General features: G+C 34.2%; 3 protein-coding genes across 6 annotated transcripts in view; all 3 read left to right on the forward strand.

Annotated features, from left to right (window-relative positions):
• Positions 1–17,559, forward strand: part of LOC134852875 (MAPK/MAK/MRK overlapping kinase-like) — a 21,778-nt gene extending 4,219 nt beyond the window's left edge. For 2 of the 4 annotated variants that reach the window (XM_063868716.1, XM_063868717.1), the window contains 8 exons: positions 1,803–1,937; positions 2,428–2,520; positions 2,866–2,967; positions 5,250–5,429; positions 6,989–7,102; positions 12,071–12,308; positions 16,038–16,094; positions 16,928–17,559. In XM_063868716.1, the coding sequence (XP_063724786.1) occupies positions 1,803–1,937; positions 2,428–2,520; positions 2,866–2,967; positions 5,250–5,429; positions 6,989–7,102; positions 12,071–12,308; positions 16,038–16,094; positions 16,928–17,299 (1,291 nt within the window). In that variant the 3' untranslated portion in view covers positions 17,300–17,559. The remainder of the gene's footprint in view (positions 1–1,802; positions 1,938–2,427; positions 2,521–2,865; positions 2,968–5,249; positions 5,430–6,988; positions 7,103–12,070; positions 12,309–16,037; positions 16,095–16,927) is intronic. The other 2 variants (XM_063868718.1, XM_063868719.1) reach the window with 2 other exon arrangements.
• Positions 17,560–39,642: 22,083 nt separating this feature from the next.
• LOC134853705 (transient receptor potential cation channel subfamily M member 2-like) lies at positions 39,643–75,249 on the forward strand. Its single transcript, XM_063869704.1, has 4 exons — positions 39,643–40,141; positions 44,517–44,668; positions 46,445–46,556; positions 75,034–75,249. Exons 1-4 carry the CDS (start codon positions 39,809–39,811, stop codon positions 75,247–75,249), a joined length of 813 nt encoding a protein of 270 aa, XP_063725774.1. The 5' UTR covers positions 39,643–39,808.
• Positions 75,250–77,373: 2,124 nt separating this feature from the next.
• LOC134853706 (transient receptor potential cation channel subfamily M member 2-like) lies at positions 77,374–112,723 on the forward strand. The gene is made up of 12 exons (XM_063869705.1): positions 77,374–77,668; positions 80,219–81,210; positions 81,644–81,758; positions 99,259–99,397; positions 101,204–101,277; positions 101,446–101,607; positions 103,038–103,199; positions 104,396–104,609; positions 107,434–107,583; positions 110,429–110,544; positions 111,181–111,276; positions 111,959–112,723. The coding sequence occupies exons 1-12, from the start codon at positions 77,485–77,487 to the stop codon at positions 112,129–112,131; spliced, it is 2,577 nt and encodes an 858-aa protein (XP_063725775.1). The 5' UTR covers positions 77,374–77,484; the 3' UTR covers positions 112,132–112,723.
• The last annotated feature ends 31,456 nt before the right edge of the window (positions 112,724–144,179 follow it).

Below are 144,179 nucleotides of genomic sequence, written 5' to 3' on the forward strand. Positions count from 1 at the left end.
AGAAATGGCCTCGTTTGATGAACCGTCGGTGACATGTTGGAAGCACGTGATCCAATACATCGCGCAGGCAATGGAAAGTACAAATACCCGCCCGACAGCCCAAAAGCTCAGACCAAATCCCCAATATACACCAGGGTAGATCCGATTACTGCGGACCCCACCGCAAAAGACAACACCACTCTAAGAGGTTCCATTATAAATACCGGTTGATTTAATATTTTTACCCCTTGTAGGTTACCGAGTCCTCAGTATTCTCATAGTCATAAAGGACCATCACTGAGAGTTAATTTCACCAAGAAGCACCAATCTGTAAGGGTAACAAGTTGCATAGCTTCCCAGCTTACGAATCCGAGCTATTTAAAGTCACCGGGTAAGAACCCTTCCTAAGGTTACATCATAGGATCCACAGTGCTAAAAGAAATGTGGCGGTTACCGTTCATGGAAACTTCGGGAAAGCCCCTTTTCCACATAAGCTTTCATAATCATCAGGGGAATCTGTAGATCACAGTCCTCCGTTTCCGGTCTCCACTTACAGAAAGTTGTACCAATAGTCGTCTCTATCCGAAGACTTGCGAGACTACTAAGGGCACTTAGTCTGGTGGTTTTCAAGGCCGTATCCAGACAGGGCAATCGGAATACAAAATTTTCGAGTGACCTCAAGGCTTACGTTTGCCGAAGCAACGCTCTCCAAGGTTCGCACTTACGTCTTTGAGCACTGGGTAATGCAGCGTGTGACGTTAGCAGAAATGACCTCGTTTGATGAAACGTCGGTGACATATTGGAAGCATGTGATCCAATACATCGCGCAGGTAATGGAAAGTACAAATACCCGCCGACAGCCTAAAAGCTCAGACCAAATCTCCAGGATACACCGGGGTAGATCCGATTACTGCGGACCCCACCGCAAAGGACTAAACCACTCTAGGAGGTGCCACACTAACATATCTCGTAGGGTTACCGTAGGGTTACCGTAGGGTTCCTATCTTGTAGGGTTACCGAGTAAAATTTCCTACACCGTTTTTTTGTGATTTCCATTTTTAATTAAATCTTTATTCGACCTAAATGATTGAATCGTATGTAAAATCTGCCTAGTAGTTTCACATCATTTTTTTTTTTCAGGTAGAAGAATATATTTTTATGTCGAGGGGACTTTTAAGCTTCTGGTTTCATTTTTTATGGTCAAGTTCTGAGGGCATCATCGCTTTTCGGCGCAGCAGTCGTCTAACGAAATATTGTCGACTTAGTTACCGCTTTGTTCTGTGGCGGAGAATTTTTATTCAAGACTTGTCTCGTTTTAAATGCATTTCTTCCGAGACAAATGATGCTATAAAATTTTTAATAGATGTAGTTCCTTTAATCATTTTTAATGAAGATTGACTTTGATTTCGGGGTGTTTTTTTTTGTCAGCTAGCTGGCATTCTAGGTTTGTGATGTGCCGCAGCTCCGCTTCGCTTCTATGAAAAATTTTTTTGATCAATGGTGTCCGATATCTGCTAAGCCGAAAAAAGTGTTGCAGATAAAGTCTGCTTTTTCAGCTTTTTTACCGCTTCGTCAGTTATTGTTCTGATACTAATTTAGCATTCATTTGTCTTAATTTGCATGTTTCTCCCAAAATGTACTTATTGAAGACAAACTAAGATAAACGCACAAAAACTTGGATAGATTTATTTGTTCGACGTTTGAAAAACATCGATTTTGCGGCTATCGTCTATCGGCTAATTTACTATGCTAAGTGTGTGTTGTATTACACGTGTTGCGAAGCTCTGCTTGCTGGATCATAATTAGTACTTTTTTGATTCTAGACATGGTATCTTCCACCGAGATGTGAAACCAGAGAATATTCTGGTGAAGGGAGACCTGTTAAAACTGGCTGACTTCGGCTCCTGCAGGTCCAGAGAGTCCAAACAACCATTCACAGAGTACATATCAACCAGATGGTCAGTGAAACTAACCTGTAATGAATTGATTGCACAGCTTTTTTCCTGAGTTCATGTATTACGAGGCCAAACTGTGCAGTTTGTGCATTGCAAGCGGATTCCGCAACAAGGACGCTCCCTTTCTTCTTCTTTTGTTCTTTCCTTCTCTTTGATCGTTCCGACAAAATTTAAACATGTTTAAAGGCTTTTATCTGGAATCCAGGAACATACAGACACAAAATTGTGCTCCTATCCAGTGCACAGTTTGACCTCGTAATGTGGGAAACTAGATTGGTTCAACAGCCAGAGATGAACATGTTTTAAATGTCATATTCAGTGCTCATGTTTTTTTTAATTACTCAGAACAGCAATTATCGTTACCTTTAGGGGAAATTTGAACAGTTTTTGTGAAAGTTAAACTCAAATCAGGGATGAAAATTAAAATTAGATTATATGATAGATGGTTATATGGTAGTACTCACTGACCTATTGGCTGTCCCCGCATTATCAGGTACCGTGCGCCCGAGTGTCTGCTAACAGATGGCTACTATGACTACAAAATGGACGTCTGGTCCGTCGGCTGTGTCTACTTTGAAATATCCACGTTAGTGTACATGTCAACCAGGCGTTTAAAAAGTTTTTTTTCTGATAACTAAGAAATAATGTCACTAGTTAACCAAATATCGTTGTGATTGTCGCCATTTTGTCATTTACGTTCCTTTTCATGCTTAAATAGATAGACAGTTTTGCGAAAAGGTTCTGAAGTAATTTTTATTTGGTTTCCCAAAAAACTTCGAAAAAATCTCGCGCCAGTAATACCGTCAAAAGCGAAGTTGGGTCTTTATGTTTTTTTTTTCATAAGCAATACTGCGATCTTTTGGTCCAAGTCCAAGTTGATCTCAATAGAAATTTGGAGGATCTGTAGTTTCTATTTTGCTGTTTATTGTAGATTGAAGCCCCTTTTCCCTGGCCAGAACGAGATAGACCAGATTGACAAAATCCACAAACTCTTCGGCACACCCCCTCCAGAGGTGCTCTCCAAATTCAAAAGGTAAATTAAAGTTCAATTTTAATTTGACACTTTGATTACACTTATGAAAGCCATGTCTTGTAATCGAGATCTTCTGGGTGTTTTTTTTAGGTTAATCTTATCAAGTTACACTTATTTTTAATCTTTCGATTGTTTTTTGATCTTGTTGTTTAGGTTTCAATGAACGTAGAGGAAACAATACACAGACTACTTTTTACTATGTTTAAATTCAATTCAAATTCATTTCTTAAAAGGAGTCAAGTTGCGCTCGCCAATCAAGACAACGTAAATGGCGCGAAAGGTAGGTTTTTAGGTTTAAAGGTGGATTTTAGTTTTGAGCAAAAAAAAAATTTCCCAGCGAAATAAAAAGTTACATTTTTGCCCAGTTTTCTTTAATTGGGCTGGCTTAGTGAAAAAAAACGTGTGTATCATAAAATGTTTCTGAAATGTGTGGAGAAAAGTGTTTTTTCTTCCAAAAAAAAAGTTTTAAAAAAATCAATCACTTTTTTTTAATGTTTTACTTGAGCTCATTAACTCTTTTCCAACTCTTTGGTGGCTATGTTTTAAAATGACAGATTTGTTCTGGACATATTATTTGAGTTTGCTCTGGCTTTTCAAACCACTGTATTTCAAATCAGCTATTAGTTTTGTGAATTTTTAGTGTTTTTTTTTACCATTATGTTTAATAGGTTATTGGAAAATTGTACAGATCGTGAGTTTGTCGGTTTAGTTTTTTTTTGGTCTGAAAACTTGATAATTAGCTGCAAACAGAATGTACTGATCGAAGTTATATTTGCGGAAAAAACGAAATCAGTTAGTGCCTTTTCTACGTTGACGTGCGTAAATGATTGATTCAACTCTTCACTTTTAGTCTTAATGGGTATAGAGGCGAAAAGTTATAAACCGCTTTTTTCTCATCACTTAGTTTGTGAAAGTGTTAATGCAAATTGATTAACGACTAAATGACTGGCTGCAAGATGATCTATGACTCGACCCCATATGTTGTATATTTGTGGTACCTGAACTTGCATGAAAAAAAAAACTTGTAGGGTTCTGACATTTCTGTTGTTTTTCGGCATAAGCAATTCAAGCTTCGCATCTTTGATGTCCAACCGATGTTTTTAGAGGTTATAAAAATCACACCGTTAAAAAGACACAAAATTGTATGTTTTTTAAGCGTTAGTTACTACATTTTTAATAACTGTTTTTGAATTAAGTGAAGATATTTTAATAGGTTTTGTGGTTTTTTCGTTTTTCAACGAAAAATACATCTCAGGTTTATTTCGCTGTTTGAGATTTTGTTTGTTGCCAAATTTATTTGCCAATTGCAAAATAATTCTCGATCTTCTTCTACATAAGTGCAAGCGGCGCTATTTGAGTTAGTTTTTATCTGAAAGTACTCAAAATAAGCATCGTGCTTTTAATGTTCCGGTATAATGTGTGAATTGATTAATGGTTCCTCTGTGCAATTAACACAGCATTTTTCGACCATATTTCTCAAATTGCGTATTTTTTTGTGTTCGGCGCGATGAGGATCTAAACGGAAGCCTAGAACTAGATTTTTTTTCAAATTTTCTGCAAAAAAATGTTTATAATTTGTTTTTGAAATTGTATTCACTTGAAAGCGCTAAAAAGTTTTCGATCGCAAGTCTCATTTTCGGAAATTTAGTGATGTTATTATATCAGTTAAGTTTAAAACTAACGATTATAAGCCTATTACAAGCCTGATCGCACCCTTTATTCGCTCGAAATTTAGACGGAAAAAAATTTCAAGTCGATTTTCTTCAACTCTATGGGAAACCTTTTCTATATTTTAAGATGGTTTGAATCAGGACTGAACTAGTTTTAATATGATATATAATGCGACCCATGATTATTTGTGGTACCTGATTTTGTAGGAAAATAAACTGAAGCACACCCGAATACAAAGCTCTTCCCTATTTTCAATGGTCGGAACAAACAAGCAAAAACAATGAAGGGGCAGTTAAGGAAACAAATATGAGTTGCCTTGTGGTGCCCTTAACGTGATTCAATGCGAATCCAAATATTCAAAAATGCAAAACTAATAAACATCATTTGACCCGAAAACTAAAATTGGCCAGAAAACTTAAATATTCAGACTAGATTTTCGTAACACTGAGACAACCTTTTTGATTTTTACTTATGGAATACGACTCAAATGTAATATGGCTAGAATATGATACCATATTGGTACGTACAAGATTTTGTTGAGGTGCTTAAAAACGCACCCAGTCCCTTAATTCTTTGTCGTATAACAATAAAATTGTTTTCATCTTTTTCAGGTCCCGCTCTATGAGTTTCAATTTCCCCCCTTGCCAGAGAGACGAGAAGACGCTGACTCATCTGGTGGAGCCTATGCCATCAGACGGGGTCGAGTTAATGTACAGGATGTTGGAGTATGACCCCGCGAGGAGGGTTGGTATGGACGAGTGTCTGCAACACGCATACCTCAAAACACTCAGGTCAGTACCAACCCCCCCCCCCCTTTCCAACCTTTAAAAGCCTGTTATGGCATCAATGGTTTAGTAATTAGTATGTTGCAATTCTAGTAGTTATTCACAGTGGGAAAGTGTGTACAAAGTGCAAATTTAAATGTCTCCAGCGTATATACGGTCCAAATATTCAGCTTTTAAAGAACATGGAAAAACAGTAAAAGGAAAATTGCTTATATCTATAAGTTCACATTAAAACGAAGAATCGTCATAATTTCATTCCGGCTTCAAACAATCAATTAGCAAATGCTTTGATTTAAAAAAAATAAATGCTTCAAAAAAATCCGTGTCTTGTTTAGAGACCATGTTCGAATCAATCCCAATTTCTTATGATGATCTTCATGCTCCTGATCAATGGGCTACTATTTTTCATTTTTGTTAAACAATTTGCATAGTTTTTCTGCCTTTTTCATAATTGCAGATACTTAGTTCTCAATTGTTTTACAAGTTTTGAAAGTTAATGTAAAAAGAAAGGATTTATTGTTCTTACTTTTGAAACTCAAAGAAGTTTTTGTGACTTCCTTATCGTGCAAGTAAAGTTTGACTGACTGCCTATAAAGCATGCTTGATCATTCTTAAACTAAATTAGAATTTGTTTGGAGTTCCCCACTTACCCAATAGTTCGATCGAATTCATCTCGTTAATGAGCACTCAGACTTTGAAGAAATCAAAAAATGCGGCTCTCATCTCGGCGAAATCTTTAAGTTTCCGACTTCTCTTTAGCGCGTCTAGTATAGTTTTAGCTCCAACTTTTCAAGAAAATGACGGAATAAATATGCTCGGCGTGGTTTTTTTCTCCAGAAAAACTTTGACTTTTTAACAAGACATTTTTGAAGGGGTCCCTGTGTCATCCGCCTCCTCAAAGTGGTACCGGTCGCAGCAGAATGGTTGGAGTGTCTCTCCCCCACGGAAGAAAGGCCCAAGATATAACGATGGGAGCTTCTTTTAATTTTAATCTCAGAGCATCAATATTGTTCAATTCGCGTAAAAAATTTCGTCCGTTAAGTACACAAAATGATCTTTGTGACGGTCAAAGCAAATCGAGTCTGTACCGAGATATGATAAAAATCGGAACAAAAACCCTTAAACTATTTGGTATGGGAGGGAATTGAACCGTGGCCTATGGCCTTTAGGTCATGATCTCTAGCTATTTAGTAATTTAAATACGGCCGCTTTGTTAGAGTTAGCTTGTTTAATTTCTGTTGCAAGCTTTTATGCATTCGTACTGTTTTATTTGCACGCACGGTGTTAAACTAACTTTTTCCCCTGCCCCGAATAACCTACTACTAGGGTACAGACAGTTGCAAAACTAAAACTCCTTTATCAGGTTTTTGATGGGGCTTTCTACTCAATTGTTTACAAGCTAAATTAACAACTGTTTATCCGAATAATTTGCAACTGTCTGTAATGACTAAGTGTCGACTAATTTGAAGTGTGTTCCTTTGATTTCATCATAATGATGATTTCGTAACGAATACTTAACCATTACATAATTATGACGTAATAATGACGCAATAATGACGTGACAGGAGTGAAGTGGTGAATGTGAGTGGGAGTGAGTTGATGCTATTGAGGAGTAACAAAAGATCCATTGCGGACTTCATGAGTACCAAGGATCAAGTGCTCTTTAAACCCACCATCAGGTATAACCCGCACCCATCCGCCCATTACTGAAACCCCCCCCCCCCCCCCCATCACGACCACTATTTATCATGGCCACGCTAGAATTGTCCACTGAGCACCGCACGTGTACATATACTGCCACGGTACACAGAAACTCCTGAATGATCACAACAAACATGCTCCTCACGACATCTTGAATCCTGGAATTCGTTCAAATAACCGTCATTATCAAATTTGAAAAAAAAAGACTGGCCATTAATTAAACGAGCAATAAAAGTTAAATCAAGTTCTCATATATTCACTCTTAGGCTTTTTAATGCACACTAAACCTCGTTATCCAATTGAACTGCTTTCTCCCATTCACAAAGTCTGAATTGATCTTATTGGTATTGTAGCGACTTGCATGTGAGCCGCTTAAAAAATGCAACTAAAAGATTTACTCAGGTTGATTTGGTCAGCATCAATTTTAATTTAAGTTGCAATTGTGAGAAAACAAACTCAATTCTAATTGTGCTAATGGCCGCATGCTAAGCGACACACATGCTAGTAGACCGGTCCCCATCTTTCTGTTCTTCTATTGTTGTCTCAGGTTTTCATGGAGTGCGGTCAAAAAGTGGACTTGTCATAAAGTATACACGTCGGAAGACATTTCCAAGCAAGATTACAAAGCAAATGTACGAAATTCTTTCTTGATTGGATTGATTGGCTTCCGACGGATCTTCTTTGTGACTTGTGTACTTTTTGCTAGGTAACCTGCCTATACATCTGTCGGGTTGAGTTTGACTCTCTATTATTTCAGCTGCTGCTATTCGTAACAAAAATGGCATCAAAATGATTGCTGTAGATGTGTGCGATTTTCTATTGCGTTTTGCTAATTAGCGCCGGAAATACTCAGTAAACGGTTTGAACTTGTAATTATTGATGTCGTTTTGTTTAAATCTTACAAAAATCTATAAACTATTTCCATTTTGCGCTGTTCGATAGTTTTTGAAGCGCGCTGTTTAGGTTTTTTTAGTGTTTAAATTTTCAAATCGTTTTTTTTGAACTATTAGCAATGTTGAACAAGACTGCTGGTTACAAGGGAAGTTTTCATTGTTTTGACTACACTTTTTGTCTATGAAATAGTGTTAGTTTATAAAGTATCGTTGATTTTTCAAAAAAAAAACTTCTTTCAGATTGGCTTTTTTACTCTCAACATCACGCGCGCTTATGTAAAGCACAACGTGCTAAAATATTTGATTTTTCACCAGCAACGCTCTTTTGCAAATGTTATAGGCTTTGAAAATGCCAATTGCCAATCATTGACGTGCTATGTAATCTGTTGTTTTATTGCGTAAACGGCAAAATTACCCGGCTCAGAAAACTTTCCAAAATAATTAAGGCTAATTAATTGGTCTTTTTCATTGGTTTTTACATCTCGTAATCTATGAAAAAGACCAAACAGTTAGCCTCAGTTCGTTTTGAAATTTTATCTTTGCGGGATTTTTTGTCGTTTATAAGTCTTAGATTTTTTCGGTCGGTTAGCTGGAATTTCATTCAAAAGAAACAAAGGGTTAGGAGGGTCGAATTTGTTTTAATCCGCCCCTGGTTCAATAATACCAACTTCATATAAATTTAACTCAATAAGCCAACTTTTCAGCCAACTGACTTATAGTTGTAATTTCTAGGAGTCATTAGTCCTTGATCGTATTTAAGTTTCTTATGTAGGTCGTGGTTACTTTTTTTCGTTTTTTAGGAAGAATCTGAAATTTTTTTCAGTTTCAGCTTTAATTTTTTGCTGTTTGATTTTATAAGTTCAGTTCATTGCCTTTCTTAACAGGAAGGCAAACTCATTTATTGAGCAACGAAAGTAAAAAAAATTGTCAAAAAACGTGGTGATAAAATTAAAAGTTCGATAATGGAATTTAATCATCAGATTTTGCAGCGAAATCAAATTTAACCTATGATTCAGTTTTGCAGTTTGGGTTATTTTTATCAAAAAAAAGTATCAATCATAATTTTTCTAGAAATTCAAAAAGCTTTCGACTTCTATTATTTTATTTGGAAATTCGAAAGTCACCTATTGTTCTGTTCCTTTGCGTTCCTTGACTCTTTTTCAACTGTTTGTTGAATATGTTGATTTCATAGCGTTAATTTGAGAATTGGTGTTTCTAACTTGCTACAGATCTGAGTTTGTTAGCTTGCTTACACTTGCGAGAGCAAGTTTCTGGTTATCGGGAACTTGACGTTTCTCCCGTAAACAACTTTTCTTACAAATCTGTAAAAAAGTGAACTTGCTTTGTCATTGCACCTTACAATATTCCAGGCTTCTGCCAAGAGACTTAGTTTAGGGTTAACGCGGTTGCCTTAGTACCCTAAGGATTGAGGTTCGTGTCCCTCTGGAAGCTTTTTTGTCATTATCTTTTGAATTGATTTTTATTCGGGAAAAAATGAATTGTTTGAACAATTCATGCTAAACTAATAGACAAAATTGAGCGCAAATTCACGTTCTTACTCTCTATAATACCTTTTTATGTCCATTTTGGACAATTTTCACTGGGATTTTTTGCGAAAAATTTACATAGACTAAGAGCAATTGATCAGAGCTACCCTCTATGAAACTATCAATATTCAATTTTAAAGACTTACCAATGTAATCCGGCTCTGAAAATTCCAGATTTCCTCGTCTGCACTAAGTTGTGCATCTTAATGAACTCTTTCTCGAATACCCGGAGTTGATGTTTCTTAGAGGGTAGCTTTGATCATTTGCTCTTGGTCCATGTAAAAATGCGCTGAAAGTCTAAACAAAGTGTTGTAAAAAATGGACTTTAAAAAGGCATGTTTTAGAGAGTAAAAACGTTTACTTGCGCTTAATTTTGTATAATTGACATCAGTACTGTGATTTTTCAACTTACCAACTCAGATTTTGATTAATTTGTAGTCGTTTTCCCTGCTATCGGATTCGTCAACTTATTTTGCGTCGTTTGAAGGAAACAATTTGATTGAATTGTTAAAAAACAATTCAGGTCTGTTGTGGTGTAAAAGTTTCAACGTTTATTATTTAGTCGGTCAAAATTTCTTTTGGTCTACAGTTTACTATGACTTTTTTTTCGGCTCAAGGGAAGAGTACCGCATGTTGTCGACATATTAGTGGTCGCTCGAAAAAAAAACTAAAAGATTTTTAGTTTCGGTAGTTTTTTTTCTCGACTGGTTTTCTGAAGTTTGGATTTTGTCATTTTTCTATCAAAAAAAAACATTCAATTTTTCAATTATTACTTTTTTCGACTTAGTTAATCCAGTCTTATTTGTTATTCGCTAGATTCGTCTCTGTGTAAAATTGTCATTTAGTTTTTTAAGTGCTTATGCCTCACCGTTGCTTTTGATGCCACTTACCATTTTCAAAGCTGTCTGTCTATTTAGATTAAACTTTAGACTTGCTTGAAATCTTTTTTCATTCATCACTTTGTTATACCACTACGAATGATTAAAATGCATGCACTTTATAATACACGTGTTTACAGCATGTGAAAAATATAATAAATGTTACACTTTTTAACTCCAAGTAGAATTAGAGTTATCGTGTGAATAATAAAGATTGAAAGTATAAACGTCATTTCAAAGTGTGCTTCTACGTATTAGTTATGATGGCTTACTTGGCAACTTAAATTGCAAACAAAGCACAGATAGAAAATTATATTCAGATTATCATGTTTTCAAAAGGACAAAAAAGAGCCTCATTGTCAAAAAATTATCAAGATTACTGGATCGCAATGACAGAAAAAATATTTTACTCTGCTTGATGCTGAGAAAAGTTCCAAAGAATTGTTCGAATTTTTTTCAACAAAGTTTGCATACATACTTGTTTTTTTTTGGTTTTTGATGTTTCCACAAGTTATCTAAAAACGGTCTGTAATAATGGTCTTTTCTGGGTTTTTTCATGGACATCAAATATTGGCTAACGACTTTGGTTTTTTGTGTTGAAAGGACTTTAATTTTAACAGAGGACAGACTGAAAGTCAAAGTTTTGTCTGCGAGCTTAAAAACTGGTGTCAGTGTCCCCTTCATAAAAAACCTGCAATTTTTTAACGAATTTGCTCACCGAAAAAATGGTAATTTCTTGTCCGCGGGTATACTCCAATTAAATGTCATCAACTAAAAAGAGATCAATTCATCTACTCTTGATTGAGCAAGTTTCCAAGACCCTTTAGCCACGAGGGAAAAGACCAACATAGGAGTTGTACAGCTCATCACGGCGAACCGCTGTTGTGCCCCTGCTTAAGAAATACACGCAATTTTTTGTTTATTTTTCTGTGCTGGGTATTTTTGCCTCACCCTCAAGGAACGACCACGGATCATGGTGGGCCTCGAACTTCCGACCTTTCGATTGAGAGGCGGAGACGTAACTACTTCACCACCGCTCCCCAAAATCGTTTTAGCTGAAATTTTGACCTTGAACAAAATCTTAAAGACCATTAGTTGTCTTTTTTTTCAAAGTCTAGTATCAAAAAGGTAAATTTGCAGGTTTTTTGCTAAGCGCTTGTACTAATTTTCGAGCTTTTAATGTCAAACTTTTTGTTCCGACAAAACGACTAGTTTTTGCGTAACAAAACGTCACAAAATGACTAGATTTTGCATAGAATGGGGTTTTCCAGATCATTTCGGGGTTCTAGGTTGGTATCACAAATTAGATTCGAAAAAAAATTCAAAAAAAAGAGTCGAGAAAATTGGTCTGAAAAGCTGGTTTGCATTTTTCGATATTTTATTTGCTATGATTTACTTTGCTTAGATGCTAATTTTGTTCAGTTGTTTAATTGCTGAAAAACAACCCGAAGTTCTGGGAACCAATTGTGAAGGTCCTTTCAACCGTCACCTTCTCTTGCATTGATTGTTGACTGCAGTTTAAAAATGTTTTAACATTTTTTTCTTAATTATTAATTAGTAACTGCGATTAGTTTATAGAAATACAATACTCGTTTTCTTTTGTAATTAATATTTGTTTGTTTGTGTAGTGATCAACTGCGGGCCCAGAGAGAAGCTAAAAGACAACAAGCAGTGAATGCAAATCAGGGTGGGGGAGGGGGAGGGGGGTTGAACAGTGCTGAGAGAAGAAGCGGGTCTCTCACAAACAACAACAACATTCAACAAGGTCATCAACAAGTGGGAGGCCCAAATTCACATAATAACAGTTCTTCTAATTCGCCAGACAAAATAAACCCAAACAACATCAACTCCATATCGCATTCCAAGGTAAACAGCTTCTGAAATAAATAAGAAACAAAAAAAATTATATGAAAAAAAGACATAGAAATGAAATCAAATTTTTACCACCTTTAAAAAGGTCTTTGATATCAACTAAATGAATTACTGGTGCCAGAATTTAGTTCTCTTGGTTTTAAAGATAGCCCTAACAATAATTTTTTCGAATAAACTTTTTTGAAAATAGCCCTAACAATAAAAGTATTATTTTTTTGATTTACGGTAATTCAAAAAGTTTCAATTTACGGTAATTCAATGGCCTTACAACTTTAACTTCAAAACAAATCCATTTTTGTCAAGTTCTATCGACGCACCAATTTTAATCACCGCGTATTAATTCTTTTGTCTGTTGAAGTGAATTAATAAGATTAAAATGTCTATAAAATACAGTGACAGACTGTTTGTTGTGCAATGTTTTTGTTTTGTTTTGGACATACGGTTAGAGTATTTATTTTAGACTGAATAGTAAAACCGGTACAATACTGAGAAAACAATGAAGGCAACTGAAATTATGACGTTTATTATGTCCAGTTTCATTTTTTCTTGATGATTTCATGTTTTTTTTTCCTTTTCAAATACTTGTAAAGTTTCAGGAAACATTTCATTCTTTTTTGAGAATGAATGATTGAACTATTCTGAAGTAAAAGGTAACAAAACATATATTTCACCCTAATTATCAATCAAAGCTACGATTCCATTTCTACAATTCCATTGAAGCTTAGATTCCATTAGATTTTCATCGTAATTGATAAAATCATGCAATCGATCAACTTCATGCTTTCTGTTTTGAATCGAATCACAATTTAGCTTCTGGCTGCTTAAATGAAAGTTTTTTTAAATTTTGATGAATGTATTTTTTTGATTAATGTAGTTTTTAAAAATCATTCATTTTTTTTTTCAAGCCGTTGCACAAATCGATTCAAAATAATGTTAGCATAATGGTATTTGCAAGGATTCCTCAAGTCGTTTTGAAGCTATTCGTTTGGAACAAAATGAAAGCAATATAATCAACCAGTTGTTGCGTCGTAAAACGTGTTTTTTTTTAATTTTACATGATGATTTATTGAGCTAAAAATTTGATCTAAGCATCAAAGAAAAACAGACTTTAGACACCTAGACTAGAGCTTGGTTTTTACTTTTAGAAAAAGCAGACTACGGTTTTAAGTGCGTTAAGTTCTCAAATTTGCATGTTTTTTGGATAGCTCAAATTTGCATGCTTTGAGGAACTTGGATTCGAACCAAGTTCTTTAGGCAGAGAGGTAAATTTCTTACCTCTACATCAAAGGTTGCGATTAAAATGATTCGATTCTTTGTTCATTCTAAGAAAAACGGAATAGTTTTGTCATTTTTAATGATGAGCGAAGAAATGTATTTTGGAGCCAGTGGCTTAGTTCTGTATTTTGATCTGTGGGCGGTTTCTCGTCCTCTGTGCTGCTGTTAGTTACCGTCACGAGATCAAAATAGGTTAGAGGTCTCAATAAAAAATGGTAAAATCGAATCTCGACAGGTCTTGGCTTCGCCTTGACTTTTTCTCGACCGGATTTACTGCTTTTTTGAATCTGGACTCCAACTCTAACTTCGGTGTCGTACAAACTTTATATTACCATTTTTTATTATATTACCATTTTTTTTATATATATTACCATTTTTTATTATATTACCATTTTTTGGACACAGTTATCAAAGACACAATATCAGAACACTAGGCGCTCATGAAAAACTTCAAGAAATATACACTCAAGTTTTGGCGTCGTAACTAGCTGCATTGCTCATTCGGCGATATTCTAACCAATGATGTCCATTAAAAAAAAATGAAATAATTTTTTTCTTTTAAATTTCAATTATTTGTAATGAAAAGTTATGAGCCCACTCAATTTAAATGAAAAATGTTAATTTAAATCGAGCCATAAAAATCGAAAAATATTTCAATTGCTTGATCCGATGCCAAAACTTAGTTGACTTATTTCAATTAGTTTCACTTTTCCACGGTAAAAGTAAAATCTAAGTCAGTACGACAAAACTGAACAAGTGTTACAAGTATATGCGCCTGAAAAATTGCTTTAATATCTTTTTTCAAAGTTGTGAAAAACACCAAAAAATGGCAAAAATAGACATTATAAAATTTAAATTAAAAGAAATTGAAGTGTTTTGTCTATGAAAAATTTAAATTGATGCCAGCAATTTTTATGATTTTCTTTAACAGTTTTAGTTTAAATTTCATTTTTTTTAAATCGACATCACTATGGCCGACTCTTGAAGTTAAGAAAGGCACGATTGAAGCTTGTTTTGAATAAAAGTAGAATCCTCTGAGACATGCCAAAAAGTTTCCCACCTATAAACAGGATTGCAATCAAATGCCAAATGAGTCATAATTTCATTGACCCGATAGCCGATAAGCTAGTCATTTGATGTCCTAATTTGTTTTCATGAAAACTTGATCGGCATGCAATTTTTATACTTTAGAAATTTTATTAGGGTTGTCTTTTGCTAACTGAACTAAACTAAATAGTTTCTTGACTTGAAATACCAAACTACTCCAAAATTTTGTTACTAAAATTTTTAGTCGCAATATCGTTTTTGTTCTCCAGCAATTGTTGCCAAAAGTAATTTTATCGAAATTATCTCAAATTATTTGGATGCGCAACCAAAAATTTCAAAAATTGTTTTTGTTTTCTGATGGGTCACCGTTTGTTTTCTGTGAAACTTTGCGGTGAAAGTATTTTTTTTTCATATATTTTCAAGAAGAATGTTATACTTACAATTTTCACAATTTCTCAATTTCAACAAATGAGTGGACCATAGTACAAAAACCATAAGAGAAGGGTTTTTACCAACTGTGTATGTCTTAGAGACAAGAAAAGGCAAATTTCTTACATTCGGGAAATTGTATTTTTGGCTCCATTGGAACTTGTTCATTGAAAAATAAACTTGAAACATCGCAGCCAGTTGCAAATTGATACGTTTGAAAGGCGCACAGTAAGAAATCTATTGATTTTAAGCGAAGTAGAGCTAGCTTTCGGTTTTGGCTCTTCAGTGTTGGATATTTTGTAAGATTTTTAATTTTACAAAATCGAAGTTTGAGTAATTTTTCCAATTTTTGCTATATTAAGACACTTATTTAGGTCGTACGGTTATTCCTTGCTTTTTTCACGTTCAATTAATTGCGCTTTTTTCGCTGTATGCCTTTGATTTCCTTTTATGTTCACCTGCAATTGATTTGCTTAATGGCTGGCAAATTACGCTCTCAGGAATGAAAGAGCAAATGGCAACAAAAAACTTGAATTAATATCTCTTATTTCAAAGCAAGAGGTTAAATATCTCAGCGGATAATGCCAGCCTCATCATCCAATTTCTCAATTAAGGTTAATTTAATCAAAAAAAAATTTGAAATTTCTGTTTTAAAACGTGAAAATTGTCATTGCTCCAAGCTCATTTGTTTTGTCTTTGAAAATACATGAGAAAAATATCAGTCTTTTTTGATTTTTTTTGTTTTTCATTCGCACTGTCTAGTGGCTATATTATAGCAAAGAGTATCAAGCCCTAACAAGACCATTTCAACGATGAATCATGTGCAATTTTTGTTCATTTAACAAAAGTTCAAAAACAAAGACAGATCGAAATATTAGTTTTAGCGGAATTGTTTGTAAATTTACGACATTGGTTAAATTGTGTTGTAAAATTTTGAAAGGCCATCATGCATTTCCATCTCGTTATGTGTAGTCTATGCTGGAACATCATTCGCCGCTCCGCAGAATTTACAGAAGCTCGTCCTTACAGGTAACTCATTGCACAGCAAGAACAACGGGTTCGGAACGGGGGTGTCCGGCACATAAGACGACAGATCATAAGACGACAACCGTGTTGTGACAGGTTTTTAAGACTGACGCTACTAAAAATCCTCCAGTTATTTTTCTGAAAAATTCAAACTGCTTAATATCGAACATTTTAAATTTTAGCACTCAGTTGTCGTCTTAATGTCATGTCGTTTTTATTACCTAGCACCCAGAAAGGCGTACCTTGCGATTGCTTGAAGACAGGCCAAATGTAGCTCATTTTGATTGTATTCCAATTATCTAATTATCAATGTGTAGTTGGTTAGTTATCACTATGTTGTGTAAATTGATCCTTTCCAAGGAAGGGCTAATAACTGATTGACCTCAATCTGATTACCTGTCATCACTAATTTGACCCATCCAGTTATTAATTTTACTTGTAAATGAATGTATGGTCACGCATGCAATTATGAAATGAAAAGGAATCCTATTTGTCTTATCTTTGACTTCGTTTTTGTCACCTGTCAAACTGACTTTTAAAATCATAGAGTTCATTTTTATGATTCTATTAATAAGTTGTCATGATTGAATGAACTGATATTAGTTTGATCTTTTTCTGCATCTTTGTGATTCTCTTGGTGTCAAAGGTGTCTTCAAGCAATTGATGAACGTGTGAAAAACAAATGGTTCAAATTTTCACAAAAATACAAAAAAAAGAAGAAAAAACAAACAATCAAGTGCTGTGTTTGATCAAAACTGAATGTGTTTATGTGCGTTGCTTCAATTTGTTGATCTTTTTTTAAAAAAAATTAATTGTTCATTCTTGTTAATTTTCAGAAGAAAAACACCAGACACCGGACGGAATTGCAGCCCTTCTTTGCCTCAAAATATGCAGGGGGAGGAGCAATGAATGGTGCAGCGCCCAATGCTATTGGGGGTGGGGGCACAAATAGTAAACGACTGCAACTCAGCAACAGTTTCCTGTCACATACATTCAACCAACCCGCATTCCACGGAACAACCACTAACTCAAAGTACCTTCAAGGCTCCAATCCCGGTGGCGGTGGTTCGAATCCCGCCGGGATTCAATTACCGTACTTGGGCGGGAACAGCAACAACTATCAAGTGTCGTATCAGAGATATCAGAACGAACTGAAAAAGAAACCCAACACCCTACCACAGTCAAACTTGCCCAAAATTGAGGGGTGATTTTTAGAATTAACCCAAAATATATCCCTCGATAAACCTCCAGTTGCCCAATTAGTCCATCCAATTAAGTTGTCATTTATAACTCTAAAACGACATCAAACATACTGAAAAGTGATCTATAGTTACAGCTACTGAATTGAAATTGTTGCTAATTTGTCTATATTTTGAAATTTTGGTTCTCTATTTTTCTATTGTTTTACTTTACAGTACAGAATTCCGGATTGAATGATTTATGTAACATAAATTCACAATTTTGCAGACCCCGTTTTGAAGAAACAGCCCTATTTTTTTCAATAGCTTTGTTTTTGTTTGGTGGGTGTGTCCCTCTGGAAATCGGAGACAAGCCATCAAACATGTCAAAGCTTGTACAAGCCATTTTTCAAATCGTTGCGCAATCCACAAACATTTTTTTCGCCAGCTTTTTGGTGTCGTGGCATCCAAACTGAGTGAATGTAGCGGCTTTCTGTTTTGTTCCGACTTTCGTAACAAAAATAACGGAATATTTGTGCTCGGGGTGGGTTTTTTTTTTCGTCAGACAAGTTTCGACTTTTTAACTAGACTTTTTGACAGAATTTTTTTTCTATAAAATTCAAAAGGTATTGTTGTCTTGAGCTCAAATTTGAAAAGATATTTTACCTTTGATCGTTTTTTTTGTAGAGTTATGTGGGTTTAAAGGTTGCCATTTTGGCCAATTTGGGACAAATAGCGCGCGATATATTTCGCGTCGTTAACACGTAAGCCGGAGATTTAATCAGTCTTATAGATCGTTCCAAATTGGTTGAAAGAAGCTTATTTGCCATATTTGATTTCTTACAAGGAGCTAAATCTATCTTTTTGTACTTTTAATGGCGTGTGGCGGATAATTTTTATAAAAAATGTCAAATTTTAGAAAAAAAATTCATTTTATTTCATTACATTTAATTATTTAATGTACTTTTAATGGCGTGTGGGGGATGATTTTTATAAAAAATTTCAAATTTTAGACAAAAAATCATTTTATTACATTTAATTATTTATTGTTTTTACTGCTCCATAAAACCTTAAAAGACAGTCGGAACATTCAGGGCTTCGCCCTGATACGAGCAGTCTTGTTTTTTTCTGCAAAATGTAGACGTACTCTGCAAGTTGTAAGTGGACTTATAGCGGAGCTAAAAAGCAATTCAAGTGTTAGAAATTAACAGCTAGCTCTATTGAGCAACGAAGGCGGATCAATTAAGCTTTTGAAGAATTAACCGCGCAATAGTGAAAAAGAGGCTCGAAGCTTAGAAATAAGAACCATTGTCAGTGAAATCGCATCACAAATCTTTCACCCTTCTTCAACTGAAATCGTGAATGTGAAACTTTAGCAGCCTGAACAGGCTTTGAAAGTTCAAAAATAATTCATAAACAGAGATGCCCTTTAAAAAGCTAACTAGAATAAAAATTGCAGCTTGAGAAAATGAACTGGGTTGATAAAAAAGCTTGTTAAACATTTTTTTTTGCATGGAAAATTGCTTATCATAAAACATCGAACAATTTTATAGCATAGAAATTTAAAATAATGTTTGCAATCTCATAGTAAAATACCTGAAATAGTATTTAGACTAAAATACTCTAAATAATAAAAAAGAGTTATCCTAAGGATAGTTTATCCTGAGACAACCTAATTCTCAAAAATAATTTATCCTAAAAAACTTTAAAACAAAGGTTACAACGATGGCACAAGTAATTGCTCCTGAACGTATAATTTTCTTGTTGCGTATTCCGCAGAAAGAATGCGGACTCCACTTACAATTCATGATCCTGCGACAACCCAATCTACTATGTAAATTGTATATATAGCATGTTTTAAGATCCAGCAAACTCAGTTCTCGATTTCGTTGAGTTTGCTGCTTCAGCAACAGCTTATAGCGATAAATTGTTTGAGCCATTTTTCCGATGAGCGAAATTGCCTTGTTGAAGATTCCGAGACAGATTACTTTTTGGCCTTGTTGCAGATTCCGCTTAGTTGTTGAACATGAAAATAAAGTTACGAATTTTGAAAAGAAATGTTGTTACTTGTTTAGATTCCGCTTGCAGATTCCGCTTAGTACATCTCAATCCCGACGATTGTAAAAATGAATTACTTAGACTAAACATCACACGAAATAAAAACTGCGAAAGAAAGTTAGTTAACTTTCAAGTTTTTTCAGACTCCGTACATCAATCACAACTTGAAAGACACCAAGGACATATAAAATTAGACGACAAATACCCGTATAACGGCGCACACGGACGATTAACCTATGACCTACACGATAAACATTGGATACCACACATTGGTATAAATAATCCATCAAACTGCAAAGCAGACACGAAAAATAAAGGATACCAAGAAATAATGTTTTTCGATTGGAAAATACAACTCGAAAAAATACAACTCACACGAGATTTATCAGATAATACAATGATCTATCAAGGAATCCGATTACCTTGTAAAAATGATCAAGGTTATTGCGATCCTACAACGAGAACACAAGCAACAATTGTTTGGTTCCCCGAAGATACATGTACGACATTTCAAGTAGCAAGAATACACGCTCGTATGATAAAATTTCACGAAAAGTATTTTATACAATCAATTCCATATGAACAAGTACATCCATCACGAAAACAAAGTACTAATTTTAGAAACATACACAATATAGAAAATAATTTGACACGTTTTCAAATATATCAAGAAACAGAACTTGCATGTAAATACAGGAATCCCCTTCACAGAACACAATACTCTGAAATATTAGTTGAATACGAAAAAGGATTCGACATGACCACTGGAAAAATAAAAATTGACCCATATGCCACAGGTCATCCTCCAAACGAAGGAACATCATATATACCAGTTAATTTTGAAAAAAGCAACGGACAACCTGGTGGACATCTAAAACCCTATGACACCAGAAGCACACGCTTACAAGAATTATCACTAATGAATACTACATATTTCGATAATATTCACTATGATATTCATTTAGATATGAAACTAGACTATACAATTAGCCGAATTTTTCAAGAAATGTCACTCTCCGAATTAGAAACACTACACCAACTATGCGAATTAGAACGAACACAAATATTACAATCACTTGCACTAGCAGTATTAAAAATACCCTATGCAGGATACTTATTATCAGGAAATAGATCAAATTTTTTAGACTATGAAGGAAACATCTTATGGTTTTATACTTGCACTAAAAAAGTATCACCACTATACGTTTATGAAGACAAACGATGTTATAAAAGAATCCCTATCTTTTATAAGAATAAAGTACATTTCGTGGATACACTTTCACGAAGAACCTATTTCTGGGATACCGCAGTCCCATGTGGATCAGAAAATAGCCACAATGTAGTTCAACTAAATCCTGATGAAAATAAATATTATCTCCTCACTCCATATCCCACATTAATGCAATCACTCAAAAAATTTTCAACAGAAAGCATTCGCGCTATTGCTCGAAACCCAAATATAGACTTACAATCAATAGGAATATATTCAAAATCGGATATTCAACATCACATTAGAACACAACAATTCCAAGAATTATTGACACAAATGGACACTATACAAAGGCAATCAATTGACCCAAATCTACGCAAACTTGCAGAAACCGCAGGATTTGCCGATATCTACACGCAAGACTATAGCGGATATTTTAAAGACATTAAAGATTATATATATCTAAACGGCGAAAAATACCGTCCCCAAGATATATCACCAATTAACATTTTTAGCTTTGTTACACTCAAAAATGAGATCCTCGATTTTCTAGGATGGCCCTACTACATCTTAGAAAAATTGACTATTTTATACGCAATGTTTAACTTTATTGGATTTCTTTTCTCACTTTTAAAAGGAATCTACAACACATGTGCTATACACACACAAGTAAACAGACAAGCAAGCGTAGCACGCATACTCTTTGCAGGATTTTTTGGAATTTTTTCTACATCTATAAACAAAATTCTTTTAGACGCACAAATAAAAGAATACAACACAAAAATAGCAACACGACAAAACACATACGACGAAGAACATAACAATGTAGACACAACGCCAACGGCACCACATTTACCACCACTACCACATAACCATCCACTATCCCTAGTCCCACGAAATTTTCGAAATTTAGCAATCACACATAATCCAAATTTTCGACTCACCACATCACAAAGTCCCATCCAACATATAATGACACACCAATCACAAGATGATAATACTTATGAACAAATTATTGAACAACCCCATACCACCGCTTTTCAGTCTCAAAATAATAATTTTTTTAGCCCACGATGAGCCGACAACTTGGATCACTACACCGATCAAATTCCCACCCAACCAATTTTACCTCTCCAATCCCAATAATACCACTTTTTGCTTTTCCGCCACCCGATTTCCCATCTAGCAATGTAACATCAGGCATGAATTCCGACACTAACTCACATATTTCAGTTTTATACTCCATCTCACAGCTCAATAACCCGAATATTGAAACCCCCGATGAATTTGCCGACTCAGAACCATCCCCATCCAATAATTTTCATAACTCTTCAAATTTTTCTCAACCCCCTTTTCAACCCATATTATCCAATAACCCTGACCCAATCACTTCCACACCCTCTTATGCTTCCCAAGTTACCCCAACCTACTCCTCATACCATTCTGACCAATCATCTCATTCTCCAGACACCCCCCGAATCTCCCCAGAGCTAGATAATTTTATTATCCTCCAACAACAACCCTACCACCTTAATACCCCAACCATAAACCAAATCTCCTCCACTATAAATTCATCCAACCCCCCTACCCCTACACCCTCTTCAAATTATACTGAATCATTAACACCATCATCCACATCCACTATATCTTCACTCAACACTAATAGAGCTTATCGCACTTTTAAAAGAAAATTCCCCAACCATCCTTTCCCAGCAAAACCAGGAACAGCCCGTGAATACATCAACCACCCCCAGCATACTAACACAAAAGAATTTTTAGCCATCACCTTACCCTCATTCCCACAATACACCTTAAACACCCCTCACGACACCAACGAAACACGCAACTTTGTAGATGAATACGTTTTAATGCCCACTCTCTCTTGGACCTCATACTATCATTTCACTAACCCTCTTTGCTTACCTTTATCCAGCACTCCCATCGATATAGAAAGAAATAAGGACATGCTATATCGACTACCTACACCACTAACCGCTAGACAATTTACTTACGTTGGATATAAAAAATCACTAAAAATACACACTGCACCTAGAGCTAATGAATATACACTAGAATACTACGATCACAACATCATCAGAGCTAACCAAGATCAATTCCTAGACGACGATCGCTTCGCTAATCCACAAATCACCGAGAAATTTTTCATCAAGACACCATATGTATTTACACTAAACATCTTCGACCGTAAATATGACCACATTATTTCAGAAGCACTAACAGACACACAAGCATACGAAAGTTTTAAAGAACGCTTCCAAATATTTTCACTAACCTTTCATTTCCTTGCACCACACGAAAGAGATTTGCACTGCTCACACGATATTATGTTGCGCACTAAACAAACCCACACATACAGTTATTATCGTTTCATCCAAAATCACTTTGACCTACACACCCCCTCTAGACAACCACACCATCGTTTTCAATTCATTAATTCAAAATACACTTCACCATATTTCCTAAATTTCACATATTGTATTAAAGACACTAACCTCCATGGTATTCTTCGTAATTATGACCCCATAACCCAAATGTATATCTTCTGTCCCATCATCAAGACCTTCAACGCCGACGAAAACCGACCCTTCCTTATCCCGCACGAGTTTGTACAACCTATAGAAATCCCAATATTAGAATTCATCCACAACACTAAATTTAATCACAAATTATATAACTTAATCCAAAACACACCTTATGAGTTTGCAGTTGGCACTGAAGAACTAACCACCATTAAGGCACTTCAATTGCTTTGGCCACTACTTCAGACTAAAAACATCATCCGCATCTTAGCTAAACTACAAACAACTTCAGAGCTAATTCACGACATTTTCCCCCACGGTTTTTTCCCCGACGACTAACAGGTAAGTATGAATTAAATGAATATTACTAACTAATTATAATATTAAAAACTCACCATTCTTTATCCATGTTTTCTTTAGATTTTTAGCTTTCATCCGACAATCACCTACAAAAACCACAAAAGACAAATAAAAATCGCAAATTTCATCAAACAATTTTAAAATTCTATTAATCTCTTACACTTATAAATTTTTAAATTTAATACCAATGCAGTAAATTCATTTATAAAATTTCCCCCACAAGCAGTAAATCTAATTATGATGAAAATTTGTAACTTAAAATTCCCCCATACCTAGCAGTAAATTTCCAAATTCTATGTAGTAAATTAATAAAATGCAAATGCAGTACTAACCTTTTTATAATCTCATTCATTCGCACAGAAATTCTATCCACACTCGCACAACTCGCCCACGAAGAATTGTTTAAAATAATGAATTTCAGTTTCAAGTTTTCACACTCAACAACTCTAACATAAAATAACATGTTTCAAACTTTCCTTTAACCCGGTTGGAAAGGAATCATATACTAAACAAAACTAACCAACGCAGCTTACTAAATACCACAAATCATAGAATAACAGCATGACTAAGAAAAGGAAACCAACGGTACCCAAACCGGATTAACCCAGTTTAAAACTGGATAATTTATTCTTTTGAAGACTATTATAAAGTCTCAGAAAGAAATAATAAAACACAAAAAAGTCGAAAGACAAACCCATACCACAAACAATTTGATTTTTGGAAAAAGGACATAACCAACAAGACATAAGAAAGACCACAACAAACCCAACATAAAACGTTGTCACATAACAGGACCCCTCACAAAAACCGCATGAAATCATACTCCCACCCCTGGCCTAACCCACCAGGAAGGACGTCCTGAGCATGCTCTATAGCCGGCCTAACCCACCGCGCTACATCCACGCTTTGTGACCACACTCCTATTTTTAATAAGAGCTACTCAAGGGTGAGTAACTCTTCAAAATAACTAAACTAAAACAAAAAGCTTTTGTGAAAACAACTAACTAAAATCATAATTAAAAAACATTAAACTAATAAAAGTTTTATAAAATATAAATTATATGATGCAATACATAGATCAGAATACAACACCAAGGACGAACATCAAAAGACAAAACGACCCCACCACACTCGAGAGAGAATGACCAACTACAATCAATATGCCGCTCACAATCACAACTCAAAGGATTTAGAGTACGACTTAACCTCGCAGAAAAGGACTTCATTGAACTAGACCAATGACCACCTCGATGATTCAAGTGTATGTACAGATCCGAGTAACCAGGCATCCCCTCCACGCACAATCTCCACGCCATTCCCAAGCTAGATCAGACACAAAAGAAGTTCTCCCCGAAGAACAGAAAAACCTGACATAGCCAACCATTCTGAAATCAGAATTGATTTTGTTGCAGAGACTCAGTCGTTGTCACAAGAAGAACACCACGTCTTATGTCCCTAACTCCAGCTTCCTGGAACTTCTTTAACAAAGAAGAAGCGGAAGAAAATTATGATGTTCGCCAAATACCAACGTCCATCATCCATCCTTCAAATTACAGAAGAACTGTTCTAAAAAACTCTGTAAAACCCGGATGGGTGGAACCTGATCTAAACTATATTTTATGATTGGATAAATTAAATGTTTTACCAATGTAAAGTATTTAATATTAACCAATCATGATCCATCTAACTAACAACCCACTTATTTGTAAGTGCTGAAGTTACTTGTAATTTCAGCACCAGAGAGATTTGAATTTAACTTAGAAATTAGTTGCCCTCTCCCGAGTACTTCAACAGCCGCAATAAACCAGTATACCCTAGATCTATTGAGCCTAGCAGAGACTAGTTAAACAACCTGAGACTAGATAGTATAAGAGTAAGATTAGGATCGGTATTAGACTAAGAAGTTGCACGAATCTATCCGGCCGAAAATAAGATAGCGTGACGAGCAGACGGTGTACCCTATCCGAAATTACTCTATGAGTTATACACTCCAGTCCTAACTCACTCAGTTCTCGATTTCGTTGAGTTTGCTGCTTCAGCAACAGCTTATAGCGATAAATTGTTTGAGCCATTTTTCCGATGAGCGAAATTGCCTTGTTGAAGATTCCGAGACAGATTACTTTTTGGCCTTGTTGCAGATTTCGCTTAGTTGTTGAACATGAAAATAAAGTTACGAATTTTGAAAAGAAATGCAAACATGGTTGAGTGTTTTGCAAACATGGTTGACAGAAAACATTCAATTTCTTCTTTTTTAAGTGTTATCTATATGGGCAAAAAAATGTCAGAAAAACACGGGCTACTCGAAATTTGCGTCATAAAACTATTAAGGATATTGCATTTATAAAGCAATAAAAAAGACTCGAATATAAATGTCTCGCACAATTATTAGGAAAATATCAAAGTTGTTAAATTAACCAAAATTTTCAAAGAAACTAACTTTTTGAATTCAAAAAATAAAACCATGACTTCTTGCCCAGTGCAAACAAAATAAGCAATTGAAATAATTAGGTTGTGTAAGCGTTGTCGAAAAAACACGAAAAATGGGAAAATTTGTTATTCAGGAATAGGTTATCACAAAAAAAAATTTGCAGGCAAAAAGTTTTTGTCAAAAGTTTGCCTGAGCACAAAGCTCCTTTTCCACTGAATAATGATAAACAAAAACTGCCTTTTGATAAAAGAAAACTGCGTTTTTGTGCAATGTACGTTAAGGTGTTGTGTTTTTTGGAGGTAGTAATTAATTTAACACTTGACATCAAAAATTGGCTCCAAGAATCATTTTACTTAGTTCATACTTGTTTAATGAGTGTCTTTATCAGAGAGGTTACAAAGACTCGATTACAGTGACCTTTGAACAACAAAAACTGAGAAAAGGCTATTTTTCGGCATTTACTGAAACTTACTGGATAAGGGGACAACAACATTAGGTGATGAAGAAAAAGGAAAAAGGTTTAACTACCATGGCGGCGTGGTGGTTGAACGTGCCGTAATCTTTTCGACTGTCACTTACTTTTGTACCATCTTGGCCGGATTTTCCTCCGCCACACCGCCAATCGGCAAAATCTCTCGTGATGTGAAGTCTTCGAGTACCCATTTCATGAGGTGGTTTCAATTCTTTTCATAGAGGGTTTGTCAACTGTTAAATTCTGATCCATTTTGTTATGTAAGCTGCATCCTTTGGTCAAATACTTCTGGTGGAAGGCTGCTGATAGTTCATTATACTAGAAAATGATTTGATGTCAATTGTTCGTCAATTATAGGATACTCGATAACGTTTGTTAAAGGGTCGAGTTCATCAAACCAGTTTTGATAAGAACATGATGGAAAACAGCAAAACTGAGCTTCCGTGATCCATGAAAGTTGAGAAGTTTTCTCTCGGCCGAGCCAAGTGTTTCCAAGTCCAGTCCAGACAAAAATGAGGCCAAACGTTAGATTTGAAAATGGTTGGATATTTATTCGTTGAAGCTTGGTTGAGCAGGCTTCATTATCGACAAGTTTAAGGGCATCTTTTGGCTCTTACGAGGCTCCAAAAAACGTGTTTTCGTGAATTGGCTCATAAACCGTTGTTTTTTTCAGCTTTTGTGATATTATCGATATAGAAGGGGTTAAACAATCTACTCCATTTTTGGTAACTGGGAGAGGATAGTTTTTTGGTGTATGACTTTAGGGGTCATGGTGCCATGATTTTTTTGAGGTTTTCGGCTTTGTATGGTCGACTAGGGAAAGCTGTGATGAGCGATTGACCAAAGCGATTGAGTTTGTCGTATCTCAATGTCATGCGAGCGCTGCTATGCGATTGGTCAAAGTTTGTCTTGGTAAAGTCGGTCGTTTATCCGCAATGTTTTTTAAATATCTAATCAAAACATTTGTTTCGGATTACAGGAGATCTCAAGTCTAATAAGACCATTGCGTTTCCAGAAACGATGGGGCTGTTAACAACATTTCCACTCCACGTCGGCTTGTTTCATCTAGTGCCATGATTAATGTGATTTACATCATGTATATGCGCCAAATGTTGCTTTATTTTGCGTAGCTTTTTGTTTGGCTTGATTAATTGCAACAAAATTGTTATGTTTTTTTTCGAGGTAAACCAGTCAATTAAAACTTTGTTAGCTTTCCACAAATATATGTTTGGTTAATTGTTTTTACAAAACGAACTCCGATTCAGGCTGCTTCGATCTTTTACTTAAAAATAATCAGCTGCGTGATTGGAGTTACTTCGCTCTAGCCTATCACATTAAAAATAGCAATTAGTTATCAGGCTGATAATTTTATTTAGAAACCACCCATGAGGCATAAATTTGAATGCTCCTCCTTTTGCCAGATTTTTCTTGGGAAGTTTTTCGTGATGACTGGTTCCAATGGCATAAAAAGGACTAGTAGCTTTTGCAGTTCAATGTGAGTGCTAGCAGCTATCAATGGGTCCCAAAAATTGTATAAATTCAAGTCTTCCCAATGAATCAAAAACTGACTCCAGCACTCTGAAAAGTTTTTGTTGTGTGCATTCTTAAGCAACCGTTTGAATTATTTTTGGAGCCTGCAAGAAGAAGTGTCTGTTGTCGTTTTGTAAAGTTGTCATAAAAATCATGTTGTTCGTCGGGTTAATGTTTCAGGACAATCTTTTCTGGATATCCTTTAGTACTTAAGGATGTTAGATTTAGTTTTGGTTAGTCTGAAGTCGCCGTAAATTAAGGCTGCTTTTGTAGAAAAAGCGGATTCTTTTACGTCGTTGTGTCATGATGTTCATTGAGGGTAATCCTCCGTTTTAAAATGTGTTTTGACAGGTTCAACAGCTTATGGAAATTTTGCAATGATCTCTTTGGCAGATCTTTGTAGGCTACAAATTTTGAGATCGTTTTGTTTTTTAAGAGGCACCACCGGATTTAGGGAAGGAGGTAGACGCCCTCTTCTCCCCCCTATCAGGGATTCAACCTGCTGCCGACCCAGAGGGTCCCCCTTTTTAATTTTTGTGATATCCACTTTTGGCTGGCTGACACTAAATTGTTTTTAAAATTGCACTAATTTTGAGAAAGTAGTGCGCTCCGAAAAATTTTTTGGTCCAAATTTTTCAAATTATATTAATTTTGAGGTAGCGCGCGCCAAAAAAAACGCGATTTTCCCGATCAAAAATTTTTGCTTTCTGTTTTCGCGTTTTTTTAAAAAAGCTGGAAATTTGGTTAAAATGGGTCCTATGTAAAGATTTGGGGAAGCTTAGAAAATCAATCTGATCGATCTAATAAATTCTCAACAATATTTTCGAAATATTTTTGAAGCTCCGCACCTTCTCGAGAAAATCCTAGTTCCGCCCCTGCACAGAAGTAACGCGAAAAACTACGAGACCAGCGAGATTCCTTGTTCAGTAAAAAATTCAGTGATTGATTTCTTGTTTTTGAATAGAATTGCAACACAACACGCCTTACATTTCTTTTTCGTAGCTCGCTAAAGCTTACGACTTCTTGGTGGGGTAGGCACTATCAGTTATTTCTTTGGTATAACTTGCTGGCTGAACGTAAAATTTTCCAAGTCTGTTCCTAACGTCCTACTGAATCGGGTTCTTTCCTGCAGCGATTGCAATTTTTAAGAGCCAAAGTAGTTGTTAACGAGACTTGTGTTTGGTTTGTGAAGACCTTTTTTGTACCATTGATTTACATATCCTGCTTTTTTTATGAAAAACAAGTTTTTCGTCGTCACTGTAGTTTTTGTAGGGGCGTTGATACTTTTTACTCGTTTATCCAAAACTTCTCTACAAGTTAGTCTAGTTGTTGCCTTACTGTGGCGAAAAGATCGATCGCAAAACTTGCGTGAATGTCGCAGCAACCTCTTGTTGTACAGTTGGTACCCACCGAGTTCTGTCCATCCAAAAGTTGTCTATACAACTGAGGGTATTAAGTTCCTATACTATTGAGTTATGTGTGGATGGTGGGTAGTTTGGAATGACTTTACAACAAGCAAAAATCCAGTCTTCTCATGGTTTAGAGTTGGAAATTGAAACTATCGTATATTATTCCTTTGAATGACAAAATTGCGAAAGTTTTTTCCGTGGCGAAGTGTATGTTCGTGCCTTAAAATGGTTCCAAGCTCGAGATTGCCGGTAGACTGCGCGTGCAACCCCATTGCCACTAAATGACGAGGTTGCTAAGTAGAGAACACAAACGATGGACCTTGTGAAACTTCTTTTGTGCTCTAGTTTTTGGGGTCTTTGTGGGTCCTGTGATAATTGTAGACAACGGTTTTCTAGTTCACTTCGTCATCATTTTCGATTGATTTGTCCGTACACTAATGTGTGTCTGCGTGTCCGAAGTGATGAACCTTGTTTCTTTTGTTTTCGTGACCTCGAGAAAAAGCGCTTCTGACTTGAGGTTTCTGGCCTTGATTGAGGGGGTGGCATATTGTACGAAAAGTGTAGTTGAGCTCTCGCGAGAACTGAATCTTACAGTGAAGTATCTTAAAGTGTCTTGAAGATGCTTGGAAGCTGAAAGGTCAACCTGAAATGAGAGTTGCAGTCTAAAATTCTTGCTCTATGTGGATTTACTGTCTGTATGTTGAGTATATGTGGCTTCCAAGATGGTTACGGGTAATAGTTGAACGCGGATTAAGTTGCGCTGGATGTTGAAGTTGCTGGAAATTGTTGTATCTCGAAATTGGTCTGTAGTGTCCTTTTTAATGACTTGTTGCTAGGAGTAATGTCAGAGTACGGGTAACCTAATGTAATGTTCCTTCTTTCGAAGGCTCGGATATGCTGTGCATCGTAATGGAGATTTATGTCACCCAGTAGTTGTAAAAGGCATACAACGAAGTCTGCATCTGTTGAGCTGGCAAAATTCGTTCGTTCGGGTGATCGGTTATCCATGATGACATAGTCGTTTCAGTTTAAAGTCATTCGTCGATGATCCTGTCGTCTGTAAGTTAGGACAACGGGGAGAAGCGCAGAAATTTTAGAAAAAAATTACCCAAAAAAAGGTCAACACTACAAAGATTTATATTCAAGTTTATTTGGTTCATTAACTAATTGCAATCAAATTGAAAAGATAATTTCAATGATCGAGCGCAAATCTAAAAATGGAGTTTTATAACAGCATAGAGTTTTTTATGCCAATGTAGCAGCAAAATTCGCTGTGTGAAAAACGAACTAAAAATTTGAGGCACTGAAGAAAAAAAGTAAAAAAAAATTGCTTTCAGTGTTTTCAAAAAGATAAATCAAGTTTCTCTTACGCAGAAGCAACTTTTACGCCAATGTTTTGCTCACATTTTCATAAGTCAATTGCAAATTACTAATTTAACAAAAGGAGGTACTATGGAAAGAGACGAAAACATGACTTGTTTTCAGTGCTTTCTGAAAGACAACTTGTTTTTCTTAACGTACAAGCCTGAGACTGAAATGTTCGAAGCAAGCTTAGGTATGCGATGAAAAGAAAAAAACGAAAAAACGGTGAAACTCTTGTGTTGAATAAAAATCTACCCGTAGTTAAGCTATTGTAAAATTAATTGCCAAAATCTAATCTTTGTTGTCTTTTTTTGTGTGGTTCCAATAATCACCTTTTTAACTTCTAAATTTCCTCGTACACTTTCGTCAGTCTATTTCAAGTAGAGAAACAAACTTCAGCAGACTTCAACGACAGTCTGAAAGCCAGAAGAACAAAACAATTGTTAAATAAACATGCGGAACAAAATCAGCAAATAGTTTATCTCTCTACCATAACTTTGCGAAATGACAGCCTAAAAGAACCTCAAAAACAATAGTAGAAAATTTTTTTACAATACTGATTTTTATAGTAGTTCGTATAGATTGCATGTCGGTATGTCGAAATTTGTTGCTTCCGAGTTAGTTCCTGGTGATTGCTGATCTTGTATTAAGTTAGGCTGGCTGCTGAAGTTGCTCTAAGTTGTGGTATGTGTAAACTGGTTTGCAGTGTAATTTTTATTGGCTTAATGCTCCTCATTTAATTCTTGGATTTGCTGACATTACGATGCCGGATTGCGGGTAATCTAATGTAATGTTTCTTATCTCGAAGGTTCGGATATGATGTGCATCGTATTGGAGTTTTTCGCCGATATCTTTGACGCGACTGGTTAAGAGTGAAAGGCGTAATGCGGGGTATGTAGCTGTTGACGTGATTAAATTCATTCGTTCCGCTGATCCGTTGTCCAAGATGACATAGTTGTTTCTAATCAAAGTAGTTCAACGAAGATCCTGTTGTCTGTAAAATTGAGACAACGGGGAGAAACGCAAAGCCTTTTAAAAAAAAGAATCTTCCCATCAAAGAATCAAAAGCATTATAAACGGTGTTCTTTGAAAGTTCTGCCTGATTATCGTTTGTCCATTTTGTCGTTCTACCATTCAATCCTGACTGAGAAAAACTGAAAAAAGTATAAAATCAGTTGAAGTGAATTAAGTTGAAGTGTTCAGTAGATTTTTTTGTTTCGACTTCTTCTGAAGCAATCACATATAAGTTTAGTTTCTTTTCAAATTAAGTTTAGTTTCAAGTTTAATTGGCTCATCAATAATTGAATGCAACAGAATTAAAATGATTAATTCAGTGTTCAAACGCAATTTTGAAAATCGAGTTTCAGAACAGAATGGAAGTTTTTGGGCCAAGATAGCAGTTAGTTTTCGCAGTGTTAAAACGAACTAACAAAAGGAGTTACTCAAAAAATAAAACAGATTGTTTTCAGTACTTTCAAAAAGATTATTCAATTTTCTTTTTTACGTAAAAACAACTGTGCCAATGTTTTAGTTGAAATTTGATTAAAAATTTATCAAAAGGGGCTATTAATGAAAAACACAAAAACTTTACTAGTTTTCAGTGCTTTCAGAATAACACATTGTTTTCTTGTTCCCGTACAAGCAAAGCACTTTTTTGTTTTTGGGGAGACTTAAATTTTTGAAGCAATTATAGGTATGCAAAGAACTAAAACAAACAAAAAAAATTGGTGAAAGCAGGTACTTATTTTGATCTATGCTTTTTGTGGGAAAACTTGTGTTTAGATATTATGAAAATAATTGGTATCGAAAAAATTTTGTCGACTTTTTTTTAGGTCGACCAAATAGATTTTTGAGCTCTGCCAAACCACTATAAAGACCTTGTTTTGGCCAAAATTTCTGCGCCGCAGGCAAAATTTTGTAAAACAGGCCAAAAACAGCGTTTTTAGGCATTTCTTGGAAAATGTTGACCAAAAAATCGCGTTTTATCGGCGCGCGCCCCCCTCAAAATTAGTATAGATTGGCGCCAAAGGCGCCTTTAGAAGAATTTTAAGGACAGTCAGCCAAAAATTGATATCTCAAAATAGTACAAAGGGGGGACCCTTCGGGTCGGCAGGGGGTCGAATCCCTGAGGGAAGGAAAGCGTCCGCCAAGCCCCCCCCCCCCCTCAAATCCGCTACTGATTGGTATTATGAAAATAATTGCCATCACCTAATTTTTGCTGTCTTTTTGCTTTTTTGTGGTTCAGAAAATCATCTTATTTTTTAACTTCTACATTTCCACGCTCTCCTGCAACCTTTTCATAGTCATATCAGACCAGTTTTTGAAACCCTGCATTAGTTAGGTATTGAAAGCCCAAACAAGACCAAAATCCTGTCCTTTTTGTTTAGATTTTTTCATTTTCTGAACGTGCCTAAGTGAAACACCTTTTCACGAAATCCGTTCGATGGAAACCAGCGAGGCTTCACTTGAGTTGATTTGATTTCAAGGTTCCGATGTTTCATACTGGGCCTGGAACGTGACCTTTTTCTATTGCTGGACGGAATACTCTTCACCTCGCCATAAAAGAGAGACCACAACGCTCAACAACTTCTTGAAAATTGAAAACTTATTTCTTCAAAGGAAAAACTCAAAATTTGGCAACATTTTAGAGACTTGCAAGAGTAAAGGTGTTTGAACCTTTTCATTATGATTCTGGTTGTGCTTTTTTCACAAGTAAAAAGTTGAAATTATTCTCAAATTTCTTCACTCAAGTTTTATTTGACGACAAATTTTTAAGTTTTTTTGGCCGAAAGGGCGTGTCTTACCAAAATGTGTCGTTTTACTATCGCATGAGAAATAAAAATTTTCAATACTAATGATTACGTGGTTGCCTGTAAATAATACGGGTTCTCCTCTCATTTTTTGAATCGCAAATTAAACTTTCTACAGCTTCCAAAAATCTTTTTCAATGATTTTTCCTTCTCTTTCCGTATAATTTTCACTGGCAATGCTAACGTGCGTTTAATCGCAAGTCATGTGAAAATGTGCGTCCTCTCAAGATTTAAGAAAAAGTAAGAAAATTAGAAAAAAAAATCTCAAAGTTTTTTTCTTCGAAAATCTTCAAATTGGGAAATAAAGCAAAACGAAACCTGGCTTCCCCAAGCAACCTGAGGAAACAGGGTTGTAGTGATAAAAAAGAGACAACTAGCTTGACAAAAAGCTACAGAGATTGTTTAACTCAAGTTTCAATCAAAAGAACTAGTTTCTTTCACAACACCGCATTTTGGACAAATAAATGCTTTTTCAAAGTTTCTCGACAACTTCTGATTTTTTTCCGAATTTTTGTTAATGTTTTCAACCAACGCTTCGGCTTTCACCATGAAAATGATGCGTTTCGGCAAAATCGTTTTTGGCAATTTCATCCCGGAAATTCGAAATTTTGGACAAAAAATTCTGAAAGGTTTATAAAATTTTATATTGAAACCTGTGACTTTCTTGAGTAAGTGAAATTTTTTTGCAACAAAACCTAACATTTGAAAGTTTTTTCACAAATATTTGTCTGTTTTTTGATAGAGGGTTCAGTTAACCTGAACGATGTTCAAAAGGTTCCAAAAAATCTTTAGGTCAGGATTTGGTTTCGATAAAAGTTTGACCTTAATGTTTTCAACCAAAAATTTCGTATCAAAAGTTAAAGGATCGAGTCCTTAAATTCGACCAAATGCATTAGGTTTCAATTTTTTTCCCAAGTTTTGAGAAGGCGTTTTCCGGTTTGTATACGTCGAAAAAGTCATCAAAATAGTTCGAGTGTCGAGAAAAACTCACCAACCCGATACCTGTAAAAAGTTCTCAACAAAACTCAATCTTGCTATCGATACCTGTAAGAAGGCCTGAACACACACTTCAGTCTGCCAGCCAAACCTGTAAGAAGGTCGCTACGAATACTCAATCTGCTAGCGATACAAGTAAAAAAAAGCCTCCGGTTTCTCTCGCCTCCTGTTTTCTTTGGCCGTCTTTTTCGAGCTATTTTGCGAACTGGTGACTTTTACGATGATTTTACTGTTCCGTTTCTTCTCTTCTCTCATGTTTTGTCGCAGATACGGGCAGTTTCTGTGTTAACCTTACAACTGCAGTTTGTTTTGGTTGGCGACGATATTGGACGAACTGAATTCATTCAGACTTCGAGCGGATCGGGGAACCAAATTATCAGCGCCTTCTCAGGTCCAACTCGGGCTAAAAATTCTGTAAATATCGACAACTGTTTCAACTTCTGTTAACGTTTATTAGTTATCGGCAATTTAAACCGAGCGAAAAACTTATAACGTCTATATAGTCGTCAATTTAAGGACCACAAAAATTCCATCTAATCCGTGTTTTTTTTTAAATAATTAAAACATGAAAACACTTTTTTTTGTTGAGTTAAGCGTTTTTTTAATCAATAGATAAAATGAAACAAATGAATTTTTTTTCAAAGATGCAATTAACTTTTTTTTTAGTTTTTAAAAATGATTGACATAATTATACGAAACCCTCACTGAATTAGCTCTATAGTATTTTGATATTTTGATAAATATGAGTTTTCACCACTTCATACTTCTTAATCATGAATTATTAGTCGTTATAAACAAATTTCTATGGTCAAGACTAATTGAGGTGAATGATACAAAAATACTAATTAAAGTGAATGAAAAATTTTTATTACAAAATTTTCTTTATTGCTCTTTGCCCTCACTCTCAACACATTTTCGATGCTGGTTGCTCATTTTTTTTTATTATGGGGGTCTCAAGTTAGACAGTTTTTTTTCTCTTACCAGGACAGTTGAGAAATGATATGTCACCATGGATGCTTGCATGGCGAGATTATGGTATCATGCATGGCGCGACATATGGATACAATAAAAAATGTGAGACGCAACGCATGCTTACCATGAAACATATATGACGCAAGGTATGGTTACCAAAGAGTCATTCTTGGCGCGACATATAGAAACTAAATAATCAAATAAAATCATTATTCTCGTGGGCTTCCAAAAAGTGCTCTGAACGACCTCAAGGACGTTGGTAGTCAAAATATACTTTCTGTCGTTCAGAGATAAAAATTGTTTAGCAAGCAAAACTATTTTATATTTTTTATCCGATGTAGAAAAATTTACCCGATGAAGCAAAAAAAATTACCCGTAGACGTCGGAAAACACACCACGTCGGAGATGGCTGAATAACTGTTTCAAAAAGTTGTCCAAAACAAAACAAGCATTTCAGAAATATGAAAGACTATCAAAAAAAACCAACATAAGGATCATCAGCAAAACAATTCAACACAGAACCGAAGCGGAGATCGACATCACTTGCGATACAACGAAATCGTAGCAATGCAAGCTAGTAATCACAAAATCTAGACAGGTGACAAGAAAGGAGTAATTCACGCAAGGAAACTTAAGCTTACTTGTCTAAAACTGAAAATGCAAATCAACCCTGGAATTCAAAAAACGTTAGGCGTTGGTTGTTATTTTGCATGCTCTATTTAATTTGTTTTTGCATGGAAACATTGTTTCCATTAATAGCACATACATGCTGCGAAGTATGACCTGCATGGTGATTTTTTTTCGTATCTTACCAACAGCTTGCATAATGATGAGAAACCGTTTTATAACGATGATTTTATTATGTTAAAAAACTATTTTTTACGGGTTTTCGAAACAAACATATGTGCTTCGCATGATCAGTCATTTTTCACGCAAATCATCCATTGATGTGTAGGGTTGTGCATTATCTTCTATGGCGAGCAAACCGGGATTACTACTGGTTTGGTGTAATAATTTTAGCACAAAAACTTGAAAAACATAAGCTTTGCTTTTTTTTATCTTTGTAAATAATAAAATAATTATTAGTTACTAATTTCCTCTATTTTACGCCCATGATAAAAGATGCGTCAAACTTGCACAGTTCTGATATGCATTATTCAGACACAACGATCAAAATTCGAAAAACTGAAAGAAATTTTCTCACAATGAGCTAAGAGGAGACAAAAAATCAAGAAAAATAAAAAGCATTTAGTATTTCACAAGAAACAATATTTTTTCTTCGAAGTTCTTAGCCAAAGTTTCTCAACTCGAAAACCATCTGCCGCATAAACTAAGGTTGCTAGTAACCATCTATTTGATGAGGATTGAATTCGGTCCAATAAGTTGCCGTTTACCAAGCCATCCGAACAAACAAAATTGACACATTGCTCAAGTTTTTCTTTTGAAAAACTAATGCAGTTAGTTATTGTAAATTTTTTAAGTCTCGTTCTAAAGTTGTGTTTCTAAAATTTTGTTGAGTTATTTAGGGGGCTTTTTCTAAAATATAACTTGATATTTCCAGCGTTTTTTTTTTATTAATGAAAAAGTACCAAAATGACATACTCCTGTGAACAAATGAAAATCTTGAAAACAATGAAAAACAGGATAAAATTTTTGTAGATGAGCAAAACAAAGCCGGACACGAGATTTCAAGCTCAAAAATTCAGCTGAAAAGTTAATTCACTTTTGTTCTCTTCACTATTTGCCTAATCTTAACCGAGTTTGAGAAGAACTTACATGCAAATTCAAGTTTTGTTCATTTTGTCTGGATAATTTCACTACGAGGCCAAACTGGGTATTTGTGAATTGAAAAGGGATTCCGATACGATGAACCTCCCTTTATTCTTCTTTTTTTCTTTCCTTTTCTTTGATTGTTCGCCAAAAGTTTTAACCTCTTGGATTCCAGAGACATGCAAACACCAAATTGTGAGCATATCCAGTGCACAGTTTCAACTCGTATTTTTTAATCAGCACTGTATATTTTTACAGCCTCCTCAAAAGTGCGTTTGAAGCTTCAATTTTTTTTGTTTTTTTTCCTGATAAAAAAATAAGCTTTTATGTTCTCTCAGCTTTGTATATTCTCACTGCTCAAGTGAAAATTTCAGCAATCTGTCATTTTTTGAAATAAGTTTTCTTGGCCAACTCCATCCTGTTTCGATTTTTTCCTTAACATTGACTTTTTTTGCTTTTGATAAAAATCAGTTGAATATTTTGACCCAGATTTGAAAACTCTGTTTTTTAGAAATGGGCTTATATGTTCAGACTCAATTTGACTTGAACTTTCAACAGCCAAACCGAACATATTTTCGACCCTTTTGTTTATAATTCGACTGCATGTAAATTTAAGCTCTACTGAAAGCTAAAAACACCTAATTTAACTACACTTAATCAACACTTATGCTCCGGAAGCAAAATTAAAAACGTTCATCGAACAGTTACGTGAAACATAAAATCAAAATTAGTATTCATAAGAATCCAAAACGAATTTTGTGATTTTGGCTGCTGGACCAGTAATACATGTCTCGAAATAGCATCCAATTGTGGTGACTTTGGGTGGTGAAGAAGTTGAAATTTGTCTTCAATCTGAAAAAAAGTGTAATCTCTCGGAAAAAATCATTTTCAATTTTCACATGAATGTTTTTATCGTAAACAAAGATATCAAAAAGCAAATTTTGAATCCTAAGCAAATCAAGTTTCGAAAGAAATTTTTTAAAAAATATCGACATTTTCCTGGGTATTTCCCCTGTTTCACGTCCATGATAAAAAATGATTCAAATTTGTGTAGTGCTGTAAAATAGCAATGAGATACAACTGTCAACTTCCGAATTTTATAACGAATTTTCTCACATTGCGTTAAGGGGAGACAAAAAGTCAAGAAAGGAAAGCTCAAACATTCTCCGTCTGCCGCATGAAATTCGGTTGCTAGTAACCATCTGTTTGATGTGGACCGAAGTCGGTCAAAATTTGCTGAGTACCAAGCCATCTGAGCAACCAAAATTACACATTTTTCAAGTCATTCTTTTAAACATTTTATGCAATTAATTATTAATTAGTTTTTCTGCCTCTTTCTGAAGTTATTTTTCTCGAATTTTGTTGGGTTGCGTAAAAGTTTTTTTTTATATATAAATTACTCCTAAATTATCTTGGTAATTTCAGCGCAAAACCTATTTAATTAAAAAGGGCCAAACTGACACTTTTTTGTGGTAAATTTTTGGCTGAAAGTTTTGGGGAAAATGCACCAGTAAAATTCTGATGAAACTGTAATCCATTTTTTTCTCATCATTTTTTGCTTAATTTTAACCCATTTTGGGAAAAAAATTGTATGAAATTCTAAATTTGATCGTTTTGTCCGGATAATTTCATTACGAAGCCAAACTGGGTATTTTGTGAATTGAAAGTGGATTCCGAAACAAGGATGCTCACTATGTGCTGCTTTTGTTCTTTGGTTTTCTTTGATTGTTCCGCCAAAAATTTAACTTTTTGGATTTCAGAGACTTGCAAACACCAAATCGTGCGCCTATTCAGCGCACAGGTTTGCCTAGTTATGTGAAATCAGTACTGTGCATTCTTACAGCCTCCTCAAAAAAGCAATTGAAATTTAAAAATTTGTTATTTTTTCCGGATAAATTAAATCAGCACTATGTTCTCTCAGCTCTGTATATTCTCAAACCTGAAGCAAAAAAGACTTTCCCAGTTTTTGAAATATATCTTTTTGGCCAATTTATTTTTGTTTTGATTTTTTCCTGTTCAGATTGCTATTATTGTTTTGGATTAAGCTCAGTTAAATTTTTAGATTCAAGATTAGAAAACCTATGTTCCTTAGAACTGGTTTCAAAGATTCTCATTTAGACTTAATTGTTCAACTGCTAGCTCGATCATTTTTAAATATATTTTCCTCACTATTTTTAGAAATTGCTTTGTATAATTGACTGTCTTAACGAAGCTAGTACCAAGTGGTTTGAGCCGCAATTAAATCAGTTTGAAAAAATATTTTAATGTATTCGACAATTGGCAGAATTTTCAATTTAAACCATAAGTCTTGTTGAATCAAAAGTTGAATTGTCTTGAGCGTTTCTAGAAAGAATTGATCAGAAGCTCAAAACAGAAACACACCCATCAAACCAGCATTTCTCATATATACTCAGAGATAAAACGTGCATTTTTAATTATAAGAGCACGTTAAAAAAAACCGTTTTACCTGACAGTTCATACAAATTATCAAATATGTCTTATCGAGCTAATCACTTCGCTAACCAATTTGCGTGCGTTTTATCTTCTGTCGAATGTTTTCTTAGAACTCAGACATAAAACTGAATAAAAAACTTCTTTGTCGGCAAGAATCACAGTAAAAAAATGGAAAACACAGAAGTTCCGACAAATGAAAATAATGAAAACAGTGAAAAACAGGATAAAGTTTTTGGAGATGAGCAAAACGAAGCCGGACCCGAGATTTCAAGCTCCAGCCAGAACACAAATGCAGTCCTGGGAACTGGAATTGTGCGGTTCACAAACGGAGAGCAAAATGAAGGAGGGCCGCCATTCATGCGAGTAAATGCAAACGCAAAGGGAGATGAGGATATCAGTGATCTAGTCGAGCAGATTCAAAACTCAGCTTGGAATCTGTCAAAACCCTCCTTGATTATCTCAGTGACTGGAGGAGCGTCAGATTTCAAAATGAAGAAAAAAGTGAGTACACTTATCTGTAGAAAATTAGAAGAAGAAGAGTATCACAAACATAAGAGTATTCGTAACGACAGCTTGCTGAATTTTTTTCTCAAATATATCAAAAAATGCAAGTTGAATTGTGAGAGTGACGCTATATTTACCCGGATTGACCAAAATGGCTAATTTTACGAAAAAATCGACAACCATATAAAATTATGCACATCCACAAATACAGAAAATTGCATGAAAAGTCTACGATAAGGATTTTCCAATTATGGAGTGTGTATAATTAATTTTTTTTCCATATGCCAAAAATTTGCTTTTTTTACTTCTAAGCTTTTCTCAAACCTCTGGGTTGTTTTCGTAAAAGAACACATGTTACAAGTTTATGTACAGTTTAAGCCGCTGGCAACACATGTTACCAACGGCTTAACAGTGTTTCATGTACGAGGCATGAAAACTACCTAAATATAATTGTCTTACAAAAACACAATTATGAAAATAAAGAACTTCCAAATTAAAAATTTTTTTGAATTTGAAACTTTGATTTTTAAGGTAATTTTTGGAGCTAAAAAAAGGTTATTTCAAAAATGCAGATTAACAAGGATAGCCGGTTATTGTGCAAGTAGCAAAGAATGTTTCGACCGTACTTTTTAGAAAACTGCGGTGTAAAAAGTTTTTTTTTTCCAAATTTGTGTAGTTTTTTTCTGCTTGGTGCGATAAATCGATCTGACTTAAAAAAAATCTAGGCATAATAAACAGTCAGAAAAAAAATTGGCAAATTGGACAAACATTTTTATAGGAAATTGACTAGAAAGCTAAGAAAAACTTTAAATGTAGCTAAAAAACTCCAAAAACTAGTTTTGCTTGCTTAAAATTAAATTTTACGGTCTGAAAAAAAGCATAATTTACGCAAAATTTCAAAATACTCAAGCCGGTTTTTCTCGACACAGTAAAAAGTTTTGGAAATTTTTAATGTGGTTCGAATAACGACTGATTAGACTTTAGTGTGATATATCACTCAACCCAGTACCCAGTCCGACAATTATTTGTTGTATCTGATTTTACCTGGAAATTAAAAAGCAAAAACAAAACTAAAAATCACCCGAATACAAAGTTCCTTCACATTTTCAATGGGCGGAAAAAAGTTCTTGGTGTCGCTATCACAAAAAATTTAGTCACACAAAACAGTAGTTCAATTGACATTTTTTTTGTATATGTTTCCACTGACCGTATCTGTTTTCACTGTGACATAGCGCGAGATCGCAACCCTACACAAGTAAATATACATGGAAAAAATTTAAAATTTTTATAGTTTTATATGCCAAACTTTGGAGTAAGTTTTCAGCTCCACTGGTTTGAAACCTCTGAAAGATTTTTGAGCAAAAACCTGAAAAATTTGTTGTCGAAATGCAGTTTTTCAAAAACTTGTTGAAAAAAATCAAATTTTTTTCTCGATCGGCACTACTAGTTTTGTTGAAGTAATTCGACAACAAAGCTTTTCATAAGATTTTTTCAGGTGAGGGGTATACATTTGTAAACCCCTGGAATTGAAAATATAATCCTTTGCTCGTTTTGATTTGAAAAGCAAGTTTTTTTTTCTAAAGCTGGCAAGATCAAATGAAAGCAAAAAAAAATCAGCAGCAGGAAGTAAAACAATATTGAAAATTACAAATCATATCCTATTTTTAAAAACTCATATGTTTTCCTGAATACCTGCAGGGAATCCACCAAAAAGAAAAAAGTCAAATAATCGATCAGTACACAGTTATAATTGGGGGACTGCTTGCTGAAACACATTTTCACAATTGTTCATATCACAACTAAACCGTATTATGTTTGCTGTTTATAACTCGAAGAAAACCACGAAACTCTCACCTACTGTTTGTTTGATTTTAATGTTTCTTATGCGAGAAAATATGTCGAACAGTCAATTACGTTTGACATATGCAACAACTTTTTATCACATTTAGGCAAAATCCTAAAACTTCGAAGCACGATGGTTGCATCCAAACACGCAATCAGTAAAAAGATAAAATAATCGATCATATTACAATTATAATTGTACTTCTATCGAAATTTTAATTATTTTGAAGCGCCAAATTCAGATGTTTAAACAATTTATAATCCACTATAATGATAAAATTTTTCGTGACATTATAATAAATTGAAACCAATTATAAAAAAAAAACAATTTTTTTTCGAAAATATCTTATAATCTCCTTTAATCTCTTATAATCTCTAATAAAATCTTAAAATCTCTTATAATGTCTTATAATCTATTATAATCAAATATAATAGATAATTATACTTTTTCTGTCAAAAATCTCTCAAAGTGAGATGTCTTGTAACTCTTTGGCTCATCTAAACGCAAAATCTTACCACGAAACAAAACTTTCGTAGAGATCTCTTCATATTAGTTGAAAGAATCCCGCGGTAGGTGAGACATAACTCTTCTATATAAATCACGTATAAATCATGTAGAAAACAAAAACTTAAAATGTACATCACTAAACAACTATAATCAAGAAGAAATTTGTAAAAAAAAAATTGAATTGATTCGAAAAATTTTCCACATAAAACAACGTCTACGAAAAGCATAAAACAAAAACAATTCGTTTGCAAGGTCGAAGACAAATTATACCAACAAAAGTGACTATAAACAATTATAATCGATTGTCATAGATTTTGTCTGCAAAACAAATAAATTAGAAATGCGGATAAAAATAATCGATTTTAATCGATTAATTTGTATTACAAAAGATAAAACTTGATTTCAAAAGAAAGACTAAAATCAACTATTATTTGATTTTAAAAAAAGTTTTCTCATTTTTTGTAAGAATGGTACTAAAATCATAATATAATCGATTATTAACGCTTGAATGGCTATGAAATCTAATCTACCCGCACTGATAAAAATGGATTAGGATCGATTATAGTATGAAAAAAGTACGTTGATTAAAATTAGATCGTCTTTACTCTGCAAAAAAGTACCAAATTTTATAAAAAATAAAGATTGATTTGAACTAAAATCGAGTAAAACTGATCTTAAAATCCCAGCTAAAAAAACTTAAAAACTCAACTCGATTTATATCCCTTTTTTTCTGTCAAAATTTGTTTTTATTTTTAAGGGGATTAAAACGGATTCGATCAGTTCCATCAGTTTCGAGTTTTCAATGCATTTATTCATGGCCCATGATTTTAGATTTTACAATCATAGCGTATTGTAGCTTTGAAAATACCAAATAAAAGAACAAAAAAATGATATTATTATATGATTTCCTTGCATTTTTTGGGGTCACAAACGGATCTATATTGACTCTTTTCTTGATTCGTTTCATAATTTTTTAATCAAAACCTGATTTTCATTCATGATTTTCTATAATTTAATTGCTTATTATTGAGTTCATAATTTGTTTTATTCTGATCATTTTTTTGTTATTTGCATAAGATTTTGCCCCTTATTTGATTTATATGGATTTTCTGTGATTTCGTTGCATATTTTCGAGCTTAGTATCTGATTTATGTGCATCATTTTTTTAAGTTCTATAACATCTGGCTCGTGTGTTTTTATTTAGAAAGTATCGAGAATAAAATATTTCAATCATTTACTTTAAATAGTATGTTTTTTTTGCCTTAATAGCAAAAACTTGAGTTTAGTGAGTCCCAAAAACCCCGCAAATTAATTTAATTAGGTTTTTAAGACACTTAAATCAATCCAAAATTTTCAAAAAAGATCGATTTAAAATGGATTTAAGTGAGATTTAGATATATTTTAGTGATTCGAAAAACCCATCCTTATCGATTTAAATCGATTCTTAAGACACTTTAGTCGATCCAATTTTTCGAAAACGATCCATGTTTTAAATCGATTTTAAAACAATCCAAATTTTCAATCCATTTAAGTTCGTATAATGTACATTGCTAATTGATTTGGATCGATTTAAAATCGATTTAAAACCAGTTTAAATCGATTCGAAACCATTTTCGTCAGTGCGGGTTTAGTAGCTCATACAAATTGAAATAAAAACAATTAGATTTTTACTTACAGCTACAAGAAAACTAAAATAGTCTAAACTCACAAAATACACTGATAACAGTTCTTTGAAATTGGTGTTTATGAACTACGTTATCGACAAAGCTTACAAAAACCTTAAAAAAATTTTCGAAAAACCTTTTTTTAGAAAAGATTTAGTCTTGCAAATAACAAGAAGAATAACGTTTTATGCTCAACTGTGGAAATTCAGTAATTTTGGAAACTTAAAAAATGAAAACACTATTCATACAATTCTCTCCTAAAAAAATTTTCTTCATTTTTTTGCAATTTTTAAATCTAATTAAATGAAGTCTGTGCATGAGACACCATTCCTTTGATAACAGTTTCATACTTTTGTAGGACCACGAAAAACTCAGACAAGGTCTTCAAAGAGTACTGGACACAAAAGGAGCCTGGCTAATCAGCGGTGGGACGAATAAGGGCATTATGAAAATATGCGGTGAGGCTGTGAGAGATAACGTTCTGAGCAAATTGACGGCTTCTGATAGCAGGTACAACAACAATTCAGCTGATATAACATCATTTTTATTCATAAATACTAGGTTTGATATCATATTTTCTTCCTTCCTGGGTTGACCTCCATAGACCAAAAATGCTAATGATACAATTCCATAAACTAAACCCTATGAAAAAATACTAATCATACAAATTTCATACATTTTGCAAAAATGGTGTCGTCGAATTTTCGAAAAACTTTTCTCTTGTTTTGGCATAAAATTCGGTGTATAATACTTAATAAAAAAGAAAAACTTTTTGTCAAAAAAAATGCTAATCATAAAGTTTCCATATATGAAAAATGTCATATAAAATATGACTAGCATTTTTTTGATGGCGACGACAAAAATTGATCAAAATATTTTTGAAATTGCCCCCAAAAACTGTTTTGTGTTTTTTTTCAACTGCAAATTGATTTTCGTACTCAAATAAACATTTTTGAAAAAAAAAATTGAATGCAAAATTAAATTTTTTGTGTGTATAACCTAGTCCTGGATATACTAATAGTGGATTTTTTTCCTTTTCTCGTCATAACTTTTTTCAAAAACGCTTTTCTTTCTTTGTATGACCTGTTTTTGTATGCCTTGATCAATGTCTGATAATTTAAAAATTCAAATTTTAGAAATAATCATCTTTGAAAAAATTGCCGAAATTTAGAAGTTCGTTACGGCCAAACCTTTGGTTAGTTCGTTTGAGTAACCAAGATGTATGTCATTTGTATTCGATTACAAACACAACCAAAAAATTTTGAGAAATTAAAATGTAAAAAATCATTATTTTTGGTTTATGGAAAAAATCTAGTCATACAAATTCCATATATGAAAAATACTAATCTTAGACCTTTCATGCAATTTTCTGTACACATGGAATTGCATGAAAAGTGAATGACCAGCATTTTTGGTCATCCCGGGTTACTAGTATGTTCGCATTTTGACATTAATTTTAATTACGATTTCAACATACCTTTTAGAAGAGAGGAAAAGAACTAAGCGATAGTCTCAACTTTTCGATATGGTTTGCCAGCTAATTTGACGAGCTCGAGGAAAACTTGTTAAGTGTTGTATTATTGCAAAGCCCTATTAGTTAAGATTATGATTTTCATTTTTAGGTTTTTGTTTCTGAGTCTGAATCTGATTAAATCAATGTCAAATAGTTGTCTCAGTGTTAAAAAAGAAGAAGTATTTTTAAGTTTTCCGGCTAAATTAGATAGAGTTTAATGAGACTTTGACATTCATGTTTAGTTGTAAGGAAATATCGAATGTATTTTAATTTATTTCACATTGTTTTTTAACGGAAATGAGCCGCTTTTAAAAAATAGCAGAAGGCCTGAAAAAAGCGACCAAATCAATTGTTCAAAAAACTATATCAAAGTATTTGATGAGCAAAAGATATGTTTATTTATATATAGAACAATCGTTTTTTTTGAAAAAAAAAAAATTTTGAAAAATTTTGCGCTTTTTTGATGATGACATCATCTTAAATTTTATTGAGCTACATGAAACGTTCATTTTGTTTATTCAAAGTCGACAGTGTTGTTGTGGCTTAAGTTTTGGTTTACTAATTTAGCCAACAAAGATCCGTTAGATAAAACTTCGGGCGCAAATAAATCCAAAGCCATGCTCCACAATAGTTCTGTCAAGTATTGTCCGGATAGTTCAAATCAGCGCTGTCGTCTTTGAATTGTTAACTATTTGTAAAAGCCAGAACTAGTACTTAAAAGCTCAAGAATGTCAATGTCAACGATTAGAGAACTGGGACTTTTTCTGTTACAGAAATCAAACGGTGGCTATTGGAATAGCAACATGGGGAGCAGTTTCAAAAGAAGAACTAATCTTCACACAACCTTTGGATCCTGATAAGGCGTACGATCCAGACGAACACATGGTAAAAAAGAGAGAGTTTGGCCTCATTTAGAGTAGATCTCTTTTTTTTAATAACGACTCATAGTAGTAAGTAGTAATGTATCGTGTCCCGGTTCCAAGGGGGGCGGGAGGGTTCTCACGAAAAGAAAAACAAAATCCTAGGAAGGGGTCCGTATTTCGGCCCAAAAGCCAGAAGACCCCCAAGAGACTCGATACAAAATTCTTTCTTGTTCCAATTTTTGGGGTCCTAATTATTGGTCCTGCTTAATTATATAAATGAATCATATCAATTATTATATTCACTTCGGGCAAAGGAACTTCCGGCCTAGTTGAAGTTTGTTAGTGAAAGTGGAATTGACTTTTATGGTATATAAAAAAAACTTGCCGGCAAATTTGGCAGCGTAGCTTAACTGTTGGCAGCAATAGACTAATTCCTTAACTTGAGCTTTATTTTATGGTGAAAAGGCAGTAATATGAAATTTCTGGGCAAAACAAACCAAATGACAAATTTTTCAATTTTTGAAAAATTAAATTAGAGGAAGCTTGGTGTACTGAAAAAATTGATATTGAAAATTTTCAATTACAAATGTTTTCAAACACGGAAAAAAGTTCATTTTTCAAACTCTGTTATGAACGCTAGGTCGTCTTTCTCGAGAGAGCAAAAGAATATTCAAAGAAAGAAATTGAGTAAATTTTCAAAAAACAAGTTTATTTGAGTGAGATTCAACAAATCACTTGGCTCATTTCTACAAAATAAAAGTATGGTGTTGTGAGCTATATAAAATAGCTGATTATGAAAACGTTTTTGACTTGTTTGATTTTAACTAAATATGGATGGATAAAAACTTGGAGCGAAAAATCCGTCTATGTTTCAACAAGCTATCAAAATAAAAAAATAAAACTTTGAGTGGTTTGTTTGACTATTTACCACCGATACCTTAATTAGTCTAAATGGTATCTGCAAGGTCACTTTTATTTCCACTGGCTTGCAATTCACAGGTTGGAGAGGTGTTGACAAAAAAAGAATGAAACTGCAAAAAAGCAGGGTAACTCCTGTTTATTTAAAAATAGTTCACGAAAAAAATACGTATCTGAAACAGATTTATCCTGATGATTCGAACCGACAAAACTATTTTCTAGCTGTAAGTTTTCTGTTTTTTTTGTCAGTTCTGTTTATCCTAACTACAACATTTTAATCAAGTTGAGACCTTACAGTGGCTTGATTAGTATTGGTAACTCTTCCTTGGACAAATACTTGAAAAGATCTAAAATTATCGATTGCACGCTGTTTTTCACAATGCGGCCGGTTTTATACTCGAGATTTATGCCCCGAAACTGTAACAGCAGCTAATTGGATATCTGAGCAGAATACATTTCTGCCTTTTCATTAAGTTGAAACAACCAGAAATTTTTTTTTTTTAGAATGCAAAGCGAGAGATCAACTGTGCTTGACGCGGAAGTTTTCATTACAAAACAAAACGCCTTTCTGTTAAACAATTAGCAATAACAAGTTCAGGCTACAGCGATCGACTCATTTTTTTTACCTCCAGTGAATTTCGATTTACTAAGTGGAGACATATCTATCACCAAAATCATTGCTATGTGCGTGGATGACTCCAGAGAGTGATATTAATGCCTCACTAACACGAATAGAGCGTACTGATTGCAGCGGTCAAATCTGTTTAGAGGAAGAAGCAGATAGTAATTTCTGAAGAAGAGTTGTCTACACTAAAGAGGTTTTTTCCAATTATTGATTAATTTATTTGTATACTTCCAGAGATTCAAGTTAATCAGAAATGTTAGCCAGCAAGCAAGGAGTATATCTTCCCGAACTAGTCAGTGTACCTAAACGTCAGCCAGGATTTCAGATGGATCTAAACAGCAGTGAAAAGCCAGATGAGACTAGGACTACCGTGAAAGAGGATACTGTGAAGAAAACAATGTACTACAAAAACTGCAAATATCCCTGCAAACTATGTTCCAGAAACGAATGACATAATTAACAGAGACTTCACGCATTATGAAGTTTTGTACTGTTCATAATCCTAATTTAATTTTTTGTTTTTGAGAAGCCTCGAGTACAGTGAAAAAAAGTGTATCATAGTCGGTAGAAAAAGTCGTTTCTCAAATTTCAGAAACAACAGCAGATGTAGATGAACCTGACACGACAATAGTAACAGAGTTCAATTATAACGAGCCAAACAGTGAAAAAAAAATGATGGAAGTTTTGTAACAATGAAACTTTGCCAGGGTCTGAGGTAGTTTTTGTTGCGCAACTGGTAGTAATTCTAGTTTTACTTCCTTTCTGCATTCTCAAACTTTTTTTCACTACTTTAAATTGCAAAGAAACTTCAGTTTGGTTCTCAGTTTTATCCGGCTTGGTTGGTTACGTACTCAAGATTTTTCATGGCGATAAAGAGACCCTCAGCATCGGTGGAAACTGAATTAAATTTCAAACTTTTGATGATAAAAACTTTTTACCCTACATTTGAAACCGTTCTATATCTTTACAAAGAGATGTAACACGCGTTCTGAGAAAAAGGGTCTTTTCGCGAAGTTATTGCGAAGTTCATGTAACTCAACGGATTCGATTGTGCAAAAAATTTAGAAATTGTTCGTCTACTTTTCGGTGATTCTTGTGAAAACATCTGTAATGACAAGGAATTCGTTAGATTAGCGACAGCGGGTAAACAGAGCGATAGATCTAATATAAGTTAAACATAACTTGTTTCAACAAAGTCACGTACGATTGATTTGAAGACTTCACACAACATTTGCTCAATTTGCAACTATGGTGTTTAGCAACTAGATTTTTTTGGAAAACAATTAAATGAATCAAAATTTTTGAGAAGCTGTTATGAACTAGCTACCAAAGACTCTTTTGGACATCTTCTAATCGACTTGGAGCCCCGTTCAAATATCACACACCCTGGGCCAAAAGTTTTTGTTTACCCCTAGCTAAAGCAAAAACTATTCCAATCACGAATGAAAAAGAAAAATTTATCTTTTCTGCGGCATATGGTACGACTGCAACCTGACCAGTTAATTAGAAAAACTTCAAATCGCGAAATCATAATATTTATTTGCGAATGTTTGCCCAACGTAGTCAATGGAAATATACCCAATAAAATTGTAAATATCGAACAAATTGAGACAGCATACAAATATTTAATCACTCCAAAAACCTTTGTTGTCAAAAAACGTGCAATAAATTTGATCAAAGAAGGCTTCCATCTAGTGCGACAAATACGTATTTTCGTTTTCGTTACAATTACCTCACCACTTAATTTTGATTGCTGAAGAAATCATTCTATTTCCGAAACATTTATATGTTAAAGAGCAAGCACATGGTGCACGTGTTCTTCATGATCATAATTTTAAACATAAAAACGGTCAACTGTCCTACCTTAACCGGCTTAATTCCCTAGTACCTCCTCAAACTGGTAAGACTACTGCAACGTAGGAAACAGTTACGGAAAAAGCTGAGCCCAAACTAGAAAAGCTTGAACTCTTAACTAACGAGAAGAAATACCGGCCGAAAGTGATAAAGTTGAAAAATCACAAGAGAAAAAATGATAGACAGCCGGAAAATATTTTAGAACAGTTACAGGTGTTAGAAAAGAAAAAACTTGTTATAACCAAAACCATACTTAAAATTATAAAATATTCAGAAAGAGTAACCCTAAAACGTGACATTGAGGCAATATATAAGGTTAAAATACCAACAGAACTGAAAGCAGCAGTGTTTTTATACGACGTACAACAACCAATAAATCAATTACACTATCCGGCGTTCCTTCAACTTGAACGAAAGGTGGCAATAAATCAAAATACCGAACACGCGGCTCAATCAGCGTCTTTTAACGCTCAGAAGAAACAAAAACCCGGACCTTCGAGAACCCGCCCAACACACATCGCTTAGCAGGAAAAAATTAGCGCAATTTTTAGGAGAAGTTTAAATTGAAAAAGAAAAAATCTCAGCGACAATAGAAAAATCCGAAACCAAAAGGTGAATAGCAGTCAGAAGAAGGCTCCGATTCGTACGGAACACCCAATAACGATTTAGATTCGTCGGAAAAGACGGAGGCGAAAACAAAACGATGGGAAAATACCAAGATTGAAGAAAAATTGTTGAAAACTAAATACAGTGAGACAGGTCCCGCGTTATTTGGTAGTGTTAACAACTTGACAGAAGCAACCCATTTGTCGCGACAGAAAGTTACACATTTTCTTCATACTGAACGCGTTTTACCCAAATATCGAAACTTCATCCGGAAAACGCCGCGCATCAACGTCATAGTTTACGATATCGACAAAATCTGGTTATAAGAACTGGCCTATGTTGATAAACTTGCCAAGTGCAACCATGATGTTAAGTATCTGCTTGTTGCAAATGACTGCATGTGCCTCTATCTCAGAATGCAACCCTTGAAATCAAACTATGCTATTACAACAGCAGAAGCATTTAAATTAATGATACGACAACGCAACCGGAAAAAGTATGAGTTGACAAGAGCACAGAGTTTAAAGAGTCCTTCGAAGCATTATGTAAAAAGAAAAGCATAAAGCACAGAGATCGAGGAAATTTCCGCATTCGCTGAGGAAATCATTCGTTTCTTGAAAAAAAAAATGTATCTACTTCGAGGTTAAATGGACAAACTCATACATCGACAGATTTTGTCAATGCCATTAACTCGAGAACAAATCGTGTCACAAATCTTGCACCGAACAAAGGAACTAAAAAAGATGTTACTTGCCTAATTTAACTAAGATCAGAGCAGTCACTGAAATTAGTTTGACGTCCAAAGCTTCGTTTTAGTGATTGTGTTACACTCGCAAAGTAGATATACCTTTTCGCAGGGGATTCAAACAATTGTTACCGATGAAGTGTATGAAGTTTTCGACATATTATCACGAAACCTTTAAATTTACATTGTGATTAACTCTAACAGAGAACCGACTGAGGCACAAATTTACCAGTCTGAACTAGTTCGCGTTCTGGAGAAGGAGAAATCATACACAATCGTGAAAGAGGGCTTTTCAGTCTTTTCACACATTTCGTTCCATCTCCCTTCAAAACTACCCTACTTCATATGCATCAATGAATGTTTCTAAAGATACCACTCTGGTCAACTTCAAAAATCTCCCGAGTTGAATGTTTGTAAAGAAACTACCTTCCCTACTCAGATTAACAAGGTAACTGACAACACTATTTTGTACTTCAAAAAAGTGGATTTTTTCAAGAATGAAAAAGGGTAAAATAAGATCCAGAGGCTTTACTTTGGAGAAACAGCAAAACTATCAAAAGCAGAGACGAATATTGAACAAATAGTGGATGACATTCATCTCAAGGAAGAGTTAGAGAAATTGGATTACTTTATGGAGCCCAGTGACCAAACATCTGTCCTTTGGATGAATTATTGGCCGTAAAGCCTTTTGAAGCGGCAAACACCTAGTCTAATTGGATTCAAAGGCGCCAGAGATGGAACTGGTTTTCATATAGGTTACAAATAACGAAGCACGAAACAGAATGTTCACAACCCGAGATCTGATTGCTCACTATCCCGTTATTTTATGTGCTGGTACTTAGCTTATGATTATTTCTCTACATAATTTAATATCAAAAAATCGGAGACACAGAAGCACCCCTATTACAAGTCATTGATAAAAATCGACGAATGAAAAACGGTTACGCATAATCAATAGAGCCGAATAGTAGTAAAGTGCTAAAAGCTTTTAAAAGCTTTTGATCAACATTATTTCTAATATTTCTGTGAAGTTGCGCACAGAAACTGGAGGAAAGGTTCCTTTCGCTTGTGGAGAAAAATTGTTTTGACTTTGAAATCTGAAAAGTTTAGCAATTGATCAATATGGATTCATATAACCACAACCCATCAAACCTACTACTTTTCTCGGGGCATTTTAGACAACGAGGCAGTGTCTTCGGTGCATTAGTCTTGAGAATAGGAAGAGTGACACCATTGCTCGAAAATTTGTGATACCAGCAGCAAAAAAGATCGGAAAAGAACTACTTCTTTAGGCAGCTCCAGAACTGATAGAAAAAGCAACAAAAAAAATGCCGGCACTCAAAAGCACTGTTGGAAAAACAGTCAAAAAGCGATTAGGAGGAGGAAGCAGATCTCGAAAAAAAATATGCGAAAAGAACAACGGCGGGAACCGAAAAAGGAGACGAGTCATTCCCAGTGAACAAACTGCTCAGAGAAGTCGCACCGATTTCTTTACAAAGGTTAAAAATGATTTCTATTTTAACACCGAGTGAAGCAACTCATAGCTCGTTGGACTCCTATGAAAAACCGCCCCTTGTCACTTTTGAAAATGCATTCCCCTAACAAATTGGACCTTCCCACTCTCCTGATGGTCCTATGCTCGAGTTTGAGGTACTCGGCGACAGAAAACTTCATCGGCCTTCAACGTATTTGACTTCAACGAACGTATTATCGAACGTATTCTACTGAGGCGCCAAACAGAGATACACCGTATTTTGTTTACAATCTTTGATCTTCATTTTTCTGATAGTATACTGTCTCTGAATGGTAAAAAATATGAACTACAACTGCTAAATTTGCCCATAAAAGCTTTGTTGAGTGGTTGGCTTGTCAAGGTTATGGTTATGGAGAAAAACCATCAGCTAATGACGGTAATTGAAGGAGAGCAGAGGGTGTTACGGAGCGTAAAGCTCTCGTTGCGGACTCGAACGAGCTGAAGCTATTTAGTAAAATTGCTTGAGACTTCTTGACGTGTGACAACCGCCTACTAAGCGGTGTGGCACTTAGATTTTCTCATAAACGTTCTGCTAACAAAGTTTTTTGTCGTATCTGAAGATGCCGCTAAACACGACAAAGTGAATTAAATCTAAGTTAACCTTTATGTCAGGAAGATGAATGTGACTGACTATGGTCTCTCATCGATAAAAAAAATTTTGTGGAAAAACCCGTGCATTTTCATTTACATCGAAATAGTGCAAAAAACGTTTCGCGCGCAACCGCAGGAGTTCGAAGCCGGCGACAAGAGGATGTTTTGCAAAAGAACCTGTTCGAAGAATGATAGTAGCAATGAGCACAAACGAAGCATATCCGAGTACTTATAGGACAAATCCTTTTCATAATTTTTGTAAAATTTTTAAAACCATTTTCTTATCTTCATTCCTATCAACAACAGATTTTTTTCTACAAATTTTAGTGAACGGCGAAAAATTTCGAATCAATTCCTTCGAAATAGTAGGGCATGGCCGTTTGGTTTAGCGGTTCAAAAATCTCCTGAGTTGATTGTTTCTAAAGAAACTACCTTCCCTTTTCAGATAAACAACGTAACTGACAACACTATTTTGTACTCCAAAAAATATTAGATTTTTTCAAGCATGAAAAAGGGGAAAAAAGATCCAGAGGCTTTACTTTGGAGAAAAAGCAAAACTATCAAAAGCAGAGACGAATATTGAACAAATACTGGATGACATTCATCTCAAGGAAGAGTTAGAGAAATTGGATTACTTTATAGAGCCCAGTGACCAAACATCTGTCCTTTGAATGAATTATTGGGACCGTAAAGCCTTTTGAAGCGGCAAACACCTAGTCTAACTGGATTCAAAGGCGCCAGAGATGGAACTGGTTTTCTTATAGGTTACAAATAAGGAAACACGAGACAGAATGTTCACTACCCGAGATCTTATTGCTCACTATCCCGTTATTTTATGTGCTGGTACACAGCTTATGTTAGTTTCACTGGACATAATTTATTATCAAAAAGTTGAAGACACAGAAGCACCCCTATTACAAGTCATTGATAAAAATTGTCGAGTGAAAAACGGTTACGCATGTACAATAGAGTCGAATTATCGTTAAGTGTTGAAAGCTTTCAAAAGCTTTTGATCAACATTAAATCTATTATTTCTGTGAACTTCGCACAGAATTTGGGGGAAAGGTTCCTTTCGCTGAAGGAGAAAAATTGTTTAGACTTTGAAATCTGAAATTTTAGCACTCGATCAATATGGATTCATATAACCACAACCCATCAAATCTACTACTTTTCTCGGGGCATTATAGACAACGAGGCAGTGGCTTCGGTGTATTAGCTTTGGGAATAGGAAGAGTGACACCATTGGCCTGAAATTTGTGATACCAGCAGCAAAAAATATCGGACAAGAATTAATTCTTTAGGCAGCTCCAGAACTGATAGAAAATGCAACAAAAAAATTCCGGCACTGAAAAGCACCGTTGGAAAAACAATCAAAAAAACATTAAGAGGAGAAAGCAGATCTCGAAAAACAATCATGCGAAAAAAAACGAAGGTGAGCCGAAAAAAAGGGCCGAGTTATTCCCAGTACACAAACTGCGCAGAGAAAGCGTGTCGATTTCTTTACAAGGGTCAAAATTGATTTCTATTTTAATCCAGAGTGAAGCAACTCATAGCTCGCTGGACTCATATGAAAAACTGTCCTTGTCACTTTTGAAAATGCCTCATAGCTCGTTAAGTATCTGCTTGTTGGAGTTGACTGCATGTGCATCTATCTCAGAATGCAAACCTTGAAATCAAAGTATGCTATTACAACAGCAGAAGCATTTAAATTAATGATAACGACAACACAACCGAAAAAAGTATGAGTGGACAAGAGCACAGAGTTTAAAGAGTCCTTCGAAGCATTATGTAAAAAGAAAAGCATAAAGCACAGAGATCGAGGAAATTTCCGCATTCGCTGAGGAAATCATCCGTTTCTTGAAAAAAAAAAAAAATTGTATCTACTTCGAGGTTAAATGGACAAAATCATACATCGACAGATTTTGTCAATGCCATTAACTCGAGAACAAATCGTGTCAAAAATCTTGCACCGAACAAAGGAACTAAAAAAGATGTTACTTGCCTAATTTAACTAAGATCAGAGCAGTCACTGAAATTAGTTTGACGTCCAAAGCTTCGTTTTAGTGATTGTGTTACACTCGCAAAGTAGATATACCCTTTCGCAGGGGATTCAAACAATCGTTACCGATGAAGTGTATAAAGTTTTCGACATATTTTCACGAAACCTTTAAATTTACATTGTGATTAACGCTAACAGAGAACCGACTGAGGCACAAATTTACCAGTCTGAACTAGTTCGCGTTCTGGAGAAGGAGAAATCATACACAATCGTGAAAGAGGGCTTTTCAGTCTTTTCACACATTTCGTTCCACCTCCCTTCAAAACTACCCTACTTCAAATGCATCAATGAATGTTTCTAAAGATACCACTCTGGTCAACTTCAAAAATCTCCCGAGTTGAATGTTTGTAAAGAAACTACCTTCCCTACTCAGATTAACAAGGTAACTGACAACACTATTTTGTACTTCAAAAAAGTGGATTTTTTCAAGAATGAAAAAGGGTAAAATAAGATCCAGAGGCTTTACTTTGGAGAAACAGCAAAACTATCAAAAGCAGAGACGAATATTGAACAAATAGTGGATGACATTCATCTCAAGGAAGAGTTAGAGAAATTGGATTACTTTATGGAGCCCAGTGACCAAACATCTGTCCTTTGGATGAATTATTGGCCGTAAAGCCTTTTGAAGCGGCAAACACCTAGTCTAATTGGATTCAAAGGCGCCAGAGATGGAACTGGTTTTCATATAGGTTACAAATAACGAAGCACGAAACAGAATGTTCACAACCCGAGATCTGATTGCTCACTATCCCGTTATTTTATGTGCTGGTACTTAGCTTATGATTATTTCTCTACATAATTTAATATCAAAAAATCGGAGACACAGAAGCACCCCTATTACAAGTCATTGATAAAAATCGACGAATGAAAAACGGTTACGCATAATCAATAGAGCCGAATAGTAGTAAAGTGCTAAAAGCTTTTAAAAGCTTTTGATCAACATTATTTCTAATATTTCTGTGAAGTTGCGCACAGAAACTGGAGGAAAGGTTCCTTTCGCTTGTGGAGAAAAATTGTTTTGACTTTGAAATCTGAAAAGTTTAGCAATTGATCAATATGGATTCATATAACCACAACCCATCAAACCTACTACTTTTCTCGGGGCATTTTAGACAACGAGGCAGTGTCTTCGGTGCATTAGTCTTGAGAATAGGAAGAGTGACACCATTGCTCGAAAATTTGTGATACCAGCAGCAAAAAAGATCGGAAAAGAACTACTTCTTTAGGCAGCTCCAGAACTGACAGAAAAAGCAACAAAAAAAATGCCGGCACTCAAAAGCACTGTTGGAAAAACAGTCAAAAAGCGATTAGGAGGAGGAAGCAGATCTCGAAAAAAAATATGCGAAAAGAACAACGGCGGGAACCGAAAAAGGAGACGAGTCATTCCCAGTGAACAAACTGCTCAGAGAAGTCGCAACGATTTCTTTACAAAGGTTAAAAATGATTTCTATTTCAACACCGAGTGAAGCAACTCATAGCTCGTTGGACTCCTAGAAAAACCGCCCCTTGTCACTTTTGAAAATGCATTCCCCTAACAAATTGGACCTTCCCACTCTCCTGATGGTCCTATGCTCGAGTTTGAGGTACTCGGCGACAGAAAACTTCATCGGCCTTCAACGTATTTGACTTCAACGAACGTATTATCGAACGTATTCTACTGAGGCGCCAAACAGAGATACACCGTATTTTGTTTACAATCTTTGATCTTCATTTTTCTGATAGTATACTGTCTCTGAATGGTAAAAAATATGAACTACAACTGCTAAATTTGCCCATAAAAGCTTTGTTGAGTGGTTGGCTTGTCAAGGTTATGGTTATGGAGAAAAACCATCAGCTAATGACGGTAATTGAAGGAGAGCAGATGGTGTTACGGAGCGTAAAGCTCTCGTTGCGGACTCGAACGAGCTGAAGCTATTTAGTAAAATTGCTTGAGACTTCTTGACGTGTGACAACCGCCTACTAAGCGGTGTGGCACTTAGATTTTCTCATAAACGTTCTGCTAACAATTTTTTTTGTCGTATCTGAAGATGCCGCTAAACACGACAAAGTGAATTAAATCTAAGTTAACCTTTATGTCAGGAAGATGAATGTGACTGACTATGGTCTCTCATCGATAAAAAAAATTTGTGGAAAAACCCGTGCATTTTCAATTACATCGAAATAGTGCAAAAAACGTTTCGCGCGCAACCGCAGGAGTTCGAAGCCGGCGACAAGAGGATGTTTTGCAAAAGAACCTGTTCGAAGAATGATAGTAGCAATGAGCACAAACGAAGCATATCCGAGTACTTATAGGACAAATCCTTTTCATAATTTTTGTAAAAGTTTTAAAACCATTTTCTTATCTTCATTCCTATCAACAACAGATTTTTCTACAAGTTTTAGTGAACGGCGAAAAATTTCGAATCAATTCCTTCGAAATAGTAGGGCATGGCCGTTTGGTTTAGCGGTTCAAAAATCTCCTGAGTTGATTGTTTCTAAAGAAACTACCTTCCCTTTTCAGATAAACAACGTAACTGACAACACTATTTTGTACTCCAAAAAATATTAGATTTTTTCAAGCATGAAAAAGGGGAAAAAAGATCCAGAGGCTTTACTTTGGAGAAAAAGCAAAACTATCAAAAGCAGAGACGAATATTGAACAAATACTGGATGACATTCATCTCAAGGAAGAGTTAGAGAAATTGGATTACTTTATAGAGCCCAGTGACCAAACATCTGTCCTTTGGATGAATTATTGGGACCGTAAAGCCTTTTGAAGCGGCAAACACCTAGTCTAACTGGATTCAAAGGCGCCAGAGATGGAACTGGTTTTCTTATAAGTTACAAATAAGGAAACACGAGACAGAATGCTCACTACCCGAGATCTTATTGCTCACTATCCCGTTACTTTATGTGCTGGTACACAGCTTATGTTACTTTCACTGGACATAATTTATTATCAAAAAGTTGGAGACACAGAAGCACCCCTATTACAAGTCATTGATAAAAATTGTCGAGTGAAAAACGGTTACGCATGTACAATAGAGCTGAATTATCGTAAAGTGTTGAAAGCTTTCAAAAGCTTTTGATCAACATTAAATCTAATGTTTCTGTGAACTTCGCACAGAATTTGGGGGAAAGGTTCCTTTCGCTGAGGGAGAAAAATTGTTTAGACTTTGAAATCTGAAATTTTTAGCACTCGATCAATATGGATTCATATAACCACAACCCATCAAATCTACTACTTTTCTCGGGGCATTATTGACAACGAGGCAGTGGCTTCGGTGTATTAGCTTTGGGAATAGGAAGAGTGACACCATTGGCCTGAAATTTGTGATACCAGCAGCAAAAAATATCGGACAAGAACTAATTCTTTAGGCAGCTCCAGAACTGATAGAAAATGCAACAAAAAAATTCCGGCACTGAAAAGCACCGTTAGAAAAACAATCAAAAAGCCATTAGGAGGAGAAAGCAGATCTCGAAAAACAATCATGCGAAAACAAAAACGAAGGTGAGCCGAAAAAAAGGGCCGAGTTATTCCCAGTACACAAACTGCGCAGAGAAAGCGTGCCGATTTCTTTAGAAGGGTCAAAATTGATTTCTATTTTAATCCAGAGTGAAGCAACTCATAGCTCGTTGGACTCATATGAAAAACTGTCCTTGTCACTTTTGAAAATGCCTTCCCTCAGAAAACTAGACCTTCCTACTCTCATGATGGTCCTATGCTCAATTCTGAGGTGCTCAGCGACAGAAACAACTTTATCGGTCTTCAACTTACTCGACGTGAACGAGCTGTTCGAAGCAAAGGAATCTCCAGCACCAAATTCACCTTTCAAAATATTAGTAAAGCAATCATTTGTTACGATAGCAATCAGGTCAATTTGAGTTTGAACAGGTTTGGTCTGCAAGCCGAAGCAAAATTGAGGTAATTGTCTGCAAACTGGAACACCACTAACATCTAGATTAATGATAGAGTTATAATTCACAGCTATTTTCGATTCGTCCATCAGAGAGCCGGATTTTTGATACTTGGAGCAACCCAAAACTTAATCTTGGAATGTAGAGCAGCAAAGGTCGACAAAGGCGTTTGGAGTCATCGTGTTTAGTAAATTCGTATAATTTTTTGTGAATTCGACCAGAACATAAAACGATTTTTTTTGCCAACCGAATGATATCTAATTTTAAGCGAATCCAGAAAGCTGGGTTCATCATTCAGGATAAAAAAAGTTGTAATTCTCACGGATTTTTTTGAGATAATCAGGGGACTGCTCATACATTGCTTCAACCATTGCTTTGTAGTTTCAATTAGTTACCGAGTTTATATTGTTACACAACTCGAAACTTATCATAGTTTCCACTTTTGCATTCCTTTTCCGAGCATGAAAATTGTTTAGATTGGTTTCGCTTTTTTCTAAGATTTTTAGTCACTTCGCATGTTTTTCTTTTCGTCAATCTTTTGATATTTGTGTAGTTGTCTGCCAAGGACTCGAAATCACCAGTTGACATGGTTACTTCTTGTCGTTACTTGAAAGTTCCCTCTTCGTGTTTGTTCTACAATTTGATAGTTTTATAAAAACCCCTCTGTGCGAATGTTTTGGCACCGACTCTACTTAAACGTTTATCGTTCGATGATATATACCGAAAAAAATTCAAGAGAAGCGTAGATCATGAATAAATAACAACCAACTGGTTTTTAATGTGGAAGGTTGAAAAATGACTGATCACAGTATGCGAGACAGATCATGCGTTCCCAAAGTAAAAATTTATGTGAAACTTTACGAGCGCCTTAAGCCATAACGATAAAATTTAAATTCCGCGGATATAACATCCTTAACGATAAACCACATTTTATATGGGTATTAAGTTGCTCCCCCGCCCCAGGTATACTCTAAAAACCTTCTAGTGTTTTTTATTATGACGATTATTTTAATGACTGCTATCTAATTTCTAGCAAACTAATAAGTACACTTGAACCTAAGTGCTTTCGCCCGCAGCCACTATAATCAAGCTATCACTTAAATCTAAAAAATGGGGTTTTCATATTCATTTTTAACATAATCTTAGGCTTCATGCATAACAAAAATAGCCACTCTTTGAACTAATTGAACCATGTCCACCCTTTACTGATTTCATTCTCATTATTTAAGTTTTTATAGTTTTCATTCTCTCAATTCGGTAATTCTGTCAGAATATTTTAACAAAACATAAAAGATCTTCAAGCCAAGACTAGACCTTTACAATTCATATCAAAATCTGTTCGAGAAAAAAAACAGTTATCTACCAAACCTACACGAGAAAAACCGATTACAGTCATCTATCAACAGAAAGAGAGAGTCTCTCCGCCTAGAGCAAGTCCGTTTAATTACTTGGCTCCCGGAAAAAAATTGGGCAATCAAAACGAGGAATGGACTATAAAATTTACATATTGCTGCTGAACTATCTCTCTAATCATATCAATCGACTTCGAAAGAATCGAAAAAGAATGTACGAGAGTTGCTAATTTGAATTGAGCTATCCGGCATTAGAAAAGAATGAGATAAACGACACAACCTCGATCGACCAGTCTCCCAGATGATATCTCTTCGCGTATGACTGTGAGTCATTCCGGTTGTTTAAAAATCAAGAGGTATGTGTTCGGGATTATGCAGAGCGCAAATTGTATTGGGATTTTCCGACAACACTGTCTCCCGAGTCGTTTGTTAGGGGAGCAGTTTCAACTCCAGAACAATCAACTTCCATTACGGTTGCTCGAGTTTCGTCGACACAGACTGCGGAGACAATTGATCTAGTGACCCCCGATCTCATTGAATGAACCCCTCAAAATATAGCTTGCTATGCCCCAAGAAACAGAAAACTCTTGTTTCCAGAGTTCTAATGACTTATTGAAAATTTTTTCTTCTGTTTCATTTCTTATTCCATAGGTTTTATAGTTTCATTTTTGTTCGGTTTGATAGTTAATTTGTTTTAACATGACCGTGTGTATTGCTTTGTCTCAGATTTTATATTGCCTAGTAGATCAGATAAATTTTCGTAAAAATTTGAAGCGAAGCCAGAAAGGTGGGTTCATGATTCAGGATAAAAAAAACTGTAATTTTTACGGAATTGTTTGAGATAATCAGCGGACTGCTCATGCATTGCTTCAACTATTGTTTTGAAATTTCAATTCATTACAGAGTTGATAATATTACACAACTCAACACTTATCATAATTTTCATTTTCGCATTCCTTTTCGAGCATGAATATTATATAGAATGATTTCGCTTTTTTCTAACAATTTTGGTCGCCTCGCATGTTTTTCTTTTCGTCAATCTTTCGATTTTTGTGTAATTGTCCGCCAAGGACTCGAATTCGCCAGTTGACAAAGTAAAATTTTATGTGAAACTTTACGAGCGCCTTAAGCCATAACGATAAAATTTAAATTCCGCGGATATAACATCCTTAACGATAAACCACATTTTATATGGGTATTAAATTGCTCCCCCGCCCCGGGTATACTCTAAAAACCTTCTAGTGTTTTTTATTATGACGGTTAATTTAATGATTGCTATCTAATTTCTAGCAAACTAATAAGTACACTTGAACCTAAGTGCTTTCGCCCGCAGCCACTATGATAAAGCTATCACTTAAATCTAAAAAAAAATAGGGTTTTCATATTCATTTTTAACATAACCTTAGGCTTCATGCATAAAAAATAATAGCCACGCTTTGGACTAATTGAACCAAGCCCACCCTTTACTGATTTCATTCTCATTTTTAAAGTTTTTATAGTTTTCATTCTCTCAATTCGGTAATTCTGTCAGAATATTTCAACAAAACTTAAAAGATCTTCAAGCCATGACTAGACCTTTACAATTCATATCAAAATCTGTTCGAGAAAAAAAACAGTTATCTACCAAACCTACACGAGAAAAACCAATTACAGTCATCTATCAACAGAAAGAGAGAGTCTCTCCGCCTAGAGCAAGTCCGTTTAATTACTTGGCTCCCGGAAAAAAATTGGGCAATCAAAACGAGGAATGGACTATAAAAATTACATATTGCTACTGAACTATCTCTCTAATCATATCAATCGACTTCGAAAGAATCGAAAAAGAATGTACGAGAGTTGCTAATTTGAATAGAGCTATCCGGCATTAGAAAAGAATGAGATAAACGACACAACCTCGCTCGACCAGTCTCCCAGATGATATCTCTTCTTTTCTTATTCCATAGGTTTTATAGTTTCATTTTTGTTCGGTTTGATAATTAATTTGTTTTAACATGACCGTGTGTCTTATTTTGTCTCAGATTTTCTATTGCCTAGTAGATCAGATAAATTTTTGTGAAAAATTGAAGCGAAGCCAGAAAGGTGGGTTCATGATTCAGGATAAAAAAAATGTAATTTTTACGGAATTGTTTGAGATAATCAGCGGACTGCTCATACATTGCTTCAACTATTGCTTTGAAATTTCAATTAATTACAGAGTTGATAATATTACACAACTCGAGACTTATCATAATTTTCACTTTCGCATTCCTTTTCGAGCATGAATATTATATAGAATGTTTTCGCTTTTTTCTAACAATTTTGGTCAACTCGCATGTTTTTCTTTTCGTCAATCTTTCGACTTTTGTGTAATTGTCCGCCAAGGGATCGAATTCGCCATTGACAAGGTTATTTTTTGTCGGTTCTTGAAAGTTCCGTCTTCTTGTTTTTTGTAAAGTATGATAGTTATATAAGTACCGGTCTGTGCAAACGTTTTGGCACCGACTCTACTAAACGTTTGTCGTTCGAAGATATATCTCGAAAAAGTTTCAAGAGAAGCGTAGACTATAAATGAATAACAACCATCTGGTTTTTAGTTTGGAACGTTGAAAACTGGATCACAGTATACGAGACAGATCATGCGTTCCCAAATTTAAAAATATATGTGAAAACTTACGAGCGCCTGAAGTTATAACGATGAAACTTCAATTCCGAGGATAGAATATCTTTAACGAGAAACCACATTTTATATATGTAGTTAGTTGCTCCCTCATCCCGGGTATACTCTAAAAGCTTCTGATGTTTTTTTATGACGGTTAATTTCATGACTGCTATGAATCATGGTGAAGAAACTTCAACAGCTTGAAAAACAATTTCTAGCAAACTAACAAGCAAACTTGAACCTGAGTGCTTTCGCCAGCAGCCACTATAAAAAAACTATCACCCAAATATAAAAAATTGGGTTTTCACATTCATTGTTAACATAATCTTAGGCTTCACGCATAAAAATAAATAGCCACGCTTTGACCTAATTGAATCATGACCACCCTTTCCTGATTTCATTCTCATTATTAAAATTTTCATAGTTTTCATTCTCTCAATTCGGTGATTCAGTCAAATTATTTTAATAAAACTTAAAAGATCTTTAAGCCATACTATTTATATCAGCTTCTTTTCGAGAAAAAAAACAGTTATTTACCAAACCTACATGAGAGAATCGATTGCTGTCATCTATCAACAGAAAGACAGAGTCTCTATGTCTAGAGCAAGTCCATTCAATGACTTGGCACCCCGAAAAATCGACCGCAATCAAAACGAGGAACGGACTGTAAACACTACATATTCGCGATTATGCAGAGCACGAATTGTATTGGGATACTCCGACAGCAATGTCTCCCGAGTCGTTTGTTAGGGGAGCAGTTTCAACTCCAGAAAAACCAACTTCCAATACAGATGATCGAGTTCCATCGACACAGACTGCGGAGAAAATTGATCTAATGACCCCAGATCTCATTCAATGAAACCCTATAATTGCAGCTTGCTATGCCCCAAAAAAGAGAAAACTATGTTTTCCAGAGTTCTAATGACTTAACCAAAATTTTATATTTTGTTTCAATTCTTATTCCATATACTTTATAGTTTCATTTTTTTTTGTTTGATATTTAATTTGTTTTAATATGACTGTGTGTACTTTTTGTGTCAGATTTTATATTGCAATTAAATTCTTGTTTTAGTAGATCAATTAAATTTTGCTCTGTAAAAATTTCATCAAATTGTTAGAAAAAAAACATGAAAAACTGAAAAAAAAAAATCATAAGTTGGTAGTAATTTTTCGCCAAAAATGTTATTTGAGAAAGAAATAGGGAGAGAGAGAGAGCTGAAAACATTTGCACCAAAGTGAATCCCATTTGAAAATTTTTTTGAGAATATAGCTTTCTTTTTAAAAAATAGATAAGTTTGGAAGGGTCCATCGTTTTTATGGAGGTGGTCCAACTATGTTATTTTGGCTTTTTTCAAACATTCTCTGCTCCCTCTTTTTTATTGTTTTGTGCCCAATGGGGTTAGCCAGGTCTTACGCAAAGTAACAGACAGTGTTTTAAGCCAAAATTCTGCTTTATGTTACTTTTTTTTCATATGTTATTGGTGTGTAACTGACATTTTTTTGATAAAAAAGTGAAATACTGAAAACTTATGATTTTTTTTTTAAAAAATGATTATGAACCTTGACCCTGCTTAGAAAATCATGGCAAAGTGATTGAGGGTAGTTTTGATAGATTTGAAGACAAAACTTTTTTCCCAATTTTTTTGTTATTTATACAAAAATCTGATTTTATCAAAAAATCACAACTTTTTAATTGTTTTGTCATTGATTCGGCTCTAATCGTTTTTTTATTACTACGGTTGCCCTAATTTGGCATCAGATAGCTCCTAAAAAATCATATCATAAATTTACACGATTTTGAAATGAGAATAAAAAATTTTTACGGTTAAAATGACGGGAAAAAACATTGAAAATTGATGTTTTTTTTTTAATTTATAAACACGACAGTAGAATTGTGCTCGAGATCCTATGAAGTTTACTGGTTTCATTTTACTTTGTTTTTGGAATATTTTTTTGGTTAAAACACTTTTTTTAACTACCTAAAAAAATGAGGTTTTCCTTCAATTTGCTAAGAAACTATTTTTTTTCACTCGACTCACAAAAGGAGGCGTTTCCGAGGAACGTAGAGAGGAGTGTAGAGAGGCGTTTCCGAGGAGCGTAATACTACGATTCAATAGCCCGACCAAGTTTTTCGCGGGAATCGATTGCAGTCGTCCATCAACTGAGAGAGAGCCTCTCCGTCAAGAATAAGTCCGTTCAAAGAGTTGGCTTCCTGAAAAAACGACGGCATTCACTACGAGGAGTGGATTACAAAAACTATTACTACTTAACTACCTCCTCAATCATATCAATTTGCTTCGACAAAATCGAAAAAGAATGTACGAGATTTGCACTATTAAAGAGAGCTATCCGGCATTAGAAAAGACTGAGATAATCGACACAACCCCGCTCAAGCAGTCTCCCACAAAAGTTCCCAGTTTGCGTATGACTGCGAGTATATTCCAATGTAAGAAAATCAATAGGGACGTATTTTTGATTCTGGAGAGCGCGCTTGGTACTGGGACATCAATTTCTTTTTTGGATACTCGGATTTCATCAAAACAGAGTGCGGAGACAATTAATCTAGTGAATCCAGATCTTATACAAGGAGTACTCCAAATTCAGCTCGCTATGCTACTCCTAAAAAACCAAAACTACAGTTTCGAGACTTCTATTAACTTGAACAAAAAAGTATTTACTGTTTCGTTTATCATTCTTCAAGTTTTAATCTTTCATTTTCTTCAAATTGCTTTTGAATTAGCTTTGATTTGACCTTAGGTACTTTTTTTGTCTCAGATTTCATCTTACTTAGTAGATCAAATAAGGTTTGAGCTGTAATTTTTTCAGCAAAGTGTTAGAAAATACTTTAAAAAAACACTAAAAATTCAAAAAAAGGAGAACAGTTTTTTTGCTAAAATTTTTGTTTGAGATGGAATGAGGGAGAGAGAGAGAGAAAGAGAGAGAGAGAGAGAGAGAGAGAGAGAGAGAGAGAGAGAGAGAGAGAGAGAGAGAGATAAATGTACTTGACCATTAGCGAACTCCGTTTAGAGAGTCTTTTTGAGGATATTGCTTTCTTTTCAAAAAACATAAATATGGCAATGTAAAACATTTTCATGTTGACATCCAACAGATTTTTTTTTGCTTTTTTCTTTGCTCTCTCTCAAAATGCTTTGTGCCAAATGGGGTCAGGTCTTGATCAAAAAGACGTAGAAAAAAATTAAGCCTTAAATCTGCTTTATACTACGTTGATACAAATGTTTTACGTCTGTGTCTGACAAAAGAATGGGATTTTTGGCTTCATATTACCCTCAAGTTATAGCACGAGCTGGGACTGAAATCATTTCAATGAATAGAAATCTTTCATGTTTTGTTTTAAATTGCTCTCAACATTTTATAAGACAATGGAGTCTACGTTAGAAAGAAAAAGAGGCTGGAGATTGTAAGGAATGAGAGAAAAACTCACAAACAGCTCTGAGCACGATGAAGATCTTTCTTATCATTGGCAATCAAATAGCCACAACCGGCATTTCAGTAACAAAAGTGTTATGAAACAAATCTATGATAGTCCTCGCCAAGCAATTCTTGTTTCAATTTCACTATCAGAATTAGAAACCAAATCTAGTTTTGTACATCGACACGGATAGTTTGATTGATGCCATAAAAACTGGTGACGCCTAAAAAGACTTAGACAAATTGACAGCTGACTTCAACATCTCAAGTTCTGATGAGGACCACTTCCTGTTCGACGATAAAAGCACGAAAGTGTGTTTTCAAAAACGACATTTGTGTAAAGCCGATCAGAAAATTCATCGCTCCAAAACCGGAATTTTTTTCGGTCGTCCTTAAAATTGAGTAAATGTTCCAAACTAAACCAGCTTTGCTACCCCATTCCTCCCTTTTACGGAAAAAATACTACCATCACCACCACTACCATCTTCCATACCTAACCCTAATTGATTGCAACAAACTACGGAAATTTAGCTAAATTTGCTAAAATTTTTGTTTGAGATAGAATGAGGGAGAGAGAGAGAGATATAGATAAATGTACTTGACCATTAGTGAACTCTTTTTAGAGAGTCTTTTTGAGGATATTGCTTTCTTTTCAAAGAACATGGCAATGTAAAACATTTTCATGTTGGCATCCAACAGAATTTTTTTTGCTTTTTTCTTTGCTCTCTCTCAAAATGCTTTGTGCCAAATGGGGTCAGGTCTTGATCAAAGTAACGTAGAAAAAAATTAAGCCTTAAGTCTGCTTTATACTACGTTGATATAATTGTTTTACGTCTGTGTCTGACAAATTGAATGTAAAAACGTTAAAAAAACTAAAATGTTTAAAATTCTTCCAAATTGAACATGACCCTCAACCCTGCTCAGAAGATATTAGTAAATTGATAGAGGGTTGTTCCATTGAATTTGGAGACAAAAACATTTTCTCAAAATTTTGAATATTTTGTTGATATAAATTAAAATAATTTTTCTTAAAATCCCAGTTTTTTAAGCGTCTACTCTCACTGATTGGGCTATAAACATTACCAATTTCTGCGCCTACACTAATTAGGCATCAGATAGCTTCTAAAATATATATCACACAGTTAAATTAGTTTAAAAAGAGAATGAATACTTTACGTTGAAAACGACGGAAAATAAATTAAAAGTTTTTTTTCTAAATTTTGAGCATCACCATTAGAAGCTCAAGGTCCTGTTAATTTTACTGGTTTGAACTTTGCTTCTTTTTTTTTGTTGAAACATGTTTTTTTTTCAATTTAAAAAGTTCAAATATCCTATTAGTATGGTATGGAACTTTTTTTTCACTTGACTTTATCTATCGGGAGACGTAGCCGAGGAGCGTAATGCGAGCAACGCCGAGTTATCTATTGCCCTATAGACCAAACGTCCCTGCGTCAATACTCCGGAATACACAATTTGAAAGGTTTCACAGAACACTGTATCAAATGAATGAAACTTTGAGTCGATATCTTTTATATATATTCAACTGACGATCTGCAAGTATGAACCTGTTTTCTAAAACACAAAACCTTTGCATTTGAATGAGCTGTTGAGACATACAGAGCTTCAACAAAAATAAGCCCTGTTCTTGGAAAGTAAAGTGATCTTGTCAAGCTCACAGCGAAGATTAAATCTCGTGAATGGCTTCTAGTTGTCTTTACAGGTAAAACTCTTAGTTTTTAAACCTAGTCACTTCTTGTTTTTGCTTCATAAAAAGCATTTTGACTTTTATCTTCAAAATTTTCCCGAACTAATTAAGTAAGTTCAACAAACAGTGCCGAACTCTACTTCTAGCGCGACACCTGTTCCCAGCCCGCAATGCGAGAAATTACTGAGCTCTAAAAGGAACTTGAGAAGACATGCTCAGAAAATCCTTCTTGTGCCGCCTCCTCATTCTGTTTGCGATGTGTATCTCGAATCTTTCGAGAAAATGTCGGAAGCCCGAGAATGCGTTGAACTGGCACATGATATAACTTCCCTTAGTCATTGCTTTTTTTACATACAGTTATTCTCAAAGTGGAAAGCTATCAACACTATCTTCGGAAGATGCACACATTGTCACTTTGGGATGTCACCAAATCAATCTTTTCCGCTGCCCCAAGGAAAAGCGCGTTCAGAGAAAAATTGCGTCGATACGATTTCAGTTTTGGTTAAAAAAAGGCATTTGCTTCAAGTCAGTATGCAAAACAAAGGGGGAAATAGACGCTCTCATTCTGGGAAAGGGTCAAATAGGGCCCGAACATTGTGAAGTTCCATGAGTTAGTGGGCATGATCAAAACTCCCATCGTGCAAGACTGGAAAATTGTAACTATGAAAGGACCACGTTGTTTCTGAATTTTTAGGCATTGACAGTGTACTTCGAGGAAATAGCTGGGGATCAATGCTTGGAATTGATTGAAAATATGGTCAACCAAGTCAGATAACCTTTTATAGCAACGAATGGATTGTCGATCGAATTGGAGAAAACTACAACGTGGATAATTCGGCCCTCTACTCACATCTGAACGGTGGCTGAAAAAAAAACACAATTTCAACCTACAATCTTGACAAGGAAGGAACTGTGAAAATCAATGAGCAAAACAATATGCCAATAGTTCTGATGGATATGTAATTATTTGAAAGGCTGAATAATCAATCAACAACTTTTGGCAAGCAGTTTTTATTTGAGTTTTACCTCCTCAAATAAAATTCATATCCTTCACCGATACGAACCCCCTTTTTATCCCCTTTTTATTTACACCAAAACTAGATTCTAATTTCAATTTTCTGTTCATGTTCAACGTTGGAGATTTGTGCCTTTAAGAAAGTCAAAAAGACTCTTTACTAATCTAATTGTGGCCTTGTCACTGCTGAAAAATTAGTCAAAATATCATTATGTGTTAATAAGGCATCTCGAGAAGCTGGTGAATAAAATGCGGCACAAAGTGCTTTGATTCCAATCTGCCTAAAAGATTTACCGGAAATAATTCCACTTTTGCGCTTCCTTTGAAACACTGAGAAGGCATCAAGAAAAGCTGTGATACCAAGTCGAAGCTGTTGTTTTCACAATGCCCCAGCCGGGAAAAATTGATCAAAAATTCAAAAAGTTAACAGCTCGTTGGTATGGTACCAGAGTAATCTACTTGAATTTACTGCTCTTGCCAGTATACGGACCGCAGTCTGCTCCGCAAAAATTCTTTCACGCAAACAATTGAAATTAATCAACCGTGTGAGAACGATTTTACCGTCAATGTCATTTGGTACTTGATCATTGCCATTTCATCAACAAATTTCTAGGTTGGGAGTATAAGGATTGTAATCTCACAAGAAAAACAACAAATTACTTTCCAGTGTTAGCTCTGATTTGTCAAATTATGACTTACACTTCATAATAAAAGCGCTGGCAAAAAGCGATTTGGAAAACACTTTTTCTGTAAAACATGCAACTGAAGGAAAATATATCCCAGTAAATATGAAAAAAAAAGTACACGGAAAAAAACGGAAAAATAAAAAGACTCTATGAAAATCTGAGATTCATCGATAGGTACACTTTCATGCTAGTACTGCTGGCAAAATTGTCAATAATTTCCCCGCAACAAAATTCCTTCTGCTGGTGAAACAATTTGAAAAATTCCCGCAAAAAATTCAGTACGTTAAAACAAAAAAAAGCGTTATCCTTATCATTCTTCAACTCCTACAAAAATTCCGAAAAAAATTGAATTCTACCTCGAGTAAATTGAAAATAATCTAACAGGAGGGGATGGGAGTGTTAACAGAAGCGAAGACACTCATGTTAAAATGTTTCATCAAACTAAAATGTAGTTCACTTGGTGATTACCACGACTTGTACTTCACTGCAGATATGCTATTACTTGCTTCCGTTTTCGAAGCTTTTTGTGAAGTTACGAAGCTTACGAGCTGGACTGCGCCTGTTAATTCGCATTCAGTTTTTTTTTGAGGATGCCTTGCCTAGTTTGTGATTCAGACCTGAAACTCTTAACGGATCCTGAACATCTAGACCTTGTGCAGCGAATGATACAAGGAAGTATGTCGCCGAATTACGCGCGCTAATTTTCCAAAGCAAACAAATCTACCTCGACGATTACTCGCCCAGAAAACCATCAAGCTATATCATCAATATTGGCGCAAGCAGTTTGTACGGGCGGATAATGAAACACTGTCTTTTGTCACTAAACGATTTTTCAATAGTTGACAAACTGCTCACCAGCGAAAGCTCAGAGTAGTGTAATATACTAAAAATCCTTTTAATCTTATCCAAAGAGCTTAATGAGTTTTTCCTAGACTACCCTTTCACACCTTCTTATGGAGTACTGGACATCCGTGCAATGAGCAATAGGCAAGTCGACGTGTTGGGAAAAGTGGGGAATTACCACACTGCAAAGGTGTCCAAGCTTCTTCAGACCTTGCATACAAAAGAAGGGGATTTTTGGCTTCATATTACCCTCAAGTTATAGCACGAGCTGGGACTGAAATCATTTCAATGAATAGAAATCTTTCATGTTTTGTTTTAAATTGCTCTCAGCTGTTCGACGATAAAAGCACGAAAGTGTGTTTTCAAAAACGACATTTGTGTAAAGCCGATCAGAAAATTCATCGCTCCAAAACCGGAATTTTTTTCGGTCGTCCTTAAAATTGAGTAAATGTTCCAAACTAAACCAGCTTTGCTACCCCATTCCTCCCTTTTTACGGAAAAAATACTACCATCACCACCACTACCATCTTCCATACCTAACCCTTATTGGTTGCAACAAACTACGGAAATTTAGCTAAATTTGGTATCATCGAAGAATCTGAAAGATATTTCTTCTATTTTGTTTCTTTGAATCATAACTTAGAATCTTCTGCGCTTTGATAAAAATAAAAAAAAATTTGTAAGGTACAAATTGAATTGCTAAATTGAAATTAAACTATCCCCTGCCTTTTAGAAAAAAAATTTTTTTTCTTCTGTTTAGAAGGCGCTCAGAAGTTGAGTGCCAAAAAAGTAAAATGGTCTGCGCAACTAGAATTGGTGCACCAATCTTTCAGGGACACAATATTCACTCGGAGAACAATGAGAGTGTACAACTATAATATGGCTTCGAAAGGTCACACTAACATGACAGTGAAAAAAAATTTGCTTTATAACCACTCGAGTCAAATAATTTCGCCTCTTTGATGGGTCTTTGACCGTTTCTTTGGTCACAAGGCCAGTACAGAAAATGCATTCCTTCAAGACATTTTTATGGATACCGAGTGGGCCAACTTATACAATTAAGCTGATAATAGTTTGCCCGATTTTTAACTTCCGTTATGGTGATTTTTAGTTTTTAGAGGCCTTCAAAAACATCTGTCATTGAACACCATTTTTTGTATCAGAAGCGTCGAAATTAAGATCATCTGAAAACAAAAAAAAATAAAACAAAAAACATCAAATTTTGAATCATATTTTAAAATTTTGAAATTTGTTGAAAACATTAATCGGCGTTTCAGTTTCAAAAGTGTTATCAAACAAATTTATGATAGTTCTCGCCAAGCGATTCTTGTTTCAATTTCACTATCAAAAAAAGAAACCGAATCTAAATTTGAAACTTTTGTATACCGACACAGATAGTTTGGTTGATGCCATGAGAAAAAACTGACGAAGTTCTGATGAGGACCACTGGCTGTTCGATGATGCAAACAAGAAGGTATTTTTTCTAAAGACGAGACTAGTGTGAAGCCGATAAGAAAATTAGTCGCCTGAAAACCGGAATTGTTTTCGGTCGTCTTTAAATTTGAGAAAATGTTCCAAACTTAAGCCAGCGCTGCTACCCCATTCCTCACTTTTTACGAAAAAATACCACCACCACCACCACCTTTACCATCCTCCATACCTAACCCTAATTTGTTGTAACGAACTACAAAAAGTTAGCTTATTATGGTATCATCGAAGAATCTGAAAATTATTTCTTCTATTTTGTCTCTTTAAATAATAACTTAGAGTCTTCTGCACTTTGGTAAAGTGAAAAAACTTTTGTTCGGTATAAATTGAATTGCTAAATTGAAAATAAACTATCCGCTGGCTTTCAGAAAAGAAAACGTTTTTGCTTCTCTTTAGAAGGCGCTCAAAATGTGAGTGCCGAAAGGATAAAATGGACTGCGCAGCGAGAGTTGATGCACCAATCTTTCAGGGACACAATATTCAATTGGAAAACAATGAGAGTGTACAAGTATAATATGGCTTCGAAAGGTCACACTAACATGACAGTGAAAAAAACTTGCATTATCACCATTCGATTCCAACAATTTTGCCTTTTTGACGGAATTTCGACCGTTTCTTTTGGTCACAAGGCCACTACAGAAAATGCATTCTCACAAGACATTTTAATGGATACCGAGTGGGCCAACTTATACAATTAAGCTGATAATAGTTTGCCCGATTTTTAACTTCCGGTCTGGTGATTTTTCGTTTTTAGAGGCCTTCAAACACATCCGTCCTTGAACACCGTTTTTTGCATCAGAAGCGTCGAACTTAAGATCATCTAAAAACAAAAAAAATAAAACAAAAAACATCAAATTTTGAATCATATTTTAAAATTTTGAATTTTGTTGAAAACATTAATCGGCGTTTCAGTTTCAAAAGCGTTATCAAACAAATCTTTGATAGTTCTCGCCAAGCGATTCTTGTTTCAATTTCACTATCAGAAAAAGAAACCGAATCTAAATTTGAAACTTTTTTACACCGACACGGATAGTTTGATTGATGCCATAAGAACTGACGACGTGTACCAAGACTTAGAGAAAATGACAGCTGACTTCAACATCTCAAGCTCTGATGAGGAATACATGCTGTTTGACCATACGAACAAGAAGGTGTTTTTTTAAAGACGAGACTACTGTGAGTCGATCAGAAAATTCATCGCCCTAAAACCGGAATTTTGTTCGGTCGTCCTTAAATATGAGTAAATATTCTTGAGTAAACTTAAGCCAGCCTTGCTTCCCCAGTTCTCCCTTTCTATGGAAAAAATAGTACCACCACAACCACCACTACCATCCTCCATACCTAACCTTAAATTGTTGCACCAAACTACAAAAAACTAGCCAATTTGATATCATTGAAATATATGTAAAACATATCTTCTGTTTTTCCTCTTTTAATCATAACTTAGAGTGCCAAAAGTAAGAAATGGACTGCGCAGCGAGAATTGGTGCACCAAACATTCAGGGACACAATATTCACTCGGAAAACAAAAAGAGTGCACAACTATAACATATCTTCGAAATGTCACACCGACATGACTGTGAAAAAAAACTTGCATTATCACCATTCGATTCAAACGTTTTCGTTTTTTCGACGAGATTTTGACCGTTTTTTAAACCACTACAGAAAGCCACTAGCCAAAAAGCCACTACAGAAAATGCATTCATACAAGACATTTTAATGGATACCGTGTGGGCCAACTTATACAATGAAGCTGATAACAGTTCGCCCGATTTCCAACTTCCGGTCTGGTGATTTTTGATTATTGCAGAGGCCTTTAAAAATCGCCCTCATAAATCATCATTTTTGTATCAGAAGTGTCGAAATCAAGATCACCTAAAAACAAAAAAATAAAGCAAAGAACATCAAATTTTGAATCATATTTTTTACTTGAGTTTTACTGTTCTTCATTTTTATACTCCGGCTTAAACTTGTTTTGGTTTTTAGCAGTACACAAAATTTAATTCATATTGAGCTCAAGCAATTTAATAACAAAAAAGGCTTCGGGCAAACAAACTATGTGACACAAACCAAGTATTAACTCAAACCAATGTGTGAAATTTTTTTAAACTATTAATAGCATGATAAATGTTCGACGAAGAGAAAGAGAGCCAGGAATTGATATTCACATGAAACAAGGACGAGAACGAAAAATTCAGGAAATAGGAAAAATAGTTTTAATTATCGCGGGAACGCTTTAACAAAGTAGAAGGAATTTTTGTACCGTTCCAGTTAATAAAGCTCAGCTTATCAACATCCTAAGAGGAAGTCTTTTACTTTAGGGTGGAAACTTGGGTTTTTTTACAAAATCCTTTAATAGTGGAACCCAAAAAGATAGGGACCCTTTTCGTAGGATTTTGCTTTACATGAGGACCCCTTCCCCTTAGGATACTGCTCAGGCAACAAAACTACCTTCAATCATTTGAAACTATCAAAAAACACACTGAAAAAAAACATACTGTTTTTTGAGTTTAGGAGACCAGTCTTGATCCAAACCATTCCCATTTTATTTTGGTTGACGACGGTTCTCGAGGAGAATTTGGAAGAGAGCAAGAAGTGAGAGGTCTGGTGGAGAAAAAACTGTGTGACAACGGTGTCGGAGATGAGCAAATATTGTCAAAAGAAGGAAAGTTTTTAAAGTTTCACAATTACCTCGAATATACGATTTCTAAGAAAAAGCTACTGATTTAAAATTGCCCAGAAGTTAAATACAGTAAGTAGCTCTTAGGAAAAAAGGAAAAAATACATTGCGAATTCAAAATTTATAAAAATCCAAAAAATATCAGAAATGGGATTATAAAATCTTCTAGTCTTTTCGTAGTATTGTCGTATTTTAATCCTTTGTAATCCATTATGAGTTGATTTTCCAAAAAAAATTTTGTGAGCTTTTTTTTGTTCCGACCATTGAAAATGGGGAGGATCTTACATTCGAGTGTGTTGTACGTTTTTTTCCTTTTGTAATTCCACTCAGTATCAATAACCACAAACAATCATCGGAATGTTTCGAGTGATATATCATATTCACGCCTTTCAAGTCGTAGTTCGAACGACATTAAAAACATTTCGGAAGACTTCTCACAACTTCGAGAAAATTGTTTTGAAATTTTTGATTTTTAGTCTAACTTCGAGCTAATAAGGCGACCGTATATGTTTGTAAATAGCTTATTTAAGTTTAATTTAGTCCTCTGTAACGAAGTTTTTCTCGTGTCTTTTTTTCATGTAAATGTTGTTTTTGTGTTTTTAGCGCAATTTTGAAAATCAAAAATTTGAAAACTTTCCACAAAAAATTTGGAAAAAGTCAAAAAATTTTCTAAATTTTTTTTGCAAATTTTTAATAAGCTTTAATTTTTTTCTTTTCCTCCATCATTTTCCTCCAAAAACTGTTTCTGAATTGACCTATTTTACTATGACTCTCAAATATGCCTAATTTTAGTTTTTTTGGTTCAGATCTTTTTTTCACAACCTGGAAAAAAAGAACGACACCAATTTGAAAAATTTTGGTGCTCTTAAATCAGTTTTCTTAAAATTTTTTTGATAATTTCAACTGCTCGTTCGACATCACATAGCAAAACTGAATAGTGAATTTGAAAATAAAAAAGAAGAATTGCAGTCGATCAACGCAATGAACTCATAATGAGATTAAAAGAAAGAACTGGATAGGTGCACAATTTGGTGATAATAGGTCACTTCAAACCAGAGACAAGTCTTCAAACATCTTAAGTTTTTGTCTGCATAATCAAAAAGAGAAAAAAAGAAAGTCGAACGAAGAGAGCGCGATTACTGCAGAATGCCCTAAAAAGTTACGAGATTTGGCCTCTTTTTGGTATGAAATTTTTCCAGGAACCAATTACAACGCAACGAAAATATTTGAAAAAGAAGCTGAAAGTTTTTGATACATTTTATTAACAATTAACATACTCATTAGTTGGCGGGGGACAAGTTAATTGAATTATTTTTTAATAAATTTTAAAAACATGTTTTTCATTCACTTTTCGAATTAATAAAAAAGGCACAGTAAAATTTACTGGAACTTACAAACTTAAAGATCATTTTGAATTTGCCCAACATATCCGTTTTGTACAATTTTTGAGTTTGAATCATCTTTTTTTTATAACAAATGTCTAAAATTTAGCATCAAAAATTTCGATTATTGTCTTTTTTGCATACTCGTAACAGGCGACAATTCGTAAAATTAGTTTCAGCGAGGGTTACAGACTCATGCAGAGTACTCTTGTTAAACGGGATGTAAGCGAAGCGGAATAATCGTCGGTTATTTGTCAATGGCTTGTTACGAATTTTCGCCTGCTACGAATTGTCGCTTGTTACGAATTGTCACCTTTTAGGAATTCTACCTTGTTTCGAATTGTCGCTCTGTCACATTTTCGCCTAATTTTATCGAATTTAATGTACAAAAAAGTGTAGTTTAGCCAGAGCATTCGGCGACAATATATACAAACTTAGGAGGAGTGCGCGCCAATAGAAAGCAAATTTTTGGTCAAAATTTTCCAAAAAGTGCCTAAAAACAAACTTTGTGGCCTATTTTTTTTTCAACATTGGTCATTCAGAAAAATTGTAGAAAAATTGGCCGTTCAGTCACTTTAAAATATTTTGAATGGCTTTTTTTGTACAGTATGTTTTTTCATACTGATCTATATATCTATTATAACACGTTTTTCCATTATAACTGTTTTCTATCTATGTAAGAACTTGAATGTTAACGGCCAGGTTACAAATTTGTTTTCAATAATAGCACGAGCAGCTGAGAATGATATCAAAACAGGAACAAAAGTCCCGATTGTCTGTGTCGTGGTCGAAGGGGGAGCGGGGACAATCAAAACAGTTTGGAATGCACTCAAGAACAACACTCCTTGCGTTGTGATAAATGGAACTGGACGGGCGGCTGATCTTTTGGCTTTTGCGGTTAAAATGAAAGAAAAGTACCCAAATGACGATAAAAAAGTGGAGAAAAAGGTGCAAAAAAGAGCGAAGGAAGAACTAAACCTGAAAAAAGCTGAATTAGAATACACTGTAAAACATCTGATAGAATGTGTGAAGGATGATGCGAGGGATAAAATCCGTGTTTTTGATTTCGAGATCGACAATTCAGCAGGTAATTTTTTTCAGTTTTTTTTCTCGTTCCGACTTTTGAAGAAAGTGACAGAAGGCTTGTACTCGTTTTTGTGTTTTTTCTATAGATAGTTTCCGGCTTGTTAACTAGCAATTTTGGCGGACTTGTTGAATATCCTTCAAAAAGAAAAGTAGTCAAGCATAAAAATTCTTTTTTTAACTGTGATCGCTTATCTAAAGGTTATGGGAGATCAAATATATCGTCATTATAGTTATTGGTATTTGACGTTTTTTTGTATCAGCCGAAACATAGTGTTGTCCTGAGCTCAAATTTAAAAAAATGTTCTTTTTCCATGTATATTTCTGAAAGTTAAGATGGTTTTTTTACTGCCATTCTTGGATAATTAACGCGACATTTATTTCGTGCTAAAAACGCATAAGCATAGTTTGATCATTACAGAAACCAGCAGAAAAAATATCAACAACTGTGTTCTAGATTATTCATCCGATCCTAAATTGAAAAAAAAAAATTAAAATTAATAACATATATCCTTCATAAATCGAATAAAAAAAGTATTACATTTGATTTTTTTCTATGATCGAATTGCAGACAAAAACAGTGTTAGACAAGCATTTCTCTTTTTTCTGTAAAGTTCAGCAAAAAAAAATCGAAAAAAAACACAACATCCCGCACTGGAAGTGTCCATAAAAGTGAATAAAAAATGAACAAAAGATTATAATCATTTGAAAATAGATTATACATCTTCATTTTTTTTTAAAAAGCAATTAGGTCTATTGCAAATCAATTATATTCAATCTTTTTTATAGATAAAGAAACTGAAACTCATCGTAATTATCGACTTTTTTCAACGAGTTTTTTTTCGCACAATTTAACATTTTTTTCACTTGTCCTTTCTAACTTTTTTTCTGATGGGTTGGTGGTGGCTGGTTGGTTTGATCTTTTGGTGGGTGACGGCGGGGATAAAATGGCAAAGAGGCAAACGTTTTTTTTTGGAGGGGGGAGGGGGGAGGGGGTTGGGCGTGGAATTATTTAGCAGTTTGAGAAACTCTAGTTTCAAAAATCACGTAGGCCGTACAATCTTGATGCAAAATTTCTCTATTACTCATTTAATAAAAGCAAAAACCATTGCAAAACTTTGCCCGACATGAAACAAAAAAAAGGAAAAAATCGATCTGAAGTGATTTTAATTGGCTTATAAAAAATTATTGAATTCCTTAAAAATGTAACCCTGTATTTAACTGTTAGGGAGTTTTTAGTTGAGCTAAAGTTCAGGTTACTGATGCCAGTTTTCGCAGAATGTTATAACTTTCTAGCTCCGCTGTGAGTAAATTGTCAATGATAATACCTAAATAATTAAGCTGTTTTCTTAATGGCTGCAATGTCTGCAATTTCCTTCGTTTGGATTTCTGCGTTTTCCTTTATTTTAGGTTTAGCAAATACGGGAGGTTTGATGATTTACGTAAGGTACCTTTTGGGTACCTTTCTAACTTTAGGGGGGAGGGGGTTGGGCGTGGAATTATTTAGCAGTTTGAGAAACTCTAATTTCAAAAATCACGTAGGCCGTACAATCTTGATGCAAAATTTCTCTATTACTCGTTTAATAAAAGCAAAAACCATTGCAAAACTTTGCCCGACATGAAACAAAAAAAGGAAAAAATCGATCTGAAGTGATTTTAATTGGCTTATAAAAAATTATTGAATTCCTTAAAAATGTAACCCTGTATTTAACTGTTAGGGAGTTTTTAGTTGAGCTAAAGTTCAGGTTACTGATGCCAGTTTTCGCAGAATGTTATAACTTTCTAGCTCCGCTGTGAGTAAATTGTCAATGATAATACCTAAATAATTAAGCTGTTTTCTTAATGGCTGCAATGTCTGCAATTTCCTTCGTTTGGATTTCTGCGTTTTCCTTTATTTTAGGTTTAGCAAATACGGGAGGTTTGATGATTTACGTAAGGTACCTTTTGGGTACCTTTCTAACTTTAGGGGGGAGGGGGTTGGGCGTGGAATTATTTAGCAGTTTGAGAAACTCTAATTTCAAAAATCACGTAGGCCGTACAATCTTGATGCAAAATTTCTCTATTACTCGTTTAATAAAAGCAAAAACCATTGCAAAACTTTGCCCGACGTGAAACAAAAATAAAAAAGGAAAAAATCGATCTGAAGTGATTTTAATTGGCTTATAAATAATTTTAAAATTGTTTAAAAATGGATTATAATCGATTTTTTTCTCCATTTTGATGTCTGAGGGCAAAATGGAAATTTAATTAATTCTCAACGTCTTAGACCACAGAAAATACTATAACTGGTTTCTTTTCACTTTTCTTAGATGCGGGATTGAGTTTCAAAACTCAAAAGAGTTTCAAAATTGGGTTGCTAAAATGCATTCATTTTTCGGCAGTTGGAAGTAAAACTTGGTGAAAAAATGGTTTTTTTTAACTGGTGAAAAATATACAGAAAGAGGCGTACGAACTAAAAACTAAGTCTGTCCAATTTCACCAATCAGAAACTACATATTGTTTTGAATTTAACTTGTCTTTTTTGTATAAAATAACGACATTATTTTTTATACAGGCGACCTTGACAAGGCCATTTTGCAAACTCTGCTAGAATTGGGGAAGTTGACAGTTCGAATACAGCTTGAACTTTCTGTTCTTTGGAATCGAAACGACATTGCGTATCAAATTTTGTCAAAAAATGACAAAGGAGCGTTCAAAGATATTGAAGAGTTTCTCACGAAGTCTTTGGTTGATAATAAGTTGGATTTTATTAAAGTTTTTGTCGAAAAGATCAACCTTAACAGCTATTTAACAAAAAGGAAACTGGAAATACTCTACAACGAAACTTTGAACCATTCGACAAATAAGTTCTTGTCAGAATCCTTGAAGAAAAGAGAAAACAACAAAACTTGTCCTCTCACGACAACTTTAGATGAAATTCGAAGAGCTTTTTTGCTGGCTTATAACATCAAATATAATCCTCAGTTTGCGAATGAAAAAACAGACCAGCCGTCAGATACAGACACATTCAAGCATCCAGAAATTGAGCTTTTTGTTTATTCACTGTTGTTTGTTAGACTCGAAACGAGTGAGTTTTTCTGGAACGCTATCTCGTCCAAAGCGTCTTCGGCTTTGTTTGCCGTTTTGGTTTTGAAAGCAATTTTGAACTATTCTGGCACCCGTTTGGATATGAAATTGCAGCTCAAAATTCAAGCAATGCTCAAAATTTTCGAGGGCAGGGCAACGGGCATCGTGAATTACTGCAATGATATCAGCACGGAAACTTGTCACAAAATTTTGAAAGCAGAGCATCCAACTTGGGGAGAAAAAGCGTGTCTAGACTTAGCTGTTCAAGCTGATTGCAAAGATTTCATTGCACAGAGTGGCTGTCAAACTTTGGTCCGAGAAGTTTGGTTGGGAGAGCTGAGCGATAGAAATGCACCGTGGAAAGTTTCTCTGGCAGCTGCAATTCCTTTGTTAGTCCCTCTACTATTAGAGTTCAAAAATGATGCCTCGAATGAGCGGGACGCAGATACTGAATCAAAACCGCCCAAAACCCCGGACGTGGTATGTATTTAATTTTCCGATAAACTACCCTGGTTGACCTCCATACACCGAAAATACTTATCATACAATTCCATACAACAAACATCATTATCATACAATTCCAGACATCAAGTACATGAAGAAAATGCTTGTCATACAATTTTCATATATATTCGTAGGACAATAGAAAAAAATTAAAACATTTTGACATTTTTTGACATGTCTGACAATTTTTTTATGACAATTCATTTCAGAATACGAAACCATGTGATTTTTTTTTCCTACAAGAATGTCTTTAATTATCAATAAACAGTTGCAGCTGAACCAAAGGATGACCGAAAAATTATGAAAATTAGGCTTTCAGGTATTGAGGGTTTTCAAAAATTTGTTAGTTCATTGTCTCCAATAAAACAATATCGGAAGGAAAATTAATTTACCAATTGTTTCAAAGGAGGTTTCCATCTGCGACAAATACTTCTTCTTTTATACTGCCCCTGTTGTGACTTACTGGCTCAATTTCTTCGCAACTCTGTGGTTTCTGGCGCTGTTCAGTAGTGTCACTATCAAAGGTGAGATGACGTTTATGCTTTCCAAGAAATTTTTTTGTACTTCAGTCAATATTATCAAAAATTTTGCAAGGTGAGTCGTTTTAAAACTTTATTTTTTCTACAGAAAAACGATAACAACTAAAAAATAATTTTAATAATAGAAGAAAAAAATATAGTCGGAACTCATTACTGACAACTGTATTAATTTAAAGGCTACTTTTTTGAGCTCTTTTGGAATACCAACAAGACCAGTCAGTTTCTTTTTTGAATAAAAAACTGAGGAAATTATGGAAGAGAAACCATAAATTAAGTAATTATCAGTGTAACTAATTTTTCTTTTTTATAAAAACATGGCTTCACGAGTCGATTTCTTAGTTCTGGTTTGTTCAAGGAAGTTTATATCAGAGAGATTACAAAGACTTCAGTGACTTTTTAATTATGAAGATTGGGAAAAATGTAGTTGTTCTTACCTTCATCGTTTCGTGTTGTACCATATCTTCATGGATGTTCCTCAACCACACGTCCAATCGTCTAAATACATTGAGGCGTGAGGTCTTTGAATACCCACACTTTGCCTCCAGCCTTCAGAAGTGACTGCATTTCATTTCACTTGTGACGTTTCATTAGGAAAAGTAGCTACTCCTTTAACCGTTTCCACAGTTGGTTCGTCATCTGTTGGACTTGTGTTGAATTTTTGTATGTCAATTGAATGCTGTCTTCGAATAATCCTGGTGGAAGGCTGCAGATTGGTTGCTGAAGGAGAACGTGATTTGGTGTCAGTGCCTCGTTCTTTTTTCTTGATAGTCCGCTACAATTTTTGAAGGTCTTAATTTCAAAATATTTTTGTTTCGGTGATAATTGTCTGAAAGATGTGAGTGTGAGCTTTCGCAATCCAGGAACAATGAGGATTGTTCTCTTGACAATCTGAATCAAGTGTTCCAAGCCCCGAAAAAAAAAGGGTCAAATGAGAGTAAAGAACTATCGAAAGTTTTACCGTTGAAGTTTGAAAACGCAGACTCCATTGTCAACCATTTTACGGCGTCTTTTAATTCTCTGCAGGCTGCAACAATGGTTTTCCCGATGTTTCTGATGAGTGTTTAAAGAGTTAATAGATAATCAATCTAGGAGAAAGCTCGAGTTGCTAGAAAGATAACAAAAGTCTTTTTTTTGGCAAAAATTTTTTGATGTCTGTTCAAGTTTCAGTGTAGAAATAGCCGAACAAAATTTATCCCAGTGTTGGAGAAAGAGAACAGAGATGATATTTTGAGGTATCGCCATGATGGGTTGGAGAATGTCTGCTTGTATGGACGACACAGAATGGATGAGCGATTGATCGAAGAACATGTCGTATCCCAAAATTTTTTTTAACGTTTCTGCACGAACGAGTTCACAAAGTATAGTCTTTGACGCATGCAAATCTGATGCGCGTACTCCAGATTGTGTTTAACAGTTGGATGAGCCCCTGTTAGAGTTATTGTGTGACGTGATTCAGTTTCCATGATGGGAGAAGATTCAATTCTACTGCGAGAACGAAGCATTTTTTGCCGGTCTTGGCATGAGTCGAGTTAAATCAAGTCATTCATCACGCTCTGTTTGCTCCGAACTTTGATTAGCAGAGTTCAGTGCCGTTGATTAATAAGGCCAATTAAAATATTTCTTGCGTAGAGTTTATTTCAGCAATAGGATTTGCCCCAAAACTTTTTGTTTTTTCTACGAGATAATCCAATCAATTACAATAGTCTGTCTGTACATGTTTTTACGTCAGGATCAAAGTTAGGCTGAAAACAGCAAAAATGACCAGTCAAAATTCAACATTTTTTGCTGAATTGATGCTAAATTTTTCTTTACTATGAATTACCAATAAAATTCCTGGTTGATATTCAACTGTTATATTTACGACAGCTGAAGTTTCTATCAAAGAAGTAGAGGTAAACGCATGATTTTGAAACTTATCTCGTGCTGTTAATTGCCATTCGAGAAATGTTCGAAAAAATTGAGATATTTCAGTCTTTCAAAACTGCTTTGAGAAGAGTGAACACTGCTGCTGATATTCCAAAAGATTTAAAAAAAAATTGGGGACACCAGGCTGAAAAGTTTTCGTTGTGTTCATTTGTGGGTATCCTCACTTATCGCGTTTGGAGGCTGCTAGTAGGTGCTCTCTTTAGTCTCATTCCATTTTCGTATTAAATCCGCTTTTTGTATTCTGCTTTTGTTTTGAAAAACAAACTCCACTGCGTTTTTGAGTGTATATGTTGAACGAAAATAGTCGTTCATTTAGGTGTTTTTAAGTGTATTTACCACACGTTTGTAGGTTGTAGTTAGCACAAAATTGAGTTTAAGTTAATCAAAAGATGGGTCTTGAAAACTGGCATTGTCTTATATCTTTTTTGTGGTTCCAGAGAAAACGTAGAGCGGAACGTTTTTTTGTCCGTATGGGTATTTGCATAAACCTTCTTTTTATGTCGGCTACTGTAGCAATGCCAAACCTGCAAAAAACTGAAATGACTCCTCTAAGTTTTGCAGGCAAACTTTGGCGTAATAAAAAATGTGGAATTTAGACATTGACTTTCCAATTTAGAAGTAACCTTATCTTTTCTGTCTAATTAGGTTCTATAAACTCGTGTTGAGGTACACATTCCACAAGTTAAAAAAGATGGATGCACGAAATAGTTTTTCAGGTCCGATACTAACATTTTTTTAATACGCTTTTTGTAAATTGGGGCCTATTGCGAATGTTTTCTGCAGAGATTGCAATTTTTTTTTACAGCTACCCAGTAGGTGTTACTCAGATTTGCGTTTGGTTTCCAGGAAAAAACTAGTTTGTATCGTCTAAAAGCAAATCTTTTTATTCCATCCAAGAGTTGGAGATCAAGTTTGTTGTCGTTACCGTACTTTTGTTGTGTTCAGTGATTCCATTTGGCTCACTTTTTCAAAATTGATGTACCAGATAGTCCAGAAGTTGCTTTGTCATTTGGTTGCGAATAACATGGGAAACAAAATGTCGATGACCTATTATGGATGAAAGTCACAGATGCCTATTTTTGTGCAGTTGGTATTCGTCGATTACATTCCATCCAGAGTTTGTCTTTATAACTGGTATAGTTCTTTCTTCTCAAAAATTTGTAGAAGATAGAAAACAAGAATGAGTTTACACCAAGCAGAAATCCATCTTTCCATGCTGGAGATGGCAAAATGATTATGCCAAAATGTGTCGGAGGAGCTGCAAATCTGGTTAATCTTGAGATGTCAGATGTCATTGTGTTAAGACAAGGTGTTTTCTACAAAAGATCCAACTGGAACTTTTATTTGGCTGATTCAAGCGGTGAGACATGACCGGGTTATCCACTTTTACAAGTGGCAGTTTATGATCAGTTTTGCTAAATCTAAGAGACAATGATGTGTGTTTTATTGATAGAAGTTGTAGTTTATCGTCTATTTCATCAATGATGAAGTCTCTTCGCTTCTGTTGTCATCTAACGCGTTAGTAGTTGTAATCCATCCAGCATGGCAGAAGGAGACCGGCATAAGTTTTTTTGCTTAAACCATTCAATTTATTCCAAACAAAAACTCGAAAAATCAGATTCCATAATTACTCCCTGATTTTCTGCGTATTCAGTGTCTTTGTTTTGTTGCAACGAGGTCAGGTCTCTGTTTCTTGTAGCTTATATTGCAAATTGTTCAATTGGTAGGCGCCTTATCGGTTTAGCTCCGGTTGGTTTGGAATCCTTCTATCTTTAGCTTTGTGTTCTTTGCATTTTTGATTCAATTCATCAGACAGCATACTAAAGCTTTGGGTTTCCTTTGGGCTTGTTTGTTACCATAGTTGCAAGCCTAAGCCTTTCTTGACTGTTTGGCTGCACTTTTTGCTACGGTTGTTTGAGACACATTTGTTTCTGATGTGATACAAGCTGAGGCATTTGACACACCGTTTAAGTTTTTTTACACTCTTGTAGAGTTGTAGTGGCGTAGAAGACGTGTATTGTGGGCACTGCATGATTTTATGTTCGTTATTACAAGAGGGGCACTGCTTTCATTGTTCGAAAAAGTCCAGTACACTCAGTCTTTTAAATATAGTTTTGAAAGCCTCTGGATAGCTTGAATAATTTGCTGAGGGTTTGAGGCGGTATGACATTGCTGCCAAATTTGACATTTCTGCACTATTGAAGGATGAAATGCGGTTGTGGAGCGTGTCGTACGTTTTCGCATGAACTTTTTTCAATTTTGTATTGTTGAACATCTGTTTCCTGTATGTCGTTCGTTTCGACCCGGGTATTCACTGAGTTTAAAAGGCAAAATCGTCGTGATTCTGCTTGTGACAAGCTTCGTCAAAAAAGAAAAATTTACTTCAGTTATGAAATTGGAAGTTCTGAAAGTTTGCGTCATTTTTGTTAGGAGCACAGCAAAGAAACGAAACAATTTATATTTTTGTATCGTTGAGTGTTCCGATGCTATCAACAGTTGGATTGGACGAATTCATCTAATCATGGAAGTTCTGCGAATTACGAGCAAATGAAAGAAATTGAAATCTTGATAACTTTACTGTAGTTCTGAAGTCAAATTTACATATGTTATTTTGACCACTGTCGAAAATGGTGGTAGGATGCTGCGGACTGCTAGTTTGCCATGTGAAATCTGGCATGCTCGCTTTGAGCGATGTACTTTGAATCAAAGTTGACTGGAGAAAAGATTTTGTAGATTGGTGAGGATTGCTTATATCTCTGTATTTATGATAGAAATGCTGTAGTCCAACCAAGTTATAAAACTGTTGACCTGGTGTTGGTTATTGACTGTCGATGTCTGCTGAATGTTGATCGGACACAAGGATGAAATTGAAATTTGAGAACCCAAAGTATCTCTTGTAATTTTTTTGACTGTGGGAAAGTGAATGCTTCCGGTACCAATGAACAAACCGGAAAAGTTTGAGGCATTGATTGCCTTGCGTCTATTTGATTGACCTAGTTTGTAAAATATATTGATACTGAAATGTCGAGGTTGTTTGCGTCGGTGGATAAAAAAATCTTAGGTCTGCAATTTCTTTGTCTCTGTAGAAGTTATTTAATAAGTTTAGATTGGGGGTGTGTAAGATTTGATGTGATTATCCACTACCTTTGAAGTGGTTTTGAAAAACATCTACACTTCTTCATTTGTTGTTGACTGTTATGGCCAAAAGTCTTCATTTGTTGTTGACTGTTATCGGGTACACTGCACAAGGGGAGTTTGAAATATACCAGAGAAGGTCGCTATGTTTTTTCACTTTAAAAAACTACACTTTGTTTGTTGGGGTTATTTGACGACTGTAAAAACATCAATTCATTTGAAAACTTAATTGCGTACCAGCTTGTTGTTGCAGGCTCGGTAATTTATGACTGGAAGTTATGTTTGGTTGATTGTATCTGCTGATGAGATAGGAAAATTTGCCTAAGTGTCGCAAACTGTAGGTGTTTGCGGTTAGATGGGTTTCGATAAATAGATTGTCGATTGGCGCCTCGTGGAATTCCATTTGCATAATGTGTTGAGGTTGCGGAGCAGTGAAAGCAAACGGTATGCTCAGTACTCTGCTGGTTGGACTCTGATGCTTGGTATATTGGGCTGCTGTTGGTTGTAGACTACATTTTCCACGTTTCCGACATCATCTCGATTGTTATCTCCGTTTTCGGCTCAGTATCTCCGTCTCCGATGTTATAGACAAGAATTCTGTTTTAATGCTCTCACTGAGAAGAAACTGTATGTCTATTTCTGTTCTGAGCTGCAATATTGCATCCTAGCCATTACCTTAAATGGGTAATGGAACCGTGCAAATGATGCAGTTGACCTTACCATAGTGAACCCGTGTTTCTTGGAGAAGCTTGAAAATGAGATGACACCAGGGGGATGTCAAATTTTTCTAATCTCAGTGTAGACATCCTCTCTGTTTGTCGATTGTTCGTTTCTGTCGAATTGCTCGTGGTTTAGGTCTGAGCTCAGGTTATCAGTGAGCGCTGGTTGTTGATTATGATGTAAACCTTAAATCCGCAGTTTGGCTCGGAACTTTTTCTCTCTTGGCTTGTTCCTGCTCGTCGATCGACTGAAACTGTTGAAGATATCCAGTGTTTGATTTTGTGGTTCTTCTCTCGAGAACTGCGGCAGTGAAAAGTTAATTTGTTTGGATGATTGTCCATGCTTTTTGCTGACAGTTGAGTTCTTGCAATCTTGATTCCCTCCAAAGAACTCTGCGACGGAGTTGATTTTAATGAGCAGATTTTAGCAGTTCAACTATAAATTAAAAACAAGACTGCTCGTATCAGGGCGAAGCAATGAAGGTTCCGACTGCTTTTTAAGGTTTATGGAATACAAATTCCGCACAGAAATAAAATAAAAATACAGATATGCCCAGGGTTAATCCATTTGTTGTGAGAATTGAATTCAGAATTCTTAGAAAGCAGAAAGCATAATGCCAAAGATAGCATCGCTGAACGGACAGAAAAACAAGAAACAATCCAAAATGAAAAAGTCTACCATAGCAAAGAACCAAACAGAACTTAAAACCAGTCTTCTCCAATTTCCAACAAAAAGTCGTTTTTATCATGAAGAATCAATGTTACTTTCATATTCTTGGTGCTTTCAGTTTTGAGTGTAACTTGAGCCGGATTTGATTTTCCGCTGTAGCGATTTTGATACTTCATATACATTGGTGTTAATAGTGCTATTCTTGCTACACGCTCAAATTCATGTTGGTTGGTTTCTGAGTATTCAAAGCAAAAACAACATTGCTACAATCGGTTGTTCTTCCAATAATTGTTCCGACTTTTGATACGAAACTAACCGAATGTTTGTGCTCCGGGTGGGTTTTTTTTTCAGACGAATTTCGACTTTTTAACTAGCCATTTTTGACATAATTTTTTTATATCATTCGAAAAGTATTGTTGTCCTGAGCTCAAATTTGAAAAGGTGTTTCACCTGTGATCATTTTTGCTAAAGTTACGGGGGTTTAAAGATTGCCATTTTGGCCAATTTGGGACAATAACGCGCGATATATTTCGCGCTATTAACGCGTAAGCGGAGAGTTAATCCGTCTTAGAAATCGTTCCAAATTGGTTAAAAGAAGCTTATTTGCCATAATTGGTTTGTTACGAGGAGCGAAATCTATCCTTTTGTACTTTGTAAGGCGTGTGTGGGGGGATGATTTTCGTAAAAAATTTCAAATTTTAGAATTTTTTTTTTATTTTGTTTCATTTCATTGCATTTTTTAATGTTATTACTGCTCCATTAACCTTAAAAGGCAGTCGGAACATTCAGGGCTTCGCCTTGATACGATCAGTCTTGTTGATTTTGTTGTAGAATTATCGATATATTTTGATTAGTTTCTGTGAAGTGATTTGTTATTGTTCCGACTTTCGATACGAAAGTAACGGAATATTTGTGCTCGGGGTGGGTTTTTTTTTCTTCAGACAAATTTCGACTTTTTAACTAGCCATTTTTGACGGAATTTTTTATATCATTCGAAAGCCATTGTTGTCCTGAACTTAAATTTGAAAAAATATTTCACCTGTGATCACTTTTCGTAAAGTTATGAGGGTTTTAAAATTGCTATTTTGGCCATTTTGACCAATTTGGGACAATTAACGCGCGATATAATAATTCGCGCCATTAACGCGTAAGCGGAGAATTAATTCGTCTTAGAAATCGTTCCGAATTGGTTAAAGGAAGCTTAGGTTGCTATAATTTATTTGTTACAAGGGGCGAAATCTATTCTTTTGTACCTTATATGGCGTGTGGGGTGATGATTTTCAGTTTAAAAAATTCAAATTTTAGAAAAAAAATTTTTTCAATTTTATTTTATTAAATTTATTTTTTTAAGTTATATAACTTAAAAAAATAAATTTAATAAAATAAAATTGAAAAAATTTTTTTTCTAAGATTTGAAATTTTTTTAATGAAAATCATCCCCCCACACGCCATATAAGGTACAAAAGAATAGATTTCGCTCCTTGTAACAAATAAATTATAGCAAATAAGCTTCCTTTAACCAATTTGGAACGATTTCTAAGACGGATTAACTCTCCGCTTACGCGTTAATAGCGCGAAATATATCGCGTATTAATTGTCCCAAATTGGCAAAAATGGCAATCTTTAAACCCCCATAACTTTACAAAAAATGATCACAGGTGAAATATCTTTTCAAATTTGAGCTCATGACAACAATACCTTTCGAATGATATAAAAAAAATTCGTCAAAAATGGCTAGTTAAAAAGTCGAAATTTGTCTGAAGAAAAAAAAAACCCACCCCGAGCACAAATATTCCGTTACTTTCGTATCAAAAGTCGGAACAATAACAAAGCTACGATTAAATTTTAGTCTTCAATTTCTTTATGTTGAGAATTCTGAAGTGTAAAACTTTCTTCATATTTTCAAAATTATTCAACGTTATACAATACTGCATTTTAACAATGGTTTACATTATAATACAACATTATATTCAAAAGGTTGTTCTTTATATTTTACATTTCATCAGTTTGCTATCAAACTCGCGTTGATCAGAGTTGGTTTTAATGAACAAGTTTTTGCAGTTGAACTTAAAAAGAAAAAATAACAAAGCTACGGTTAATTTTTGGTCTTCAATTTCTTTATGTTGAGAATTCTAAAATGTAAAACGTTCTTCACATTTTCAAAATTATTCAACGTTATACAATACTGCATTTTAACAATGGTTTACATTACAATACAACATTATATTCAAAGTGGCTGTTCTTTATGTTTTACAATTCATCAATTTGCAATCAAACTCGATAAAATTCAAAAAAGAAACGAACTGTAGCTCTAACTGTCAAAGATAGTTTTTTGTTAGAATTTATAAATCCACCAAGACTTACATATAAATTGTTCAGGTATAATTCAAGATTTTATGGTGGTTAAACTTTCGAATTTAATCAAATACAATATTAAGTTCAGCCCTTTAATTGCAATTGAAGCAGATTTTTTTTAAAACTGTGCCCACTATTCAAATTCTGCGTTATCAGGAAAATTTTAGGATTTTTTCCTTATGTCAAAGTTCAATTTAACAAGAGGAGGTACTGAAAAAAATGCCAAAAAAAGTGTTATTAACTTCAGTGTTTTTAGAATAGTTCAATTTTCCTTTTTTTTCTACAAATACAACGGACAATGTAGTTTTAAAATTGTTCTCTGTCAAACTACAAGTTAACAAGCTTTTTTAATGAAAAAAACGACAAAAATTCATTTTATTTTCAGTGCTTTCAGATTGGTTTTTAACTGGCTCTTTCACTTTTTAAAGAGACGCTGTTTTGTAAGGTGGAGATTCATGTTGTCAAAGAAAGTGTGAAACGCGACAAAAATACTAACAAAAAGGGTAAATTCAATTATTTGCTGTGCGCCAAGCTGTTTTGAAAGATTATGCAAAAAATGTACGGCGAAAACAACCGTGACTTTTTTCCATTTTATATGGACCCACTAGTCTCGATACTCATATTCTAGCTAGAAAGATACATCAAAACCATAATAAAAACCCAATCTTTGGAGAAATTTTCAGAATGGTATCAGCATTTAGAAAGTGTCAGTATCAAACATTTGCGAATTGATAATTCAAACTTTTGATAAAAGTTCCAACACTGTTCCTGAAATTGATAATTGCAGTACTGTATGTTTTGTATCGCTGAATACTTTCGCTGTTTTCTATTGATGTTTTGTACATTTTCCCAATTTACTGAACAAGTTTAGTTGAAAAAATTGACCGAAAAATTTCCTTTTGAAAAGATTGTTTTCATTCTATAAGTTGCATTGATTCTTAGCTTCAATGACTTTCAAGTTGCAAATATTGGGAATCATCATTTGCCTCTGATAGTTGAAAAAATCATTTGAAGATCAAGTTGAAAAAGAGTTAGTAAAGTTAAAAATTAGTGTTGCTCGTAATAAATTCCGTTGCTATCCCGTTTTCAATAAAATGAGATATCCTGATTATTGACCGGTTCAATATAATGAAATCTGATTGCAATTTAAATTACCTTAGCGCTAAACTTTCAACCGGGCATTCAGTGTTTATCAAGGAAGCTTTTTTCCTCTAAAAATTGTACGTATACGACTCTTCTTCAGTAGACCAGACCAGCGACAAATGATGCCGAGCATGACTGACAATAAAAAGACAATTCTTAGAAACTGCTCAAATCAATTGCTCGCCATTCTGAACTGGAGTTTTATTAATCTTGCTAGAATCTTGCAAGAACATTGCAACATTTGCAATCCAATTTCAAAACAAGTCTTGCAAAAGTTGTGAATGTTTAGGTTCCCAATTTGAAATGCAAATTGTGCAAGAGTCTAACAGGACTTGCATTACAATGACCACATAGAGAGCTCATTGATGGTTTATACTTTATGCAACTCACGTGAACATCTAAATTTATTGTTTTTCAAACATTCCGGTGCTATTAGTTTTTTTAATTAATGTTTTTTTATCATATTTATTTAACTTATGTTATAAAAATCAATTATTTTGTACTTCAAGCCAAATCCCAATTTTAATAAGAGGAGGTATTATGTGGAAATGATTTTTTTTCTAAAATCAAATTAAAGTTGACAAGAACAACAGGCCTTTAAATTATTACATTGCTTTCCGTCGAATACCGAGTAACTAGGCTGTTGAGAAATACTGCAAAATAATTTTTTTTTCAGTGCTTTCAAATTGAAATTTTATTATCTCTTTCAAATTTAAACAAAACCTTGTTTTCTGAGGTGGATTTACAAATTGTAAAAGAAACTGGGTAAAACATGTTGTAAAACATGTCAACATTTTTTTGAAAGGGCATACAGAAGAAGAAATGCGAAGACAATCTTGGTTTCCTTTCTTTTCGAGTATGGCCAAAATATGCTTCTTTTCTTTTTCTTTTTTTTTCCGTTTAATGTTTTTCCAGATCACCGAGACCTAAAATTTAGGTGAAATTTATAGTTTTAAGCCAGAAGAAGAAACCAAACTTTTGAGCAACATTTACATTTAGAATAGTGTCACTAATTCCCCGTTTTTTTTCCCTGAAAAAAAGAATTGTAGAAATTTGCCCAAAAAAAAATCCAATTAAAGGGGTTGTTTTCATTCTTGACGTTGCATTGATTCCTAATTTCAATGACTTTTAAGTCGCAAAGATTGGGTTTCACCATTTGTCTCTGGTAATGAAAAATCATTTTGAAGTTGAACTTAAAATAAAGTTTGTCAGTTAAAGATTAGTTTGCTCGTAATGAAGTCCCTTGCCGACTCCTTTAATTAACATGAGGTATCCTGATTATTGACTGGTTCAATATAAGGAAATCAGATTGCAATTGAAATTACTGTAGCGCTAAAATCTCAACTGGGAATTCAGTCTTAGATCAAGAAAGCGCTTTTTCTCTAAAAAATTTTACATAAAGGACTCTTTTTCATCAGACTAGTGACAAATGATGCCGAACATGACTAATAATAAAATGACAATTCTTAGAATTTGCTCAATCCATTTGTTAGTCTTCCTGGTCAGGTATTTTAAGCCTTGCTAAAATCTTGCAAGAACATTGCAACATTTGCATTCCAATTTCGAAAGAAATTTTGCAAACATTGTGAACGTTTAAGTTCCCAATTTGAAATGAAAAGTGAGCAAGAGTCTCGTAGGAATTGCCTTAAATTGACCACATAGAGAGCTCCTTGATGGTTTATAATTTATGCAACTCGCATGTACATCTAAATTTATTGTTTCTCAGTTAAAGATCAATTGCTCGCCCTTCTGAACTGGAGTTTTATTAATCTTGCTAGAATCTTGCAAGAACATTGCAACATTTGCAATCCAATTTCAAAACAAGTCTTGCAAAAGTTGTGAATGTTTAGGTTCGCAATTTGAAATGCAAATTGTGCAAGAGTCTAACAGGACTTGCATTACAATGACCACATAGAGAGCTCATTGATGGTTTATGTTTTATGCAACTCACATGATTATCTAAATTTATTGTTTTTCAAACATTCTGGTGTTATTAGTTTTTTTAATTAATGTTTTTTTATCATATTTATTTAACTTATGTTATAAAAATCAATTATTTTGTACTTCAAGTCAAATCCCAATTTTAATAAGAGGAGGTAATATGTGGAAATGAACTTTTTTCTAAAATCAAATTAAAGTTGACAAGAACAACAGGCCTTTAAATTATTACATTGCTTTCCGTCGAATGCCGAGTAACTAGGCTGTTGAGAAATCCTGCAAATTAATAAATGTTTTCTTTTCAGTGCTTTCAAATTGAAATTTTATTATCTCTTTCAAATTTAAACAAAACCTTGTTTTGTGAGGTGGATTTACAAATTGTCTTGCTTAAAATCTTACAAGAACATTGCAACATTTGCATTCCAATTTCGAAAGAAGTTTTGCAAACATTGTGAATGTTTAAGTTCCCAATTTGAAATGAAAAGTGAGCAAGAGTCTCGTAGGAATTGCCTTAAATTGACCACATAGAGAGCTCCTTGATTGTTTATAATTTATGCAACTCGCATGAACATTTAAATTTATTGTTTTTCAAACATTTGCGCTGCTATTAGTAATTTTATAGTTAATGTTTTTGATCATATCTATTACACTTATGTTAGAAAAGTCTATTTTTTTTACTTTAAAATGAATCACAATTTTGATAAGATGAGGTATAATGGGGAAATTAACATTATTTTTTCTAAAGTCGAATCAAAGTTAACAAGAAGAGGTACTGACGAAAATGTAAAAAAAAATCGTTTTTCAGCTTTGAATGCTTTCAAATTGGAGTTCACTTTTCACTTTATCATTCAAATACAACAGGCCATTAAATTTTTACCTTATGTTCTGTCGAACACCAAGTTACCAAATTGAGTTTTTAGGGAACTCTGCAAAATAAAAGTGTTTTTTTTTCAGTGCTTTCAAATGGAAACTTTATTTATCTCTTTCAAATTGAAAAACTCAGTTTTGTGAGGTTGAATGACGTGTTGTAAAATAAATTGGGAGACGCGAAAAAAATAACAAAAAATGGTAAACTCAAGTTTTTGTTGTAGGCCAAGCTTTTTCGAAAGAGCAAACGGAAGAAGAAATGCGAAGACAATCTTGGTTTCCTTTCCTTTTGAGTACGGTCAAATTATTCTTCTTCTTTTTTTCTTTTTTTCGTTCTACGTTTTTTCCAGTATATTCGAGACTCAAATTCTAGGTGAAATTAATAGGTTAAAGCCAGAAGAAGAAATCAAACTTAGAGAAACATTCAGAATAGTATCACTAATTCACCGTTTTTTCCCTGAAAAAAACTTGTAGAAATTTGCCCGAAAAAAATTGTGAAAAACAAAAAAGAAAAAAATAGTGTTTTCATTCTTTAGTTTGCAAAGATTCCTAATTTCAGTGACTTTTAAGTTGCAAAGATTGAGACTCATCCTTTGTCTCTGGTAGCTGAACTGAAAAATAATTTTGAGGTTGAAATTAAAATATAGTTTGTCAGTTAAAAATTTGTTTGCTTGTAATGAGTTCGGTTGCCAACTCATTTATTTATCGTGAGATATCTTGATTATTGACCTGTTCAATACAATGTAATCAGGTTAAATTTTAAATTACTGAAGCGCTTAAATTTCAACCAGGCTTTCAGTTTTAGATCAAAAAAGTGCTTTTTCTCTAAAACTTAGACATATAGAACTTTTCTTTTCCAGACCAGCGACAAATGATTCCGAGCATGTTTTACAAAAAAATGAAAAATCTTAGAAACTGCTCAAAACATTTGCTGGTCCTAGTTGGCTGGAGTTTTAAATCATGCTAGAATCCTGTAAGAGCATTGCAAGATTTGCATTCTAATATCACAAGCAAATCTTAAAAAAAAGTGAAATTTTTTGTTCTCAATTTGGTATGCAAGTCGTGCAAAAATCCTGCAAGACTTGCATTGCGTTGAACACATAGAGTGCTTATTGCAGGTTTTTACTCCCAGCAACTTGTATGAAATTTTTTGTTTGTTTTTTTTAAAGATTTTGGGTGCTAAAATGTTCATGGCGGTAAAAACATCTGATTACTTTCAATCTGCAAAATCAAACTGATTTTGTTATAAAACTTTTTAGTTATTTAAGAAAACCAATATATTTCTCTGAAGACTGTTTTTTCAGAGAATAACTTTATAATTTTTTGCTGGTTTTGTAATGATCAATGCTTTTTCAAAAATTGCGGTATAATGTGGAAATGAACACTTTACTATTTTTTTTCTTAAGTCAAATTAAAACTTAACGAGAAGATATACTGATGAAAACACAAAAAAAACTGTTATAAGTTTTAGTGCTTTTGAAATGGGAGTTCAGTTTTCACCGTCTCCTTCAAATACAACGGGCCAATAAAACTTTTACATTGTGCTCTGTCAAATTACAAGTTAGCAAGCTGAGTTTCTGAGGAAAACTGCAACAAAAAACGTATTTAATTTTAGTGCTTTCAACTTGGAATTTTAACTATATCTTTCACTTTTAAAGGAGACACTGTTTTTTAGGTGGAGATTCATGTTTTCAAAAAAATGAGTCGCGGCAATAAAACTAACAGTAAAATCAAGTATTCATTGTAGGCCAACCTTTTTTAAAGAGTAATGAAGAAAGTAATTGCGAAGACAATCCTGGTTTTCTTTCGTTAGTTTTTTTTTAACTATTCTTCTTTTTTTTTCTTGTATACAATTTGTTTCGGTTAAAATTTTTGATCAAATGGTTTTGCACTCAAGATGAGTCACTCTCCGAAATTGAAACAATTATCCCCCCTCGACATCAATGATTTCTCATCCAGTGGGACAACTCCCTCTTAACCCACTGTTCAGACCAAAAATCACCTTTTCATTTTAGAATGAAAATACTCGAAGATGAAGAAATTATAAGATGAAGAAATTATAATTAATTTTCTGCCTTGAGTGTACTACCATTGACATACTGCACATATTTCAGAGGCATTTTTTAGGCCAACCCCCTAAATCCGCCCCTGAATTGAAAGTTGAAAAAGTTTGAAATAGATTTTTTTTCAGCGAGATTGTCACTGTGATTAATTTTGCGGTACTCCTAACCTTCTTAGTCTTACCCTACCCTAAGTTATCCCAGTGCCACGCAATTTGTTGAGACTTTAGTTTTACTAAGTCTGATTGAGGTCTGACAAAGTGTTCACACTCCCCCACACAACTTGTAAGCTTTCTGTTTTTCAGTTCAACTTTTTGTTCGATTTCCATGTAAACATTAGTGGAACAGAGCGGAATGTAATCAACTCATTTGAAATTGTATCAGTTTACTCAGTAGTTTTATATAGAAAAGTTGAAGAAAATTACTTTTCACAAGCATCTCTTTTTTTCAATCAATCATTCAAACAAAAGTCAAACTGATTTAATCAGTTCACTGATACCTGCCTCTAGAACAATATATCCTCTAGAGATAGCTAAAACCAAGGCTTAAGCTTATTAAAACTTTCGTGTTTCTCGATTTGTCAGTGGAATCCGCTTCAATCCGCTTCGTAAACTTCAATGACAAACAGTTGAATCGAGCAACATTTCAATTCAAACTTACTCCAACTTGCAACAAAGCATTTGTCTGCGGAATCCAAATCAAAGCATGGCTTTACCTTTATCTCCAAAATCCGTATGGTCACTGGATTCCAATCTCTTGCTCGCTAGCTAAATCTCAGTTTTCTCAGCTATATCTTAAGAATTGGCTTTCGATTCCATCAGATTTCCGACTTTAAAAGCTTTTCGAAATGTTACAGAAACCAACGCAAATGATGCGCAGTCCAGGGAAAAAGTAATCGGAGTCCAAACCACTGCCAAAGTACCCGAGCTTGGCATTGTAATGATACTGATTTTTTAAAAAGTTACGTTTTCCATTTTGCTGATTTTAGTAACTTCGGTTTTTCTAAAGTTTTCCCAATCTCCAGCAGATTTTCGGGAAAATTTCAGAGCAGAGACTGCTGTTTTTTCTTTATGCAGATTTTGCAATTTTTCTTTGAATCATCCTTATACCATAAGAACATTGCTTTTCTTAGAAACCAACAATCTCTGCTGTGAGATTTTGCGGACCATCTACAGAATCGATTTTGCGGAGAGTTTTGAAAAAGCACTGAAAATACAAAACCAGCAGAGTTTCTTATAAAAATTTTTTAAAAGGATTCACACTCTTACGGTTGCTTAATCAAATAAATGCCTCAAGTGCCTTTGTTTTTTTTAAATCAGCAATAATCTTGTTAAAATCATTTAATTACCTGAAGAGAATTGCTTGTTCCATAAACCAGCAATCTCCGTTAAGAGAATTTGCCCAATTTCAGCTGGAGAGTAGAAGGTTTTTTAAAAGTCACGGAATATACGAAAGTCAACAAAAAATTTTCTAATATTTTTAGAAAGGATGCAAACTCTTGCATGTTTTTTCAAATGGAATGCAAACCTTGAAAGAATCTTGCAAAATGAATCTCTTCTGCAAAAAATCAAGAATTTTGTTTGTGTGGTTATAATCAAGAATGATTATAACGGATTTTTGTGCTTTAAAACTTTGTCAATATAATTGATTCCAATGTTAGGCTTAGACAACAAAATAGGACAAAAAAATGATTTTAAATCCATTTTTTCTCGCAAAATATTAATACATTACAATTCATTTGAAATCCGTTTTAATGGATTATAAAACAAATATAAAATCACACAAAAATGAATTTTTCCACTTGGTTTTTGTTTCGCGTTGTGCAAAATTTTGCAAGAAATTCTGCATGTAGAAAACGAACAAAGCGAAGTCTTTGCAAAGTGAGTGTACGTACAGTACAGCCTTCTCCATTTCTAAAACTAAACTCAAATTGCAAAACCGTTTCGTTGACCTCTCCCCCCTAAAGTTTGGCCATTTGTTCCCTTACAACCCCCACCCCAACGTTTGCCCCGTTGCCAACACCCCCCCTACACTTGATCCCCCACCTGGCCTTTTGGGAAACACCCCCCCCCCCCCCTTCCCCGCCGACACCAGAACACACCCCCCCTGAATCAACCGAACCCGCATCTGAACCAACAACCCCCTAATACACTTGAAACCCCCCACCCTCAGATGCAGTTCAGGTTGGGTGGCTGTTGGGGGGGGGAGGGTTGAAGTTCAATTGGGATTCATTTGGTTGAGGGGGGTTGGGACTGGTTCAGGTGGGGGATGGCAGGTGTAAGGGTACAAAGGGGGCAAAGGGGCAAACACTTGAGGGGATAAAAGCGGTCATTTGTTGAACGGAAAAAAATTCAGCTATTGGGTAACATAAAAGAGAAACAATGTTATCGATGTTATTCATCAATGTTTTAGAATAATTCAAAATTACCAACTCTATTTTAAAAAGTAGAAAAGGCTTCATGTGCGTTGAAATTTTCAACTCAATTAAGTAGAGAAAAATCTATTAAAATTGAGTTTCATTGTCAGCGTCCACAAAAAGCAAAAACCGATTATGATGGAATAAAAATGAATTTTGCCGCTTACTAAAAAAATTCAATATAGGAATACATGCTTTGTAATTTCAAAACTATCTAATATTAGTATCGAGCTACCCAAACTTCTTTGCTGTTCAGGTCTGAAAGCAAAGCCTAGATGGGATGAGTATCTTGTCATGGTCTGGGTGCTGAGCTTAGCGCTAGAAGAGTTGAGACAGTTCCTTATCATATCAGAGGGGACATTGAAGAGACGCTGTAAGGTCTTTTTCGAGAACAGGTAAACAAGTTTTTTTTAATGCAACAACCCAATACGAAATTACCAATTAACCAGGCTTCCAAATTGATGGGTTTGCAACAAATTCACTTCAATTACAGATTTCACTTCGCCCATTAGCTTGATTTAGTGTTTTTGACAAGCGGAAAAGGAATAAAAGAACTCGGTTTGATCTCCACAGACCAAAAACGCTAGTAACACAAATCAATAAACCAAGTCTATGAAAAAAAACTAATCATGCAAAAATCATACATTTTGCTAAATTGGTGTCATCAATTTTTTGAGAATTTTTTTCTTGTTTGGCATATAGGTAGGTGTATCTTCATATATAAAAATGAAAATTTTTCTCGTAAAAAAATTCTAATCAAATAATTTCCATATATGGAATATCTATGATTTCATTTTTTGATGGCGGAATTTCATGATAGTTTCAAAATTGCCTCTGTTTTTGTTTTTTTTCCTTGATCGCAAAACGAATTTTGTACTCAAACAAACAATTTCTAAAAAAAACTTTGCTTGCAAAAATTTAGCTTTTGTGTACATAACGTAGTCTTGATAGACAAAAATTGAGTTTTTTTCCGTTGCTCTGGATACATTTTATCAATTGTTTTAATTGCTTATCTAATTTAAATGGAATTTTAGGTATGCCTTGATCAATGCATGAATAAATAAAACTCCCATTAAGAACAGTTATCTTCGTAAATTTTTGCTAAAATTTAAGAGCTTGATACTTTGGTTACAATTTTTGCGTAAGACAACGCTAGGTCAAATAAGGCCGTTTCCAAAGCATTCAAATTGCAAGACGGTCAAGCATGTGACAACTCTACTTTTGAGTAACGAACACCACTCAAAAACTTAGGTTAAATTGAAAATAATAATAAATTTTTGGTTGCTGGAAAAATTCTAGTCAGAGACCTTCCACTTCCATGCAAGTTTCTGTACTTATGGAATTGCAAAAAACATATATGATTCGTATTTTTACCTAAATTAAAATTTATCATTTCAAAAAAGGAAAATTATTTAAATGAAAAATTGTACGACGAGCCTTTTTGTTCAACCCGGGAAAACATCTTACCATAATGTGTACCTTTTGATTTTGATTTGAAAAAAAATTTAATAAGAAACATTGGAAACGAAAATTTGATAGGAGCTAGCAAAATTTCAAGCCAAAGCATATCTTCTTTTTCTAATGCAAAATATGTTAAGCTACAGCAACTGTCAATTTTTGATTACACTTCACTGTGATTGAAGGTTTACGAAATATTATTCATTTAGGAAAGAAACAATCTTAATCTACTTTAGTTGGTGGAATTGAATTCGACAAAAAAATAACAAGCCATTTTAAACGATTGTATAAACTTGTATGGCTAAAATAAAATTTTATGAGACTGAACTTGAAATTGCAATAAGCTTGGTAATTTTCCATGAGACACCAGAGCGAGAAACTCTTGCTCTTTCTTGCTTGAAACAAAACACAAAATTTCAACACGGAAACAATTTTTTTATTTGATTTTCTTCAATGAAAAAACGCTAGCATATAAGTTTCATGTTTAAAAAACTGCTATTCGTACAGCTTTCAAGGATGAAAAGATGACGCCAGTAAAATTTCCTGCAATTTTTCTCTAAGTAGGATAAAAAGTTTTCATCACAGAAAAAATTGATGACAAGTTTTTGTCAACCCGGGATTCTAAGAAACAGTGGCTGTAGTTGTTATTGATTGGAAGTTTTAAAGTATCGAATTTAGTCTGAACATTATCATTTTAAAACAATTTTAATGACTTTTTATCAAAACTATGTCTTTTCCTCTAGATGGAATTATGTTGATCTTCTGGGGCTGGTGATGTTTCTACCCGGACTTTTCATGCGCATGAACAAAGATTGGGGTGAGTCGAATTTGTTTGTCACGTTTTTTCATTGAATGAATGTATTTGGCAATTAAAAATCAACAAACTGTGACAGTGTATAGCAGTTTTAGACGATAAATGGATCTGCAATTTAAAATTTTTAACAATAGATTCTTTTCTTGGTTTCCAATTTTGCATGTTTTTCAGGGCTGTTGAATGTGGCGCAAGTCTTTTATGTGGGGTCTCTAATTGTCTACTTTGTGCGCTCTACCAGCCTGTTCTCTGTGCACAATTATCTAGGACCGAAAATACTGACCATCTCAAAAATGATCAAAGACGACCTCAAATACTGGGTCTGCATTGCACTAGGTTAATTGTTTACTTTCTCAAAAATGTATCACGTCTTTGCGAGTGTTGAAAGTTTTCGTGAAGTTTGAAACATACATAACGAGGCCAAATTTTGCTTGCATTAGAGGTGCGCAACGTCTGATGTGTATAAGTCACTGGAATCCAGAGAGAAGTTTTTAAACATGTTCCAAATGGTATGTGGTTTTCATTCACAAATTTCCGTGGATTAAATGAAGAACGCGAACAAACAAACTGCAAAGTAAGTTTGGTCGCCGCATCAGTTAAACGAATAAAAGAGGCAAATGTATTAGGAAACCGCAATTTGCAGGTGAATTCTAAAAACTATAGGCGGAAACAGCAACATGCTTACGGATTTCGCAAACTTTGAGCAGAATCTGCAAATATATGTGGATTCTAAAAAATTGTAATGTATAATGTATTGATATGAAAAGATTACGGAAACTGTAACTGAATTGTGCAAATGTAAGCGGCATCCGCAAAAATGAAATGCGTATTGTAGTTTTTTTTATTTGAGGGTTCCTCAAACTCTTCTGGTTTTTACATTTTTGTTCTGATATCCACAGTTTTTCTGATCTTGGAGCGAGTTTAAGCCATATAGTAATTTAATTACTTTTGTTCTCGGAATAGTTCACATCAAGAAATGAAAAAAATATATCCGTGTTGCTGTTTCCGCAATTAATCTTTTCAGCTCGTTGCGGAATCCGCTAATACAAAAAACACTGTTTAGTCTTGTAATGTAATCCAGATTGCGTTTCAGATGACGTCATACGCAAATGACATAAAATGACAAGCTCTACAAATGGCAGAATTTCTACGCAACAGTTGCATTAAAAACAATTCGAGCCAAACATTTTCTGTGAATAGGAAGTGAAAAGTATTTCGAAATGTCGCTTCAGTTGATGACAACTTCTCTTGAAAACAGATTTAAGAAATTTTATCAAGTGTATTCGTTTGCTGTTACATTTGTTTCTTCTGATCGAAAATTTCAGCAAAATTGACAGATGATTATTGTGCACTTATTTTGTCCCTGATAAAAAGGAGAAACAATAATTAAACGGAAGTGCTTGAGTTCCATTAAAAACCATAAGTTTATGTTTTTGAGAATAAATTTTTTTAAAATCAAATATGAGTTTCGTACTGTTTTGGTAGTTATTTTAATTTATTTTGGCCAAGAGTGTTCAAGTATGTCTGGGTTGATCCCATTAAGTTTATTTTTTGCAGTCAGAATAGTAGGAAAACGTAAGATTTTGTCAAATACTGGCTGAGTAAAAACCTGTCTATCATCTAACCGGGATGGAGAGAGTTTCAATTAATCCAGGTTTATCTTAAGCCGTGTTATTTGAAAAAAAAAATTGGATAATTTTCAGAAAATTTTTTCAAAAAAAGTCCGTAAATGGTGTATCTAGTTGTGAAAAAAATGAACGTTTCAGTGTATCTAGTGGCATACGGAGTTGCAGTTCAATCTTTAATCTACCCAGGAATCACCGAGCCTTTCGTCATAATTTGGGGGGTGTTCTTCCGCTCCTTCTTCGAGATGTTGGGAGAGCCTACATTCGATGACATAGGAGCTACACACGATAACTGTTCCAAAGGTAAATATTTTTAGTCCAAGAATTTTTGCGTTCAAAAACTTGCCGATAAATATTTTGAATTGTTTCAAAAAGTAAAAAAAAAAATAGATAGTATAATTAACCGATTATGGTCATGATGATCAGATGAGTTTTTTTGTACAAAATGATCAAAACTTGTTCAGTTTTTTGTTGTTTTTCCGAGCTCTCTTTGGAAGCACCTTATTTTGACTAAATTTTCAGCGCTGCCGGGCAATTTTGAAAAAAGGCCAAAAAAAATTGAGCGTTTTTTTGGCGCGCAATCCCCCTCAAAGTTAGTGTATCGGCTCCTGATGGGATAGAGTGAGGTCTCGAAATGCACAGAATGATGTAAGAACAAGACACGTAACAAAACTTGAAACTCAGTTCGAAAATTACTTAAAAGCTTGTTTTGTTGCTAAAATTCTCATATTTTCATGCTCAGGCAACTAAGAATTTGAAAAAGTTGACGTCGGACATTTTCGTGTTTTTTGATCGAATTTTTATATCAATTTTGTTTAAATTAAAACCTATTATAATTCCAATATAATCGGCATAAAATAATAAAGCTTTATAATGGATTGTTTTCTCCATATAATCGATTATTTTACTCTGCGACCACAAAAGTGCCAGATAATAGATAATAATCGGAGAAACTCCGGTTCGGGCAGAGAGCGCCTTCAGAAAAATGTTAGGGTCCTTTATCAAAAAATAGTACAAAGGGGGCACTTTGGGTCGGCAGGAGGTCGAATACTTGAAAAAGATCGTCCGCAGCCAAACCCCCCCCCCCGCAGCCAAAAAAAACTCTTCCCCTCTCTAAGTTCGCCCTGCCATAAATCGATAATATCGTATTGTTAAAAAACCGCGAAAAATCTCTTTTTCTTTTCCCCTAGCAAAAATTTTTCACCAGTAATTTTCTTTTCACTTTGTCTGATTTTCACAAAAATTGAAAGCGGACTAATTAAGTTATGACGAACATGTTTGTCTTCTTAGTTAAAATTATAAAACCTCAAGTTTTACCATAAAAGGAATGCTTATGTGAGGTGGGGTTTTGAAAAAGAACTCAAATAAATCAAGCTCATTATGGAGTTTGTCAGTACGCTTAGTCATATGACTGAGCTGATCGAATTGAAGCATGCACTCAACTTCGATTTTCGTATTGCTAGTTTGCCAAGTAGTCAATTTAATTCAATTTCTTACAGGTGCGGACGCAGAGTGGCCGTTTGAGGACTGTCCCAATGATTCGAACACCATCGTCGCTCTAATTCTGAAAGCACTCTTCATGTTGTTCACCAATGTTCTACTTCTCAATCTGCTCATTGCAATTTTCAACAATAGATACAATGATGTGAATAATGAAAGTACTGTTTATTGGAAAATGCAGCAGTTTTTGGTGACTAAAGAATACTATAACCGGTAATTTTACAGTTTAGTGGCCATGGAGGCTTCGTTATACCTTCTTTGGTTTCCTAATTCCTTTTATCTCAAGTTAAAGCTCTTTGTTTCTACATTGGAGTACATCGAGTAGGGAGTAGGGGGTACGAAATTTCTAGGCGAGAAGGGATACCTTTCTAGACGCTTAAGAATTCTCCATAACTCGGTGAACTTTCGATAATACTATATTAATAAATATAAGAGAAACATAAAAGAAAAAAAAATTGTGCATGTTTTTTTTTCAATTTGAAAACTTTACCAGTATTTTAAATGTCTTGTTCTTAAAACTACATCAACCTCTAAAAACAATGCAATACATCAACCTCAATTTTTTCATAACAGTTGCTATCAACCTAACTTAATTGTGTTATAGTATAGACCTTGTGATGTTAACGAATCTATTAAAAATTTTATTTCGCTTAGAATTTTTTTTTGGTGACACCGGGTATGTCATGCCACTCATTACAGTTATATACGTCTAAGTTGCATTTGTGGTGTCAAGGTCACACACCTGCCGCTCAGCATTTTTCTTTTCTTGGTGCAACTTGGTTGCATCTGCTTGTATATCGGCCTATGATTTATATCATTCTAATTTTCCATTCATGCAAGGCGCATATAAGCTCATTGTCTCAATTTCAATCTAAGCCAGGTGAAAAACATGGAAATTAAGGTTTAATTCACTTGCCTATGAGGGCAAACTCCAATATGAATCTTTTGCATAAATCAGCAATGACCATCTACTTATGTTTTTCTCTAATTTTTTGTTCGAACTCTTCCGAGTTTTATCAATCCCAGAGTTCGCTAAATGTCACTTTCAAAAACGGACAGCCTTTCATAGGATTTGCAAAATTTTTCAGTTAAAAATAAATTTTTTTTGTTTTCTGTGAAATATCCACCAGTTTACCACATTTTAGAGGAAGACTTCTAAGTATTTTTTGTCAAACTCTAGCAATATTTATAGAAAATCATACAAAATCATGAAAAGTATAAATCAAACTATTCTGGATAATGAATAGTTTATGCTTATTTCTTGCTAAAAAACAGTTTTAAAAAACATAGACAGCAATTTGATACTAGCATGAAGAATGTAAATAAAGTTGGTATATGTCTTCTATCAAAAAGGATGTTGACAGTAAAAAGACATGAAAAGAACACGCATTTTATATGTCAGGTTTTCAATGTTTTTTTCGGAACATGTCAATTGCAGCTGGATCAAAAAAAGATATTCAAGACATCTTGTATCAAAGCAAAGCCCTGAAAAATCCAAAGGTCGCTGAAGGTCTAAGTATATTAAGTTCGCTTACAAAAAGACTGATGAAAATGTTTTTGAAATCATAGGTTTTCTTGAGAAATTTTTTTCTGAATCGATTCTGAAACTTTCATGAAGTTCTTTCTGAAACTTTCATGAATAGATTAAAGCGAATTATACATTTTTCATGCACTTGATTAAAAACAGAAAAATGTACAAAAAGCTCATCATTACTGATTTTTAATAAAAGAAAGTTTTATGATTCGGCTTCTTTCATGAACTGAAAAAGTGTTTTGTTTAACTTTCATTTCTTCTCAAAGCTTTTGGGATGTGTTTGTAACTGAACGCAAGCAACAAACACACATGTTATTAAATGCTAGAGTCACCAGATGTTCAACAGTCTTACTTTTGCAATGTATTGGAAATGACAAGAATTTAGATGCTATAAGCAAACAACATGATGAGAATAGAAAACTTTTATATTTCGGCTAAATTTTTACGGATACCAAAATTTTCGATGTCATACATTTCCCGGGATATACTTAAAAAGGCAAACCAAATAAAAAACTTGTTTGAGCGGTTTTCACAGATGTTATCTAGAAAACCAGAAAAACAACCACTTTTTGTCCATCATTCAAAAATTACATTTTTTGTGTTAATTTCGAAACTATTTCCAAAATAATTAGTGTTAGTATCAAGAAAAAGCTAGTCTTACAATTCCGATTTATATCTGCATGACTAACTTTTCACCAAAATTGCTTATTTCTTATCATCAAGATAATCCAAATTTATGCCAAATATTTTATATTTCCATGAAAAGATTTTGGCTAAAAAGTATGAACTTTGAGTTTTTTTCCTTTTCTCCCCAACCTCACATGGGCATCAATTTTGTGGTATAGTAAGTGGTTATGCAAAATTGATTATGAAGACCAAATATATTTCTTATGGCCTAATTAGTCCGCATGTCAATTTACATCAAGTGGTTGGTGCAAACATCATTATATGTAAAAATATGCATGTGGGGGTTGGTATAGGAAAAAGAACCAAAGTTTGTATAGTTAGGATTTGTCATACTTTCTGTTTTGTAATATCTGGATTAGTATCTTCGGTCTACGGAGCTCAACCCGGATAAGCCTAACAAAGGTTTTTATTTTGCGTAAAGCAAAGTATTAATTATACCAAATAGCAAGCCTCAATTTAGTTTGCAAAGATTTCTTAGATAGATTAAGTCCCCGCTTACGATATGACAAAATATCGAGTTTTCATACCCCTTTTTTCAAACAAAAACGGTCACAATTGAAGTGTCTTTATAAATTTGAGATCCAGAAAACGATATCTCCATTGTAAAAATGAAATTTTCTCAAAAACGCTTAGGTAAAAATTCAGAATTTCAAAATTGATTCAAAAAAACACCCCAATCTTAGTCAATCCATCCGCACTCTTCCAAAGTCGAAAAAATTAAGTTAATCTGCCTTTCCATCAATCTAAAGCAGCCTGCGAAACAATATCTCGAGGGATCAATAACAGTCAATTATTGTTGGCTCGTTTCTTTTTTAGTCCCTGGGTTCCCCCTCCATTCATTGTCATCTCCCACTTACATACTCTCAGAATGAGTATAATAAATGGAGAATTGCCACAACAGAGAAAAATGACAACAACACAAGAGAAACGCGAGATGAAGGAGCTGGAGAATTGGGAAAAATTCCGGTATCAACATTAAACCTTAAGTTTTCCTTGAAATTACTGATGCAAACAAAAAAACATTATGAGGTCAAACTGTGCTCATGGACTGCTCGTATCAATTTGAAGCCCTGAATGTTCTGACTTCCTTTTAAGATCTATGAATCTATGAAGCAGTAATAACATGAAAAAAATAAATTTAATAAAATAAAACGAGTTTTTCTAAAAATCATCACTCCACAGGCACTAATAAGTAAAAAAAAAATAAAATTTTTACTCCCTTTAGCAAATTAATTCTGGCAACTAAGCCTCCTTCAACGAATTTGGAACAACTTTTGAGATGGGTTAAATCTGCGCTTGCGCGTTAATAGCGCTAAATAAATCGAACTTAATTTTCCCAAATTGGCTGAAATGGCCATCTTTAAATCCCCATAACTTTACGAAAAATGATAACAGGTAAATTATCTTTTCAAAATTAAGCTCAATACAACAATATTTTTTGAATGATGTAGAAAATGACTTGTTAAAAAATCGAAATTTGTCTGAAGAAAAAACAAACCTGAGCACAAATATTCGGTTACTTTCTTTAGGAAAGTCAGAACCTTAAGTCATTGAACATTGTAAATTTTGTCAAAACTATCAAAGTGATCTTTTCAAAATTAAGCTCAAGACAACAATATTTTTTGAATGATGTAGAAAATGACCTGTTAAAAAATCGAAATTTGTCTGAAGAAAAAACAAACCTGAGCACAAATATTCGGTTACTTTCTTTAGGAAAGTCAGAACCTTAAGTCATTGAACATTGTAAATTTTGTCAAAACTATCAAAGTGATCTTTTCAAAATTAAGCTCAAGACAACAATATTTCTTGAATGATGTAGAAAATGACTTGTTAAAAAATCGAAATTTGTCTGAAGAAAAAACAAACCCGAGCACAAATATTCGGTTACTTTCTTTAGGAAAGTCAGAACCTTAAGTCATTGAACATTGTAAATTTTGTCAAAACTATCAAAGTAATTGATACAACAAGAGAAGAACAAAGAGATAGTCTTTGTAGCTGAAACAACTTTAAAATCAAAAAACCACAGTTTGGCCTCGTAATGAAAATCATATTATTTTCAACTAATAACAAGAACAAAAACGACTAAAAAAAAGAAAAAGGTCTTGTTTGATCATTGATTCATCAAAATGATTAGGTTGGTGAAAAAGAACTATAATACTTTGAACAAAATGATTAATTAAAATAAGATACCATTTTGAACATTCGATTACCAAACAATTTTACTCTCCACAGGCAATAATAAGTAAAAAAAATAAAATTTTTACTCCCTTTAGCAAATTAATTCTGGCAACTAAGCCTCCTTCAACGAATTTGGAACAACTTTTGAGATGGGTTAAATCTGCGCTTGCGCGTTAATAGCGCTAAATAAATCGAACTTAATTTTCCCAAATTGGCTGAAATGGCCATCTTTAAATCCCCATAACTTTACGAAAAATGATAACAGGTAAATTATCTTTTCAAAATTAAGCTCAATACAACAATATTTTTTGAATGATGTAGAAAATGACTTGTTAAAAAATCGAAATTTGTCTGAAGAAAAAACAAACCTGAGCACAAATATTCGGTTAGTTTCTTTAGGAAAGTCAGAACCTTAAGTCATTGAACATTGTAAATTTTGTCAAAACTATCAAAGTGATCTTTTCAAAATTAAGCTCAAGACAACAATATTTTTTGAATGATGTAGAAAATGACTTGTTAAAAAATCGAAATTTGTCTGAAGAAAAAACAAACCTGAGCACAAATATTCGGTTACTTTCTTTAGGAAAGTCAGAACCTTAAGTCATTGAACATTGTAAATTTTGTCAAAACTATCAAAGTGATCTTTTCAAAATTAAGCTCAAGACAACAATATTTTTTGAATGATGTAGAAAATGACTTGCTAAAAAATCGAAATTTGTCTGAAGAAAAAACAAACCCGAGCACAAATATTCGGTTACTTTCTTTAGGAAAGTCAGAACCTTAAGTCATTGAACATTGTAAATTTTGTCAAAACTATCAAAGTAATTGATACAACAAGAGAAGAACAAAGAGATAGTCTTTGTAGCTGAAACAACTTTAAAATCAAAAAACCACAGTTTGGCCTCGTAATGAAAATCATATTATTTTCAACTAATAACAAGAACGAAAACGACTAAAAAAAAGAAAAAAGTCTTGTTTGATCATTGATTCATCAAAGTGATTAGGTTGGTGAAAAAGAACTATAATACTTTGAACAAAATGATTAATTAAAAGAAGATACCATTTTGAACATTCGATTACCAAACAATTTTACAAACAACGAAAGAGGGTAAGTTAACGTTCGTTTAGCATTGCGAGACCAAACTGAGCATTTTGTGAATTGTAGCGGTTTCCGCAACAAGGACGCTTGCTTTCTTCTTTCATTTGTTTTTTTCATTTCTTTTGATCGTTCCGACATAACTTTAACATGTTTAAAGTCTTGTTTCTGAAATCCAGAAACAACAGACACAAAATTTTGCGCCTTTCCAGTGCACAGTTTGGCCTCGTAATGATATTTTCACTCGTTCATCAATTGAACAACTAGCTGGCCCTTCTCCAGTTTCTTTCTAACCCACTTGGTAAATTTATAACTTAATTCGTTGAAAATTTGTTATTACGGCAATTCGGTTGAAAGAAATGTTGAAACAATCTGTTGGCTGAATCACAATTTTTTGCAGTTTAGAATATCAAAAGTATATTCAAGTAGATTTTTTTAAATCAAATTTCAGAAAAAAAAAGCAAAAAAGGGACTATAAAATTGCCAATTTCATTTAAACTCCTGCAGAAGTTTCCATAATTTTGTTAATCTTTTTAGAGCCAGAGATTTTCAGTTACTAGATGAGAAGCTGTTCCAAGAAAGCATCGAAGAAAGATTGAGGAGGACTGAAAGCCGATCAGTCACAATCGAAAAAGCACTGAAAGTGTTGAAGGGTTCGTTCTCATGTCTGGCTTGTGTTTTCATTTTTTTCTCAGGCGTTCTCTTGTTTTTTGTTCGTTTCGTTTCCATGAGAAATGATTTTATAAATGATGATTAGGTTCAGGATACAAACTAAATCATCTCGAAACAACCCAAAAAACTTTAAAATTTTCTTGCTGCAAATATTTGCGAAAGCGCGTCATAATTACTGTTTCTGTCAGTTTAGACAACTTTAAACGTACTGTCAGATTGAAAAATTCGTCAAACTGACAATAATTCAGCTAATGAATTTTTTGCATTTGTTTCTACACTCTATATTTATGTTGCGATTAGCGAAAACATTGTACTCGGATACTAGACAATCCCATAAGTCTTTTTCTGCTTCATTTGGCACAAATGGCAACGTGAGGTTTATCCGCTTCGTATTGCGTTGTTTAAAAAAGTTTTGTTTGATGCGTTCGAGGGTTTTGAGGCCCGAAATTTTTTCAAGACGCACAAGACAATTTTCAATTTTTTGTTAGTTTTTTTTCGGCATATTTCCATCCATACTTTTTTGTAAAAGCGGCTCAATTTTTCTAAATTATAAACATAGCACAGTGCCAAAAGTGATTGGTTACTGGGGTAAAAGGTATTAGAGTTTGTGTGTTTAGACCAAAACGACGAATTTGAATCCAGAATGGAAGCAACTGAACAGTCAATATTGAAGCAGATCTCGAAAGGCAAAAACAGTCATTTCAAAATGGAAGGTAATGATGCAAAAATGGACTATTTGTAAAAAAAAAACAATAAACGAAACTCGTCATAAGTTTTCACTCATGCCGATGAATTTTGTAATTTTGATACTTGTATTTTCAATTTTGATTTCGAAACTCAGCGTTAGTTGCTAATGAGCTAAACTTAAAAAAAAACACAAAAAACTGAAATGTAATAACTTTTTATCAAAAACATTAAGAGTCTTGATGTTTTTGATAAAAATTGATTACATTTAAGTTTTTTTTTCGTTTGTTTTTAAGTTTGGTTTATCACCAATTAAAGCTTGGCTAACGAATTTTTGTTATTAAAATGAAACGCATCAGTCAGAAAGACAAAAAGTTTTTGTCTTTCTGACTGATACATTTCATTTTAATAACAAAAAGTTCATTAGCCAAACTTTAATTTCAATTGTTTTTTTCATTCTACTTTACTGAAAAAAAAATCTTTTTATTTTATTTTTGTCCCAAAATAAATTGACACAATTAGCCCAAAAATTGAGTTAGGTTTTAAAAAGTCAGTTTAAGTTCAATTTAGGTTGACATTTTTCATGATTGCTTGGATGATTTAATTAACATATTTTATGAAAAAAGAACTATAAGGAAATTAAACTATTTTCTTTTCCAAACAAAGAACGGTAGAAAAGTCGGTTCCTACTAACAAAAATATTTTATATAGGGGAAGTTGAAGCAAAATCAGAAGCAGCTGGAAAGTTGTTGGCCGATCAGATTTCTGAAGTGAATGATAGATGTCAAAAAATGGAGAGTATGTTGAACATGATAGCTGTGGGGATTCGGAAGGACAATCAGAGCCAACCTGCGGAGATGACGGGTACATCACTGGAACGATGAAGAAACAAAGAAAACTTGATTGTAGAAACTGTAAATAAAAATGAAATATTTCGTGGTTTATTATATTAGCCTAGGGTTTAATAACTTCCATCTCACAAATTGAGCTCCCAGTTATAGCACTAGACCAGGAAACTTGAATCGACTTTAGGGAGAAAAATATACAAGTGGAACTCTGAAACAAATTTTGCACTGAAAAAAACCTGTAAATGGAAGATAAAATGCCTTTCAATTTAGCCATGCACTTTTTGATCACTAATAGACTCTGTTAAAACCCTAATTTCAAATACCAAATAAGTGGCTCGCACCAGAGCAAACTTTGAATGTTTTTATTCCCCTTCAAGGTGTCTGAGATGAGTTTGCTTATTTGCTTAAACACTCGAAGGTGCTATATCAGCCTTATTACACATACCCTACAGTCTAATCTGGATAAAATTTTAATTTGATAATCTAACATAATTTTTCGAGTTTTCTGTACAAAAAAGATATGTAAAATAACTAATATTAGAAAAAAATGTTCTTATGAAAAGTCTATTCAGTCTCTCAACCAGTTCAATCATTTCCAATCATCAGCTCAACTAGTTCACCGCCCGTCCAAAACGAGCTTCCACTGAAGTTTCATGGATAATGATCAAGTATATTAGGTATTAATTGTCAGTCTCTATAAAATAACAAAATTAATTGATTATAATCGATTAAAAGTGATTTATAATGATACACTTTTTTTAGAAAAAAAAACCCAAAAAGGATTATTATCTAGTATACTTCGATTATTTTCAACATATTTTCAAAAAATTTTATCAAATTTTATCAAAGAAAAATAATCAATTTTAATCGTTTGTAATGGATTATATTCCAGTGATAAAATTCTTTCAGTCTGCCCTTTTCATTTTCTCATATTAATAATAAATTGAATTTAATTATTTTGCTACCTTTCAACTTTTTCCTAATTTATTTCAATCGCTTAAAAGAAAATTCATAAAAAATTATTTAATTTTGTTACTAATTTAATTGAGTTTTTTTGCCGATCCACCGTTGAAACCCAACCCAACCCCTTCCAAAGCGTTTACCACACCCCCACTACACACTAAGCATCCCACCTGGATAGGTAATTATAAACTATGGGTAAACGTGAAGGGGAGGGGGGTAAACGTTTACCTGTACAACATAGTTACCTGTCCCGGTGGGAGAGTTTAGTGTTTATTGGGGCGCAGAAACCGCGCGGGGAGGGAATTGGTTTGGGTTTAAATGCGGAAAAGGAGTGAAAGTTGAGGGGAACGAGGGGAAAAGGGACAAGTTGGACGTAAGTGGGGACTTGGGGTGGGCATGCAAATTTACTTGAAAAAAAAAACTGGTCAAAATGCCGTTCTTGGGCACTTTTTGGAAAATTACTGTATATTGGCACCTTCAAAGTTACTACATATTGGTTGCCCTGGATGAAAGTGTTTGCTCGAGTTTTGCAGAAATTTGCGAAAAGTAGAGTCAATATTCACAAAATTTAATCAATTTTGATGGATATCAGGTTTTTCATTGTTCAAAAACTATCGGTTAAAATTGATTAAAAATTTATTAGGTTGCCTAATTTTGCCATGATAATCGATTATATAGACAACAATTTAATCAACAAAAATCCATTTTAATCAATTTTTATCCATGACACTTCGGTGCCGGAGACACCTGTTGTTTTTACCTGATTTCCAGGATGAACAATAGTCATAACATTACAATGCAAAACAACACTTTGTTTTTATACCTTGTTTCAACCTTTTGTTACTTGGCAATAATTTCCTACAACCATAAGTAATCCTCAGTTGATGTGGCTAACTCTATTGCCTAGCTAATATGAATAAGGTATACTTTTTTGCTGAAACTAGCCTACTTTTAGCTAATTCTTCTCATATAAAAAGTGGGGAGCAACATTGTATTCAGTTGTGTTTTAGTTTTTTTCTGTTTTCCACGCTAAATCAGGTGCCACAAATAATCATCAGAAAGGGCAAGTGATTTCTAAAAAATTTCCCCGAGTTGAGAAAAACGGCTTCAAATTTTGCATTTTAGTTCTGATCCGAGCAATAAAATTAGCAAATAAAGACATTTAATTGATAATAGCCTAATGAAGTTATAGTTTAACTGTAGTAATAAAAACTTCAAAAAATTTTAAGGTGCGGTCTTGAGAATACAAATTTCAAGATTTCAAAAAATCTCTGCAAAAGTAAATTGGAGGAAAAAATTTCGATCCATTTACAAAATGATTGATTGGCATTTTTTTTCTTGGATTTTTTTGACAACGTTTATGCAAATTTTGCCTGCGTAAATTCGATTGTCGAAAATGCCAAAAATCAAGGCTTTCGGCAGACTTTTTTTCACACATGCACAAAAAACTTGTGTTTTGAACAAACAAATTAGATACTTTTTAAGGATTTATGGTCCAAGCATTCTGTGGTACTTGCACAGCAACCGACTATTCTTGTTACTAAACAGAAAAAATAAATTGTAAAATCAACCCTGAGTCAATAATACGCTTCAAAGTATTTTCTGATTGGTAATTTTTTTTGTAATTGAAGAACCAGCTCAGTCCGGGTACGCTTTATGGGGCTCAACAACCTTGTCTCATTTCAGTTTGCAATTACTTCTACGCTGAGTGTTTCGCCCCATTCGCTATACGGTAAAAAACCAAACAAAATTCAAAAGCTAAAATAATCCCAAAACGGCCAAACAAAAATAAATTCATAGGCTCATTCTTGTATTCGATTGGAAATGTTGGTTCATTTTGGATAACGGAGAAGAAATCTTATAGTATTTTGCTGATACTTTACGGCAATCGATTTTGTGGTACACTTTGGTTCAGCAATAAATCGTTTTTTTTCCGCCTTGTTGTCAACTGAGGAACAAAAATAGAAATCAGAAACATATATTACAGGGATTTCTCCCATTCAAAAACAGGATCCCATTCAAACATAGCGTCAAGCAAATCTTAAAATGATCATTGAGAAGAACATAGAACAACGTGCGTTTTTTGGTGCGCTGAAATGTCGCAACCTTAAATGCAAGAGATATGAAACACAAACTGGTTCGCAATTAGTTATAAAAACAACTCTGCATGTAGAATGAGTGAATGATTGATAAAAAAAAACAATTTAAGCCTGATGAGCGTTGCATAAAGTGATGATGAAACCCAAAAAAAAAACATCAAAGCCGTCAATTTTACAGTCAATTTATGACGTCGACGCCTGTTGGGCCGATCACATTGGTGGACATTCTTTCAGGTGGGTCTATTACACTAGCTAGTTTTACCCGTTCTTTTTCAGGACTAACTGTCAGAAATCCATTTTTTGAAATTTTAGTTTTTATAAGCCGTTTACTGATTGTAAAGATGTGATTTGTTTCCTTCATTTGTGGTTCCTAAAAGTAAAATAACTTATTCAAAAAATGTCGGAGCCCAGTAAAAAGGAAAACAGAAAAATTGACATCACACCAAAATGAGTGTAACGGATTTAATTTTTCGTAGATTAATTGAAACCCTGATAAAAAATTTCATCTGGAATTTTCAGCTTTTTTGGTAATAGTGTTCAAAAATATAGATTTCAGAGCAGGGGCGGGTTTGGGAGGGGGCGTGGAAGGACCTGGTGGACCCCCCCCCCCTGCCAGGGATTCGATCAAAGGGTCCCGCTTTGTACACTCTTGAGATCCCCATTTTAATGACGGTCTCCTTTGGCATCAATACATGCTAATTTTGAGGGAGAGCGCGCGCTGCAAAACGCAATTTTTTGGTCAAAATTTTCCAAAAAGCGCTTACAAACGTCCGTTTTTGGCCTTTCTTTTCAACATTCTGCCTGTGGCGCATAAATTTGTGCTTTGAGAGAGCTAGGAAATTCAATTTGGTCGATGAAACAAAAAAAAACGACAAAATTTTGGAAGCTGTTTTGAAAATCCACAGTTTTCTACGAGAAAACCCTAGATCCGGCACTGTTTTAGAGGAAAAAATGGGTCCTTCCTAGTATGAATTTCGGCTATTGGAACCTCCAAAATTCTTCAAATGAATTCTAAATAAAAACAATTCAAAACAGATCCTTGTTTGTGTAATTGTTTACAACATTTTTGTGTTTTAATGTAATTACAATCACATATGGGACAATTTGATGAATCAAAATTTACACAAACTCGATAAAATGTCAGTCCAAAGCGCTGTACGATATTTCACTTCCTCGCACCTGTTCAAATTCTTGTAGTTTGTCTTGCATTTTGTCTTCAACTTGGTTTGTATCAAAACAGACTTTTTATACTAAGCACCATTGACGCCGTTGCAAGCAATTTCATGTTTTTCAGTCAGTTTTTTTCATTGTTTTTAAACATTCAAAAAAATTGTTGTTGAAACAAGGAAATTCATTGTTTGTTGATAGATTTAAAAAGTTTCGACAAAAACACAATTTACAGCTGCAAAACTCAAGAAAATATTTGAAAAAGATGTCTATTATGTTTTGGGCTCTCACTACATGGAAGGAAAGACCAACCGGGAGTTTTTGAGGTCAAAACTCCAAATCGAATGCATTGCCAGTTTTTAACCTTCTCTAAGCCGACTCATTGCAAAACTTTGAAATCAATTTTCAAATCAATTAAAATTTTGAAATTTCCTGGAAATTTTGAAATCTGTTTTGCTTAATACTTACCTGGTTTTCACGGAGCTGTGCTCGGCCAAAAAAAAAAACATTTTTCAGTCTCGATTTTGTTATTGAGGTCGGCACCTGGAATTTGAACCTGCCTCAACTAATGCAAAAAGACCTCAAGAATTAGCTTCACTTCGATTTTCGTTACAAAAAAAGCAAAAAGCTGAAATTGTTCAATGAACATTAAAAATTTTGTATAAAGAAAAAACTGATGTATTGAATTATTTTAGATTCGTGAAACTACCATAAGTGATACAAAATGGAGTTCGAGAAAGTGAAAATGTCCTACAAAACCTCATAGTTTTTTTTTGCATATACAATATTATATTTTCAACGGTATCAGGGGCGGATCTAGGATTTTCTCGAGGGGGCACTTTTTGAAAAATTTTGACAAAAAAATAGCGTTTTTTTGGCGCGCGCTCCCCCTCAAAGTTAGTATATATTGGCGCCGAAGGCGCCTTTAGAAAAATTTTAGGGTCGGTCGGCCAAAAAGGGATTTCTGAAAAAGTATCAAAGGGGGGAAAAAATCGAACAACTTTTTTTGGAGAAAAAAACAATACCAATGCAAAAAACTGCTCAATTTCTACCTTTTAATTTTCAGAACGGTCCATGAAAATAAGCCTGAAGAAAGACGCAGCTTCAATTTGACCTTTTCAATCCTTTAATTTTCTTTGACGTAAAATTCGTTTTGCTATTTAATAAAACCCAAACAAAATTCTATATTTTTTGTTAACAAATGGTGCTTTTATCGGTTCGGTGGTCTCTAAAAAGTTTTGATGACGTTCTTGGAGTTTAATTGAATTCGCACTCTTGATTATTATCTCAAATTGGAAGACTCTTCTAAAGGTTCCCACCACATGCGATTTTGTGTGCTCGATACTTTTGTCGCGTAATTTTAAATTGATTAAAAATGGCATGACACCTCAAAACGCAATTACAAACACATTTTGTCATAATTTACAACTTCGTGAAAAAATGATTTCATAAGAAGATGATATGGCTGTTTTTCTCTTTCCAACCACATTTCAAATTTCGTTATGTTTATGACAAATTAAAATCAAGTTTGAAAACTGAATCTCAAACGTGAGGGAAAGTGACAAAGAGTCGATGATATTTAGAGAAGAAATAGCATGTCGGAGAAATGGTGGAAAACGAAGTTCATCTCCACGTTAAGTCATTTCCAACAACTGGTGTCAACATATATTTGATATTAAAGTTGCCTGGTTATGACGATTTATCAACGATAGAATGCAAGACTGCTCGTATCAAGACAAAGCCCTGAATGTTCCGAATGCATTTCAAGGTCTATAGAGCAAGAATAACATGAAAAAAGTTATTTGTAATAAAACAAAACGAATTAAAATTATCCGCCCACATGCGATTAAAAATACAAGTGATAGATTTCACTCCTTTTAAAAAATCAATTATCGCAAATAAGCTTCCTTCAAACAATTTGCGGAATAAATCTCCGCTTATGCGTTAATAGCGTGAAAAATTTGGCTCGTTAATTTTCCCAAATTGGCCAAAATGGCAACATTTAAACCCTCATAGTTTTTCGAAAAAGGATTACAGGGAAAAAACCCTTTTAAATTGAAGCTCAAGACAACAAAACCTTTTGAATGATGCAAAAAAATCCGTCAAAATGGCTAGTTAAAAAGTCGAAATTTGTTTGAAGACAAAAACCCACCCCGAGTGCAAATGTTCCGTTAAACCATAAACAACCATACAAGTTGTTCAGATCATCACGGCGAACCGCTGTAGTGCCCCTGCTTAAGAACTACACGCAGTTTTTGGTGATTTTTTTTTCTGCTTGGTAATTTTCACCCACCCTCATATCGACCTTTCGATTGAGTCGCGGAGACGTAACCACTTAACCAACACACCCCTAAAAGTGATTGGGAGTCTGGAATAAATAGCTGATAATTTTTTGAAATGACCATTTCATTTAATCGTAGTACAAACCACCCAAAGATGGCATTAAGAAAGAAACTAATTTGTTGATTTAAAACTGCGTTTTGTTCCGTATTTTGAGAAGGCTATTGAAATTAAACCTTCAACATGTTTTTGCGATCCATTGGTTATTTTTTATATATAGTGAATTCGGACAAGCTTTTAGCATAGTGAGTTAGGTCCGATGTGGTGGTTAACTCATAGAGTAATTTCGGATAGGGTACACCGTCTGCTCGTCACGCTATCTTATTTTCGGCCGGATAGATTCGTGCAACTTCTTAGTCTAATACCGATCCTAATCTTACTCTTATACTATCTAGTCTCAGGTTGTTTAACTAGTCTCTGCTAGGCTCAATAGATCTAGGGTATACTGGTTTATTGCGGCTGCTGAAGTCTTCTTGGAGAGTCAACTAATTTCTAAGTTAAATTCAAATCTCTCTGGTGCTGAAATTACAAGTAATTTCAGCACTTACAAATAAGTGGGTTGTTAGTTAGATGGATCATGATTGGTTAATATTAAATACTTTACAGTGGTAAAATATCTAATTTATCCAATCATAAAATGTAGTTTAGATCAGGTTCCACCCATCCGGGTTTTACAGAGTTTTTTAGAATAGTCTTTCTGCAATTCGAAGGATGGATGATGGACGTTGGTATTTGGCGAACATCATATTTCTTCTGGGTTCTCTTGTTAGAGAAGTTCCAGTTCCAATCGTTGTATCTTTAAATGACAACGACTGGTTTTTCGCAACAAACTCAAATCTGGTTTCAGAATGGTTGGCTATGACAGGTTTTTCTGTTTCATGTAGAGAACTTCTTTTGTGTTTGACCTTGTCTGGGAATGGCGTGGAGATTGTGCGTGGAGGGGATGCCTGGTTACTCGGATCTGTACGTATACTTGAACATCGAGGTGGTCATTGGTCTAGTTCAATGAAGTCCTTTTCTGCGAAGTCAAGTCGTACTCTAAATCCTTTGGGTTGTGATTGTGAGCGGCATATTGATTGTGGTTGGCCATTCTTTTTCGAGTGTAGTGGGGTCATTTTGTCTTTGGATTTTCGTCCTTGGTGTTGTATGCTGATCTATATATTGCTTAGTATAATTTACATTTTATAAAACTTTTATTAGTTTGGTGTTTTAATTACGATTTTGGTTAGTTGTTTTCACAAAAGCTTTTTGTTTTAGTTCGGTTATTTTGAAGAGTTACTCACCCTTGAGTACCTCTTATTAAAAATAGGAGTGTGGTCACAAAGCTTGGATGTAGCGCGGTGGGTTAGGCCGGCTATAGAGCATGCTCAGGACTTCCTCTTCTGATGGGTTAGGCCAGGAGTGGGAGTATGATTTCGTGCGGTTTCTGTGAGAAATCCTGTTATGTGATAACGTTTTATGTTGGGTTTATTGTGGTTTTTCTTATGTTTCGTTGGCTGTGTCCTTTTTTCAAAAGTCAAATTGTTTTTGGTATGGGTTTGTCTTTCGATTTTTTTGTGTTTTATAATTTCTTTCTTAGACTTTATAATAGTCTTCAAAAGAATAAATTATCCAGTTTTAAACTGGGTTAATCCGGTTTGGGTACCGTTGGTTTCCTTTTCTTAGTCATGCTGTTATTCTATGATTTGTGGTGTTTAGTAAGCTAAGTTGGTTAGTTTTGTTTAGTATATAATTCCTTTCCAACCGGGTTAAAGGAAAGTTTGAAACATGTTATCGTGTGTTAGAGTTGTTGAGTGTGAAAGCTTAAAACTGAAATTCATTATTTTAAACAATTCTTCGTGGGCGAGCTGTGCGAATGTGGATAGAATTTTTGTGCGAATGAATTGGAAATATCAAAAGGTTAGTACTGCATTTTCGTTTTATCAATTTACTACATAGAATTTCAATTTTACTGCTTGTTTTTGGGAAAAATTAAGTTACAAATTTTCATCATTATTATATTTACTGCTTGTGGGGAAACAATTTATAAATTAAATTACTGCATTGGTATAAATTTTATTTAATTTGTTTGGTGCAAATTATTAATAGAGGTTTAAACAATTTGAAGAAGTTTTCTATTTTTTATTTTTCTTTTGTGTATTTTGCAGATGATCGTTGGATGAAGACTAAAATTCTAAATAAGACATGGATAAAGAATGGTTAGTTTTTTATTTAGAATTTATTAGTTAATAATATGTATAAATCATACTTACCTGTTAGTCGTCGGGGAAAAAACCGTGGGGGAAGATGTCGTGGATGAGGTCGGAAGTTGTTAGTAGTTTTGCTAGTATGCGGATGATGTTTTTAGTTTGAAGCAGTGGCCAAAGCAATTGAAGTGCTTTAATGGTGTTTAGTTCTTCAGTGCCAACTGCAAACTCATAAGGTGTGTTTTGGATGAGATTATATAATTTGTGATTGTATTTAGTGTTGTGGATGAATTCTAATATCGGGATTTCTATAGGTTGAACAAATTCATGTGGGATAAGGAAGGGTCTGGATTCTTCTGCGTTGAAGGTCTTCGTGATGGGACAAAAAATATACATTTGGGTTATGGGGTCGTAATTGCGAAGAATACCATGAAGGTTAGTATCTTTGATGCAATATGTGAAGTTAAGAAAAAATGGTGAATTGTATTTAGAATTAATAAATTGAAAACGGTGGTGTGGTTGTCTTGACGGAGTGTGTAGATCAAAGTGATTTTGTATGAAGCGATAATATGTATATGTGTGAGTTTGTTTAGTGCGTAACATAATGTCGTGTGAGCAGTGCAAATCTCGTTCATGTGGTGCAAGGAAATGAAAAGTTAGTGAAAATAATTGAAATCGTTCTTTAAAACTTTCGTAAGCTTGTGTGTCGTTTAGTGCTTCAGAAATTATGTGGTCAAATTTGCGATCAAATATATTGAGTGTAAATACATAAGGTGTTTTAATGAAGAATTTTTCTGTGATTTGTGGGTTAGCGAATCGATCATCGTCTAAAAATTGGTCTTGGTTAGTTCAGATGATGTTATGATCGTAATATTCTAGCGTATATTCGTTAGCTCGGGGTGCAGTGTATGTTTTTAGTGACTTTTTATATCCTATATAAGTAAATTGTCTATGTGTTAGTGTTGTAGTGAGTCGATATAGCATGTCTTGATTTCTTTCTATATCGATGTGACTATTAGATAAAGGTAAGCAAAGGGGGTTAGTAACATGATAATATGATGTCCAAGGAAGGGTAGGCATTAAGACGTGTTCATCTACAAAACTACGTGAGTCGTTAGTGTCGTTAGGGGTGTTCAAGGTATACTGTGGAAATGAGGGTAAGGTGATATTTAAAATTTCTTTCTTGTTAGTGTGATTTGGATGATTTATATAGTCACGGGCTTTTCCTGGTTTTGTTGGAAATGGATGTTTGGGGAATTTTCTTTTGAAAGTGCGATAAGCTCTATTAGTACTAAATGATGATTCGGTGGATGTGGATGATGGTGCTAATGATGCGGTATAAGCTGAAGAGGGGGTAGGAGTAGGTGGGTTTGATGATTCTATTGTGGATGCAATCTGGTTTATACTGGAGGTGTCAAGGTGGAAGGGTTGTTGTTGTAGGGTGATAAAATTATCTAGTTCTGGGGAGATTTGGGGGGTGTCTGAAGAATTGGATGATCGGTCTGAATGAAGTGAAGAGTAGGTTGGGGTGACTTGGGAAGCATAAGAGGGTGTAGAAATGGTTGGGACAGGGTTATTTGGTGGGATTGGTTGAAAAGGGGGTTTGGAAAAAACTGAGGGTTTGGTTTGAAAATTAGTGGATGGAGATGGTTCAGAGTCTGCAAATTCATCAGGGGTTTCAATATTTGGGTTATTGAGTTGTGAAATGGAGTATAAAGCTGAGATATGTGAATTAGTATCTGAATTCATGCCTGATGTTATATTATTGGTTGGGAAATCGGGTGGCGGGAAAGCAAAAAGTGGAATTATTGTAATTGGAGTGTTGAGGTTGGTTGGGTGGGAATTTGAACGGTGTAGGGATCCAAGTTGTCGGCTCATCGTGGGCTGAAAAAATTATTATTTTGAGACTGAAAAGCGGTGGTATGGGGTCGTTCTATAATTTGGTCATAAGTATTTTCATCTAGGGAATGTTGTGTCATTATATGTTGGATGGGACTTTGTGATATGGTTGGTCTAAAATTTGGATTATGTGTTATTGCTAAATTTCGAAAATTTTGTGGGACTAGGGATAATGGATGGTTTTGTGGTAGGGGTGGTAACTGAGGTGCTGTAGGCGTTGTGTCTACATTATTATGTTCTTCGTCGTATGTGTTCTGTCTTGTTGCTATTTTTGTGTTGTATTCTTTTATTTGTGCGTCTAAAAGAATTTTGTTTATTGATGATGAAAAAATTCCAAAAAATCCTGCAAATAGTATGCGTGCTACACTTGCTTGTCTGCTTACTTGTGTGTGTATAGCACATGTGTTGTAGATTCCTTTTAAGAGTGAAAAAAGAAATCCAATAAAGTTAAACATTGCGTATAAAATAGTTAATTTTTCTAAGATGTAATAGGGCCATCCTAGAAAATCAAGAATTTCAATTTTGAGTGTAACGAAACTAAAAATATTTATAGGCGAGATATCTTGTGGTCGATATTTTTCACCGTTTAGATATATATAGTCTTTAATGTCTTTAAAATATCCGCTATAGTCTTGTGCATAAATGTCTGCAAATCCTGCGGTTTCGGCAAGTTTGCGTAAGTTTTGGTCAATTGATTGTCTTTGTATAGTGTCCATTTGTGTTAATAATTCTTGGAATTGTTGTGTTCTAATGTGATGTTGGATATTGGATTTGGAATATATTCCAATTGATTGTAAGTCAATATTTGGGTTTCGAGCGATAGCTCTAATGCTTTCAGGTGAAAATTTTTTGAGTGAGTGCATTAATGTGGGATATGGGGTAAGAAAGTAATATTTATCTTCATCAGGGTTTAGTTGTACTACATTGTGGCTATTTTCTGATCCACAAGGGACTGCGGTATCCCAGAAATAGGTTCTTCTTGAAAGTGTGTCAACGAAATGTACTTTATTCTTATAAAAGATAGGGATTTTTTTATAGCATCGTTTATCTTCAAAAACATATAGTGGTGATACTTTTTTGGTACAGGTATAAAACCATAAAATATTTCCTTCGTAATCTAAAAAATTTGATCTATTTCCTGATAGTAAATATCCTGCGTAGGATATTTTTAATACTGCTAGTGCAAGTGATTGTAATATTTGTGTTCTTTCTAATTCGCATAGTTGGTGAAGTGTTTCTAATTCGGAGAGTGACATTTCTTGAAAAATGCGGCTAATTGTGTAATCTAATTTCATATCTAGGTGAATATCATAGAGGATTTTACCAAAATATGTATTATTCATTAGTGATAGTTCTTGTAAACGTGTGCTTTTAGTGTCATGGGGTTTTAGATGTCCACCAGGTTGACCGTTACTTTTTTGAAAGTTAGCTGGTATATATGGTGTTCCTTCGTTGATAGGATGACTTGTGGCGTATGGGTCAATTTTTATTTTTCCAGTGGTCATGTCGAATCCTTTTTCGTATTCAACTAATATTTCGGAGTATTGTGTTTTGTGAAGTGGGTTTCTGTATTTACATGCAAGTTCTGTTTCTTGATATATTTGAAAACGTGTCAATTTATTTTCTATATTGTGTGTGTTCCTTAAATTTGAACTTCGTTTGCGTGATGGATTTACTTGTTCATATGGAATTGATTGTATAAAATATTTTTTTGTGAAATTTTAATCATACGAGCGTGTATTTTTGCTACTTGAAATGTTGTACATGTATCTTCGGGGAACCAAACAATTGTTGCTTGTGTTCGTGTTGTAGGGTCACAATAGCCTTGATCGTTTTTACAAGGTAATCTAATTCCTTGATAGATCATTGTGTTGTCTGATAAATCGCGTGTGAGTTGTATTTTTTCGAGTTGTTTTTTCCAATCGAAAAACATGATTTCTTGATATCCTTTATTTTTTGTGTCTGCTTTGCAGTTTGATGGGTTATTTATGCCAATATGTGGTATCCAGTGTTTATCGTGTATGTCATAAGTTAATCTTCCGTGTGCGCCATTATATGGGTATTTTTCATCTAATTTTATATGTCCTTGATATCTTTCAAGTTCTGCTTGATGTACAGAGTCTGAAAAAACTTGGAAATATACTAATTTTCTATCTGAGTTTTTATTTCTTGTGTTATTTAGTCTAAGTAACTCGTTTTTACAATCTTCGGGATGTAGATGTAAAAGTCGTTCGATATTACTCTGGTAGAATGATTCGTGGTCAAGTCGGTTTTTATTTCCATTGGAAACTTGTGAACAATGTACTTTCTTTTCAGAAAATGTTGCTGTGAACTTATATCCTATAACTGTTATTGCTCGGGCTTTTGAATAAAGTGTTGCTATTACATTTGTAGTTTCTATAGCTTGTGGTTCTGTTTCGCATTGTGATACTTGATTTATTGCACATTTGTGTAGTGTTTTTTGTTCGTTTTCTTCACAATCATAATGTGTTACTAATAAATCTTGGGGTCCTGTGCGGGGAGAAGGGTTTATGTTTTGATTGGAGATTACTAGAAAAAGGAGTTGGAGAAAAATTGATATTTTTAGAATATACATGTGTATGATAATCCTGAGTATGGGTAATAAAATGTGATGTAACCAATTGTCTTTTTGGTATATCTGTCGTCATTATATATTACTTCAGTTGTTATAAATGGTGGTGGTAGTGATTGAGCTGTTATGTTTGGTGGGTTTAATGGGTAGGGATGTTGAGTAATGTTGTTTAATTTAACTGTGATTTCAAATTTTAATTGTAGACTATTTTGTTGGAATATTTGGATGTTGTGATCACGAATGTCTTCGTGGATGTCTTGTCGATATTGTAGTCTATTGAGTGCCCAGTTGTGGAGTCGGTTACTTTCTAGGTGTTGTCCAAATAATGGTGGAGGTGCTGTGAATGTATTCCAATCTAGTCTTAAGGGAATATTTGTTGATGATTGTTCGCAATATCTAGCGTCGAGGTTATTTGGAAAATTTAAGTTAAAAGGTGTCGGTGAAATCTGGCTGATTGATGGTGTTGATGGTAGTGATAATGTTTCTGGTAGTGATGAGGATGTTGATGTAGCCGTAGAAATATCTATTGGATCATTGATTAAATTTGGTTCACCTTGTGTGAATGAATGTGTTGTCCAATATGGTAGTCGTGATGTTTGGTTTGGGGGACTAAAGGGATTTTCACGTATTTGTTCAGATGTTGGTGTTGAACCTAAGTAATCTAAGGGTAGGCTTGAGGTGCTACGTTGTGAACGAAGCGTAGGGGTTTCTGGTAATATACCAATGGGGTTTTCTGGAGTACTTTGTGATGGGGATTGAGGTATATCAAAATGAACTCGGGGAGTTTGAGAATTTCGGTTTCGTCGAGGATGTATAATTTGTCTATTTATTTCTGCTGTATTTTGGTTTTGACTAAGATTGCGTATTCTACTTAATTCTTGTGGTAGTGTTGGGTATAGGTTGTATGTTGGTTCACTTAGAGGTGCTTGTCGTTGAACTGGTTCTAGTGGTTCAGATAATCGAGCGTGTCGTTCTTCAAAAGTATATGGGTTATCTTGAAAGGAAATTCGTGTAGATGATTGGGGGTTTTGGGTAGTTGAAGATGTTGTTGGGTTATCTTGGGATGATGTCGGTGAAGACTGACTTTGTGACTGTTGGTTAGCAATTTTTGATAGTTTTTTGGTCTATTCTTTTAGTGAAAAAATTTATGTTTATTATAGTATTCTTCTAGAAAAAGAATTAGGAGGATTGTTGCTAGGGCGAATGTGATGATTGCTTTCTTTATACTTTTGCATATTGTCAAGATGAGGGATGATAGAAATGTTAGAAAAATTACAAATAGTAAAAAAATGTCTGTTCTAGTAAAAATGGTTCGTATCATTTAGATAAGTTTTGTGAATCGTACCTGTGGATATAGTCAAGAGCTTTTGAAAGCTGGAGGTATAGTTCAAAGATGGAATAGAAAATTTAAAAAATATTGCAAAAAATGATTAAAATTATTACAAAAGATTCAAAGGTATCAAAAAGAAATATGATTAAAAGTTTAAATATCGTAAAAAATTGTTTGAGATTGGTGAGAATTATGTTGACTGATTGAGAGAAGAGCATTTAAGAAATGACTTCTCAATCGAATATTTTTTGTTGTTTGAGGCAATTTTCAAGTGTGGTCGAATTATTTATTGGTTTTTTGACAAGTGGGTTGAATTTTGTGAAAAATTGTTGGGGGCAATTTTTATGGTGATCGGGAGGTCTTCTTTTTCTTTATTTTTATTTGTCAAATGATCCGGGGTATTTTGAGATTTTTATATTTTAGGCTAATTAAAATGGTCGTTCCTATACTTTAGGCTAAGTTAACAGATTTGTTTTGGGGGGTATTTGAGGTCTAAGTTGGGGAAATAATGTTGATCTTTGGGTTATTAGATAAGGGAGGGTTATGATATTATGGTGGTGTTTATTTTAGTTGTCAAATTGGAGTGGTTTGCTTATTTTTGACCTGGAGGTCGCAAAGTTATAGTTATAGATATGCCTGGAGTTATATCGTTCGTCTAGTTGATCTGTGTTAAAGTAAGAGAAGGTAACGGATTGGATGAATCCTATTGGCTAATTATGAACTAGAATCGCTGCGTGTTTGTCAGTATGTTATTTTGAAAAATGAAAATTCAAAATGTTTCAGAGGTGCAAAGATTATTAAATATAAAATTAAAGCTGTTTTTGAAATTCGACTTTCTTTAATATTTTAGATTGTGGAATGAATATTTTATAGTTTTTACGTGGTTGATTTCTAAGTCGTGATGACTCTCTATGTTCTGATTTGTCGATTTGCTCTTGGGGTATTACTTTTTCTATCATTTTTCTGTTTTTTCTTTCTTTTTGAGATGTATTTTGATCTAGCTTTTTTGTAATGTTTTTTGTTGTAGTTAATTTTGTATTTTGGTTTTCGAGGTGAATGTCATTTTGTTCCTTTGTTGTGTTTTCCATATGTAGGTTACTTTGAATAACTTTTAATCCTGTAAAAGAATATAATTGAGTTAGTTCGCGCAGTGCGTATTCTTTTGGGTAATAAGGAAATAGGTTATTTCGATGTTGAACAATTTCTTTTTGTTCTGAGTCGGTGATTTTATATGTGACATCAGTGGGTTTTGCAATTATTTGGTATGGTCCCTTACGAAGGGGTTGTAATTTTTTAGAAATTCCTTTTCGATTGTTGAAATTGGGTATTAAAACAAATGTTCCAATTTTTAAATCGGAGGCTGGTGTAAAGCGTGAATTTATTTGTTCATTAAGGTTTTGCCTTTGTAACAACGTTTTTGTTACTTTTTGGTAAATTTCATTGTGTTTTTTATCTCTGTGTAAAATCCATTCGGTGTGTGTACCGGAGGCTAATTTAAGAATTTGTGGGTGATGAAAATGATCTTCATTGTGTGTGTGTAAAGGTAGATTATAACAAATTGAATCTTTATTCGGTTGACAATAACCGTGTGCATTTTTATGTGAGTTTGCTGTAAACATAATGGGTTTGCGTGGCTTTTGATTAAAAACCATTTCATATGGTGACATTCCTAGAGTTGTCGTGATTTGTGAATTATATGCTAAGGGAAATAGTTTTACATCTGCTGACCATTCGGTGTATCTTGTATCATTTCCATTGATGATACATCTAAGATATTCTTGTAGTGAACGGTTCATACCTTCGACTAGGCCGTTTGTCCAAGGTGCGTGAGATGTACGTGGTTTGTGTTTGATGTTATATAAATGACATAGTGTGATGATTTCATTATTTTTGAATTCTGTACCGTTGTCTGTAACTAAAATTTCTGGTAGTCCGACTTTGGCTATCCAGTGTTCATAAAGTGTTGTGTAAGCATAATAAGCGTTACAATGTGGTACTGGGTTAAATGCTACATAATGTGTAAATGCGTCAACAATTACCATAATGTAGGAGTTTCCTTCGGATGAGGGTGAAATTGGTCCTTTTGTATCAAATGAAATACGGTGGTTAAAGTACAAACTTTGTCCTTTAAAATCTTGTTTTTGTGCTATTTGTTTTTGATTTGGATAAGGTTTATTTAGCTGACATACTATAAAATCCTTGCATAGTACTTTTATCCAAATTGGTGCATTTGGAAAATAAAAATTTTGTATGAAATTTGAATATGTTTTTTCTGATCCAGAATCATACTTAAAGGTAGACAGGGAACTGTAGATTCATTTAATTGGTATTCTAGAAGGTCTGTGTTTTCATTAATTGTTGTATTATTAAATTTTCGAAAATATCGGAGGAGTGTTTTATTTCCTAAAATAGTTGTATCTGCCTTGACGGGTTTAGTTTTATATTTGTGCCATGATTTTAGTTGTCTAATTACTGGGTCAAGATTTTGATATTGTTTCAAGGTTGGAATTGTAATTTTTTCTGTTGGAGGGAGAAAAATGTTTTCAATTTCTAATTTAGATAAAGGAATTGTATCAAGTGGGTCATGTAGGTCAAAAACTTGATTTATTGTGTATTTTGAATCGTTTGTTTGTGGTCCTGATAAACTTATTTTATCTGTTAGATTTTTTTTTTCAATTAATGGAAAAAGGTCTTTTTTATGTGAGTGTTGTTTTACTTTTTTGTTGGGTGTTATTTTTCATCCATTGTGAATATGGAATTGGTTTAAAAGTTGATGATCCAAATAGATCAACTTCGTAGTGGTTATTTTGGCAATCTAAATAGAGTGGAAAGTGTTGTAGATTATTTATCTGTGATTGTTGAACGTCAGTTTTAACTGCATATTTGCATTCTAGTCGGGGTGATGTTTCGTTTTCTGCAAGGTAGAATTTTATATTTTTGGGTATTTCAACTGTAGTTTTACGTGTAAGTAATTCAGGTGGTGTATTTCGACTTAAGGTGTCTGGTAAAGCAAGATTTTTTCCTGCGGTCCAAACTATATGTAAGTTTGGGAATTTCATTAAAATTAGCTGTAATCTATAACCTCGGTGATTTGGATTAGATTTTTGTGTAAAAAGAAAAATGATTGGCTTGTGATCTGTAAATAGAACTGTTGGATGTTTTGATCCAAGTATCAGAAATTCATATTCTGTTAGTGTATATATTATGGCTGTACATTCTCTCATTAGAGTTGAGAGTCGTAGCTCTGCTTGAGTAAATAATCGAGAATTTGCTGATATAAGGTTCATTTTGTTTGTACCATTGTGTGATTGTAATAATGCTGCGCCGATGCCAAAATTTGAAGCATCGCACATGGCATAAAATGGTTGATTTGGATCTGGAATTGTATTCGAAATTTGTTAAGTTAAAAGTTTTTTAATTTCTTTAAATCGTGTTTGATGTTCTGTATTCCATTCAAAATTATTTTGTGTTCTAAGTATATTATAGAATGGTCTTAGGTATAATTGCATTTTATAGACATATTTGCTTAAAAAATTCAATATTCCAAGGAATTCTTGGATTTTCTTTTTATTTGTTGGTAGTTGGAGCTTCTGAATAGCATCAATGCGTGATTTTAATGGAGTGATTGTTTTTCTTTCTATATTATTTCCTAAGAATTTAACTCGTGTTAAAAAGAAGTGTGATTTATCGGGAGCGGCCTTCAAATTTTCATTTTGAAGTATTTTGTGATAGTGTTCCAAAACATTGAACATTTCTTCTCTTGTTTGTGATTGCATAAAAACATCGTCTAAATAGGTGATTGCGTTTTTCTTGAGTATTAGTGGTCTAAAAATTTTGCTCATAAAAGCTGAAAATGCTGCTGGTCCTATGGATATTCCATAGAATAGGCGGTTGAATTCATATTGCTGATTTCCAATAACAAATTGTGTTAAGCGTCGCGATTGTTCATCTAGTGGCATTTGATTGTATGCACTATTCATATCTGCGGTTGTAAAGTATTTTCCGTTTATTTTTGTTAAAATAACTTGTATTGGTTCAATAGGCCAATTGCATTTTGATTCGTCTATTAGTGAATTGAGGTATCTAGCGTCTAGAACTATTTTTAATGATTCTCCTTTTGCTAGGATGATAACAGGGTTGATAATTGTGTTACCTTTTGGTTGTTCTTCTTTATTTACCGGTGATATAATGTTGTATTGTTCTAAAATATCGAGTAATCTGTTTACTTTATCGTGTAAGTGAATTGGTACTTTACTTGCTCTTTGTTTTTTGAAAACTGCGTCTGGTTTTAATGGAAGATGTAGTGATGAGCTGATTTTGCCAACATCAATTTTGGATGTTGCATAGACTGATGATTATTTTATTAGCTGTTTGGCTAATCTATCAAATTCGTCTTGTGCTATTTGTGAATGTTGGAAGTTAAACATTGTTGAAAATTTCTGTTGATTCTCTGTGTAGTTACTTATGTTGAATGTAGGTTTGAAATATGGGATTTTTGTGAAATAATCCGTATTTCTTTTTTCGTTACTTATTATATTATTTATAGATAATTCTTCATTAAGAATTGTGGATTGACAAATGTCTAATAATTGGAGTATATTATTTACGCGATATGCTTTTTCGTGTTTTGGTGATATTGTAGCGTTGGTTTCGCAATAGCCTAAAAGTCCTAAAGTTAGTGTTACTTGGTAAGGTGTATTGTTGTATACATGTAAGGAAATAATATCTGAATTCGAGTTTTTCAAATATTTTATGGATGAGATTGTGATTTTGAAAAACTTATGGATAGGTTTGAATTCAAAATCTGACATATAAAATTGTTGTTTGTTTTGTTTTTTGTCAAATTGGTGAACTTGATTTATTGAAAAATTATATATGTTTCCTGATAGTGGTTTCAGGTGTTTTCTTTGTTGGTTATATATTGGATAAAATTTTGAAAAGAATGGTGGTTGTTTATTTAATCTTTGAAAAAATGTTAGGGATGTATCTTTTGTTTTTGTGTATTTATCTTTGATTAGTAATTTACTATTCAAGATGTTGATTGTTGGTATGTAATTAGAGATAAATGGTATTCCAATGATATTGTGTTTAATATCAGTGATATGGAATATTTGTTTAAATGGTTTATTTAAAATTTTATTTTGTTCTATTGTTCTTGTGGGGAGAAGAAATAATTGAATTTTTCCGTAGTTTACCAACGTTGATCCTTGTGCTGTTGCTAGCTTACGTGAAGTTTCAAGAGGTGTTAGTTTTGGGTGTAAGGTTTTTATCTCATTCCATGTGGGAATGTTTATTATGTTTGATTCTGCTCCTGAATCAATTAAAAAATCAATTTCAAGATCTGGTGGTTGAAATTCTTTGTTTCTTGGACTTTCTAAAAAAATTGGTATTGTCCAAATTTTTTCTTTAGGTTGTTTTTTTTTTATATTTTGATAGATGTGGTTTGTATTCAAGCATTTTATTTTGTCATTTTCAGTGGATTGATTTGTTTTGTTTTCGTTAGTTTCTTGTGTCGTTTGTGTGGAATGGATGGGTTCAATATAATAATTTTGAAGGAGTTCTAATTGGTTTTCATATATATGTGATGAAAAAAGTTGTTCATATATAATAGGTTCATAGTCATTTTCGACTGCTATCATATTGATGGAGATAGTGTTTTCTGTATCACTTTCTGAATCTGATGATCCACAGTTTATTTGATTTAGTTGTAGTGTATCATCTACTGTGTCATCAATACCTGGGGGGTCTGATGTTGTTTCTGGATTTGATTGTACTTGATTAATATGTCTTTGATGTTTAGGTGTACTGCTTCTGTGGCGATTGTTAGAATTATTATAATGATTGTTATTCCTGTGTGGTGATTGGGAATAATTTCTATAACGATTATTATAACTTGAATGTCGATTTTGTGAATTGTTTCGTGATCTGTTTTGATAATTATCGTTTGATCTGTTATATGAGTTATTCCTTGATCGATTGTTCGGGTAATTCTGATTTCGGTTGTTTGAGTAACTTCTATTTCGATTATTGGAGTAGTTTCTATTTCTATTATATGATGAGTTTCGTGACTGATTGTTTGGATAGTATTTATTCCTTGATTGGGAATTAGATCTAGAAACAAATTGTGTTGTATTTGAATTGGATCTGGAGTAGTTATTTCGAGTATTTGGTCTATTGTAATAATTTTGTGACGAATTTTGTGTATGTCTTCGTTCTGGCGATCTTCCTCTATAACTTGAGTTGTATGGTGATTGAGTTCTTGTGTAATTGGCATTGTTCGGGAGTGGTTTTCCTTAACTGTTGTTGCTGTATACATTTTTGTTCGATAGATTTTGATCTTTTTTCATGTATTGATAGAATGATTTATTTGATTCTTTATATTTTTGAGGTTTGTTTTGATTGTCTTGCTGTTTTTGTCTACATTCAGAAATGCTATGTCCGTATCGTCGGCAATAATTACACCATTTTTTGAAAGATGGTTTGCCTTTAAAATTTGGGTGTTTTTCATAAATATTGAGTATTTCAGTGAGTTTTTCAACGAGGTCTGTATCTGATTCCTGTATATTGTTGATATTTGTGGAATTTGTTTCAATTCGGTTAACATATTGTAATTTCAGATTTTCTGTTTCTTCAAGTTTCATTGTGATTTCCGCTTGTTCTAGTTTGTCTACTAGTTTTCGAAAGTCTAAATCGGGTTCTCGAATTGAGGAGGGATGGGATGCTCTCTTTTTTATTGCTATTTTCCTTAATTGCGGTGTTAAGGTCATCATTAATATTTCTGTCATTTTTGTGTTTTATAGTCGTGTGTATTTAATGAATATGCTTTTCGAACTAGTGTTTCGATGCGTACTGCTAATTGTTTGATGGTTTCATTTGGTAATCTGCGAATTTCATTACATAAAACTCTTTGCTGTTGTTTGTTTCGTTCGGAGTCAAACATTTTTGAAAATTCTTGTGTAAATTTTTCCAATTTGATTTTATTTCTATAGGCAATACTGAAAACCATTTTTGAGCGGCGCCGTCTAAGGTTGTCTGTATCAACGCTGTGCGTCGATGTATCTAGTTTTGATGTAGTGGCGTATTAATTGGTTCAGGTCCTATATTTAAAATTAAATTTGCTGTTACTGCATTTAAATAATCTTCTACAGAATATTCAGGGTCTGTTCCTTTAAATACCATTAAAGGTTTGTTTGATGTTATTGATGATCCACCCATAAGGTATGGATTCATTGTCATTTGTAATGATTCTGCTGCATTTGGCATTTGTGAAAAATTTGAAAGTTGATTTCTTGTTATTTCGTGTTGTTGAAGATAATATGGAAGTGGTATTTCATTTTGCATTTGTGTTGGTTGATACGAGTGTGTAATCATTGGGTTTTGTGGCTGAGTTGGTTGAAAAGATTGTGTATTATTTGGGTTTTGCATTTGTATTGGTTGTTGATTTTGTGTATCTATCTGGTGTGGAGAAAAAAACCTATGATATGTATGTGGTTTCTGTATTCCTTGTCCACGATATTCTTGGGTATATGGTGCAAATATATCTGGTTGTGAATGATCATCATCAGAGGATAAGTAATCCGTTTGATGAGGTACTTGTTTTTCATTTTTGTTCTGTTGAAAGAATTGGTAATTTCCTGTGGAGGATGTGAATTAGTTTGAAAATTTACTGAATTGGTTGTTGCCATTGGATTATTCCAATATCGAGATCTTATCTGATTGTTATTATTTTTTCGTGGGGAATAGTTTGTTTTTGATGGATGTGTGTAATTATAATTGTGTTCTGCAAAATTGTTCCTTGTGAACGTTCTGCGTGTTTTTGACGGTATTGTCATGGGTCTATATGTTTGATAATCCATTTGTGAATATTTTGGAGCAACCGAAGGTTTAACGGTTGATTGTAAGGTTACCTGTGCTAGCGAAGTGTTTGTATTTCTTGGTGTTGTTAAATTTGGACGTATCGGTGAAATACTTTGTTGTGTAGTTGTTGTTGTTTGGACGATTTCTTCATTTATGAAGTGTGGTGGTGTCTGAATATCTTGTTGAGTGAGATTCCTAGTTCCATTAAGGTTTTCATTGTGTATGACGGTCGAATTTAAACTGTTATTTCGCGTATCAGGTAGAAATGTAGTTTAGTTTAATGGTGTTGCATCAATGGTTAATGGTACTATTCTTACATAATATCTTGTATAAGATATTGTACTTATTGCTTGACTTGAGATTGATTGTGGGAAATTTATGAATGCGAAATGAGACCATTCGGGGTCCCAAACGTAGTCTGATTGTTCTGTGATGGCGGTATCATCGTTTGAATTTTGAGGTCTGAAATTTTTTCTTGCTTGTGAAATTAAATCTATATTATGTGTGAAATAATCTATTATAAACCATGCCAAAGTTTTTAGTAAGTCATGTTTTGTATGTTGTGAAACTTCATCTTTTGTGAAATTTTCTTTAATTATATTTAGCAATGATGAAATTAATGTGATTTCATGTCGTACCCTTATGTGTTTAGATGTTTCTGTCGGTGAGACATTTGGGGTTGGGATTTCGTTTTCTAATATTGAGATATAACTATATATTATTGCAAAAACTTCATTGGTAAAAATGGAGTTTGCTCTTTGTGAGTTATGGTATTGTATGCTTTTTATATATTCTGAGAATACTTTTGAAAATTCTAAATCAAGGTCGTCTGTTTGAATTACATATTTGCTGTGATTTGGGTTTGGTGAGCTGAATTCTATGGTGTAGATTCCGTATTGTTGTGTTAAATTACAGATATCTTTCAGATAGTGATCAATAATTTGTCTTTTGATTTTTACATCTGGGAACTCTGCTTTACATGGGCTGATTCCGGGTTCAAATAAATTTAGGAGTAAATTCTTGCAAAAATCATGCTGTCCTCTATTATCGGGTGCATCTACGAGAAAGGGGTAGATATCGTCATCATCTGGACTTTCTTCACCTGGAGTGTGTGTTGAGCTCATTTTTTTGTTTAATGACTGTTAATATGTAATTATCGATGTGTGTAATTGGTTGATTCCAATTATATAAGTGTACTGGTTTGTGTTTATATTGCTTCTTTATTCTTCTTTTTCCTCTTTTTGATGAATTTGAAGTTGTTTCTGAGTCGGAAAAATATAATTGATCGTGAATGGGACAATTTTTATCTATAGATTCTTTTAATTTATAAAGTTCGTCTAAATTGCTGGCTTCTGATTCTGAAAATGCGTTTCTGTTTTTGGAAAATCTTTTTCGTGTTATTTGTCTTTGTTTGGTTATTATTTTCCTTTTTAGTGTTTGTCCTTTTGTTCTAATATATCCAACTGTTTGTGTATGAGGTGTGATTACAAGGTCGTATTTTTTGTTATCTATTTCACAATTGTGTAAAACGATTGTTTGTTTATTTCCTAGGTTTTTAAATGACATAAGGTTTAGGATGACGGATGCAAAAAGTTGTTAAATGATTTCTATTTTCTTAGACTGTTAGTCCTTACGATTTTTTGGTTAGCTTAACCTGGGTCTATTTGTTCAGGGTTGGAGAGAAAGGTATAACGATTCCGAAGAATGATTTTTTACTTTCTCGTGGCTAGTATAAGCTAAGGTGTTAACTTGCTTAATCTTGCTTAGGGGTAGTGATTGTGTTCAAGGGTTGGAGAATAGTAAATCGATCCACAAGGTTCAGGTATAATTAGAACGCGAGTAGTTCGTTAGATACTATTTTAAACTTACTAAGTCTAAGATTTATCCTGGGTCGGGTAAGAGGGGGGATCAAGTGAAGGGTGAATAACCGAAGTTCTTCACTGTTTATCCTAATTTGAATGGTTAGTTTTGTTCAAAAATTTCTATTAGTCTTGGGTTTTTAGAAAGGGTTGGATAGTGAATCGACGTTTGAGGTCGTTAGACACTAGCTAAGTGGGTGGGGGAGAACAAAATTGTTCTTTTTGATCCAAGGATTGGCCTTGATGATCAAGTTTTAAGTTTAATTAAATAGAAAATGAATTAAGATCCAAGGATAAGCCTTGATGATCTGATTTTAAAATTAAGTGAATTTAAGTTTAAAATGGTTTAAATTTGTTTAAGAAAAAGATTTAGTGTTTCAATGATATTAGTGAGCTTATGAATGCTGTTATGTTTAGGTGATGAAGCTAAAACAACAGGATAATTTATGATTACTAACAGTTTATTGTCATGCTACTAATTTTTGTTTTGATTTTCAATAAATATTTTCCAAACATGTTTTATATAATACTGCAGAATTTTAGGAAAACGATCTATGATTTTTTATCAATCGTTTTTGTATATTAATAATGTTGTTTAGCGCCTGAAATGATTATGAAGATTGACTTCAAGATTTTATGTTTGCAAATGAAAATCTAAATTCATTGCTAATAAAATTCTAACTATAAAAGTTTGTGTTGGCTTTTGCCGTACTATCATATAGCTATTTGGTAAGTTTCTACTTTGTCGTATGTCGTCTCTGGTTCGAGGTCTTCTTCCAATTCCGGGTAGTTCTGTTATCGTTCGGAATATTGGCTCTGATCTATTGAGTCGTAGAGACATTTCGATTAAATTATCGTCGTATAACATTTTTAAAACGTTTTGTCTAAATTCTAATCTATTTTTGGTTAATTCTAAGCTATTAAGGTCTTGTTCGAGACTTATGGTCGCACCAGATGAGTTAGGTCCGATGTGGTGGTTAACTCATAGAGTAATTTCGGATAGGGTACACCGTCTGCTCGTCACGCTATCTTATTTTCGGCCGGATAGATTCGTGCAACTTCTTAGTCTAATACCGATCCTAATCTTACTCTTATACCATCTAGTCTCAGGTTGTTTAACTAGTCTCTGCTAGGCTCAATAGATCTAGGGTATACTGGTTTATTGCGGCTGCTGAAGTCTTCTTGGAGAGTCAACTAATTTCTAAGTTAAATTCAAATCTCTCTGGTGCTGAAATTACAAGTAATTTCAGCACTTACAAATAAGTGGGTTGTTAGTTAGATGGATCATGATTGGTTAATATTAAATACTTTACAGTGGTAAAATATCTAATTTATCCAATCATAAAATGTAGTTTAGATCAGGTTCCAATAGTTTTGGGCAAATTCGTCTGCCCGAGATGGCAGGGATGACATCAGAGGTATATTGACAATCGCTCGCTGTTCACTTGCGTGGAAAGTCAGGTGGTAAAAAATTGCACGTTTTTCAACTTTTTAGAAGTATCAACATTTCAGAAATTGTGAGCAATTGGCGGAGGGTAGTAGAAAAATGAAGAATAAATCTCTTACAAATTGATTTTCCTAAATCAAATTAGTTGTGAAAAAGAGCTTAAACAGAAAGCAGTCAAATTGAAGAGCAAAAGCTTTTCAAGGAGTCTTTCCAATTTTTCTACGGAGAAAGTCAAGCTTAACCGCTCTTTCACTCTTGATTAATTCTGACTTTTCACAGTTTTAGCTACAAATAAAAAAGTTTTCGATTTGAATGGTTCGGCGAAAAGCACTTAAAAGTATATTTTCTCTGAAACTTGGTATGCTATTTATTGTGGGAGTTATTCTTCTTCTTAATGGCTTGGCTGAAGCTGGAAGTCTTCTGTTTTTCAAAATGTTGGAGCCGTATTTTTTGTTTGTTCAACCCTCCGTTTTTTCCATCAATTTCGTTTCTAAGTTATTCCGAAAAGAAAAACAGGAGACAAATAAATTGAAGCTGGATGAAGGTATCAGTAGTTCAAATTACCTGGTATAAAAAGTGCAAGGGAGTTTCATGAATCGATCAAAAATGGGCTATAGTATTTTTTTGTCAAATTGATAAAATCCGTTTTAATTATATTTTTTTGTGTATATTTTGAAACGCAGTGTTTTCACAAATTGTCAGTAGCGTTTGATTTAACACACATCTAATGAGAGAATTGCAAAAATTAGACTTTGCTCAATTTTTCTTACCTTTAGCTTCCATTCAAAATGGATTGTAACCGATTATAATGGATTTTTGAATGAAGAAAAAAAATCGATTTTAATACTTTAAAAATCCATTTTCATGGTTAGATTTGTCATGAAAATTAATAATATGGGTTAAACTGTTAAGTTTTTTGCCATTATAATCCCTTATAGTCGAGTATTATCCATGAAAATCAAGTTCGTAACTTGTGTCTTAGTTTTGCTGAAATCATCTTAAGATATTTATTGCCTTGTGAACCGATTAATTTTCACGATGTTATGAAAAAAGTTGTAAAAACGAAGTTTTTTGGACTTTGAGTCGATGAATCACTCAGCGTTTTTATAGTTTTTTGCTACTCAGTAAAGAAATTGACAGGAAAAACTGACAAAAGTGACACAAAAACATCCAAAAAATAATTAAGCTTGAAAATTTTCCGGACGTCCCGCTTCTGAAGCGAAGCTTTCAAAAATTCTTTGCAGTGCAAGCCTTTCAAAGAGTTACAAATTTTAGCTCGCAGCTTCTTTCTTTTTACGTTTTGAATGCAATTGCAATTTGAATGCACAACTTATACACAATTTTAATTCCAAAACGTAGCTCCTGTAATCTAAAAGCTTTTAAAAAGAAAATAAAGTCAAACTGAAATCTTCAAACAGTTCCTTGCGGTACCGATGACCAGTGTTCGTGCGAAAAAGTGACCGAGAAGGCAGAGGTAATCAAACAACTATATTCTTAAAATCTATCAAAGTTCCGCTGAAGTTCATAGTATTAGAAAGATTTTTGTTGATGCTTTTTCTCACTTTCAGCCTTATTACAATAATTCTGTGTGCCAAATCCAAATTTTGCATGAAAAATAAACACTCATTATGATTTGGTGAGTTAGGACCGATGTGGTTAACTCATAGAGTAATTTCGGACAGGGTACACCATCTGCTCGTCACGCTATCTTATTTTCGGCCGGATAGATTCGTGCAACTTCTTAGTCTAATACCGATCCTAATCTTATTCTTATACTTTCTAGTCTCAGGGTGTTTAACTAGTCTCTGCTAGGCTCAATAGATCTAGGGTATACTGGTTTGTTGCGGCTGCTGAAGTTCTCTTGGAGAGACAAGTAATTTCTAAGTTAAATTCAAATCTCTCTGGTGCTGAAATTACAAGTAATTTCAGCACTTACAAATAAGTGGGTTGTTAGTTAGATGGATCATGATTGGTTAATATTAAATACTTTACAGTGGTAAAATATCTAATTTATCCAATCATAAAATAAAGTTTAGATCAGGTTCTACCCATCCGGGTTTTACAGAGTTTTTTAATTATCTTTCTGCAATTCAAAGGATGGATGATGAACGTTGGTATTTGGTGAACATCATATTCTTGTCCGGTTCCTCTTGTTAAAGAAAATCCAGGACGCTGGAGTTAGGGACATCAATCCTTGTGTCGTCTTGTGACAACGACTGTGTTTCCCAATGAAATCAATCTGATTTCAAAATGGTTTGCTATGACGGGTTTTTCTGTATTATGTAGAGAACTTGTTTATTGTTCAACCTCGTCTGGGAATGGCGTGGAGATCGTGTGTAGAAGGGATGTCTCGTAACTCGGATCTGTACGTATACTTGAACATCGAGGTGGTCATTGGTCTTTTCTGCGAAGTCAAGTCGTACTCTAAATCCTTTGAGTTATGATTGTGGACGGCATATCGGTTGTGGTTAGCCATTCTTGTTCGAGTGTGATGGGATCATTTTGTCTTTGAATGTTCGTCTTTGTTGTTGTGTGTTGATCTATATACTGCAAGGTATGATTTACATTTTATAAAATTTTATTAGTTCGGTTTTTTAATCATGAATTTAGTTAGTTGTTTTCACAAAAGTATTTTGTTTTAGTTCGGTTATTTTGAAGAAATACTCACCCTTGAGTACCTCTTATTAAAAACAGAAGTGTGGTCACAAAGCGTGGATGTGGCGCGGTGGGTTAGGCCGGCTATAGAGCATGCTCAAGACGTCCTCTCTGGTGGGTTAGGCCAGGAGTGTGAGTATGATTTCGTGCGGTTTCTTTGAGAGGTCCTGTTATGCGATAACGATTTATGTTGGGTTTATTTTGGTCTTTCTTATAATTCTTTGGTTGTGTCCTTTTTTCAAAAATCAAATGGTTTTTGTTATGGGTTTGTCTTGCGACTTTTTTGTGTTTTATTATTTCTTTCTTAGACTTTATAATAGGCTTCAAAAGAATATATTATCCAGTTTTAAACTGGGTTAATCCGGTTTGGGTACCGTTGGTTATCTTTTCTTAGTCATGCTGTTATTTTATGATTTGTGGTGTTTAGTAAGCTGCGTTGGTTAGTTTGGTTTAGTATATAATTCCTTTCCAACCGGGTTAAAGGAAAGTTTGAAACTTGTTATCGTGTGTTAGAGTTGTTAAGTGTGAAAACTTGAAACTTAAAATCATTATTTAAACAATTCTTCGTGGGCGAGCTGTGCGAGTTTGGATAGAATTCCTGTGCGAGTGAATGAAAATATCAAAAGGTTAGTACTGCATTTTCTTTTTATCGATTTACTACATAGAATTTCAATTTTACTGCTAGTTTTTGGGGGAAATTTAAAGTTATAAATTTTCATCGTAATTAAATTTACTGCTTCATGGGGAAACAAATTAAAAATTAATTTACTACATTTGGTATGAATTTTATCATATTAGTTTGTGTAAAATATTAATGAAGTTTAGAAGAATTTTAACAAGTTTATTTTTTGTTTTTCTTTTCTGTTTTTTGCAGATGATCGTGGTATGAAGACTAAAAATGTGAAAGAAATATGAATAAAGAATGGTTAGTACTAATTTAAATTTATTAGTTAAGAATATTTTTAAATTATACTTACCTGTTTATTGTCTGGGAAAAAGCCGCGGGGAAAGATGTCGTGTATTATGTCCGAATTTGTTAGTAATTCTGCTAGTATGCGAATGATGTTTTTAGTTTGGAGCAGTGGCCAAAGCAATTGAAGTGCTTTAATGGTTTTTAGTTCTTCGGTGCCTACTGCAAACTCATAAGGTGTGTTTTGAATGAGGTTAGATATTTTGTGATTATATTTAGTATTGTGAATACATTCTAATATTGGGATTTCTATAGGCTGGATAAATTCATGTGGATTAAGGAAGGGTCTGGATTCTTCGGCGTTAAAGGTCTTCGTGATGGGACAAAATATATACATTTGTGTTACTGGGTCATAATTGCGGAGGATGCCGTGGAGGTTAGTAACTTTGATGCAATTGGTGAAATTTAGAAAAAATGGTGAAGTGTACTTCGAGTTAAGAAACTGAAAACGATGGTGTGGTTGTCTTGGTGGAGAATGTAAATCAAAATGATTTTGTATGAAGCGATAGTATGCATATGTATGAGTCTGTTTAGTGCGTAACATAATGTCGTGTGAACAGTGCAAATCACGTTCATGTGGTGCAAGGAAGTGAAAGGTTAGTGAAAATAACTGAAATTTTTCTTTAAATCTTTCGTAAGCTTGAATATCATTTAGTGCTTCAGAAATGATGTGATCATATTTTCTATCAAAAATGTTAAGTGTGAATACATATGACGTTTTGATGAAGAATTTTTCTGTTAGTTGTGGGTTAGCGAAGCGGTCGTCATCTAGAAATTGGTCTTGATTAGTTCGGATGATATTATGGTCGTAAAATTCTATTGTAAATTCGTTAGCCCGGGGTGCAGTGAATGTTTTTAGTAATTTTTTATATCCTATATAAGTAAATTGTCTAGGTGTTAGTGTTGCGGTGAGTCTATATAGCATATTTTTATTCTTTTCTATATCGTTATGAGTACCAGATAATGGCAGGCAAAGGGGATTAGTAAAATGGTAATATGCTGACCAGTGAAGTGTGGGCATTAAAACATGTTCATCTACAAAACTACGTGTGTCGTTAGTGTCGTTAGGTGTGTTTAAAGTATATTGTGGGAATGAGGGTAAGGTGATTGCTAGAAAATCTTTCGTGTTGGCGTGGTGTGGATGATTAATATATTCGCAGGCTGTTCCTGGTTTGGTAGGGAATGGATGGTTCGGGAATTTTCTATTAAAAGTGTGATAAGCTCGGTAAGTGCTATTCGATGATTCGGTGGATGTGGATGATTTTGCTAATGATGCAGTGTAAGCTGAGGAGGGTGTAGGTGTAGGTGGGTTTGAGGATTCTATTGTGGATGAAATTTGATTTATGGTGATGGTGTTAGGGTGTATTAATTTTTGTTGTAGGGTGATAAAATTATCGAGTTCCTGGGAAATTTGGGGAGTATCTGGAGAATTATTAGATGATCGGTCGGAATGAAATGGAGAATAGGTTGGGTTTACTTGCGAAGCATAAGAAAGAGTAGACACGGATGGGAATGGATTATTTGGTGGGATTGGTTGAAAAGGGGGTTTTGAAAAAACTGAGGAGTTGGTTTGAAAATTATTGGATCGAGATTGTTCGGAGTCTGTAAATTCGTCAGGGGTTTCTATATTAGAGTTATTAAGTTGTGAGATGGAGTATAAAACTGAAATATCTGAATTAGTATCCGAATTCATGCTTGATGATATATTAATAGTTGGAAAATCGGGTGGTGGGAAAGCAAAAAGTGGGATTATTGGGATTGGAGTGTGGAGGTGGGTTGGGTGGGAATTTGAGCGGTGTAGGGATCCAAGTTGTCGGCTCATCGTGGGCTAAAAAATGATTATTTTGAGACTGAAAAGCGGTGGTATGGGGTTGTTCTATAAATTAATCATATGTATTATCATCTTGTGAATGATGTGTCATTATATGTTGTATGGGACTTTGCGATATGTTTGGTCTAAAATTTGGGTTATGTGTTATTGCTAGGTTTCGGAAATTACGTGGGACTAAGGATAATGGAAGTTTATGTGGTAGGGGTGGCAACTGTGTTGTGGTAGGTGTTACTTCTATGTTATTATGTTCTTCGTCGTACGTGTTCTATCTTGTCGCTCTTTTTGTATTTTATTCTTTTATTTGTGCATTTGTTCTTTTATTTGTGATGAAGAAAAAATTCCAAAAAATCCTGCAAATAGTATGCGTGCTACACTTACTTGTCTATTTACTTGTGTGTGTATAGTGCATGTGTTATAGATTCCTTTTAGAAGTGAAAAAAGAAATCCTATAAAGTTAAATATTGCGTATAGGATAGTCAATTTTTCTAAGATGTAAAAGGGCCATCCTAGAAAATCGAGAATTTCATTTTTTAGGGTAACAAATCTAAAAATATTTATAGGTGAATTATCTTGTGGCCTGTATTTTTCACCGTTTAGATATATATAGTCTATAATGTTTTTAAAATATCCGCTATAATCTTGTGTATAAATATCTGCAAATCCTGCGGTTTCGGCAAGTTTGCGTAAATTTTGGTCAATTGATTGTCTTTGTATAGTGTCCATTTGTGTTCATAATTCTTGGAATTGTTGTGTTCTAATGTGGTGTTGGATATCTGATTTTGAATATATTCCAATTGATTGTAAATCAATATTTGGGTTACAAGCAATAGCTCTGATGCTTTCGGGTGAAAATTTTTTGAGTGATTGCATTAACATAGGGTATGGAGT

This window comes from Symsagittifera roscoffensis, chromosome 8 (assembly GCF_963678635.1).
Source record: "Symsagittifera roscoffensis chromosome 8, txSymRosc1.1, whole genome shotgun sequence".
NCBI classification, from domain to species: Eukaryota; Metazoa; Xenacoelomorpha; order Acoela; family Convolutidae; genus Symsagittifera; species Symsagittifera roscoffensis.

What these genes read in the sequence shown, in the direction of transcription:
- LOC134853705 (XM_063869704.1), top strand. Translation starts at nt 39,809, where the DNA reads ATGGAAAACACAGAAGTTCCGACAAATGAAAATAATGAAAACAGTGAA. An exon ending in TTGACGGCTTCTGATAGCAG is followed by an intron (nt 44,669 to 46,444) that starts GTACAACAACAA and finishes TTTCTGTTACAG; the next exon opens with AAATCAAACGGTGGCTATTG. An exon ending in ACGATCCAGACGAACACATG is followed by an intron (nt 46,557 to 75,033) that starts GTAAAAAAGAGA and finishes TTTTGAGTTTAG; the next exon opens with GAGACCAGTCTTGATCCAAA.
- LOC134853706 (XM_063869705.1), top strand. Translation starts at nt 77,485, where the DNA reads ATGAAAGAAAAGTACCCAAATGACGATAAAAAAGTGGAGAAAAAGGTG. An exon ending in AAGGTCTTTTTCGAGAACAG is followed by an intron (nt 99,398 to 101,203) that starts GTAAACAAGTTT and finishes CTTTTCCTCTAG; the next exon opens with ATGGAATTATGTTGATCTTC. An exon ending in AGCACTGAAAGTGTTGAAGG is followed by an intron (nt 110,545 to 111,180) that starts GTTCGTTCTCAT and finishes TTGTGTGTTTAG; the next exon opens with ACCAAAACGACGAATTTGAA.